The sequence below is a fragment of the Schistocerca americana genome, chromosome 7 (assembly GCF_021461395.2).
Source record: "Schistocerca americana isolate TAMUIC-IGC-003095 chromosome 7, iqSchAmer2.1, whole genome shotgun sequence".
NCBI classification, from domain to species: domain Eukaryota; kingdom Metazoa; phylum Arthropoda; class Insecta; order Orthoptera; family Acrididae; genus Schistocerca; species Schistocerca americana.
This window is the reverse complement of record NC_060125.1, coordinates 361001951-361146129: the sequence shown is the minus strand read 5'-3', so window position 1 is coordinate 361146129 and position 144179 is coordinate 361001951. Positions and strand designations below refer to the sequence as shown.

The following is a 144179-nucleotide window of genomic DNA, read 5'->3' as shown; positions in this document are numbered from 1 at the left end:
CACTGCAAGTACTATGAGAACTAGGTGGGAGCTGAGAAAACTTGGATTTCATGGCCGAGCGGCTGCTCATAAGCCACACATGACGCTGGTAAATGCGAAACGACGCTTCGCGTGGTGTAAGGAGCATAAACATTGGACGAGTGAATAGTGGAAAAACATTGTGTGGAGTGACGAATCACGATACAGAATGTGGTGATCCGATGGCACGGTGTGGGTATGGCGAATTCCCAGTGAACGTTATCTGCCAGCATGTGTAGTGCCAACAGTAAAATTCGGTGGCGGTGGTGAATCACGATACAGAATGTGGTGATCCGATGGCATGGTGTGGGTATGGCGAATTCCCAGTGAACGTTATCTGCCAGCATGTATAGTGCCAACAGTAAAATTCGGTGGCGGTGGTGAATCACGATACAGTTTGTGGTGATCCGATGGCACGGTGTGGGTATGGCGAATTCCCAGTGAACGTTATCTGCCAGCATGTATAGTGCCAACAGTAAAATTCGGTGGCGGTGGTGAATCACGATACAGTTTGTGGTGATCCGATGGCACGGTGTGGGTATGGCGAATTCCCAGTGAACGTTATCTGCCAGCATGTATAGTGCCAACAGTAAAATTCGGTGGCGGTGGTGAATCACGATACAGTTTGTGGTGATCCGATGGCACGGTGTGGGTATGGCGAATTCCCAGTGAACGTTATCTGCCAGCATGTATAGTGCCAACAGTAAAATTCGGTGGCGGTGGTGAATCACGATACAGTTTGTGGTGATCCGATGGCACGGTGTGGGTATGGCGAATTCCCAGTGAACGTTATCTGCCAGCATGTATAGTGCCAACAGTAAAATTCGGTGGTGGTGGTGAATAACGATACAGAATGTGGTGATCCAATGGCACGGTGTGGGTATGATGAATTCCCAGTGAACGTTATCTGCCAGCATGTATAGTGCCAACAGTAAAATTCGGTGGCGGTGGTGTTGTGGTGTGGTCGTGTTTTTCATGGAGGGGGCATGCAACCGTTGTTGTTTTGCACGGCACTATCACAGCACAGGCCTACATTGATGTTTTAAGCACCTTCTTCCTTCCCCCGATCAGACACCTGCTCATAATGTACGGCCTGTGGCGGAGTGGTTACACGACAATAAAATCCCTATAATGGGAATCCTATAAAACACCTTTGGGATGTTTTGGAACGCCGACTTCGTGCCAGGCCTCACCGACCGGCATCGATACCTCTCCTCAGTGCAGCACTCCATGAAGAATGGGCTGCCATTCCCCAAGAAACCTTCCGGCACCTGATTGAACGTATGCCGGCGAGAGTGGAAGCTGTCATCAAGGCTAAGGGTGGGCCAACACCATAATGAATTCTAGGATTACCGATGGAGGGTGCCACGAACTTGGTAAGCCATTTCAGACAGGTGTCCGGATACTTTTGATCACATAGTGTATATACCATAAAGTTACTGAGTGCAGTTTAAAATTTTTGTAACAAGGTTTTCTGGAAAGTTACGCTCTGAGAAATGTGAGTCCATAAAACGTAATTCACAATCCCCAGTAAATCTCCCCACGAGAAAGTTCCCTGTACATGAATCTGTCACTCGTGAAAGTTACAAAATAGTCCACAAGTCGGCAGAAAAGGAAAACCGTTTATCAATGACAGCTTTATCAAAGAAAGCACACCGAGATGAGAAAAGTCATGGGATAGCAATATGCACATATATAGGTGTGATTACACTAGGTGTAATAGGGCAGCACTTTGGCGGTGTCGTCATTCGTACTCAGTTGATTCATGGGAAAATATTTCCGACGTGATTACAGCCGCACGACGAGAATTAACGGACTGTGAATGCGGAGTGGTAGTTGGAGATAGACACACGGGACATTCCATTCCGGAAATCGTCAAGGAATTTAGTATTCCGAGATCCACAGTGTCAAGACCGTGCGGAAAATACCACATTTCAGGCATTACCTCTCACCACGGACAACGCAGAGGCCGACGGCCTTCACTTAACTACCGGGAGCAGCGTCATTTGTATAGTGTTGTCAGTGCTAACAGCAACACTGCGTGAAATAACCGCAGAAATCAATGTAGGACATACGACGAACGTATCCATTAAGATAGTCCTGCGAAGTTTGACGTTAATGGGCTATGGCAGCATACGACCGACCCGAGTGCTTTTGCTACGAGCACAACATGACGTACAATGCATCTGTTGGGCCCGTGACCATTTCGGTTGGACACTAGATGACTGGAAAACGGTGGCCTGATCAGGTGGTTCCCGACTTCAGTTGGTAAGAGCTTATGGTAGGGTACGAGTGTGGTGCAGACCCCACGAAACCATGGACCAAGTTGCCTAAGAGGCACAGTGAAAGCTGGTGGTGGCTCCATAACTGTGCGGACTGTGTTTATATGGAACCAATTATTGAGTAGAAATGGTTATGTTTGACTACTTGGAGACCACTTGCAGCCATTCATGGACTTCATGTTCCCAAAAAACGATGACATGTCACCGGGCGACGGTTGATCCCGATTGGTTTGAAGAACTTGAACAACATTCTGGACAGTTCGAGCAAATGATGTGGCATCATACCCGATGCGTATTTCATCCGGCGTTTATGGAACTTGATCGAGAGGTCAATTCTTACACAACATCCTGCATCGACAACACTGTCGCAATTATGGGCGGCTATAGAGGCAGCATGGCTCAATATTTCTTTGGGGCATTTTCAAAGACTTGTCGAGTTCATGCCACTTCGAGTTGCGGCACTACGTTTGCCAAAAGGAAGTCCGACACGATGTTAGGAGGTATCCCATGACTTTTGTCTCCTCAGTGTATGATAGAAGCAGGAAATATCTGTGTCCTAAGAGGGCTGTTTTGTTTGGATGTACCAGCCTTTTGACAATTCAGTTGTGCAGAACACAGGAAGTTGTAGATAACGTAGCGCTACAGATACGCGAGTAAGCTAAGAACTTCTTGTGGTATTCTCTGGCGCTGGATGAGTGTATTGATCTTTCGAGCATGTCACAACTTCTCGTGTCCATTCGTGATGTCAATTTAGACTTTCAGAAGAGCTGGTGTCCGTTTGCAGCATGTATCGAACAACAACTGGAAAAGACATTTTAGTGGAAGTGCAACAATTTTGACAGACTATAACCTTCACTAGAATCAGCCTCGAAATGTCAAAATTAATGGAAGAAGAAACGTGGTTGGAGTGTGGAAGGCTCTGATGGCACAGATCTGGACTCAGGTGGAATATTTGCAAATTCTGGGCGCCTTGTTCACACACCGTATCATACATCAGCAAGCACTCTGTGCTAATGACTTTTGTTTCTTGTGTATTGAAATTAGTCCTTTGTCCAGTGCACTTCATTCAGAAATTGCACTCTTTCACCATCGGTCCAGCCTTCTCTTGAAGAAATTGATTCTGATTTCTATGACTTGCCTTATTACACAGCACTGAAATGGCTCAGCTGCGGTAAAGTTGTGTTTTGCTTTTACAAGCTCTGAAACGGAATACATATTTTTATCGCCGATGAGGATAAAGCTGTTCCACTGTTGTCAGTTCCTATTAGGCAATCAGTTCTCAGTTTTGGTTGTCATTACATCCCACAAGAATGAACTGAATCTGACTCTTCAGGGAAAAAACAAAAGAATAGCCTCGTCTGTGATCTCTACGGAATGATCAAAGGATTCGGACAAAATTGATAGTGTTTCAAGCACAATTGGAAGGAGAAAACTTCTCCAGTTTCCACTGTTTCAAATAATTTTGTGCTACAATCCCCGAAGACGTCAACCTTGATTTTCTGAAAAAGTTTCTTGTGATTTGAGTAAGTATTTCTTGAAGAGATTTTCTGATCTTGGCATAACTGAGGGTGAAAATCTTCTGTTCTAGAATCTGTTTCACAGTAACCTTGATGATGTCTCAGTTGAGCTACAGAGGCGGTTCATTGATTTGTAAGCAAATGTTTTGTTGATAGAAAAGCACAGGAAAGGAAAACACGCGTTTTACGTCTGCTTACCTGATGCTGAGTTTCTGGAGCAAGAAATTTGGTGCTGGTATGGCATCGTTGTTAGGAACGAGTTATGTCTGTGAGCAAACATTTTCCAACATGATATGAACTCAGCACGTCGAACGAGATGGACTGATGAACTTTTGAAAGCGATACTCTTGACTGAATGCAACAATACGAAACCAGACATTATTGTTATCTTGAAAGCCAAATGCCCTCTCACAAATCTTGAGAGATGGTACACCACTCTCCCACTCTAACAATACTGTCAGTCAGATTATTATTCTTATTTTAGGTCATGATCTCGGTTTTCCACAGTGGGAAGAATGCCCATATAAATGCGTGTGTAGCCTGTAGAGGGCTTGTACCCAAGGGGCCATAGTGGAGGCGACAGAGAACAGCCACATAAGTAATGTGTCCAGTAACCTGGCTGTGTGAATGATTCTGGGAAGCATCAGTCTGTGGACTGTCAAGGCGACAGACCACCGCGAAGGTGACCAGTTGGTGGAAAGTGGGTGGAGGAGGCCATTTAAGAGAGACTGCTTTAATCTGAGCTTCTGTGCATAAAACTCCGAGCATTCTCTTGTTAGAAGATGGTACGATATGGATAGAGCAACTGGTGCACGTGTTTAGTGGAGGCAAGGCTGTAACTCTCCTGACGCCAGGAAGTCGCCAGTTTCTCTGAGCGAGCGGCAAAAACATATACTTCACGAGCACGACTGTCTGGGATGGTTTACAGCCTTCTTTCAAAAACTGGAAATGGTCGGCCTGGAAAGATTAGATCTCTCCATAAATGAGGGACTGCCATCCCGCCTAGGTAGACTTTTTTGCCGAAACACGACAGGTGCTTACAGTGAGAACGACGTCTCCCTAATCTAAAAACTTCTTTTTTCAGACAAGAGAGATTTCGAGTCGTTGATTGGCTCTTCTCAGAGCAGAGGCTTGCTCCCCCATGTGGGAACGCCAGTGCTATGTCTGGATTGCCTACCAGCCCAACAGAATAAAAATGGTTCAAATGGCTCTGAGCACTATGGGACTTAACAGCTGTGGTCATCAGTCCCCTAGAACTTAGAACAACTTAAACCTAACTAACCTAAGGACATCACACACATCCATGCCCGAGGCAGGATTCGAACCTGCGACCGTAGCAGTCGCGCCCAACAGAACAGCCAAGAGGGGAGTTTCAATGAGTAGAGGATAGTTCAATTGGTTTGAACAACTTGAAGGCGATTTTTTTTTAAATTATTCGTTCGGCTGCCGTACCGAGGCATGGTGGAAAGTGATTGTGATTCTGTGCCTTTTCCGTCTTCTGGTCCTCCCCTGGTGGAGTACTTCAGATCTTTCCCTAGTGGCTGAGGCTTGTGGTCTGCGACTTGTAATGGACTAAGAACCAGTGGCAGTTTCTAATTGTACTGTCAGAAGAACTACATATCATCTCCTACATACCGTGTGTCACGAGGGTGAACTTATTCATCCTGAGTCAGCTGTCTGATATTTGACAATTCCAGCATGCACCGTCGTGCTGTGAGTCAAATTCGTTTGCCCCGACTAACGAATGGGTGCACCTCACACTGAAATCTGATGGGATATCAGTGGTCTGATAGAGAAGTTTCCCGCGCTGTAATAATCAGAACGCCAGTCCGCATACTTTGCAAATTTTCGTGGACTCATCGGAAGATGATAGGTGTCGCAGCGCGCCGCTGCTCGCCCAGAGCGTGCCGTTTTCTGCTGCAGCCTGAATCAAGGTGAAAGAGTAAAGTATTGTGGCGTAGGTTTTTTAAATTATATTCACAGCTCCCTGTTCTCCAGTGAACCATAGCTTGTGGTGTACTTGGTTGTAGCTGATTCCCTTTAAATAGAATTGGGCCTAACAGTGGACTCATGTAAACGAAGTCAGATTACGGTGTAAAAGGGATTAATTCAGGGGGACATTTGTATAGTTTCCACCCCAATGAGTGCTTAGCCAATCAAGCACCATCCTTTTCTCATTTATGTTTTTTTGTTGTTGTAAGGTTTATCAGCTCGTTGTGGTTATAAAGGGATGAATAAAAACTTGTCCTTATCTTTGTGAAGTTAAATGCGCCACTGTTCTCATTCATACTCTCTCAACTATTCACCGCAGACGCAGGCAACATTGCCATGAGTAATTTCACTAATTTCATAAATAAAGAAATTAAGGGCGTAGCTCACGGGTTGGAGGTTACTGGGAAAATAATACTTTTCTTTACCTAAAGACAATAAAATTTAGCATCACTTGGTGATATAATTATGATTAAGGCAAGCGGCAGCTTGCAATCTCACTAACGTTTTCTATTGCTTAGTTCATGACTTTCACATATATGCACAATAGGGCTGATGTAACTGTATTTTTGTTGACGTCTCCTTCTTTGATAATATTTTTAATAAATAATTATGTTAGCTGTCATTGTTTTTGTGCATTACATGCCACTCACTCACGATTCACATGAAATGCTGTACTAGATTTTCGTTGTTTTCCTCAGAGCTTTGCCGGCCGAAGTGGCCGTGCGGTTAAAGGCGCTACAGTCTGGAACCGCAAGACCGCTACGGTCGCAGGTTCGAATCCTGCCTCGGCCATGGATGTTTGTGATGTCCTTAGGTTAGTTAGGTTTAACTAGTTCTGAGTTCTAGGGGACTAATGACCTCAGCAGTTGAGTCCCATAGTGCTCAGAGCCATTTGAACCATTTTGCACCTCAGAGCTTTCGTCCTGGCTTGCAATTGTACGGAATGACGATGCGGCCCGCGCTCGTCATTTTGTGAGTTATTTGGTCCACTGTGAAGAAAGTTTGGTGACCTCTGTGCTAGAGGAAGGGGATGTAATAGTTCTGACGTTCTATACCTGGAGCAACCTACACGACTCTCTTCAAACTGAGATTCAGTTTACTACTGATACACGTCTGATGTGAGCTAACTACAGTTACTTGATGCTTTCAGCATCACCATGACTATGTTATCTCTAGCGCAATTTTCGGTCTTTGTGGAAGTCTGGTTAACAATTATTTACAGATAAGCCTGAGTCCGATTCGATGAAAGTACATACCTTCCATGATAGATTGCTCTTTAACTATCACCGCTTTTTATTGTATGTGCACAGTATGAGTAGCACAAATGATGATCTGATTTGTATACCATTTATATATATACCTACAAAACTCTATAAATGGTTTTTGGAACGTAGAATTGATGTTTTATTTCTTGTAAAAGGTAGTCGTCTCATCCCCTCAAAGTTTGCGACCATAATCTGTGCAACTCTGTCCAAGAGAACCTTGCTGGGTGTATGTACGTTGATTACTGGAAATGGATTACCTACACTGGAGTGTTAACAGCATCACATTCCAGAGGAGTAATAGGTAAGAAACAGAATGGTTCTAAAATTACAGTATGTTTAAGTGTAAAGTATTGCAGTCGGATTTCTGTACAAACAGTTCCACTTTGCTCGCAATATTACGGCAACTGTCTGACGAGTATTCCCAATCGCTTCGAGGTTACCGTCCATTCTGCTCGAGTACTGCTCGGCGCAGGCAATTTACGTGAATTTCGTGAACCAATTGATTCCTTCTATCCCTTGAAACTTACCAATTGCTTGTGTCGCCCACAATCATGGCTGTCTTTGATGTAAAACGTATATTGTCCACACAAATAAAAAGTGATGATACTGGATGCTTATAATTAAGGTGCAGCTAGTCACAGAGGTCCAGTGTGGGCAGTAATTATCGGATAACTGCGAAACTTGGTAGATGTTCTAATGTGTTGATGGGGAACCGATTCACGCTGGAAAAAAAATTAGTTTCAATTTTGGCCACCAGGTGCAAATCTGGCGCTGTGAATGCCAGAAAGTCATACAGAAATGTTTCCATATGAAACAAATTAGAAATGGGACGTGGACAGAAAATATCAGACAAGTGAGAAAGACATAATGTTGATTTTATTACTAACCACCGCAAACACTATTTGTTCAATACGAGCACTGTAGACGTCCACGAGATCCTGTACAGCGTTAGATATGCGCCTGGTGTCCAGAACTGGAACTAATTTTTTTCCAATGCAAATCGGTTCCACATTAAGCATTAGCATATTCACAAAGTTTCACTGCCATACAGTAATTATAGCCTCCACTGGACCTTCACGAGTAGCTGCACTTTTAATTATAAGCACTCAGTAGTTAAAGAATTATACAAATACCTATGATTGATGGTGCGTACTTTCATCATATCGGAATCAGATTTCGTCAGGAAAAAAGTGTTAACAACACTCCAACAGAGATAGTAAAACAGACTGGACTACATCTTCATATAGCCATGGAGCTGCTGAAAGCATCAAGTAACTCTATTTAGTTCACACGAAATGTTTATTGATTGAAAACTGAATAGCAATCTGCAGACAGCCATGTGGACTGCTCCAGCTATGGACTGTCTTACATCGCCTTCCTCTAGCACAAAAGGAGTATGTTCAAGCGTAAAATCGAGTAGTCTTAGAAATACGTCTGCAAGCTGTGTCATCTGATAGAGCACGATGACTGAAGCACGCATCCCTTATCAAACGAAGGGTGGAGGATGTCCACCTGCTTTCATAATAGCGTATGTGGTGCCAGCTGCTCTATACTCAGGAAGCAGCCTCTCTGTAGGAGTGCATTCGGGCGCCGCATGTCGTCTGGTGGAGCGCAGTGGAGATTCGTGGCGATATTGGTTCCCAGTTGAAAGTCGTCAGTTGGCCCCTACTCTGGCTGACAGCGGCACAGTGGTGGCTGCGGTGGCCCAACACAGTCCGGCGAGTGTTCACGTTGACTTTGCGGCGATGGCGAAGCGAAAAGCGGAGCCCTTCCCGGTGCGGTGTTAAATAAAGATGCAATTGTTTCTATCTTATTCTTACTAAAGATGATAGCGACACCTAGACACGCTACATCAGTGGGCTAGTCAGTTTTAAAGTTAGGACAAGTGCCCTAGTTCTGAAAACCAGCAGACTTGGATTATCTTATCATTTTAAGTTTATAGTAACTGGTGTGGAGGCATAATGATTTAAACTGTGTTGTTAGAAAGTCGGTGGTTTAAACTTGGGGAAAAGTGGCTTTACGATTCTTGAATTGAAATAACACATGCAGTGTGATATATGTGTTGTCCATTTTGCATTTCCTACCAAACTTAGGGTAACAGTTGTTTAAATGGTGATGTCAGAGGTGGAGAAAAACCTGGAATTCTGTAAGTAACCTGACTACTATAAATACCCATACAAGTCAGAATGAAAAATAGTTTGGGGCAGCAGGCATGTTACTTCATTTTATCCCAGCATCTTGGATTCTGACTTCATAGAGACTGTGCCCATATCCCAGGTCGACCATCTTGTAGTCTATACTTAGCACATATGACCTACTTCCACAGTCACATCCCAGTGGCCGTCTTCAATTATGTATTTTGCGCAGGTGATCTACCTCGACCAACAGGACAGTGCACTATCATGGAATTTTTTATTTCCTGCCAATTTATACTTAAGACTACACCCCTGCTTCCACAGTGACATTATGTGAGTGGGACAAAGACACCATAGTGCAGTTGAGCTATTTTGAATTTTCTGATTGTTTTTGAATTTCTCGTCATTTTATACATAGAGCACTTTGCCTATGTAGAGGGGGGCAGGAAATCTGATGACTCAACGATGACATCACCGACGACTTTCTTTGTACCAGAACTCTCACAGTCTACCTACTCAAATCCTAGCTTAGAAATGAAAATTCACAGATTCTATGGTGAGGTTATATTTTATCTTACATATGAAATCTATTTTAACTAAATACCATTTTTCAGAGTTGTCGGGCCTCTTCCTGAGAAATACTGCGTCAAATTTTGTCCAATTGGCGAGTTAGATCGTCAAAATCCAGAGATCGTTGGAAGGCCGTGCCCATAATCATCCAAATATTCTCAGTTGGGGAGAGATTCTGTTAACACGCTGTCCAAGGTAGGGTTTCCCAAGGACAAAGACAAGCAGTACAAACTCTCGCCGTTTGCGGGCGGGCATTATTTTGCTGAAATGCAATCCCAGGATGGCTTGGTCTGAAGTGCAACAAAATGAGGGGATTAGAATTGCTCTTCAATAGTGGGAAGCAAGAAGGTGCTTGAAACATCAATGTAGGCCTGTGCTGTCATAGTGCCACGCAAAACAATAACGGGTGCAAGCCCCCTCCAGGAAAAACACGACCACACCATAACACCACCGCCTCCAAATTTTACTGTTGGCACTTCACACACTGGCAGATGACGTTCACTAGGAATTCGCCATACCCACACCGTGCCACCGTATCGCCACATTGTGTACCGTGATTCGTCACTCCACACAACGTTTTTCCACTATTCAATCGTCCAATGTTTATGCTCCTTACACCACGCGAAGCGTCGTTGCGCATTTACCGGCGTCATGTGTGGCTTATGAGCGGCCGCTCGACCATGAAATCGAAGTTTTCTCAGCTCGCACCTAACTGTCATAGTACTTGCAGTGGATCCTGATGCAGTTTGGAATTGTAGCATGATGGTCTGGATAGATGTCTGCCTATTACACATTACGACCCTGTCCAACTGTCGGCAGTCTCTGTCAGTCAACAGGCGAGGTCGGCCTGTACACTTTTTTGGTGTACGTGTCCCTTCACGTTTCCAATTCACTGTCACATCGGAAATAGTGGACCTAGGGATTTTTAGGAGTATGGAAATCTCGCGTACAGACGTATGACACGAATGATACCCAATCACCTGACCACGTTCGAAGTTCGTGAGTTCCGCGGTGAGCCCCATTCTGCTTTCTCACGATTTCAAATGACTAATTAGGTCGCTGACATGGAGTATCTGGCAGCAGGTGACTCCATAATGCACCTGATATGAAAAAGTATGTTTTTGGGGGTGTGTGGATACTTTTGATCACAAAGGGTAGCAGTCATAAGTTCTCCAGATGTGTGAAGGGCTCCTGATATTTCAAACATAAAGTTTCAATTTGAACAGTATCACATCGTCTCGCACTCCGTTCGTTTTATGAAGCGTATTCATGTACTGCAGACACACTGGACCGAGGCCTACGAGAAAGACAGGTTGCGGCGCGTACGTCACGAAGGTAGGCCGAGCTCGCTCGCTCGCTAACTCAACTCAGCAGAAAAACTGTGTTTCTGCATCTGTTAACTCGTAACTGGGTGCGTATGTACAAACGAGAATTGCATCTTCTACTGGAATCCATTATTGTGGAATCATACTGTTATTAGTCCTACAACGATAGAAAGTGGGTTGGCCTACTAATAATTTGTTACGGCTGTTTTGGGTACAATAAAATTAAAATCATGTCAAAATGATTATTAGTTGCATAAGGCACTACATCTTGTATGAAATGAGGGCTGTTATGCAGAGGGGACTAAATGCTATAAACAAGCCGTTATACCATTTATGCCGAGAATTGATCTTAAAGTAAGATTTAATAATACTAGATTCCAATAGACGATTCAATTCTAGTTAGTACGTACACGCCCAGCTGCGGCTTAGCAAGTGTAGGAACGCATTTTGCCCGTTGAATTAAGCGAGCGAGCGAGTCCAGGCCTACCTTCGTGACGTACGCGCCGCGGCCTTCCTTTCTCGTGGACCTCGGGCCGGACGAACTGATGTCGTGGGCCGAATCCGGTGCGCGGGTCGTAGCTCGGAGACCCTGTTGTAGACGGAAGTGCCAAGCTGTTTCGTGCGGGCTGTGACGAGGAAAAGACTCAGCCGGCGAGAACGTTGAGTGCCAGAGAGCGGGGCGGCAGACAAGGTGCGTCCAGGAAACGCTGAATGCTACCCATTGCGCCTATTGCTTAACGCGATTCGTTATCCGATATTTTTAAAGATATAGGAAATATCGGTGACTAATTTTCTGAAATACACCCAGAAGCTTATCAGCTTTAAGGCATGTCGACTGACGACCTCAGGAAAGTTGTTACGAAAGCAGAGCAGATCAAATGCGGGTGCTATTTGCAATTGCACTAATGCAGGAATCCCCCACCGGAAAAGTAATCTGCAAAGAGATTTTTGTGTGTTTTGGGGCAGAGACAGTTTGTACATTATGTTTGCTCCTTGGAGCTGAGATTATTCTTTGTTTGTTCAGCTCTGACAGTTATAAAGTTTTAGAGCGAGAATAAAGTTATTGTACCGTAGTAGTAATGTGACTGATTAATTTGCTATATATAGCACCACGCAAGATAACTACAAATTGGTGACACCACAAACAAGAAAAAGAACAAGAGCAGAAGGAATTATATGAAGTAATACAGTATGATCGGGAACACTAAAGAATGGGATACAACCCGTTGCATCGGCTTTGAAAAATGGCGTCACAAGTTACCACAGATGATGCATTGCAAAGACTTGGACTAATGTCTCCCCCCCCCCCCTCCCTCCCCCGCAATGAACCATGGACCTTGCCGTTGGTGGGGAGGTTTGCGTGCCTCAGCGATACAGATAGCCGTACGGTAGGTGCAACCACAACAGAGGGGTTTCTGTTGAGAGGCCAGACAAACGTGTGGTTCCTGAAGAGGGACAGCAGCCTTTTCAGTAGTTGCAGGGGCAACAGTCTGGATGATTGACTGATCTGGCCTTGTAACACTAACCAAAACGGCCTTGCTCTGCTGGTACTGCGAACGGCCGAAAGCAAGGGGAAACTACAGCCGTAATTTTTCCCGAGGGCATGCAGCTTCACTGTATGGTTAAATGATGATGGCGACCTCTTGGATAAAATATTCCGGAGGTAAAATAGGCCCCCATTCGGATCTCCGGGCGGGGACTACTCAAGAGGAACTACTCAAGAAAACTGGCATTCTACGAATCGGAGCGTGGAATGTCAGATCCCTTAATCGGGCAGGTAGGTCAGAAAATTTAAAAAGGGAAATGGATAGGTTAAAGTTAGATATATTGGGAATTAGTGAAGTTCGGTGGCAGGTGGAACAAGACTTTTGGTCATGTGAATACAGGGTTATAAATACAAAATCAAATAGGGGTAATGCAGGAGTAGGTTTAATAATGAATAAAAAAATATGAGTGCGGGTAAGCTACTACAAACAGCATAGTGAACGCATTATTGTGGCCAAGATAGACACGGAGCCCACGCCCACAACTGTAGTACAATTTTATAAGCCAACTAGCTCTGCAGATGACGAAGAGATTGAAGAAATGTGTGATGAGATAAAAGAAATTATTCAAATAGTAAAGGGAGACGAAAATTTAATAGTCATGCGTGACTAAAATTCGATAGTAGGAAAAAGAAGAGAAGGAAACGTAGTAGGTGAATATGGAATGGGGGTAAGAAATGAAAGAGGAAGCCGTCTGGTAGAATTTTGCACGGAGCATAACTTAATGATAGCTAACACTAGGTTCAAGAATCATGAAAGAAGGTTGTCTACGTGGAAGAGGCATGGAGATACGGGAAGGTTTCAGATAGATTATATAATGGTAAGACAGAGATTTAGGAACCAGGTATTAAACTGTAAGACATTTCCAGGGGCAGATGTGGACTCCGACCACAATATATTGGATATGAACTGTAACTTAAAACTGAAGAAACTGCAAAAAGGTGTCAATCTAAGGAGATGGGACCTGGATAAACAGACAGAACCAGAGGATGTAGAGAGTTTCAGGGAGAGCATAAGGGAATGATTGACATTAATGGGGGAAATAAATACAGTAGAAGAAAAATGGGTAGCTTTGAGGGATGAAAGAGTGAAGGCAGCAGAGGATCAAGTAGGTAAAAAGACGAGGCTAATAGAAATCCTTGGGTAACAGAAGAAATATTATAATTTAATTGATGAAAGGAGAAAATATAAAAATGCAGTAAATGAAGCAGGCAAAAAGGAATACAAACTTCTCAAAAATGAGTTCGACAAGAAGAGTAAAATGGCTAAACAGGGATGGCTAGAGGACAAATGCAAGGACGTAGAGGCATATATCACAAGGGGCAAATAGATGCTGCCTACAGGAAAATAAAAGAGATCTTTGGAGAAAAAGGAACCACTTGTGTGAATATCAAGAGCTCAGATGGAAACCCAGTTCGAAGCAAAGAATGGAAAGCAGAAAGGTGGAAGGAGTATATAGAGGGTCTATACCAGGGCGATGTGCTTGAGGACAACATCACGGAAATGGAAGAGGATGAAGATGAAATGGGTGATATGATACTGCGTGAAGAGTTTTTACATAGCACATAGCACTGAAAGACTTCAGTAAAAAAAAAAAAAATAAAAAAATGTTCAAATGGCTCTGAACAGTATGGGACTTAATTTCTGAGGTCATCAGTCCCCTAGAACTTCGAACTACTTAAACGTATCTAACCTAAGGACATCACACACATCCATGCCCGAGGCAGGATTCGAACCTGCGACCGTAGCGGTCGCGCGGCTCCAGACTGTAGCGGCTAGAACCGCTCGGCCACCCCGGCCGGCAGACATAAGTCGAAAGAAGACCCTGGGTGTAGAACTACTGACAGCCATGGGACAAACCTCTACATCTGGCGAGCAAGATGTATAAGACAGGCGAAATACCCTCAGACTTCAATAAGAATATAATAATTCAAATTCCAAAGAAAACAGGTGTTGACAGATGTTAAAATTACCGAACTATCAGTTTAATAAGTCACGGCTGCGAAATACTAACGCGAAATCTTTACAGAAAAATGGAAAAACTGGTAGAAGCCGACCTCGGGTAAGATCAGTTTGGATTTCGTAGAAACGTTGGAACACGTGAGGCAATACTGACCCTGACCTGTGGTTAAGGAAAGGCAAACCTACGTTTCTAGCATTTGTAGACGTAGAGAAAACTTTTGACAATGTTGACTGGAATACTATCTTTCAAATTCTGAAGGTGGCAGGGGTAAAATACAGAGAGCGAAAGACTGTTTACAATTTGTACAGAAACCAGATGGCAGTTATAAGAGTCGAGAGGCATGAAAGGAAAGCAGTGACTGGGAAGGGAGTGAGACAGGGTTGTAGCCTCTCCCCGATGTTATTCAGTCTGTATATTTAGCAAGCAGTAAAGGAAACAAAAGAAAAATTCGGAGTATGTATTAAAATCCATGGAGAAAAAAAAAAACTGTGAGTTTCGCCGATGACATTGTAATTCTGTGAGAGACAGCAAAGGACTTGGAAGAGCAGTTGATCGGAATGAACAGTATTGAAAGGAGGATATAAGATGAACATGAACAAAAGAAGAACGAGGATAATGGAATGTAGTCGGATTAAGTCGGGTGATGCTGAAGGAATCAGATTAGGAAACGAGACACTTAAAGTAGTAAATGAGTTTTGCTATTTGGGGAGTAAAATAACTGATGATGGTCGAAGCAGAGGGCATATAAAGTGTAGACTGCCAATGGCAAGGAAAGCGTTTCTCAAGAAGAGAAATTTGTGTCAGGAAGTCGTATCTAAAAGTATTTATATGGGTTGTAGCGATGTATGGAAGTGAAACATGGGCGATAAATAGTTGGACAGGAAGAGAATAGATGCTTTCGAAATGTGGTGCTACAGACGAATGCTGAAGATTAGATGGGTAGATCACATAACTAATGAGGAGGTATTCAAGAGAATTGGGGAGAAGAGGAGTTTGTGGCACAACTTTACTAGAACAAGGGTTCGGTTGGTAGGACATGTTCTGAGGCATCAAGGGATCACCAATTTAGTATTGGAGGGCACCGTTTAGGGTAAAATTCGTAAAGGGGGACCAAGAGTGAAGGATGTAGGTTGCAGTAGGTACTGGGAGATGAAGAAGCTTGCACAGGATAGAGCAGCATGGAGAGCTGCATCAAACCAGTCTCTGGACTGAAGACCACAACAACAACAGACGAATGTTGAGAAACAAAGGAATGTAGTACAGAAAAAACAGGTCGTAGACATATACCGCGAATATCTATATTTAGAACGTAATTTTACACATATCGCATTTTTCGCAGTAGAAAGTCGTAATCTATAGGTCAACTGAAGGATAGGATACTAATGCTAGCAAAAACAAAAAAACAAAAAAAAACCACCGACGTTCGTAACAGTCCTATGAATTACGTCAGTTGACATCTAAAGGGTATTTCCATAAGAAAGAGCAAAAATTTAGTAGGACGTTGTAACATCCCAAGAGAAAAAAATATGTATGGCATTCACACTCAGTGTAATCTCCCAACAGTAAAAATATTCCGTAACCTACCAATAATACAATGTGACTAACCTCCTAATAAAAAATGTGACTCATTTATAACCTTTCAATAATTAACTGACTGTGAATCTAAACTGGTAAATTTTGGACGTCAGCAGTGCTGCGTCATGGCCCTGAAAGATCATTGTGAATAAATTGAAAATTCTTACCTCAGTTAAGTCGCCGGATAACGCGTATATATCTGCCCCTATAAGAAATTTTTGTGGCACAGCCCAGTGCAATGCTGGCCGCTAGATTTGTCATGTATGAAAGGAAACGACTGATTTTTCTTTACACTAATCGTTATGACCATGGATTGCAGAAATCAATAAATTCTTTGAATTCAGATGAAAGATTGAGAAAAAGTAATTTTTTAAAAAAGATTATTATTAAAAGATTTTTTGAAACATTTACATGGGACTTGATATAACAATGGTACAAATTTTGTTGTAACAAACTACATACGCGCGCGGCTGCTTTTACCTTATATCACATCGCTCAGGTGCCGCCTTCGCTCCCCACTCCATGCACACTACTGCTACATCTACATACATACTCCGCAACCCACCATACAGTGCATGGCGGAGGGTACCTCGTACCACAACTAGCATCTTCTCTCACTGTTACACTCCCAAACAGAACGAGGGAAAAATGACTGCCTATATGCCTCGGTACGAGCCCTAATCTCTCTTATCTTATCTTTGTGGTCTTTCTGCGAAATGTAAGTTGGCGGCAGTAAAATTGTACTGCAGTCAGCCTCAAATGCTGGTTCTCTAAATTTCCTCAGTAGCGATTCACGAAAAGAACGCCTCCTTTCCTCTAGAGACTCCCACCCGAGATCCTGACCCATTTCCGTAACACTCGCGTGATGATCAAACCTACCAGTAACAAATCTAGCAGCCCGCCTCTGAATTGCTTCTATGTCCTCCCTCAATTCGACCTGATAGGGATCCCAAACGCTCGAGCAGTACTCAAGAATAGGTCGTATTTGTGTTTTATAAGCGGCCTCCTTTACAGAAGAACCACATCTTCCCAAAATTCTACCAATGAACCGAAGACGCCCATCCTCCTTCCCCACAACTGCCATTATATGCTTGTCCACTTCATATCGCTCTACAATGTTACGCCCAAATATTTAATCGACGTGACTGTGTCAAGCGCTGCACTACTAATGGAGTATTCAGACATTACAGGCTTCTTTTTCCTCTTCATTAATTTACATTTATCTATATTTAGAGTTAGCTGCCGTTCTTTACACCAATCACAAATCCTGTCCAAGTCATCTTGTATCCTCCTACAGTCACTCAACGACGACACCTTCCCATACACCACAGCGTCATCAGCAAACAGGCGCACATTGCTATCCACCCTATCAAAAAGAACATTTATGTAGATGGAAAACAACAGCGGACCTACCACACTTCCCTGGGGCACTCCAGATGATACCCTCACCTCCGATGAACACTCACCATCGAGGACAACATACTGGGTTCTATTACTTAAGAAGTCTTCGAGCCACTCACATACTTGGGAACCAATCCCTTATGCTCGTACATTAGTTAGGAGTTTGCAGTGGGGCACCAAGTCAAACGCTTTCTGGAAGTCAAGGAATATGGCATCAGTCTGATACCCTTCATCCATGGTTCGCAAGATATCATGTGAGCTGCGAGCTACTACTACTACTGACACTGCTCTTACTGCAGCCAACACTGCTCTCTGGTCTGAGATTCTCTTATACCTTACATATCGCAGGCAGCGCGGGAGCAATCCATCGAAATTACATCTGCTTGAGTGCGCTAGCAATAAATTCCTTAGTCATGGACCTCTTACATAACCCACCACTGAGGGAGGGGGGGGGGGGGGGGCAAAAATTTGGCAGCGATGATGAGTCAATTGGACTTGCCATAAGCAACAAATTTTTCTATAATCTATTTAGTTTACTAAGTCAACAGTTACAGAGTACACACACACACACACACACACACACACACACACACACACACACATATATATATATATATATATATATATATATATATATATATATATAACATTATTGAAATGTGCAGAACATACTAAAAATGACATAAAGTTGCCACGCACTGCATAAGTCTTTAGCATATTATAAGAATTTAAACACATTGAGAAATGAAATCAAGTGCACATGCACTGCATAAGTTTTTAGCATTTTTAGGACAACTGATCATATTAACTAATGAAATGTAGTGCACACACTATATAAGTCGCATTTTTTACAAGAACTAGGAAAGGAATGGGAAGGATACCATTATGGTTGTAGCACGGCGGGTTGCACATAGCTGCACTAAAAGTCCATATGTTTCTACAGAAGCACAACACCAAGTGAGACAATCTGAAGTTCGCTTCCCTGAAGTATTTATCAGTCTAGCCAAGACACTGAAATGTTGTATTAATATTGTATGTTATCATTTTGGTAGTACATTAGGTACACCAAACAGTAGGACCATAATGATATCCCCTTCCGTCAGAGTGGTGGACAGCTTGATATCAGCACCACATTCTTGTAGAATCCATACTCTTTCATCACGTAGAATGAGTTCAAAAACCAAATATAGTGCTCCATGATCATGAGGATGGACAGGACATATGGATATCGCAGTAATTGGCGGTGATTAGGTCAGAAGGTGAACGATATATTGCGTCTTATGCTAGTCATCATTCATAATTACACTAGTGTATCAACCGATTTGAATAATTATTAGCACTCATTCGCTAGTTACAAACCATTTATGTAGTATGTATGGAGTATTACATAATATCATTCACAAGTCGTCTCTTTGCAGCAATTACTGGCATAGCATTTATAAGAGTATAACAAAACATTATTAAGAAGTCATGTCATTGAGGTAATTATTGGCACTCATTGGCCACTTACAAAGCATTTATGTAGTATTTATGGAGTATTACATAACATCATTCATAAGTCATATCATTGCAGTAATCATTGGCATAGCATTTATAGAGTATAACAAAATATTATTAAGAACTCATGTCATTGCAGTAATTACTGGCACTCATTGACCAGTTTCAAAGCATTTATATAGTATTTATAGAGTATTACAGAACATTATTCATAAGTTATCTCATTACAGTAATTATTGGCATAGCATTTATGCAGTATTACAAAACATCATCCATAAATCATCTCATTACAGTAATTATGGGCACTCGTTGGCTATTTACAAAGCATTTATTATGTATTATTCAGAAGTCATCATTCAAAACAGGAGTTATTGCATGTAGCACCAAGCTGCTAGTGTTTATATATGATATCATGCAAGTGACGTAAGACATATTTAAAATGTAAGACATTGGAACTAGTATTCAAGGTGTTTAGTCCAATAATACATAGACATAATGGAATTAATACATCAGAAAAATTTGCATTATATTTAGGACTAGAAATATATCTTAAACTGGTCGCATTATTTAGTTGTATACTGGTAACAGATGGGACTGGTAACAAAAATTTTTTGTGATGGCAGTGCATTGCATTGGGATCGATAGTCAACTGCTGGGGCATGAAAATGTTTGCTTTTGACTTATTGCTGGAAATAAGGATTAATGACATCATTTGTCATGAGTCAGCTGCAGCAAGGTTATGAAACAAGTAGAGTATATGTGATCACATTCATGAATGATAGACATAACTGGGTAGAAAAAAATGGAAGTACTAGAACAGGTTTAATAACTAAGTGCTTGTAGCATGTTAATATCATGAAAATCTTCTCCTGGAAAAAATACAAAGTGGATTATTGAGCTGAAGGAAGATATGTATTCATAATATGCTGAAAAGTAGTAAACTTCGAATTAATAGGTAATGAAATGTGTACTTAATATGTATGTACTCTAGCTGTCTTTCCCAAAACATTCAGCCATTATACTATGTGACATATGACATACTGTCAAAAAGAACTGCAACAAATACTTAAATAACTATATAGCATTTCTTAACTAATAGAAAATATATGAACTTCATCATTATCATCATCAGCAAAGAAAAACTTCATTATTCATATTACCATATTCTTCATACAACTATTCATCATCATTTATTATCATCTGCAAAAAATAGACACTTCATTATTCATATTACCATCTACTTCATACAACTATTCATTATCATTCATTATTTCATATATTATAAAGTTTCTTACTTCTAGCATATTTCATCACCAACATTAACATGTAGTTCTGTCTGACATCGTGCAATAATCGCCTCATATTCTGAAAGAAAAATAATTAGTCAAGACTCCTATCATACAGTGTGTATAGTATATTCTTGTTAATTCTGATCCATTTACTCTTCATGACAAGGTATTACATTTTCTTTTTTTCATTCCGATGGTTAAAATTACCATTTCATTGTAATGCACTGTGGTTTGTTTAATTTATTTCTTTTAAACGTTATTGCTTTCTGAAAATGATGAATATGGATTAATATCTTGCATTTAATCATATACCCATTAAATGAAAACTTGTTTCTAGTGATATGACTAATCAAACAGCATAGCATGCCAGAAAACGTATTAGGTCAAAAACCATAGACAATTTTCAAGAGCAAAAATGTACACACAGCATCATAATGTAGTAACAAAAAATGTAGAATAGTCAAGATATTGAGATACCATAAGGCAAAATGTCAAAGTCAACTGGAGTTTGTTATATCTTAAGATTTCATAGTGCATACAGACAAAAATTCTACTTTCGATAGGAAAACAATCATATGTACCCAAAAAAAAAAATGGAAAATGTCACGGTCTGATATATAACGACAAGAAAAGCGACCTGCTAACCTTACCTTGCTGGACACTTGCCAAGAAAAAATACGATCGTAATTGGTAAGTAGTAACATAGATATAATTGCATAAGTGGTCATATAAACATCAGGAAATGGCATTACAGTGTGATAAATCATAAAGTATGTTCATTCAGTAAAGGCTTTAATATTGGAAATATGGTGATTGCCCTTGCTTTTTCTGGTTCTCAAAGTTTCGACATGTATTACAATGGGGTGAGGAATGCTGCGAATTCTATGTGGACCAGCGTATAGAAGCCCAAATTTACTGCATATACTCTTTCCTCTGTTGGATAAATAATGTGTGTGCACTAATATCTTCTGTCCTATGTGAAGTCACGGCGTGTACAAACCTGCTTTTACTGTCTTCTCAGGCGCTCTGAGGCACGTTTGATATTATTAAGCGAAATGTCAATTATTTCATGGTGGTGTAGTCGATGAGATGTAGGAAAAGATACTAATTCTTTAATTTTGTTGGGTGGTTCAACATTTGTCAATATAACAGTCGGAGATAGTATAGTAGATTCATTTGGTATGGAGTTAATTACATCCTGGAAAGAGGGTATGTGTGTATCCCAATCAATATGTTTTTATAGCAGTATATTCTACATAGTTTACCAATTTCTTTCATCAATCGTTCAGAAGGGTTCGAAGAAGCGTGATACCTGGATATATAGATCGGAGAAATGTTTCTAGCTCGTAACGTACGTGTCTATATTGCAGATCGACTTTGTGATCCATTGTCGGAAATTACTTTGAGTACATGCCCTACATGAAATAAAAAATGTTGTACAAATGCATTCGAAATAGATTTAGCAGTAGCTTTGCGTAACGGAGTGAAGGTAACAAATTTCTAAATGAGGTAAACAAAGATGTAACAAAACCCTCTATTACATCTGGGAATCGGACCAAAAATGTCTACAGCGGCTATATGTTTCAATTTAATCGGTACAATGGGATGTAACGGAGGAATATGTGAAGTCGTGTCTGATTTAGCTTTCTGGCAGATTTTACATGACGCTAAAACTAGTAGAATACGTTTCTTCATGTTGGCAAAATAACAGTTCTGTCACAGTATAAGAAAACAGTTTCTGGCTCCACAATGTGCGTAACTTAAATGAGTATTCCAAATTAATTTGTCAACAAGCTCGTCAGGAATACATAATAACCAGTTGTTGCTTTCAGGGTGAGAGCGGCGAAACAATGTTGTTGCGTACAGTATAATGGTTGCTAATGGTAATGTTATTCCTATCTTGCCAAAGGTGTTTAATTTCTTTCCATACGTTGTCTTTGCCTTTGTCTTGTGCTATGTCTCGTAATGACGACGAAATGAAATTTTCAAATGCAACTTGTTGAATGTCCATGAAATTTGCTTGGCAGAAGTTGGTTGCGATGTCTTGCTGATTGTTGCTGAGAGAACGGGATAGTGCGTCTGCTACAATATTTTGTGTACCGGGAATGTGAACATTTGTAAAATTAAAGTACTGTAAATAAAGTTTCCATCTGCTTAATCTGTCATGTGTAAATTTAGCGAAAGTAAAAAGTATAGCTCTATGATCTGTGTAAACGGTAGTACGTCTTCCATAAAGAAAATGCCTAAATCTGGTAAATGCCCATACAACACATAATGTTTCAAGTTCTGTAACAGAATAATTGCGTTCAGCAGGTGACAGAATTCGACTTGCAAAGGCGATGTTTTTAGTTAATGCAGTACCGTCTTCTTCAATTTCCTGAAAAATGTGTACGCCTAAAGCGGTGTTAAAACTGTCGGTGGCAGTGGAAAAATTTCTCGTAGGATCTGGGTGTGATAAAAGTGGTGCGTTCAACAGGGCATGTTTGAAATTAACAAATTCAGTCTGTGCTTGGCTATCCTAGGACCAAATAGCGTTTTTACCCGTCAATTGACATAATCTGGGGGTGTCTAAAGCAGAGTAATGAATAAATTTACGAAAAAAGTTAATTAATCCTAGAAAGCTGCGTAGCTGTTTCTTCGTCGTAGGAACAGTAATGTCACATAAAGCTTGAAGTTTTTCCGGGTCAGGCACAATGCCTTCTGCTGAAATTACATGTCCAAGAAATGTTATAGAAGTTTTGCCAAACTGCGATTTGCTAAGATTAACTGTGAGTCCTTGTGCACGAAACGTTTGCAACAGTTGTTCCAGAATCAAATTATGTTCAGGCCAGTTAGCTTCTACAATAAGGATGTCGTCTACATACGTTGTGATTCTGTCGCTAAGTTCTGTCGGAAGTATAGCATTCAAACCGCGAATAAACGCTGCTGAAGAAATTGTTAAACCGAACGGTAATTTGCAAAATTGATAACAATCACCAAAACAGAGAAATGTTGTGTACTTTCTGCAGTTCGTATGGAGCTGAATTTGCCAAAATCCCGATTTTAAATCTAATGTGGAATAAATAGCAGCACCAAGAAATTTCTGTATAAGTTCTTCTAGTGTCTGTGGGAGATCTGTTTCATTAATAATAATGTCATTGACATGACGTGAATCAAGTACGAGGCGAAGTAAACCATCCTTTTTCTTAACAATATGGAGTAGGTTTATGTACGGACTAACTGCCGATTCAATAATCCCTTGGTCAATTATAGCTTGCAATTCTTTCTTAACTTGTTCTCTGTGGATATAAGGAATAGGATAATGTTTGGCTTTAGATGTGTCATGCTGTTTAACTTGAAATTCATACATAAAACCGGACATAGTACCAGGGATGTTGTCATAAACTGGAGCTTGCTGTAATTGAATATTGCGTAGTTGAGTACGTTCGTCATCTGTATTTGCACTGCTCTGTTTTACCTTCTCAGAAATCGTTTGCATATGTCATAGTCGGCTTCGTTTGGTATATTGTAGTTGTGTACATACCTATCTGTGAACAATGTGGAATGACAGTCTATGTTACGCAATGTAGAAATGACCTCTGTTCGATTAATTGCTTTTTCTTCTGCAGATAAAGCGTTCTGAAATTCTAATGCCAGTTATACCTTTTCATCCTTTAACATTAAATAGGAATTTTGAAAGTCAATAATTGCGTCGTGTTGTACCAAAAAATTCGTACCTAAAATAACGTTTTTTGTCAGTAAGGGAACAATCCAAAAGTTTGTGTGGAACGTATGACCTAAAATACAAAATGATAAGTGTGTTTGTAATTTTACATCTACTCCTTTACCAGATACTGCTCCTTTTACTTTAGTTTTGCCGAATGGTAACGTAGGATAGGTGTTCTCTTTGTTACATTCGTTGAAAGTTTCTTCATTTATAACTGACATGGGTGATCCAGAATCAATTACTGCTGAAAATGTGGATGATCCAATCTTTACTTCAATAACAAATGGTTTTTTGTATAACTGGTTTTTCCTGCAAAAGTGTGTCTCTGATGTCAAAAGTAATAACATTTTCGTGAACAAGATTCTATATGTCAAAAGTATTGCTTACGTTGCTGGAAGATGCAACCTGTACTGTATCTAGTCAAATTCTTTCTGATGTGCTGTTGTTTGCAGGCGGATGCTGTGGCATTTCGACTATTCGTACTGTTCTGTTACTTCGTGCTGACGTATTAGGTTCGGGCTCATATCGACTGTTTGGTTCATTCGTGATAATCTGCTGTGGATGATTCTGTTGCTGATAAGACCTGCTGTTATTAAATTTGCGCTGAAAACTGTGCTCATCACTTTTACGTCGGTCATGAATAGTCATTGCTATACGGTGCGTTGCGATAGGAGTTGAAATGATGTGTCTTCTGTACGTAGTGATTTACTTGTCGCTGTGCGTTACTATTTGGTGGAGCCGACGCTATACGTGTAGGCGGCGAAACATTAAAGCTTGGTTGACCTTGCACATTATATTGTTGATTAGGTATGCTAACCGGCTGGTTTTGTTGCTGTAGTGCGGAAAACCCTCTATTGTTGCCTAAATGTGTCTGCGATTGCTGATAATTTTGCTCATACTAATGATCAAAATTTTGTTTGTTATTAAAATTATACTGGTAGTTCTTGACATTTCAGGAGTGTCTAATGAAAACCGTCACTTTCAGGTAAAACTTGTCATATCAGGTTTTCTTTACTCATTCCTAATCCTAGATAGTTCGATAGTTGAAGAGTTGTTTTGATAGATATAAAGGATAGTAAAAGAGTAGGCAACAGCGCAGAAAACTAAAGAAGAAATAGCACTACTACGGCACATATTCATCGAAGTGTAATGAATCTCCTGAGATTAAAAGCTGCAAATAAATTTTAGTTTCTGCGTTACAGGCCAAGCCGGTGGAAATGCAAATCTAAATTGTTGTATCCAATCCAAAGGGTGTATTTGTGTTCTGTCATTTTTAAATACCTTAAATTTTCTCGCGGATAAAAAGTGCTTGTAATCAAAATTATCGTCTCTGAATAGCTGAACAAGTTCAGAATTGTATGATAATCTGTTTGCCTGTGATTGTTCGGAATCTGAGACACGTACTCTTTCTAAATTACCTAAGTTACACTGGCTGTATGAGTGTGATAAATATTCAGAATGTGGCGTATGCTGCGACGTGTTAGAGACTGAAACATTTTTCATTTCAGTCACTTCTTGCTGTAAAGATAATTTTCTACGTAACCTATCTCACTGATTGTCTGTTGTATGTTTTGGAATTCAGGTATTTGAGTGAACGAAACTGGTGACATATCGTCTGATTTGGTGTCATTGTTATTTTCGATAACGTCAATAGGACTGGCCAATTCATCAAAAGTTTCAGTTAGTGCTTTTGCCTGATCGTCATTTTTAGTGTCACAAGCATTAATTTGTTTTTGAATTTTACGTGTGGTTTTGTTCAATTTCTTAACGTCTGCTTTAATGGCATCAGGATCCTGTATTAATTCTAATTGTCCAAGTCTGTTGGTCGCTGTCTGAAAGTCTACTGTGTATTTATTTTCCAAAGTCTGAATATCAGTGTCTATTTTTGCTTTTAGATCGGATATTTCACCATGCAATTCAGTGTTCAACTGTTTGACAGTACTAATTTCGTCTGATACTGTAGCAATGTTGGTGTCTACGTATGGTTTTGCTTTCGTAAACAACTTACGCTTATCTTCCTGTCTCTGAACAAAAATGGTTCAAATAGCTCTGAGCACTATGGGAGTTAACATCTGAGGCTATCAGTTCCCTAGAACTTAGAACTACTTAAACCTTTCTAACCTAAGGACATCACACACATCCATGTCCGAGGCAGGATTCGAACCTGCGACCGTAGCGGTTGCCAGGTTCCAGACAGGCGCTTAGAACCACTTGGCCACACTGGCCGGCTGTCTCTGAGCAGTAATTTTTTCCATGACTTGTTTCTTTACTTTGTTCTGTTCCTGTATGAATTTATGGTAACGCGTTTCACTGTTTTGCAGGTGGTGATTAAACGTTCGTCAATTTGGCTGTTCTGTTGTTCAAATTTCTTGTCGGCTTTCGCATACAGAGTGCGTGAAAGTTCTGCTGACATTAATTTAAACTCGTCGCGTAGCTGTGTTGCGTTTTCTGAACATTGTTTAGCAACTGCACTGATTTCATCTGTAAGTAATTTTGTTGTAGCTGCATGTGAATTACGTATCTCTTCACTACTATTCCTGGCACAAGCCTCACGTAATTGTTTTTTAGTTTCATTACATTGCTCGGAAACGGCTGTAATCTGTTCAGTAAGCAATCTGAAATTGTCGTCTTGTTTTTCCTTAAGTTGTAGCAACACTGCCATAACTTGATCCAAGCCAAGATTAGCGACTCTTTTCTCTGTGCTGTGTGATGGTGTATCTGCATGTGTCACGTTTTGTGTAACCGTTTGGTCATTGTCTGATTCACGAAAAGGTTTGCTAATCGGATGTGCACTGTTGGTCACTACATCGAAATCACATAAATCTGACATATTTTGACTACATTGTCCATCTTCGTGAGAAACATTTATCTGTTCACTGAGTAAATTTTGCAAGTCAGGTGTGTCAAGCTGGGCAGCGTTCATTGTAACGGAATGTGCCGCGTCATCAATTGTCGTTAAATTTAGTGTGGACACAATTGAATTTGTTTGCTCATCATTTAGATTGGAATCATTACTGGTGGTCGGCATGCACTGATTATCTGTTATTGGAGGATTATCGTTATGATACTGAGTGTCGCTAGTATTAACAGTCAAACTATTCAAGTCGGGTTTTCCACTCATTACGGATCGCGCATTTTCACGACTCAAAGGTAGGCACAAAATCAAAGACAAAGCAAAACGGAACAAATACAATAACAACAAAGAACAATAAATTGCCGATGACCTGTGAAAGAAGGAGTGACAAATTAGCAAATGCATGGCGCCAGATGCAAACTACATTTAACATTTGGTAAATAAGAGCGGATATATAACTGACTACTTCTCAGAAATTCACAAAAAAGTACGATTCTGGCCGGTTGTCGCCAAGTGTAACCTCCCAACAGTTAAAATAATTATAACATTCACATTTTTGTATAATCTCCCAAAAGTAAAAATATTCCGTAACCTACCAATAATACAATGTGGCTAACCTCCTAATAAAAAATGTGACTCATATATAACCTTTCAACAATTAACTGACTGTGAATCTAAACTGGTAAATCTTGGACGTCAGCAGTGCTGCGTCATGGCCCTGAAAGATCATTATGAATAAACTGAAAATTCTTACCTCAGTGAAGTCGCCGGATAACGCGTATATATCTGCCCCTATAAGAAATTTTTCTGGCACAGACCAGTGCAATGCTGGCCGCTAGATTTGTCATGTATAAAAGGAAACGACTGATTTTTCTTTACGATAATCGAGATGACCATGGATTGCAGAAATTAATAAATTTTTTAAATTCAGATGGAAGATTGTGAAAAAGTTAATTTAAAAAAAAAGATTATTATTAAAAGATTTTTTGAAACATTTACATGGGACTTAATATAACGATAGTACAATTTTCTTGTAACAAACTACATACGCGTGGCTGCTTTTACCTTATATTACATCGCTCAGGCAGCGCCTTCGCTCCCCATGACCGGCCGAGCCAACTCCATACACGCGACTGCTAGCTACTACTACTACTGACAATTGCTCTTAACTGCAGCCAACACTGCTCTGTAGTCTGAGATTCTCTTACAGCTTACATATCGCAAGCAGCGCGTCAGCAGTCCATCGAAATTACATCTGCTCGAGTGCGCTAGCAATAAATTCCTTAGTCATGGACCTCTTACAACGTACAGGATACTCCACTGAACAACTGGATGTAGGGTACTTGGGATCGGAGAAGCCACCTTAAGGAGATAATCGGAATAAAATCACATTACTGTGTATTTTTTTAGTCTATTGGTTACAGTTAACTGCAAATACCACCATTAACACAATGAACGTACAATTTGTACTGTATCTTACAAAGAGTGCTGAAACTGACGGCCATCAAGCTCAATGCAAGCGTAACATTAGCGAACAATATTCTGACGCACTTTGTCAAATATCTCTGGTGTGTTTCGAATCATATCACAGGCAGCTACAATTCTGGCAGCTAATTCTATCTCCGTATCCACTGGGGTCTCATACACTTTAGGCATCCCCATAGGAAATAATCAAGTGGATTGAGGTCAGGTGACCTCGCAGGCCATGGAATAGGATCTCCCCTTCAAATCCAGCCACCAGGAAATACAGTACTGAGATGTTTGCGGACATCCACACTGAAGTGAGGCGGTGCACCGCCATGTTGTATCCATATCCTCACACAAACTGCCAATAGTACATACGCAAACAACTCAGGTAGAACTCTTTGCACGAACCTCAAGTACAGGGGGCCATTCAGACTTCCTAACAATCAGGCTCGTCCTTTTTCCCTGCAGGAAATGAAGAATGCACATGGAAATAAACAGCACACCCCTGTAAACTTTTACTCATTCTTCCTCTTCTTCTTTTGCTTTTGCCTTTGTCCCACAGTTCTCTCAGGGTCGGCATTGTTACAGTCGGATTTGGCATGGTTAATTGAAAGGGGTGGCTGGATGCCCTTCCTGCCGCCACTCCATACCCCCCAGGATGGAATCAGTATACCCCAGCTGTCTGTGTATGGTGTAAACCATGAAATAGTGTGAACGTGTATCAAATGTTTGCGTGTCGTGTAACTGAGGTGGGATGTGGGGACCAGTCCGGTATTCACCTAGCGGGATGTGGAAAACCGCATAAAAACCAGATCCACGCTGGCCGGCACACCGACCCACGTCGTTAATCTGCCAGGCGGATTCGATCCAGGGCCGAGGCACCTACCCAAGTCCAGGAAGCAGCGCATTAGCGCTCTTGGCTAACCTGGCGGGTCATTGTAAACTTGTACGCATGTTAGCTGTAAATAAGCTGGAAAAGAGTAATGCTAGACAAAGCGGTTGACAAGTTTACTTCCATGTCTCCTTAAGCTAGCTTCTCCGTCCTCAGTTTCCCTATCTCATATTGTTCAGTTACATTTTTGCACGCTCTAACGAAGGCACTCTGACATCTTATCATCCTGTACTTCAGTTGACCTATTACCAACTGAAGTACAGGACACAATTTTTATGAATGTCCACGCTTTCATCTTCGCTAATATTAGTATCAACTGAAGGATAGAATACTTGTGCTAGCTAAAGCGAAAGAAGGGATAAAGGTAAAATTTGTGTCCCGTACTTCAGTTGAACTATATAGGACAACCGAAGAATAGGATAGCAGTACTAGCGAAGACGAAGAAAGCGACAAACATAAAATGTGTATCCTGTACTTAAGTTGACCTATATAGATCAACTAAAGAACAGGATACAACCTATATATGCCAAGTGAGGTATTCCATGCCAACGTTACGTATGTCGGTTTTTTACTTTCGCTGGTACCGGTATCCTATTCTTCAGTTGACCTACATACTACAGGATACGGGTCAATTGCGGAGGAAACAGCAGTTGAAACAACTCACTATCAGACAAAGGTATTTGTACACAAATTATTTGAAATAACCACAAGCGACAAAAAGCGTTCGCAGTATCTATTTCTTAATAACATTAATTTGTTTTTATTTACGATTATGGCTCTTTGCCACACAAGAAAACCAATCTATTATCCGCACCTCGAAAATAAAGAAACTGATACCTATTACTAAAATACGACGTCTTTGGCGAAAGCGACGAGTTATATCCCATTCTTCAGTTGACCCGTATCGGAATCATCGCATCAAGACACTAAGCGAAGTCAAATGGAAATGCAAGTGCTTAAAATGCAAGAAGAATTGCGAAAGCAAACAGAAGAACCACAAGCGAAGTTAAACACGCAGGGCAATAGAGAGTCGGCTCTGCGATTAATGGGGCAAAAATGAAATTCGACGAATGAAGGGTTAGAAGAATATGTAGCAACAGTCAAGCCGCTGGTGAAGGTACACGGTCAATTCCAGTGTCAGATTCCACCCGTCAGCTTTGAGCAGTGACATATCTAAGGCAAAAACACTACATAGAGGTGATCTTTGAAAGCAGCTGATCATATTCTTAAAAAAACAAATGTAATAAAGCAGCCATTACAGTTCACATGAATATTTACTTAGCCACGAATTGTATCGAAAAGTATTGAAGGTGACGAAAATAAATAAGACCAGAGAAAGAGAAATATACATGTCTGAAATAAATTATTATCGTAATAAATGCTAGTGAGAAAATCACAGAGAATCTTTAAGTCCATTACAGCATATCACATGGTGAAGTAGTAATATTATGAAACAGCATTAGTTTTTAATAGTGATTATTGAATCTAATGGGACTATCGCGGAAAAGTGGTGGTTCCGAGCGTAGAGGGACTAAACCGGGAAAGTGAAATAAATAGTAGTAGATATATGAAACGTAAAAAGAACAGTAGCATGAAATGTAGAAAAACTGACACAGAAATCCTAAAAGAAAAGCCTCTACACAAGTAACAAAAACTTACAAAAAATAACAAATACTGGAATCGGTAACTAGAATTAAGCTGTATAGGTTAGCTCTGATTACCGGTTCCAACCATTCTGTGTTTCATTATTTAGATCGTTATTGCAGCTCGTGTGTACACTGAAATGTGATAAGATTTCTGCACCTGCAATTTCTCTCTGAACTGCTGCGAAAACGTAACTAATATTGGAACCGGCAACTGGACTTAACGTTTATAGGTCAATTTGTGAAGATTTGTCTGATGTGATAGAAGAAGAAACAGGAGTCGATTTAGAAGAGATAGGGGATCCAGTATTAGAATCGGAATTTAAAAGAGCTTTGAAGGACTTACGGTCAAATAAGGCAGAAGGGATAGATAACATTCCATCAGAATTTCTAAAATCATTGGGGGAAGTGGCAACAAAACGACTATTCACATTGGTGTGTAGAATATATGAGTCTGGCGACATACCATCTGACTTTCGGAAAAGCATCATCCACACAATTCCGAAGACGGCAAGAGCTGACAAGTGCGAGAATTATCGCTCAATCAGCTTAACAGCTCATGCATCGAGCTGCTTACAAGAATAATATACAGAAGAATGGAAAAGAAAATTGAGAATGCGCTAGGTGACGATCAGTTTGGCTTTAGGAAAAGTAAAGGGTTGAGAGAGGCAATTCTGACGTTACGGCTAATAATGGAAGCAAGGCTAAAGAAAAATCAAGACACTTTCGTAGGATTTGTCGACCTGGAAAAAGCGTTCGACAATATAAAATGGTGCAAGCTGTTCGAGATTCTGAAAAAAGTAGGGGTAAGCTATAGGGAGAGACGGGTCATATACAATATGTACAACAACCAAGAGGGAATAATAAGAGTGGACGATCAAGAACGAAGTGCTCGTATTAAGAAGGGTGTAAGACAAGGATGCAGCCTTTCGCCTCTACTCTTCAATCTGTACATCGAGGAAGCAATGATGGAAATAAAAGAAAGGTTCAGGAGTGTGAATAAAATACAAGGTGAAATGATATCAATGATACGATTCGCTGATGATATTGCTATCCTGAGTGAAAGTGAAGAAGAATTAAATGATCTGCTGTACGGAATGAACAGTCTAATGAGTACACAGTATGGGTTGAGAGTAAATCGGAGAAAGACGAAGGTAATGAGAAGTAGTAGAAATGAGAACAGCGAGAAACTTAACATCAGGATTCATGGTCACGAAGTCAATGAAGTTAAGGAATTCTGCTACCTAGGCAGTAAAATAACCAATGACGGACGGAGCAAGGAGGACATCAAAAGCAGACTCGCTATGGCTAAAAAGGCATTTCTGGCCAAGAGAAGTCTACTAATATCACATACCTGCCTTAATTTGAGGAAGAAATTTCTGAGGATGTACGTCTGGAGTACAGCATTGTATGGTAGTGAACCATGGACTGTGGGAAAACCGGAACAGTAGAGAATCGAAGCATTTGAGATGTGGTGCTATAGATGAATGTTGAAATTAGGTGGACTTATAAGGTAAGGAATGAGGAGGTTCTACGCAGAATCGGAGAGGAAAGGAATATGTGGAAAACACTGATAAGGAGAAGGGACAGGATGATAGGACATCTGCTAAGACATGAGGGAATGAGTTCCATGGTACTAGAGGGAGCTGTAGAGGGCAAAAACTGTAGAGGAAGACAGAGATTGGAATACGTCAAGCAAATAATTGAGGACGTAGGTTGCAAGTGCTACTCTGAGATGAAGAGGTTAGCACAGGAAAGGAATTCGTGGCAGGCCGCATCAAACCAGTCTGACCAAAAAAAAAAAAAGGTCAATTTTAGCTACTGATTCCAATATTAGCTACTTTTTTGTGAACTGTTGTTATTAGTATCATCATCATCATCAGTTTTCTGCTATATTAGCAGGTCCTTTGCCTCTTCATTTCCTGCGATCCATTGCTTCCTTCTTAAGACTGCTGTACGTTGTACCGTCCATCATGTCATCCAGTATCTGAAGTCTCTTCCTTCCTCGCTTCCTTTTTCCTTCTAAAACTGTTTTTATCAGTCCGCCATTCTTTCTTAAAATATACCCAATTTAATTACGTTTTTCTTCTTTTTATGACATGTAGTAGCTGTCTTTTCTCTCCCACTCTTCTCAGTACCTCTTCATTTTTTACTCTATCCATCCAACTTATTCTTTCCATCCGCCGCCATGTCTACATCTCAAAAGGCTTCAGCCTTTCTCTGTCTTTCTTTCTCAAATCCCATGTTCAGAGCTATACAGAAGAACATTCCATACAAAACATTTTATGAGTCTTTTCCTCAGTTCTCTGTCCAGACTGCTGCTGAAAATTCTCCTTTTATTACAAAATGCCTCTTTTGCCATTGCTATCCTTGTCTTAAGTTCTGTGGTGCACTTCCAGTCGGTGTCTATCCTGCTTCCAAGATACTTAAAATTTTGTACCTGTTCTAATGTTTCTCCATTCGAATAGGTACAAAATTTTAAGTATCTTGGAATCAGGATAGACACCGACTGGAAGTGCAGCACAGAACTTAAAACAATGATAGCTGTTAGTATACTGCTTTTTTAAGGGATTTCTGTCTCGGTTTTTCCAAACTTTATGCTACTGTTTCATATTCCTTATTATTTACTTCATTTTCCCACTGTTTGTTACATTTTGCCTTGCCCAAAGCCACCACTTTCCCGCTATAGTCTCGATAGATTCAGTAATTATTATTATAAATCAACGCTATTTTATAATATTACGCCTCCACCACGCGCTATACTGTAATGAAATTTAAAGGTTCTCTGTGCTTTTCTTACTCGCATAAATTACGACAGTAAGTTATTTCACACACACACACACACACACACACACACACACACACACACACACATATATATATATATATATATATATATATATATATATATATATATATATATATATATATATATACTTCTCTTTTGCTATGTTCTTATTGCCGGCCGGAGTGGCCGTGCGGTTCTAGGCGCTACAACCTGGAACCGAGCGACCGCCACGGTCGCAGGTTCGAATCCTGCCTCGGGCATGGATGTGTGTGATGTCCTTAGGTTAGTTAGGTTTAATTCATTCTAAGTTCTAGGCGACTGATGACCTCAGAAGTTAAGTCGCGTAGTGATCAGAGCCATTTGAACCATTTTTTTTTTATATTCTTATTTATTTCCGATATCCTCAATTCGTTTCGATATAATTGGTGGCTAAGTAAATAATCGCGTGAGTTATGACTGTAATTTTATTGTAAGCTACATTCCTTTGTTTACGCATATCAAACGCGCCTGGTATGACATCATTACTCAAAGCTGACAAGCGGAATAGGACAGTAGACTTTAATGATGATGAAGTCCCATACTCCTCGACAGAGCGTAGGGGAACGATGCGGGAGACCCGCACCGCCGTACTAGGCAAGGTCCTAGCGGAGGTGGTTTGCCATTGCCTTCCTCCGACTGTAATGGTGATAAATGATGATGATGAAGACGACACAACAACACCCAGTCATCTAGTGGCTGGTGAAAATGCCTGACCCCGCCGGGAATTGAACCCGGGACCCCGTGCTCGGGGAAGCGAGAACGCTACCGCGAGATCACGAGTTGCGGACACAGAAGAATTTATCCAATGTAAAAGTCCCACAGTTATTACCAGGTAAACCAGATTTACGGTTTGCCATGCTAGGTCTGGAGTTCGTGCAGAATGGCCTGACCGATGATCGCACGAAATTCGCGGTGACAGTCAACAGTCTAGATGCAACATCAGCAACTATAGCATCAGATGTCTTATTGAAGCAGCCACCGGACCGGCGATACTTCCACCTGACGCAAATGCTAATCAGCCGTCTGCGCAAACAACGGCTGTACCAAGTACTACGTAATGTTACAACCCCCAAGCTCAGGGGTTGTAATATGACAGAACGGCCGAGAGCTATCGTCTGGGAGAGAGGGATGACTTACGCCGAAGTGTGCAGAGAAACGCAGGCAAGTGTGTCACTGACTTTATTACACCGAAGGTACACAGCAGGTCTTCTGGTGAACTCGGCGATGGTGCCGCACGCCGTGCCAATGCAGGAATCCGCAGCATGGCGACTGGTCTCCCAGCCTTGCTGTCGTAGCGCTACTACTCACGCAACCGTTGTGGCCCGTCGTGTGCGTTACTGGGGCCCGTGGACTGCTCCCTTAAGCACGACTCTTGGACCCCATGTAGAGCGCTGAAGGGAAGCAGCCGACCGCCGTCGTTGTGGTGAGCCTTAGCAGCCGTCCGCCCAGGGCAGCTCGTTCACTGCCCGCAGACAGTTCTGCACCGGGGAGGTCGCGAGTTCACGCCCTGGCCCCGCCTCTGCCAACGGCAGCTTGCAGTCCGCGGCATGATGCCACCCTGAGAGCGGAGGCCGGCAGCCCTCTCACTCTTCGCGCCGGTGTGGCTCCAAGATGATGCGCGCCCCGCCACAGCAATGACGTGTCCGTGCAGAGGAGGTTCGAGGTAACTTCAGTGAGCCGATTGGCCGCCGATATCCATCACCAAAGGTCGTCGTTGTTGGCCTGCAAACTTAAACAATCGTCATCCTCTCTGGTTCTAGTCAAGGACAAAATGGCGACACGACTGCCCAACTTGAGCCTCTGGGCTCGCTTATTTATGCGTCTTTCCCCTACGCCTTTGAGAGTTCTTCTGAAGGGGACAAGTAGAGTGCTCTTTGATAGTTACAACATCAGCTTTCCTCAGCCCGCTTCGGTCCCTACATCTACATCTACATCTACATTTGTACTCCGCAAGCCACCCAACGGTGTGTGGCGGAGGGCAGTTTACGTGCCACTGTCATTACCTCCCTTTCCTGTTCCAGTCGCGTATGGTTCGCGGGAAGAACGACTGCCGGAAAGCCTCCGTGCGCGCTCGAATCTCTCTAATTTTACATTCGTGATCTCCTCGGGAGGTATAAGTAAGGGGAAGCAATATATTCGATACCTCATGCAGAAACGCACCCTCTCGAAACCTGGACAGAAAGTTACACCGCGATGCAGAGCGCCTCTCTTGCAGAGTCTGCCACTTGAGTTTGCTAAACATATCTGTAACGCTATCACGCTTACCAAATAACCCTGTGACGAAACGCGCCGCTCTTCTTTGGATCTTCTCTGTCTCCTCTGTCAACCCGACCTGGTACTGATCCCACACTGATGAGCAATACTCAAGTATAGGTCGAACGAGTGTTTTGTAAGCCACCTCCTTTGTCGATGGACTACATTTTCTAAGGACTCTCCCAATGAATTTCAACCTGGCACCCGCCTTACGAGCAATTAATTTTATATGATCATTCCACTTCAAATCGTTCCGTACGCATACTCCCAGATATTTTACAGAAGTAACTGCTACCAGTGTTTGTTCCGCTATGATATAATCATACAATAAAGGATCCTTCTTTCTATGTATTCGCAATACATTGCATTTGTCTATGTTAAGGGTCAGTTGCCACTCCCTGCACCAAGTGGATATCCGCAGCAGATCTTCCTGCATTTCGCTGCAATTTTCTAATGCTGCAACTTCTCTGTATACTACAGCACCATCCGCGAAAACTGGTCGTTAGGCGCTGTTGTAACTGCAACATATGGGTTCTTCACAGCACGTCGGTGACGTGTGCTGACCTGTTTACTTCACATTTGTATACAGTGCCCGCGGTCAGTGCCTTCTAGGCTGCGAGCGGTGTCATAAACCTGCAGAATCGTTTGCCAGATATCAACATTGCCCTCGCCTGCCATCTGATGTGCCAATCGGTCCTTTAACTACTGCCTTCCAGCAACAGCTGCGCGAGATTTGCAAGAATTCCCCAAATCCACTCCTGTACTTTTTCGTGGCGCGGCAGTAGTGAGCAGATGAGGGACAGGAAATCTTCGGCATTCTGGCCCACTTACCAGGAATTGAGTAAGAGTTGTCAGATGTAGCGTTACGGCAAGTACGGACGGCTCAACTTCCAATAACGGCCAAAGCGGTTGTGGTCACACGTGAACGAACCAACGATAAATCGCTGTTTGCAGTAGCAGGCAGGCTGGACCTAGCCATCACATCGAGTGTGACGAAAAAGACCAGGGAAGACGATGTCTAACAGACCTCAGCAATCTGGAAAGAAAAACAAGCAAATGGCACTAACCAATTAAACAGTCTGAAACAGCAGGTAAATGCACTGGAGAAAAAGTTAAACGCACTGGTGCGGAATGAGACGGCTGCGTCCTAGTAGAACACTAAGAACAGAGATAAACGGTTTCAAAAGAAGAAACAAGAATCAATTTGTTGATGGTACCTACGGTTATTTATTTATTTACACGTTAAGTTCCGTAGGACCAAATTGAGGAGCAAATCTGCAAGGTCATGGAACGTGCCAGTACATGAAATTATAACATAAAAGTAATAACAGATAAAATGTTTATGAACCCAAAAAAGTCAATCCAGAAGTTTAAGTAAATGCAGTCAACAATACAACAAGAACCAGCTTAATTTTTCCAAGGAACTCCTCGACAGACTAGAACGAGTAACCCATGAGGAAACTCTTCAGTTTAGAAAGCGAGTGGATTACTGCTACGATTTTTGAATTCTAGTGGTAGCTTATTGAAAATGAATGCAGCAGCATACTGCACGCCTTTCTGTACAAGAGTTAAGGAAGTCCGATGCAAATGTAGGTTTGATTTCCACCGAGTCTTAACAGAGTGAAAACTGTTTATTCTTGGCAGCCAAATTGCCCGTTTCTGAGCCAAAAATATCTTTTTAGAATTGGGAGAGTTACCGTAAAATATAATACAATACGACATAAGCGAATGAAAATAAGCAAAGTAGACTAATTTTCGTGTCGAATGAACACTCACTTCAGATGCCATTCGAATAGTAAAAATGGCAGCATTAAGTCTTTGAACAAGATTCTGAACGTGGGCTTTCCACGACAGTTTACTATCTATTTGAACACCTAGAAATCTGAACTGTTCAGTTTCACTAATAATATGCCCATTCTGTGAAATTAAAAAGTCACGCTTTGTTGAATTGTGTGTTAGAAACTGTAAAAACTGAGTCTTACTGTGATTCTACAAGCCACGAACTTATGTCGCGAACTGCAGTATTTGAAACTGAGCCAGTGTTGCACACAACATTCTTTACTACCAAGCTAGTGTCATCAGCAAACAGAAATATTCTGGAGTTACCTGTAATACTAGAGGGCATATCATTTATATAAATAAGGAACAGGAGTGGCCCCAACACTGATCCCTGGGGCATGCCTCACTTGAGTGTACCCCACTCAGATTCTCAACACTGTGAATAATGACTTTTTGCTGTCTGTTGCTAAAGTGAGAGGTGAACCAATTGTGAGCTACTTCCCGTATTTCGTAATTGTCCAACTTCTGGAGCAATATTTTGCGATCAACACAATCAAATGCCTTAGTTACATCAAAAAAATATGCCTAGCGTTCGAAACCTTTTGTTTAACCCATCCATTACCCCACAAAGAAAAGAAAACCTAGCAGTTTCAGTTGTTAAACGACTCTAAAGCCGAACTGTACCTTTGATAGCAAATCGTGTGATATAAAATGATCAATTAACTTTACATACACAGGTTTTTCAATAGCTTTAGGAACCATTGATGGCATAGAAATAGGTCTAAAACTTTCTCCCTTTTTATAAAGTGGCTTTACTACTCAGTCTTTTAATTGTTCAGGAAACTGACCATTCCTAAAGGAAAAATTACAAATACGACTAAATACAGGGATAACATGTGCAGCACAGTACTTTAATATTCTGCAAGGCACCCCATCATACCCATGAGAGTCCTTAGTCTTCAGTGATTTAATTATTGACTCAGTCTCCCCCTTGTCTGTATCACAGAGGAGTATTTCAGACATCAAACTCGGAAAGGCATTTACCATGAGAGCTATATGATTCCATGTAGAAACTAAATTTTTATTTAATTCGGTAGCAATGCTCAGAAAATGATTGATAAGTACTGTAAATATATCTGATTTATCAGTAACAGAAATATTTTTACTGCGAACTGACTTTATATCATCGACCTTGTGCTGCTGACAATACACTTCCTTCACAACTGACCACACGGTTTTAATTTTATCCTGTGAATTAGCTATTCTGTTTGCATACCACATACTGTTTGCCTTCGCAATAACATTTTTAAGCACCTTACAGTACTGTACTGTAGCTTGATTGTGACTACTTGTAACATTTCGATATACTCGTAATTCCCACTTGGTTCTACATGATATCCTTATCCCACCAGTCAGCCACCCAGGCTGCCTTTTACTGCTAATGTCCCATTTAGAACGTTCTAATGAAAGAAACTCTCAAAGAGCACGAGAAATGTGTTAAGGAAATCATATTTGTCATCTATGTTATCGGCACCATAAACATCCTGCCACTCTTGTTCCTTAACGAGGTTAAAAAACTCTCTGTTGTTGTTGGATTAACTTTCGTTCATAGTTTATAACTGGGGGTTGTTTGAGGGAAGAGAACCAGACAGCGAGGTCATCGATCTCATCGGATTAGGAAAGACAGGGAAGGAAGTCGGCCGTGCCATTTCAAAGGAATCATCCCTGCATTTGCCTGGAATGATTTAGGGAAATAATGGAAAACCTAAATCAGGGTGACCAGATGCAGGATTGAACCGTCGTCCTCCCGAATGCGAGTCCAGTGTGCTAACCACTGCGTCACCTCACTCAGTTAGTTTGTTGAGTACATTTGTTTGAGTACAAAAGCCTATTAGTGTTAAAATTTGTGCATTATGATGTGAAAGGCCATTCACCCTTTTACTAACAGAATTCCCATCTAGTAATGAAGAATGAATAAAAATATTGTTTATAGCTGTGCTATTGTTCTCCTGCACCCTAGTTGAAAAAAAAATCTGCATCAGATCATATGAATTTAGGAGATCTACCAACATCCTTTTTCTTGCACCATCATATACAAAATTTACATTGAAGTCACCGCATATAACTAATTTCTGGTACTTCCTATAAAGTGAATCAAGGACCCTCTCTAGCTAGAGCAGAAATGCTCTGAATTCAGAGGTAGGGGACCTATAAATAACAACAATTAGAAGTTTAGTTTCGCTAAATTCAACTGCCCCTGCACAACATTCAAATATCTGTTCAGTGCAGTGCCGTAATGCGTCTGTGGACTCAAATGGAATACTGTTTTTTTACGTACATGGCCACTCCCCCACACCACAAGGAACTCCTTGAAAAACAGCCAGATAATCTGTATCCTGGTAAAGGTAGCCTCTGAATTGTCAAATTATTTAAGTCGTGCTCCAATATACCAATAATTTCAGAGTCAACCTCTACAAGCAGTTCACTCACTTTATCTCTAATACCTCTTATATTTTGATGAAATATGCTAATTCCTTCTCTACTTGGAAACATGACATCCTCTGAAGGTGAGCCCTTAGTTAGACGGACTTTCTTTAAGCGCGATACCTATCAGCTGACTTCGATTTAAAAAAGGTGCAGCTCTAACACCAACTACTACAAGAATTATTCCATGAGTGATCCAACCACCACCCACTACACTGTCACCTATAAGCTTTGCCAGCCTCCCCTTCCCAAACCCACTGAGGTGCAGGCCAGGCCCAGTGAAACCCGATCTACTGATGGACTCAACTGGCACGACTGAAATGTGACCTATGCCCTCTGCCATCAGTGCCCTCTCCAGCACCATGTTAATGCGCCTAACAGCAGCATTAAGATGACGCCGATCATGACGCTGAAACAGTTGCAACAAATGCACATTAGTGCCACCAGTTTGAGTAGCTATCTTCACCAGGTCACCACCTACATCATATTCCCGTCCCTATCAAGACTGCTCCCTGCTCCATCGACTATCACTACCTGATCCTCCTTCGTAAAATTCCTACGTAACTCCCCTATGCTGTCAGTCACCTGAGACAACCCTGCACTAGGCTTCACAATGCTGGTGACCTGGTACTCACTCCCCAACACTTCCTGCAACTGCTGGCCCACACCCCTAACGTGCGAACTACCTAGCAGCAGAACCTTCTTCTTTCTGCTAGACTTTGCAACTGAACTAGGCCTCCTAACTGCTGAGTACTGCTGCAAGTTCCCTACATCTACAGCTACAAGAGGCTCCTCTCCACTCAACTCTGACAGTTGGTCAAATCTATTGTTGGTCAAATATATTGTATATACGCAAAATATAACTGTCTGAATACCTCCTCCTCCTAGCTACCTTCTTCCAAACTGTCAGTTCCCATTCTCCAGCACCCTTCACCCTCCTCAACTTATCTAGTTTCTACTTTTCGTGTTGTAACTGCACATGAAGGGAACAAATCTATCAACTTCTTTCTACTACAGATTCTGCATTCCCAGGAGAGGATCTCTCTAGAATGCCCACTGGCTTCCCCACTGAACTCCCCCTAATGAAAAGACTTTGAACAAATCCCACACCGTAACCCACTACTCACAAGCCTACGATAGAGCCCACACTTCTCACTCATGATAAAATTTTACATTTACTGAAACAAAACTACACATCTACGTTACGTAGGTTCAATTACACCAGTAGAACTATTTATAGAACTAACAAAAGCGGTCTCGAAATTCTCTCTCTACTAAGAAAGCAACTACTTGTATAAACACTACTAAATCACAACTAATACCAATACCAACAAAACTTCACAAAATTACTAGCGAAAACCAAAACTTCAAGTGGCTACTGGAACACTCAACGAAGTTAAAACACTGAATGAAAATTTTACTGAAATATTTCAGTAGAAACAATAAGAAACGTCAGCTGAAACCTTGAAACCTAAACCATGAACTTTACTTAACGCGGAGGAAACTCTAAAAAACACACAGAAAGCGAACGTTTCCAAAAGTTTATTAAACCGTTATTTCACCAGAAACAGCACGAAACACCGCTGAAAACTGTTAAATTTAATAACTGTACAACAGCGCACAAATAACTTTGTCAATACTTAGTTTTATAGCCGCTACAGCTGCAACTGCACGCCGCAAAATGTAAACACACTACTGAGGCGTGAGGCTTGGACGAACCACGTGAGCACACTCACGAATGACAGACCATTCGAGTCAATAACGCAGGAAGAAAGGCTGAGATTAATGAAAATCCACAAATAAGTTACTTTTACAGCAAATATTAACACAAATAAATTTTAAAATAAGTAGCTGAAGACTAAAACTTTATAAAATATTGACGAGCAATTTCAACAGCATTCGAACACACGTGACATCACACCAAAGAACGGCGAATGGGCCACAAGATGGACGTCCCTGTGTACCTACCCAAATGGCGTCGGCGGCCAGCAATATGCGTGGCGGGTCGTGTAGCCAACGGAAGCGCCACAACCGGAGAATCGATGATAACCGTGACCACCAGACAAGTGAGTAACCATGACTACATGCCAACGTGGTCATGGAGGGTGTATGTCAGAGGCTGCAGGACAGGTCGTTGCTTTCTGGTCGACACCAGGTCAGACGTCAGCACATTGCCAGTCACTCATGGAAAGAGAGCAACATGAACCAGTCTCGTACACGGGATGGCGGCCAACAGTACGACTTGAGGCAGAAGTGGATCTCGGGTTTAGTAGAAAGTGTGGGTGGAACTTTGTGGTAGCGTATGTGGTGGAACCCATAGTAGGCGTGGATTTGTTCAGTCACTAGTGGTTGGAGGTGGAAACGTTGTGACAGGTTCTTTAAGATGAAGCACTGTGAGCACCATGAGCCTAAGCTGCAGTTTGTATAAACAGGTAGAGGACCCCAGTGATCGGAGTTGAAGTAAAAGTGCAGCTCACAACACAGTCCACCACATTAAGACTGTATCCGGCCAATGGGTATCACAGTGGCCACGAAGTTAAGCGTGTGAGCATTTTGCTGCAGCAGAAGTAGAATTCGAGAATATGCTGCAAGCAAGGGGTTGTGCGTAGGTCAGAAAGCTCGTGAGCATCGCCGATGCATCTAGTCAAGAAAAAGACAGCACATGAAGGCCCCGCAGGGATCACCACAAATTAAATGCACGCACAAATGCAAAGTGGTATCCAGTGCCGACTGTTAGAGATTTCACCAATGAGCTAGCGAGAACCACAATTTTGTGTCACAGATTGAAACAAGGCTTACAATCAAATACTGGTGGCGGGATAAGACGTTCTGAAAATCTCTGTAACAACTCTATTCACGTTATTCGAATAGTTACAAATGCGGTTGAGGCTGAAAAACGCCACAAAAACGTGGCAGCGTCCTCTGAGGACTACAGCTCTGCTTTATGTACCTCGTCGACATACTGGTATTCTCCACTAATCTAATGGTACACAAGGAACAGTTCAAAGCGGTATTTGACTGGCCCGGCAAGTATGGTACAATAATCAACAAGTCAATACTGTTGCAGAAACAAGTAAGGTTTCTAGCTTACTGAGTGTCAGGGGTCGGCATTTGTCCTCTAAAAGACAAGATCGATGTCAGAAAGGACATGCCTTGACCGACAGATTATCATCAATTGAGAAGATTCCTTGGAGTCCTCAGCTTGTATTGTTGACACCGACAAGGAGCAGGTACGGCGTGAGCGCCGCTGATGGCTTCACCGCAGACAGCACATGATGATGACTGCTGCCATGGATGTAGGAAATGCAATAGGCTTCTAACCACGCAAACGCCATCTTAGGAAAAGTAGTTCTTTTGGCCTGTCCCTTTCATCATGTTCTGCTAGCAGTGACAGTAGACGCCAGGCAACAGGCATTTAGAGTCACTTTCCATCAATTGGTGCAAAAGCAGCTGCAACCATTAGTTTTTCTCATGGAGTCTCACGGCGTCACAGGTCAGATGAAGCAGATGTTAACCGTAAGCTACTAGCTGTTTATGAAACACTTTCGACCTATGTGGAGGCCAAACTATTTACCGTATATATGGACCACAAACTGATAACTTTTGGTTTTGGTAAAGGCAAAGACAGTTCCTCTTTAAAGCAATACCGACCACTAGAATGTATCAGCCAATTCACGACATGACTGACGCACATTAGAGGAGTCGACAACGCAGTGCCCGAATTTCTTCACGTATTGGAGCCATTACATACACTGTTGATTATGAGCAACTCACCAAGGCATAGGCTATCGATGGCCAATTAAAGGACCTTTTGCAAAAGAGCTCAACAGGACTGCAGATTAAGCATGTACGGCTACCGGGCGAATGTTATGATGTGGTGCAATGTGTCTAAAGCCAAACCCAGACCTTTCATACCTGAAGGACTGTGAAAGACTGTTTGATAACTTTAATCACTCTAGCGTGAACACAAGCGTAAAACCGGTGACAGATTCTTATGTCCCAACATTAAGAAGGATTGCTCTAGGTGGGCGAGAGAGTGTGTAGCAGGCTGGCAATGCAAGGTGGGCAGATGTCTGCATAAGCAGGTCGGAGAGTTTCCAGAGATGGCAGACCGATTCTCACATGTTCATTTAAATATTGTGGTACCACTCTCTCCCTCTGATGGTTTTCGTCTACTTACTGACTGCCATTGACAGGTGTACTCAATCGTCCAAGGCAGCACCATCACACACATATCAGCAGAAACGGTAGCAAGAACCTTTTTGTTAACATGGATAGTATGGTTCGGCTGCCCATCGTAGATCAACATGGTCCAAGGACGGCAGTCTGACTTAGTTCTGTTCCTTGAGATGTCCAAACTGTCCGGATTTTATCACCATTGTACAACACCATCCATCGAGTAACAGGATGGTGGAGCGAAGGCACAGAACATTAAAGGCCGCGCTCATGTGCTATGAAAACATTTGGACTTTCATGCTGCCACTTGTTTTGTTTGGCCTCCAAACTGTGTGAAAACCAGACATCGGGACTTCCAGAGCGGGGTATATGGAGAGGCTTTGTGCCTATCATCAGACTATTTTCCTGTACTACCCGGACCGGAAGTTGTGATCTACCACATTTGCCTCAAAATGGTTCAAACGGCTCTAAGCACTATGGGCTTTAATATCTGAGGTCATCAGCACCCTAGACTTAGAACTACTTAAACCTAACTAACCTAAGGACATCACACACATCCATGCCCGAGGCAGGATTCGAACCTGCGACCGTAGCAGGAGCGCGGTTCCGGACTGAAACGCCTAGAACAACTCGGCCACAGCGGCCGGCTAGCGTGTCTGTGCTCCGAAATAAACATGTAGTCCTGAGGAGTAAAGATGTTGAATGTTAAGAACATTTTTTATTTAAAAAGCTTTAAGAGTTCTCACACGCGACGAAAGTATCTGTTTACAAAGTCTAATTGTAGTTAACGATCTATAGACATACTGTATTTCCAGTATCTAACACCAGGGGATACTGAACGCACACAGGTGGTTCCTCAGTAGCTTCAAAAAGTGGCATTCCATACCCGGAAAACATAATATTGACAGCGGTGGTGTAACAGGTAACAACACTCACGAAGTACACTACAGGCCATTAAAATTGCTACACCAATACGAAATGCAGATGATAAAAGGGTGTTCAATGGACAAATATATTATACTAGAACTGATCTGTGATTACAATTTCACGCAATTTGGGTGCATAGTTCCTGAGAAATAAGTACCCAGAACAACCACCTCTGGCCGTAATAACGGCCTTGATACGCCTGGGCATTGAGTCAAACAGAGATTGGATGGCATGTACAAGTACAGCTGCCCATGCAGCTTCAACACGATAACACAATTCATCAAGAGTAGTGACTGGTGTATTGTGACGAGCCAGTTGCTCGGCCACCATTGACCAGACGTTTTCAATTGGTGAGAGATCTGGAGAATGTGCTGGCCAGGGTAGCAGTCGAACATTTTCTGTATCCAGAAAGGCCCGTACAGGACCTGCAACATACAGTCGTGCATTATCCTGCTGAAATGTAGGGTTTCGCAGGGAATGAAGGGTAGAGAAACGGGTCGTAACACATCTGAAATGTAACGTCCACTGTTCAGAGTGCCGACAATGCGAACAAGAGGTGACCAAGATGTGTAACCAATGGCACCCCATACCATCAAGCCGGGTGATGCGCCAGTATAGCGATGACGAATACACGCTTCCAATGTGCGATCACCGCCATGTCGCCAAACACGGATGCGACCATCATGATGCTGTAAACAGAACCTGGATTCATCCGAAAAAATGACGTTTTGCCATTCATGCATCCAGGTTCGTCGTTGAGTACACCATCGCAGGCGCTCCTGTCTGTGATGCAGCGTCAAGGGTAGCCGCAGCCATGGTCTCCGAGCTTATAGTCCATGGTGCTGCAAACGTCGTCGAACTGTTCGTGCAGATGATTGTTGACTTGCAAACGTCCCTACCTGTTGACTCAGGGATCGAGACGTGGCTGCACGATCCGTTACAGTCATGCGGATAAGGTGCCTGCAATCTCGACTGCTAGTGATACGAGGCAGTTGGGGTCCAGCACGGCGTTCCGTATTACCCTCCTGAACCCACCGATTCCATATTATGCTAACAGTCATTGGATCTCGACCAACGCCAGCAGCATTGTCGCGATACGATAAACCGCAGTCGCGATAGGCTGGAATCCGACCTTTATCAAAGTCGGAAACGTGATGGTACGCATTTCTCCTCCTTACACGAGGCATCACAACAACGTTTCACCAGGCAACACCGGTCAACTGCTGTTTGTGTATGAGAAATCGGTTGGAAACTTTACTCATGTCAGCACGTTGTAGGTGTCGCGAACGGCGCCAACCTTGTGTGAATGCTCTGAAAAGCTAATCATTTGCATATCACAGCATCTTCTTCCTATCTGTCAAATTTCGCGTCAGTAGCAATTCATCTTTGTGGTGTAGCAGTTTTAATGGCCATTAGTGTAGATACGATCTCACCCGGGTCAAGAGTGAACTTGTGTGAGCACGAGATAAATAAACCGAGATAACATTTTCTTATCCTGGTACCTTTATGTAACGACCATACATATACGGTGGCGTCAAAAAGGATAGCACTCGTTCCTATCTCTTCTTTGATCACCAAGCAACATTATTTCACTGAATCAGCTTCAAGTGTCAGATATCGTTAGAACGCGGCGCTCTTATGAGGTTGACTTTCAGTTATAAAGGGCTTGAGAAATCTTCCTTGTCAGCGCAGTCTGAAGTTTCCCACGATTAGAAACATTTCACGCAAAATGGACGGTTTCTGCTTGTCATTTGGTGCCATTTTCGTCTTGGCACTTGCTGCATCCTGTAATGTGAGTACTCAACGCAATATACAAAATATTTTTTGGAATGATTTTGAGTCCATGGCGGGACTGACACACAACTGACGGTAAAATAATAAGCACGCTCATAAGGCCACAAAAACAGGCATGTACGAGTTTTTTTCTTTCATAGTTTTTAGAAATGGTCGTACGAAAGTCTTTGAGAGCATATGGGCGGAGGGATATGTCATGGAATGTGCAGAATGGCCCTGTATTGGTACAAATTATGGTTCTGTCCATACACATAGTACCAGACACGTGCAAGGGAGGCAAAAAAATGACAGAATGCAATTCTTCCATTATTTCATAATTTATATCTGTTTTACTGTCATCCAAAGACATTGCTGTGCCTTTATAGATGGAACAGTCATCGAGCTCTATTTGCCTTGAGGGATAATGAAGCAGAATCAATAAACCTGGATCTGTTATTATTCGCAATATTTTAAGACTCATCTAAGGCTTTTGAATGTTTCAACCACAATATTCTCATATAAAGGATGGAATGTTATTGGAATAGTGAACACGGCAAGTTTGTAGCTTTAAAGGTAGATGTGCGATAGAAAGTAGAATGCACCAGTTTCATGATGATCGCACTGCAGTGGTTCCCAGACTTTAAAGTGATCAGGTGTGATATAACACAGGGTCTTATTTGGATCATTTATTGTTTCTGATATATCGTACATTTGTGTTGTCAGAGGATTAAAATTTTGTCCTTTCTGCAGACAGTGCAACTATAGAAACGAAAATAGTACCAGTCCTCTAGCTAAAAGGACAGATTATGAAACATTTGTGTTAAGGAGTAAGTGAATGGAGGGCTAGGTTGAAGTGAGTGTGATACTTTTTTTTCAAAACACATTAAAATTGTATTTCCAAAACTCTCGCTCAATTTAAATGCACTACTCTTTGGAGAAAGTGAAACACCAAGATCGAGAGATCTGATCACAATAAAATTTATTCCACTGATTAGGGACATGACACTACACAAATGATAAGATTTACAGACCTGTACGTGCAAGTGACTCTGGTAATTCAGTACGGACTAGCGGCACCATACGCTTCAATCAGAGTCGATAGACGTCGTGGCGTTGTACCAGAGAGCATCAGGATATGATGTTGGGGAATACTTTGCCACACGGTTTCTAGGCGCGACCACAAAGCTTCAACTGTAGCTGCAAGAGGACCTGAACGAACAAGTTGCCGACCGACCATGTCCCAGATATGCTGGAAGGGCGACGTGTCAGGCGAACGGGCAGACCAGGGAAGCAGTGGTACCCCTCGCTCTTCGAAGAAGGCTTGCACATTCCTCGCTACATGGGGACGGGCCTTCTCCTGCTGAAATCTGGCATATGGAACGACCTGTAGAAAGGACAGTGCCTCGAGCTGTAAAACCTCCCTGAAGTGGCTGTATCTGTTCAGATTTCCCTCCAGACGTGGGAGGTGGGATCTCTTGTTATAGGCAATGGCGCCCCATACCATCACATTTGGCGTTTGTCCGCTATGCCGCTCAACAATACGGTCCGCTCGATTGCGTTCACCACAGCGGCGTCGAAGGCGTATGAGGCCATCATTGTAGGACAAACTGAAGTGGGACTCGTCCGAGAACGCATTAGCACGCCAGTTCCGGTGTTCACGTGTACATTAGTCTCTGCGGCGTTGGTGGGTTCTGGTCGATGGAAACCAACGCAGTGACATGCGTGCCACCAGTCCAGCTCTCAGAAGACGGCATCGAGCCAGACGTGTCCACACCCGTTGCAGTGCTTCAATGTCGCACCAAATGTAGGGACGAAGCTGTTCTGTCCGTTACGGCCAAGCGAAGAAGATGACGTTCATCTCGTGCTGTGTCGTCCAGTGCCCGGTCGGTGCTCTCTTCTCCACTGGTTCCACATACGCCTCACTGTTGGAGCAGCGTGTCCTGTACAGGCCGCAATGCCACAGAATGGCAGACCCGCTTCCCAGTGAAAAATCATTCTGTCCCGCTCGAACGCACTCACATGCCGATACTCCACCCCGTGATGTCGGCGAGCCATGGTGGTACTTGGTTACAGGATTCCACTTCTTATGACGCCTCCGCACCGACTGAGGGTTGCATAACGCTGACGTGTCCGGTCACACAAAAGAGGGCGCTGTTGGACCCACGTGCATGCCACTTCTCTACCATTTAAAACACTTACTACGGTTCCTCTGTTTTACACGTCCTCTTATCATGGCGTGTTGCATACAATTGCTTCTGTGTGTCTCGTTATTTAAAAAACAGTTGTGGATAATTTTAAAACAGTAAAATGGATGTATTTCATTAACTTCCTCACCAATTACAAAATGTAACAACAATAATTTGTGAAAGACACGATGGTAAAACAAGGTTTTCCAGGAGTGCTAGTCCTGTAAGGTTCGCAGGAGAGCTTCTGTGAAGTTTGGAAGGTAGGAGACGAGGTACTGGCGGAAGTAGAGCTCTGAGGACGGAGCGTGAGTCGTGCTTGGGTAGCTCAGTTGGTAGAGCAGTTGCCCGCAAAAGGCGAAGGTCCCGAGTTCGAGTCTCGGACCGGCAAACAGTTTTAATCTGCCAGGAAGTTTTAAAACAAGGTTGTTACACAAATTTTTAAATCTGTGATTATCCACTTACAGAAAAATACTGCTGTAACATGAATGACGTTAAGCCTCAATTAAAAAAAAAACCTTTGTACAAAAAAAACCATTCACATTTATGGACATAGACATGAATGACGTTAAGCCTCAATTAAAAAAAAAACCTTTGTACAAAAAAAAACCATTCACATTTATGGACATAGTCAATAAAATTTATATCTTGTCCTCAAATTGAACTCCGATGAAATACAGCAACCGATAAGATTGGAGACAGCACAGTCATAAACATGAGACAGCCAACTTGCCTTTGGCCAGCTATACCAACTGTTTCCTGAATCACGAACGAAGTGTTTCTGGATAATGAATGAAGCTACCCAGCAGTCCTGCAGCGAGGTACATCACGGTTCACAGACCAGAGCAGGCGACTTCTTAGCACATAAGATCACCCGATGGTAGACGACACCACTGATGGTGGTGAGCCCCCGAAAACAAATACGTCCAATTAGGGCTCCTTTGGGGCTCCGCGGCAGAAGGCAGACGGCACCATTTTGGACGCGCGATAGTCGCACCACCAGAAGTGCCAGCGGCTGAGGCGCTCGCGGGAGTTCCAATGCATCGGAACAGTAGAGACTTGAAAACATCGAAGATTTATCATTAAATTTGAACAGGACTCAGACATACAACGAGGTGAGAAAAATCAGGGGATATCTCCCAATATCGTGTCGGAGCTCCTTTTTCCCGACGTAGTGCAGCAACTCGACATACCGTGGACTCAATAAGTTCTTAGAAAACCCCTGCAGGAATATCGAACCATGCTGCCTCTATAGCTGTCCATAATTACGAAAGTGTTGCCGGTGCAGGATTTTGTGCGTGAACTGACCCCTCGATTATGCCCTGTAAAGGGTCGATAGGATTCATGTCGGGCGATCTAGCTGGCCAAATCATTCACCTGAATTGTCCAGAATGTTCTTCAAACCAATCGCGAACAATTGTGGTCGGTGACATGGCGCATTGTCATCTGTAATAATGCCATCGTTGTTTGGGAACAAATGGTCTCCAAGTAGCCGAACATAACCACTGCCAGTTAACGATCGGTTCAGTTGGACCAGAGGATCCAGTCCATTCAGGGTGAACACAGCCCACACCATTATGGAGCCACTACAGCTTGCACTTGCCTTGTTGAAAACAAGGTTCATGTCTTCGTGGGGTCTGCGCCACACTCGAACCCAACCAACAGCCCTTACCAACTGAAATCCGGACTCGTCTGACCAGGCCATGGTTTTCTCGTTGTCTAGGGTCCAGCCCATATGGTCACGAGCCCAGGAGAGGCGCTACAGTGGCCTGGAGTCCCCATAGTTTTACTACTGAAGGGTCTTTTCCTTCCAGGCTTTCCTTATTCAAGTTACCTGGTTGAAGACACAACAGAATTATAGGCATTGGTAGCGAGCAGACATGGATTTAAATCAATGAGGAAGGTTGAAAATTTGTGTCGGACTGGGATTCGAACCTGGGTTTGCCGCTTACTAAGCAGATGCCCTGATCACTGCGCCATCCAGACTCAGTTGTCGTCGCATGTGCAAGGATCCATTTCCCATGTCCGAAAGAACAGACACCACATATATATAATAAAGGCGAGGACGTTCAATGATCTCTTTCGTGCGCATGCACACCAGGCTCAAACTCTTACAGGAGTCGGCAATATGCCGCGAGTAATGAGGATAATGGGCAAAGAGCACTACTTCAGTAGTGTGTGGATAGGTTGGGAATTTGGGTCTTACGAGAGATGGGCTAAAGTAGTCCGTGCAGTTGCGATGTCCACTGTGTCCAGATGGCTCAGTGGTCACCGCATATGGCTCTTAAACAGAAGATCCGGGTACAAATTTCGGTCCGGCAGAAATTTTCAACCTTCCCAACAGATTTAAATCAATGCCTTCTGGCAGCCAATGCCTACAATTAGTTTGTGCCTTAATTCATTCTGGTTGCTGGACCAAAATGATGTCTGTTCCTGCGGACATGTCCTAAAGGACAGAAACCAAATATATCTATTACTGTCGTTTGTCGGTTATATGTGTGACTCACAAACCGTGTTGCATTTGTTGTTCAAAGCGCGAATGTGAACCTATACGTGGCTGGAATGTTACCGCCGGCCCTAGTGGTCGAGCGGATCTAGGCGCTACAGTCTGGAGCCGCGCGTCCGCTACGGTCGCAGGTTCGAAGCCTGCCTCGGGCATGGATGTGTGTGATGTCCTTAGGTTAGTTAGGTTTAATTAGTTCTAAGTTCTAGGGGACTGATGACCAAAGCAGTTAAGTCCCATAGTGCTCAGAGCCATTTGAACCATTTGCAATGTTACCGGCCAGTCCGCAAGGCAATCCACGTGACCAGCCCTTATGCAAGTAACTCAAAAGTATCCTGCGTGAGATGAAGACTGTAACTCTACAATTCCTTGTTCCCCCAACCGTTCACTTTTTCGAACTAACAACTGTTTCTCTTTTGAAGGTTAAAGATGCAACGAAGTAACTGCAGTAGATAAAAAGTGCCAACCATGAAGACAATTTCTCCCGTGCATAGAAATTGCGCAACAAAGCAATACGCCGTTGTTTCTGTAACGAGTTTTTTAATCTAAGAAAGCTAGAACTAGATCTGACGAAAACGAAGAAAATAATTTACTAAATAATTACTGGCGCACTTGAGATATTGATATTATCAACTACATATCTTGTTAGTTATCAGAATATGAAAGTGTGATGCGTCTGAAAAATATAGTTATCTAGTGATAATCTGATATTGATAGGCAGATGGTCATGTCGTGCTTATCTGAGTCTCAGTCTTGTATTTGCTGTACAAGTAACTTAAAAACTGACAATGAAAAGAAGTTTCCACATAGGGGCTCTACCCCTTGATGCTCGGATTATCGTTCTATACTTTTTCAGCTACGCCAACAGCTGCATGGGAAGTGACATCAATGGTTCAAACATCGCCCAATCCGCGCCAAAAACTTTTTTGTAATCGCTTGACCATTTGGATCTCCAAATTCTGTCACTTTCATTTCTGCTCAAGCCCAGCGTATAGCATAAATTTGGACGAAATTCGTAGGCTGGCGTAGACCTCCCCTCGTAACCCTCTCCTGGTGGTGGGTGATAATGCCCGTCCAAAATCGGCGATATACGCTGACGGAGAAAAATTACAAAACCACAATACGCTTAATTAAGAGTAATGAGATTTAGATAATACATTTGCCTAGGATTTAAGTGATTAACATTAAACGATCGCAGGTTAATGTAAGGGCGAGGTGAGCCATTTGCAAATGTGAAATGCTGGTACATCAATAAGTGGTGTAACCGCTAGGATGCTACGTGCAAGCATGCAAAAGTACGTGCACAGTATTGTACAGGTGCTGGATGTCAGATTGTGGGATGGAGATCCATGCCGCTTGCACTTGGTCGGTCAATATAGGGATGGTTAATGCAGGTTGTCGATAACGCTGGAGTTGTCTTCCGATGATGTCCCATACGTGCTCGATTGGAGACAGAGCTGGTAATCGTGCAGGCCAAGGCAACATGTTGGCACTCTGTAGAACATGTTGGGTAAAAACTGTGGTGTGCGGACAAGCGTTATCGTGTTGAAAAATACCCCCTGGAATACTATTCATGAATGGCAGCACAACAAGCCGAATCACCAGATTTACGTAAAAATTTGCTGCCAGGCTGCGTGGGATAACTACGAGAGTGCCCCTCCTGTCATACGAAATCGCACCTCAGACCATAACTCCAGATGAAAGTCCAGTGTTTCTGGCCCGCAGACAGGTTTGTTGCAGACTCTCAACTGGTCTCCATCCAAACAACACACGGCCATCAATGGCACCAAGGCACAACCAATTCTCATCGGAAAACAGAACAGACCTCCACCTGCCTGCCAATGAGTTCTCGCTTGACACCACTCAAGTCACAAATGGCGGTTATTTGTGGTCGGTGGAATGCACGCTACAGGTAGTCTGGCTCGGAGCCGTCCTTGAAATAACCGATTTGTTAACAGTTCGTTGTGTCACTGTGGTACCAAGTGCTGCTCAAATTACTGCTGCAGATATAGTACTATGGGCCAGAGCCATTCGAGGAACACGATAGCCTTCCCTCTGTGTAATTCCACGTGAGCATCCGGAGCCCGATGTTCTTGCGTCCGTACATTCTCGTGGCCACCGCTGCCAGCAATCATGCACAGTGACTACATTCCTGCCAAGTCTTTCTGCAGTATCGCAGAAGGAACATCCAGCTTCTCGTAGCCCTATTATACCACTTAGTTCAAACTCAGTGAGGTGCTGGGAATGGCGTCTTCTACATCTACATCTACATCTACATGGATACTCTGCAAATCACATTTAAGTGCCTGGCAGAGAGTTCATCGAACCACCTTCACAATTCTCTGTTATTCCAATCTTGTATAGAGCGCGGAAAGAACGAACACCTGTATCTTTCCGTACGAGCTCTGATTTCCCTTATTTTATGGTGCTGATCGTTTCAACCTATGAGGTCGGTGTCAATAATATTTTCGCATTCAGAGGAGAAAGTTGGTGATTGGAATTCCATGAAAAGATTCCGTCGCAACGAAATACGCCTTTCTTTTAATTATGTCCAGCCCAAATTCTGTATCATTTCAGTGACACTCTCTCCCATATTTCGTGATAATACAAAACGTGCTGCCCTTCTTTGAACTTTTTCGATGTAATCTGTCACTCCTACCTGGGACGGTTCCCACACCGCGCAGCAGTATTCCAAAAGAGGGCGGACAAGAGCAGTGTAGGCAGTCTCCTTAGTAGATCTGATACATTTTCTAACTGTCCTGCCAATAAAACGCAATCTTTGGTTACTCTTCCCCACAACATTTTCTATGTATTCCTTCCAATTTAAGTTGTTCATAATTGTAATTCATAGGTATTTGGTTGAATCTACGGCCTTTAGATTTGACTGATTTATCGTGTAACCGAAGTTTAACGAATTCCTTTTAGCACTCGTGTGTATGACTTCACACTTTCGTTGTTTAGGTTCAACTGCCAATTATCGCACCATTCATGTATCTTTTCTAAATCGTTTTGAAATTTGTTTTGACCTTCTGATGACTTCATTAGTCGAAAAATGACAGCGTCATCTGCAAAAAGTCTATGAAGGTTGCTCAGATTGTCTCCCAAATCGTTTATATAGATAAGGAAGAACAAAGTGCCTATAACACTACCTTGGGGAACGCCAGAAATCACTTCTGTTTTACTCGATGACTTTCCGTCAATTACTACGAATTGTGACCTCTGTGACAGGAAATCACATAACTGAGACGATATTCCATAAGCACGCAATTTCACTACAAGCCGCTTGTGTGGTACCGCGTCAAAAGCCTTCCAGAAATCCAGAAATACGGAATCGATCTGGAATCCATTGTCAACAGCACTCAACACTTCATGCGAATAAAGAGAAAGTTGCGTTTCACGACAACGATGTTTCCTAAACGCATGATGACTGTTGGTCAATAGACTGTTTTCTTCGAGGTAATTCATAATTTTCAAACACAATATATGTTCCAAAATCCCGCTGCATATCGACGTTAATGATATGGGCCTGTAATTAAGTGAATTACTCCTCCTGCCTTTCTTGAATATCGGTGTGACCTGTGCAACTTTCCAGTCTTTGGGTACAGATCTTTCGTCGGGCGAACGGTTGTACATGATTGTTAAGTATGGACCTAATGCATCAGCATACTCTGAAAGGAACCTAATTGCTATACAGTCTGGACGATTTAAGTTGATTTAGTGCTCCGAGGATATTTACTTCTACGTCTTTGTCATATTAAAGGCATTCTTGAATAAGGTTACTTCACCACGTCCAGTTTCAAAGGTAACTAACGCTCACGACCGTTGCAGAGTGTATTTAAAACAAACCTGGTCTGCTCGCCCACCAGCTTTTGTTTACGTCGCACAGCCCCTTCTTGGTGTTGCGAATCTTTTCCGTCAGTGTATATGCAAAACTGGCCTGTAATTCTTTTTGAAAAGCAGGGGCTTTTGCCCTTGAAGTCAAAACAGGATTGAAGCGCGAGGTATAATCGTTGTGCAACTAGCCTCCCCGTCGTGTCAGTGGGTCCATATCTCTGGCTGTGTAGTAACTTAGCTTTTTAGAAACTATAATTAATTTAGAGCCGGCCGTTGTAGCTGAGCGGTTCTAGGCGCTTCAGTCCGGAACCGCGCTGCTGCTACGGTCGGAGGTTGGAATCTTGCCTCGGGCATGGATGTGTGTGATGTCATTAGGTTATTTAGGTTTAAGTAGTTCCAAGTCTAGGGGAATGATGACCTCAGATGTTAAGTCCCATAGTGCTTAGAATTATTTGAATTAATTTAGAGAGATATGCCTCAGTTCTTCCAGCACACTTTGTGGTACAAAGAAATGTTAGTACAACTGAATCAGATCTCTCTGAATTAATTATCATGCGTTTCAGTTGTGGACACCCTGCGTACCAAATCTTATGTTTCAGTAACGGTTTGTACAGTGTCAGCACAATCAGCTTGCAGTGTCTTACGCAAAAGACATTTAACTCGTTCTGAACAGTGGCTTCTTGCATCAGCTTGGAGTGACTTCTCTGCAAAGTCTTCTGGTGTGAGAGGCGGAACGTTGACGCAGCAAAGTAGCGCAGTTTTTTTGATGTGGAATTCCTCCACTTCCGCCAGTATGCTAAGCCATTCACTCTATTCAGTGGGTCTATTTAGTTTTTCCCTTTCTTATCCAGAAACCGTACGTTGTCCAAGATGCTTGGCATTTGTATATGTTTGCTTTGTATTTACTACTATTCATTCAATGAAGTACGATTCCTCAAAAGAATAATGCACCATTGCAATTCAACATATTTAATTGTTTAATATAACATTTTCATTTTAATGTGATTAATTGTGTGCTAAATTTAAACCTGAATATGCAATATTTTTTCATATTCAATGCATTGTATTTCCAACATTTTACTGTCTTCACGTTAATGTGTAGGATGTTCGGAATTTCCCGTTACAAACTGCTGAGACTTGTAGAGGGAAGTGGGTAAATATCTTGAATTGGAACCCATGTCCTTAAATCTACCGTTTCCATGCTACAGCCATTTGAAAACATGTTGGTAATGAGACCACTTTTACAAGTAGCTGATTAGGCGTGGCCTAGTACGTCATTTGTTTTACAATGCCACTCACTGATAGCCAAAGAAATTGATCGTGTGCTTGATGATGAGCTTTCTTCAACGTAATACAGTACGACCTCTTCCAATTTGGGTGCGCGGCGTCTATTTGCAGCACCACAGTCACCGCTGCTGACGGCGAAGGTACCCTTTCTTGAAGCCGGTAGGTAATTGTGGCGAAAAGAGTATGCAGTGGAATCAGTCATCTTGGATAACGATCTTGACAAAGGCGACTTCACCATTCAGGAGGATCGCGTAGGGTTTCCGCAAAAGCATACTGAACCCTGTTTCAAACCTACCTGGCAAACATCTTTTCAAATGGCTGTAGCACGGAAACGGTAGGTTTCCGGAAATCCATTCCCATTCAAAATATTCCTACTTACTCCCCTCTACAAGTCCTAGAAGTTTGTAACGGGAATTTCCGAACATCCTCTACATACAGTTCTGTATCGCTTTATTTTCCGTTAGGTAGTGCAGTGTTAATATACTGGACTCACTTTCGACTCTGTTCAAATCTCCGGCCAGTCATCCAGATTTACGTTTTCCGTGTTTTCCCTAAATCACATGGGGCAAATTCTGTGTTGGTTTTTTGTAAATTGGACACAGCTTAATTCTTCCCTACATTTCCCTGTTCCTACGACTTTCGCTTTCTATTTCCACAAGGAGGTCACTTTTCCTTTCACAGAAAAACAGCCACAACTTTTCTTTCTGAGATATCCGTTTGTACCTATTTTACATTAAGTTTTGGCAACTATTACTGTCGCTACTATTACGGAAGTAACGACTAAAGCCACTTATACTACTACTACGATTACTACCTCTACTAATGCTACTGAAAATGCCACAGAAGACTCACTTGTTACTTGAATCCATTACATCAGTAACCACTAGTGATATGTAGGCTACTATTATTAATTCTATACCTTAAAATCAGCTGTTTTACCTTATTTATCGTTTGATTTTTTTACTATTTATCCTGAAAGTATAGTTTACTAGTGTGTTGCCTTGCCTCACGACTATCTTCATCCGTTCACATCAGTCCGTTTTAGGAGTGAGACAAGTTACTCTACTGTTTCTGTACCAGAATGGCCACACTGTCGGATCCATCAGTACTTCTGGTGTCCAGATTACTTGACGACGGATAAGAATGCTCATTTCACATTTGATCGAGATTTATTGTTCTCTCTGCCCTCAGCCTCTTTTCATTGTTCCGCTACTGAACCAAGCGGTCGTAGATTCCTGACCGAGGAAAAAGATCACTGTTTTAATGTGGATTTGATTCAAAAAGCTCAGCCCGAATACCATTCTCTGCATTTTTTTCTCTTCTCCCTGAAGCATAAAAATTAAAAGGAAATGGTTAGAAGCTGCCATACTATCGCTGTAGTTTTACAGAAAGTTATTCTACGGGCTCGTCCACTATAATAACACCAGTTTGGTACCTGTTGATATCGTAGATGATCTCTGCACTTAACCGTGATTCTTTTTAGGATTTGATTCATCGTGTTGGGTTTCACTAGGTCCACGGATGCTATAAAATCATCTTTGATTTTAGTTTTTCTTCCGTTTATTAATAAACGCCACACTTCATTCTACCCATAGTTTTTATGATGCCGTAAGTATATTCGTTCAGTTACTCTTAGTTTTTTTAAAGGTATTCCGCTGTCTATTACTCCAGTCAGTAATTTAAAAGAATGAGATATTAAAAAGTACTTACATTTGTTATTGGCTTGAATTTTCTTATGTGATATGGCGATGACATGTCTATCTCACAGATAATGGATAACAAATCAAATGGTCATCTAGCTACCACAATGATTTTAGTAACGTTGAAGGTGTCTCAATTACTTGTTTGTCGTTAGGTCATTCAATTCTCTATCTCTGACCATTACTGAAGTATCTATGTCTGCTACGTCGAATTCTTTCTTTTATCTTATCGTACTTGGAGATGACACTGCTTTATCTCGACACCCTACCTAATGTGAAGGTTTGATTGGTTTCCGTAAGCGACTACAAGCGATTACCAGAATGTCTGCCTGCAAAGCACACTACCGATTCCTTCTGTTCCCATTCTTTCCCTGACAACAGCGATATGCCGAGAGTTGCCGTTCCCTTCAGTTCGTGAATGAATTATACTTTCGATTCTTCGAATGAATCTCTGTCTGGATTTTGATTTTCTCACAATTAGACTTCCGTGATATATCCTTCTCCAGCATCTCCCCATTGATACTCTATAGATTTATTGATAATGCAGTGAATAAAAGGCGATGCTTTACTACACAATATCTAGTCTTTTATTTAAATGCTTGTTTTCATTTACATGGGCCACATCTCCTTCATCGAATTCTTGGTCTGTGACTCAGCTACAGATAGTTCATACCACGATTCACTTCGTTTGTATTGTATGTTACTCATATTTCATTTATGTGTCTTTTGGGGGCCGCATTTAGCGATTTACGTTTATATTAGATGTGAAGTAGATACATGGAATGATACCAGTGGATAGTTGCCGTGGTCTTTCGTTGAAGATTGGTTTTATGCAGCTCTCCGCACTAATCTATCCTGTCTAAGTCTCTTCATCTCCGCATAATTACTGGAGCCTAGAGCCATTTGAACCTGCGTACTGTATGCGAACCTTCGTCTCCCTCTACAATTTTCATCTCACACACTTTCTTCCGCTACCAAATGGACTATTCCTCCATCACTCAGCATGTGTCCTATCAATCGATCCCATCTTTTAACCTGGTTGTGCCATAAATTTCTTTTTTTCTCAGTTCGACTTAGTACCTCGACATTAGTTTCTTCTTCTACTCTTATAAATTTCAGCTTTCTTCTGTATCTCCAAACTTCAAAAGCGTCCATCCTCTTCTTGTCTGAACTACTTTTTGTCCACGTTCTCTTCTGTAAAAGGTTACGCTCCAGACAACGCCTCCAGGAAAGATTTCCGTACGAACTTCCAGTATGCTGGAGTACCTGTGGGTTAGCAACTTCTGTTAATCACTACAACGAAAAACCAGTCCAAAGTTGCAAATTTTACTTTTTTTTATTCACTCGATGCCTAGTTTCGGGCCGAGACCCATTTTCAAATCATCCTACAGGACAGAAAACCAAATTTAAGCTCATTTTTAATACAGATATTACCAGTTTTTTAAGCATGTGCCAAAAACGGAGAACGTATCGTTTTTGACTATGTTACGTATGTCTTGGAACGATATGTTCTGAATTTTTGGCATTTGCTTAAAAATAGGTAATACCTGTATTACAAATGAGCTTAAATTTAGTTTTCTGCCCTGTAGGATGATTTGAAAACGGGTCTCAGCCCGAAACTAGGCATCGAGCGAATAGAAAAAAGTAAAATTTGCAACTTTGGACTGGTTTTTCGTTCTACTGAAGATTTTCTCATATTTAAATTTAAATTCGATATTGACGAATTCCTTGTTTTTGGAAATATTTTCCTTGCTATTACTGGACTGCATTTTATATCCTCCTTACTCCGGCCTTCATCAGTTACTTTTCTGACCAAATAACAAATACCATTTACCACTTTCAGTAGTATCGGCTGATTTAATTCGACTTCTTACCCTTACCGTTGTTGTACTTTTGCTGATATTCGTCTTGTAACATCTATTCAAGACACTATTTGTTCCGTTCAATTGCTCTTCTGAGGCCTTAGCCGTCCCTGACAGAACTGCAAAGTCATCGGTAAACCTCAAAGTTTTAATTCCTTCTATTCGAATTTAAGTTTCTGTTCCAAATTTCTCCTAGATTTACTTTACAACTTGCTCAATGTACATGTTGATTAACATCAAGGTTAGGCTACAGATCCTATTCACCCGCTGAGTTACTGCTCTGCTTTCAACTACATCGGCTCTTATTACTGTAGCCTGGCTTCTATACAATTTGGAAACAGCCGTTCCCTCCATTTTTTGAAGGTATTCATTTATCGTACTATATTGCGCAACACAGTTAAATGTTCACTTTTTCAAAACCCTGTACTTGTCTCCCATTGCTGCGCATAAATTTGAAATTTGGCTCAAAGATACCTACCACTTTCCTCTGTAATAGTACAAAAGCATGGCGTACTGAGAAGTCATGCTCGGGCTAGGTGACACTCAGACAGCAATGTGCTGACATACGTAGAAAAAAAGGCCAGTGCACAGAAGTTCGTGTCAAGTGTAAATTATGGGTTAATGATGTCACAGTGGAACCAAATTTCACTACCATTCTGCTCAGCAGCATCGCGGATGTGCCACACAATGGGAAGGTCGTCACCACCCCCTCCCCCACTCTTCCCTATTTTCCCCACTGAATGTGATCACACACCTTTGAAGTGCGATGCGACCGCAATTTTTGGTCTGCTGTACAGGATGTTACTACTAGGGGTCGTTAAAAGCCATTCGACGAAATTTCAAGATAATGCGAAGCAGCAAAGGCTGTTTATGCTTTTTCGGGCCTGCTGTTCCGTACCCTCCTGCGGATTGCTAACGGAAGAGTGCGACGTTGACATATGCGTGAATATAGCTCGGATATACGCAACCCCTTGATACCCTTGCTATTCAACATGCATACTAGCAGGCGCAAGGGCAGCAGCGTAGCCTGCCTGCAGGACCTAGGCCTTTCATCATTGGTTGTCTCTGTAGAGGTAGGTACATTCTTAAAGTGCTTAAAAAACGTGGACGGGTGTTGCCGATCAGGATCCTCTTCGAGTGACCTTTCGGCATTTTATTCTTGCATCTGTCACTGTCGCATTCTCCTGGATGATGTCACAAGAGGGCACGAAACAGAAGGGCTGAAAAAGCAAAGTACACTTTGCTGCTTCAGAACACGCACGAATTTCATCGAACGGTTTTGGGCGGTCCCTAGTGGTTGCACCCTGTACACCAGAGCAGAAATTGCGGTCGAACTGCACTCCAAAGAGGTGTGACCACATTCAGTGTTGTTGCTGGCCCACGATGCCCTTAGACAAGTATTGAGTTGTCCGGGGCGGCGGGGGAGGGGGGGGGGGGAGGGATTAGAGGGGGGAGGCGGATGTTAACAGTGTCAAAGGCTGTCAAGAACGTCGTCCTCATGATTATCACATCATGCTTCAGAACACACACGAATTTCATCGAACGGTTTTGGGCGGTCCCTAGTGGTTGCACCCTGTACACCAGAGCAGAAATTGCGGTCGAACTGCACTCCAAAGAGGTGTGACCACATTCAGTGTTGTTGCTGGCCCACGATGCCCTTAGACAAGTATTGAGTTGTCCGGGGCGGCGGGGGAGGGGGGGGGGGGGGAGGGATTAGAGGGGGGAGGCGGATGTTAACAGTGTCAAAGGCTGTCAAGAACGTCGTCCTCATGATTATCACATTGTGAACTAAAATGAAAATTTAAAACAGACTTGATCGCAATCTTGTTAAATTATTTTTTTATTGGAGTGAGTGACCAGTTTCGACTCTATGAAAGAGTCATCTTCAGACTCCAGAGTGGTGCATGGACACTGCTGGTTGAGTTCCATCGACCCTCTACGCTCGTGTAACTGCTCAGACCGCGATCAAGACTGTTTTAAATTTTAATTTTAACTACTTTTAAGATCGCTGACTATGTTTTCAAAAATCTTACATTGCGAACTGTTGTTTTCGATCTCAAAATGTATGAGAACCAACGCCACAAGTGATGAGATGGTTTCATTGATGCCCTTCACACCTTCCCTCTGAGGCCTTTTCGAGTCGATTTTGAGCGGCGGCTTGTTTGAGATGTTTTCCTCGGCACCTGCTGCTGCTGCCGCTGCAACAGCGTGGTTTCAGTTCTGGATGTCGTGGTTCTGACTCACAGGGTCGTCAAAAGAAGGGGTGAAATGAGGGAAATGCGTGACAAGTCCGTAATGGCGTTTGGGAGAGTTGTGGTGAAATTTGGTGCCAGTGCGGCATCATTAACCCACCTTACTGCTCTGGCCTTTCTTTATGCATGTGCCTGTGCTGGTAGCTCGCTATTTGAAGCGTCACCGAGGCCAAGGGTGAATATCGTAACGCCAAGCCTTTTCACCATTAAGGAGGAAGATTGTAGGCACCTTTGAATCAAATTTCAAACTTATACGTCGGAACAGGAGACAATTATGTGGTTTTGAAAAAGTGATGCTTCAATTGTTTTTCATGAAGTAGTCTGTATTTTTTTCGTCACTATAAGTATTTTTTCGCGCCAGAGTGTCAGGTATTGTATTACCTGATAAGTTCACACGGATTTTTATTTAAAACATTGCACGCTTCCACCGTCATTTATTGGTCACTATCAAGCAAGCTATTAGAGGCCTTCTCTCAGGTATTTAACCTGTGTGATAGCGGATTACAATTGCGGTAGTCATGTAAAACGCAATGCTTATTCGTTTCCAGGCGCAGTACGTGTACGCTACGGTGGAGCAGGGTGAACTGGAAGGTGAACTCCAGCAGACCGTACTGGGGACCACCTACCGCCGATTCATCGCCGTTCCGTTCGCTGAGCCGCCCATTGGGGAGCTGCGGTTCGCGGTGAGTAGCAATGCCTGCACTACAAAGGCGGCGCATCAGCTGCAATTAACGGGTGCTCTGGGTCTTGTTTCTGGCTTTCCCGGAAGGATATTCGGCAGAATGGCATATCATTTTCCTTCACTTCGTATGGGACATTGGCCTTACATCATGTACCCGACAGAACAGGCCGGAGAATTATTAGGTAACTGTGACTTTGAGGAATCGGAACGCCAGACCATACTGTCCGGGAATGTATTCTTTCCCATCACCGAATGTGGGAGAGCTGAAATAGGAAATGGAATAGTAAACACTGAGGTGACAAAATTCATGAGATTACGACATCCTGTACACAAACTATAAAAGGGCAGCATACTGGTGGAGCTGTCATTTGTACTCAGGTGATTCGTGCATAAAGGTTTCCGACGTGATTACGGCCGCATGATGGGAATTAACAAACGTTGAACGCGGAATGGTAGCTGTAGCTAAATGCATGGGACATTTCATCTCGGAAATCGTTAGGTAATTCAATTTTCCGAGATGCACAGTGTCAAAAGTGTGCCGAGAATACCAAATTTCACGTATGAGCTCTCACCATGGACAACGTAGTGGCCGACGGCCTCCACTCACAGACCGAGAGAGAGCACCGGTATTTGAATAGAGTTGTCAGTGCTAACAGACAAGCAATACTGTTGAAATGTCGCAGCAATCAATGTGGGACGTGCGACTAACGTATTCGTTAGGACAGTGAGGCGAAATTTGACGTTAATGGGCTAAGGGAGCCCCCGACCTGTCTGAGTGCCTGTGCTAACAGACGACATTAAAAAAAATGTTCAGATGCGTGTGAAATCTTATGGGACTTAACTGCTAAGGTCATCAGTCCCTAAGCTTTACACACTACTTAACCTAAACTGTCCTAAGGTCAAACACACACCCATGCCCGAGGGAGGACTCGAACCTCCGCCGGGACCAGCCGCACAGTCCATGACTGCACCGCCTTAGACCGCATGGCTAATCCCACGCGGCTCGGACGACATCGCCTGTAGCGCTTTTCCTGGGTTCGTGACAATACGGATTGGACTCTAGACGAGAAGAAAATCGTGGCTGGTCAGACGAGTTCCGATTTCCGACGGTAAGAGCTGCAGGTCCCACAAAGCCCTGAACCCAAGTATCAACAAGGCACTGTCCAAGCTCTGTTTACGTGGAATGGGCTGGTTGCTCTTGTCCAACTGAACCGATCATTGACTCGAAGTGGTTATATTCAGCTACTTGGAGACCATTTGGTGCCATTCATGGACTTCATGCTCCCAAACAACGATGGAATTTTTATGGATGACAATGCGCCATGTCACCGGGCCACAATTGTTCGCTCTTGATATGAAGAACATCTGGGCAATTTGAGCGATTGGTTTGGTCATCCAGATAGCTCAATGTGAATCCCATCGAAGTTTTAAGGGATATAATCGAGAGGTCAGTTCGTGCGCAACATCCTGCACCGGCAACACTTTCATAATGATGGACAGCTATAGAGGCAGCATGACTCGATATTCCTGCAGGGGATTTCTAGGGACTTGTTGAGTCCACGGTATGTCGAATTGCTGCACTAAGCCGGGAAAAAGAAGGTCCGACCCGATACCAGTAGGTATGCAGTGACTTTCTTCATCTCATTGTAGCACATTGCATGAGTTTTATCGCTGTGGTGCAAGCTAAACAAAATAGCTAAATAATTGTCCGCGTGGGATTCGGAAATAAACCTTCAGAAAAAGAGAACTACGGACTCAGAAAAAGAAATTAATTATAGCAAAAGTAGGCATAAAATGTTAGGTAATACAAATTGACAGGGAGAGTAAGTGAGGTATATTCCCCTTACTAGCTATACATTCAACCTACAATTTTTGTTCATCCGAAGATATATTTTAGGAAATTGCAATAAGTAGGTTTTTATCATACTTAATAGTGATAACTGACAAAGATGAAAATGTACAATAACGGTCCAATATACCCGAGCCTTCAAATAAGTAGTCTGCGTTAAAATTCTACATATGTGGTTAAGAGCTCCACTAATTTCAGTATGAAGTTAATACAAATGTATTTGTAATGTAAACTTTTCGATTAAGTCCACATGTAATTAGGCTCAAAGTTTATCTTGGTTTCCTTTACTGGTTGCTCATTACACTAACTGAGTAACATTGAGGATAGTCTGGAGCTGTGTCTCACTCCCTCCTCAACCACCGCCTCCCTTCCATGTCCTACGTGCGACTCTCTTGTAAATTCTGTCTGGTTTCTGTACAAGTTCTATTAGGGCAAGTCAGTAAGTGAGGGCAGTTTGTGTTTCTGCTCCACGGGTTGACAGCAAAGTCTCAGTAATTACATATCTTCTCTTACTGTCGTTCTCGTGTGTCAGGTGCATCGGTACAGCGAGTATCTTCATTTATAAAGATTTCAGGGTATTTCATTATTTGCGTCAGTTGTTCGTGTTCTGTAATCTGATAGGATTAAAGCTGTGGACATTATACACAGAATGAATACGAAGGCTAATGAGAGCTGTGTTAGCGGACTAAAAATTTACCAGTGGACAAATCACTTTAAAATTAGAGGTGTATCCGCTGCGAAGAGCGTTCTGGTACACCTCCACTTAGAAAACGGACGGTAACTTCGAGACAGCTGAGCAAATGTTTGTCGTGCCAGAATTGCTGACATAGCGCATCAGATGATCGTTTGTCACACTTCATCACATGCAGTTTTCCGTGAATTTTGTAAGTATCGTAAAGTTTGTACTTTCTGGGTACCACATCAACTGACGTACAAGCACAAACAGGAACGTATGGAAATGTCGGAGTCATATTTAAAGGGATTTTGAAAGGAAGGATGACATTCCCAGTCTCGTAATAAGAGTTGTTAGTCATGGGTATGTTAAGCAGATTATAGAGTAAGCGACAGAATATGTAACGAAAACCTCCATCTCTGCTTTCAGAATGAAATTTCAAAAGTCAAGCTTCTCCATGAAAGTTGATGGTGGCAGTGGTTCGGGATATTAAAGATCCGCGGCTGGTTCATTACATGATTAAAGGTTAAACGGTGGTTAGTGACAGGTACTGAGAGCTAGTATTAGATCTGAAACCCAAAATCAAAACGGAGAGGTGTGGGAAACTTTCAAAAGGTGTGATTTCGCTTCAGAATAAGACCCGCCATCATTCAGTTGAAAGAACAATCCACTGCGTTCAAAATCTTCGACCTGGAATACAGACCTGACCTAGCTTCAAGTGATTTTCACAATGTGTGCCAGATCAAGGTGCTCCTGTAGGAGGAGTCCAAGTGTTCTTCAGAAGACGGTGTTGGAAACTTGACTAGAGATGGACCAAGTGAAAAGAGGTTGGCGGAGACTATGTAGAGAAATGAAATTACTTGCAATGTGTTTCTGCAATAAAAATTTCATTTTAAAGAATGCCTTTATTTGCTCTCATGGTTGACCTTATAGAGAGGAAAACAATGTCAGTCTTCGTGAGTTCGTGTACCAGCGTTAGTCATAAAGATTTGCACTGTGAAGTCACATTAATGTGACCACCGCCTATGTTAGAAGTCAACATGCAATGACCACTCACAGTCCGCAAGTGGCAGCACTAGCAGTGGAGCATATATAAAGTGCGTCAAGGGGACGCGCGAAACAGTGCAGTCGTTGTCGTGATGTGGAAACCGAGCGATTTATTTGACGTTGAAATGGGCGGGATTATTGATTTTCGGGCAACGTGGAGCTGTTGAGCAACTAACCGTCCAGATGAACCAACCACTCCTCAACGACCGTCTTGAGAACGTTGGTGCCTAGGGGCCTCCGCAGCAGACACCTGTTACATGCACCCATGCTGACTACTGTTCATCGGCGACAAATGCTGGAAATTGCACACCAGTACCGCATCCGGATGTCCACGGTGTGGCAACAGGTGGCTTTTTCAGATGAACCACTTTTTATGATCCATCCTTGGCATGTATTGTGCGAAACGTCTATAAGAAAACACCCTGTATGCATTATGGTCTGAGGAATATGTTAGTGGCGTTCCCTGGGTGATCTAGTCATTCTGGAAGACATAGTGTATCGACACAAGTGTGCATCTATTCTTGGGAGCCATGTCCCCCCCCCCCCCCCCCCCTCGAGATTCTGAAAAAAAGTAGGGGTAAGCTATAGGGAGAGACGGGTCATATACAATATGTACAACAACCAAGAGGGAATAATAAGAGTGGACGATCAAGAACGAAGTGCTCGTATTAAGAAGGGTGTAAGACAAGGCTGTAGCCTTTCGCCCCTACTCTTCAATCTGTACATCGAGGAAGCAAAAGAAAGGTTCAGGAGTGGAATTAAAATACAAGGTGAAAGGATATCAATGATACGATTCGCTGATGACATTGCTATCCTGAGTGAAAGTGAAGAAGAATTAAATGATCTGCTGAACGGAATGAACAGTCTAATGAGTACACAGTATGGGTTCAGAGTAAATCGGAGAAAGACGAAGGTAATGAGAAGTAGTAGAAATGAGAACAGCGAGAAACTTAACATCAGGACTGATGGTCACGAAGTCAATGAAGTTAAGGAATTCTGCTACCTAGGCAGTAAAATAACCAATGACGGACGGAGCAAGGACGACATCAAAAGCAGACTCGCTATGGCAAAAACGGCATTTCTGGCCAAGAGAAGTCTACTAATATCGAATACCGGCCTTAATTTGAGGAAGAAATTTCTGAGGATGTACTTCTGGAGTACAGCATTGTATGGTAGTGAAACATGGACTGTGGGAAAACCGGAACAGAAGAGAATCGAAGCATTTGAGATGTGGTGCTATAGACGAATGTTGAAAATTAGGTGGACTGATAAGGTGAGGAATGAGGAGGTTCTACGCAGAATCGGTGAGGAAAGGAATATGTGGAAAACACTGATAAGGAGAAAGGACAGGATGATAGGACATCTGCTAAGACATGAGGGAATGACTTCCATGATACTAGAGGGAGCTGTAGAGCCAAAAACTGTAGAGGAAGACAGAGATTGGAATACGTCAAGCAAATAATTGAGGACGTAGGTTGCAAGTGCTACTCTGAGATGAAGAGATTAGCACAGGAAAGGAATTCGTGGCGGGCCGCATCAAACCAGTCAGTAGACTGATGAAAAAAAAAAAAAAAAAAAAAAAAAAACCTTTTCTGCTGCCTACAGAACAACTATCACGGAACATCCTTTCTGGATGAAAATGGGTTGCAAATATGGCTAAGCGAGGTCTTTGCCTCAAAATCACGTGGTTTCTACAATCGCGAATCGAAAAGTTACATCAGCATTGACAGACTGTTGTAAAGCCGGCCGGAGTGGCCGTGCGGTTCTAGGCGTTACAGCCTGGAACCGAGCGACCGCTGCGGTCGCAGGTTGGAATCCTGCCTCGGGCGTGGATGTGTGTGCTGTCCTTAGGTTAGTTGGTTTAATTAGTTCTAAGTTCTAGGCGACTGATGACCTGAGAAGTTAAGTCGCATAGCGCTCAGAGCCATTTGAAACAGACTGTTGTAAATAGTGAAGGAAACTACAGAATAATACACTACTCGCCATTAAAATTGCTTCACCACGAAGATGACGTGCTACAGACGCGAAATTTAACCGATAGGAAGAAGATGCTGTGATATGCAAATTATTAGCTTTTCAGAGCATTCACACAAGGTTGACGCCGGTGGCGACAGCTATAACGTGCTGACATGAGGAAAGTTTCCAACCGATTTCTTATACACAAACAGCAGTTGACCGACGTTGCTGGTGAAACGTTGTTGTGATGCCTCGTGTAAGGAACAGAAATGCGTACCATCACGTTACCGACCTTGTAAAGGTCGGATTGTAGCCTATCGCGGTTGCGGTTTATCGTATCCCGACATTGCTGCTCGCGTTGGTCTAAATCCAATGACTGTTAGCAGAATATGGAATCGGTGGTAATACGATTCGCCGTGCTGGATCCCAACGGCCTCGTATCACTAGCAGTCGAGATGACAGGCATCTTATCCGCTGGGCTGTAACGGACCGTGCAGCCACGTCTCGATCCCTGAGTCAACAATGGGGACGTTTGCAAGACAACAACCATCTGCACGAACAGTTCGACGACGTTTGCAGCAGCATGGACTATCAGCTCGGAGACCGTGGCTGTGGTTACCCTTGACGCTCCATCACAGACAGGAGCGCCTGCGATGGTGTGCTCAACGACGAAACTGGGTGCACGAATGGCAAAGCGTCATTTTTTCGGATGAATCCAGGTTCTGTTTACAGCATCATGATGGTCGCATCCATGTTTGTTGACATCGCGGTGAACTCACATTGGAAGCGTGTATTCATCATCGCCATACTGACGTATCACCCGGCGTGATGGTTGTTGTTGTTGTGGACTTCAGTCCTGAGACTGGTTTGATGCAGCTCTCCATGCTACTCTATCCTGTGCAAGCTTCTTCATCTCCCAGTACCTACTGCAACCTACATCCTTCTGAATCTGCTTAGTGTATTCATCTCTTGGTCTCCCCCTACGATTTTTACCCTCCACGCTGCCCTCCAATACTAAATTGGTGATCCCTTGATGCCTCAGAACGTGTCCTACCAACCGATCCCTTCTTCTCGTAAAGTTGTGCCACAAACTCCTCTTCTCCCCAATCCTATTCAGTACCTCCTCATTAGTTATGTGATCTACCCATCTACTCTTCAGCATTCTTCTGTAGCACCACATTTCGAAAGCTTCTATTCTCTTCTTGTCCAAACTATTTACCGTCCATGTTTCACTTCCATACATGGCTACACTCCATACAAATACTTTCAGAAATAACTTCCTGACACTTAAATCTATACTCTATGTTAACAAATTTCTCTTCTTCAGTAACGCTTTCCTTGTCATTGCCAGTCTACATTTTATATACTCTCTACTTCTACCATCATCAGTTATTTTGCTCCCCAAATAGCAAAACTCCTTTACTACTTTAAGTGTCTCAATTCCTAATCTAATACCCTCAACATCACCCGACTTAATTCGACTACATTCCATTATCCTCGTTTTGCTTTTGTTGATGTTCATCTTATATCCTCCTTTCAAGCACCATCCATTCCGTTCAACTGCTCTTCCAAGTCCTTTGCTGTCTCTGACAGAATTACAATGTCATCGGCGAACCTCAAAGTTTTTATTTCTTCTCCCAGGATTTTAATACCTACTCCGAATTTTTCTTTTGTTTCCTTTACCGCTTGCTCAATATACAGATTGAATAACATCGGGGAGAGGCTACCACCCTGTCTTACTCCCTTCCCAACCACTGCTTCCCTTTGATGTCCCTCGACTCTTATAACTGCCATCTGGTTTCTGTACAAATTGTAAATAGCCTTTCGCTTCCTGTATTTTACCCCTGCCACCTTCAGAATTTGAAAGAGAGTATTCCAGTCAACATTGTCAAAAGCTTTCTCTAAGTCTACAAATGCTAGAAACATAGGTTTGTCTTTCCGTAATCTTTCTTCTAAGATAAGTCGTAAGGTCAGTATTGCCTCACGTGTTCCAGTATTTCTACGGAATCCAAACTGATCTTCCCCGAGGTCGGCTTCTACTAGTTTTTCCATTCGTCTGTAAAGAATTCGCGTTAGTATTTTGCAGCTGTGGCTTATTAAACTGATTGTTCGGTAATTCTCACATCTGTCAACACCTGCTTTCTTTGGGATTGGAATTATTATATTCTTCTTGAAGTCTGAGGGTATTTCGCCTGTTTCATACATCTTGCTCACCAGATGGTAGAGTTTTGTCAGGACTGGCTCTCCCAAGGCCGTCAGTAGTTCCAATGGAATGTTGTCTACTCCGGGGGCCTTGTTTCGACTCAGGTCTTTCAGTGCTCTATCAAACTCTTCACGCAGTATCGTATCTCCCATTTCATCTTCATCTACATCCTCTTCCATTTCCATAATATTGTCCTCAAGTACATCGCCCTTGTATAGACCCTCTATATACTCCTTCCACCTTTCTGCTTTCCCTTCTTTGCTCAGAACTGGGTTTCCATCTGAGCTCTTGATGTTCATACAAGTGGTTATCTTATCTCCAAAGGTCTCTTTAATTTTCCTGTAGGCAGTATCTATCTTGCCCCTAGTGGGATAAGCCTCTACATCCTTATATTTGTCCTCTAGCCATCCCTGCTTAGCCATTTTGCACTTCCTGTCGATCTCATTTTTGAGACTTTTGTATTCCTTTTTGCCTGCTTCATTTACTGCATTTTTATATTTTCTCCTTTCATCAATTAAATTCAATATTTCTTTTGTTACCCAAGGATTTCTACTAGCCCTCGTCTTTTTACCTACTTGATCGTCTGCTGCCTTCACTACTTCATCCCTCAGAGCTACCCATTCTTCTTCTACTGTATTTCTTTCCCCCATTCCTGTCAATTGTTCCCTTATGCTCTCCCTGAAACTCTGTACAACCTCTGGTTCTCTCAGTTTATCCAGGTCCCATCTCCTTAAATTCCCACCTTTTTGCAGTTTCTTCAGTTTTAATCTACAGGTCATAACCAATAGATTGTGGTCAGAGTCCGCATCTGCCCCTGGAAATGTCTTACAATTTAAAACCTGGTTCCTAAATCTCTGTCTTACCATTATATAATCTATCTGATACCTTTTAGTATCTCCAGGATTCTTCCATGTATACAACCTTCTATCATGATTCTTAAACCAAGTGTTAGCTATGATTAAGTTGTGCTCTGTGCAAAATTCTACCAGGCGGCTTCCTCTTTCATTTCTTAACCCCAATCCATATTCACCTACTACGTTTCCTTCTCTCCCTTTTCCTACACTCGAATTCCAGTCACCCATGACTATTAAACTTTCGTCTCCCTTCACTGTCTGAATAATTTCTTTTATTTCATCATACATTTCTTCAATTTCTTCGTCATCTGCAGAGCTAGTTGGCATATAAACTTGTACTACTGTAGTAGGTGTGGGCTTCGTATCTATCTTGGCCACAATAATGCGTTCACTAAGCTGTTTGTAGTAGCTTACCCGCGTTCCTGTTTTCCTATTCATTATTAAACCTACTCCTGCATTACCCCTATTTGACTTTGTGTTTACAACCCTGTAGTCACCTGACCAGAAGTCTTATTCCTCCTGCCACCGGACTTCACTAATTCCCACTATATCTAACTTTAACCTATCCATTTCCCTTTTCAAATTTTCTAACCTACCTGCCCGACTAAGGGACCTGACATTCCACGCTCGGTATGGGGTGCCATTGGTTACACGTCTCGGTCATCTCTTGTTCGCATTGTCGTCACTGTGAACAGTGGAATTTACATTTCAGATGTGTTACGACCCGTGGCTCTACCCTTCATTCGCCGGCCGGTGTGGCCGTGCGGTTCTAGGCGCTTCAGTCTGGAACCGCGTGACCGCTACGGTCTCAGGTTCGATTCCTGCCTCGGACATGGATGTGTGTGATGCCCTTAGGTTAGTTAGGTTTAATTAGTTCTAAGTCGCATAGTGCTCAGAGCCATTTGAACCATTTGAACCCTTCATTCGATCCCTGCGAAACCCTACATTTCAGCAGGATAATACACGACCGCATGTTGCAGGTCCTGTATGGGCCTTTCTGGATACAGAAAATGTTCGACTGCTACCCTGGCCAGCACATTCTCCAGATCTCTCACCAGTTGAAAACGTCTGGTCAATGGTGGCTGAGCAACTGGCTCGTCACAATACACCAGTCACTACTCTTGATGAACTGTGGTGTCGTGCTGAAGTTGCATGGCAGCTGTACCTGTACACGCCATCCAAGCTCCGTTTGACTCAATGCCCAGGAGTATCAAGGCAGTTATTACGGCCAGAGGTGGTTGTTCTGGGTACTGATTTCTCAGGATCTATGCACCCAAATTGCGTGAAAATGTAATCACATGTCAGTTATAGTATAATATATTTCTCCAATGAATCATGAGCATTTCTTCTTGGTGTAGCAATTTTAATGGGCAGTAGTGTATTGACGGCTAAAGTGTCTGTTATCTATATCCGTTGTGTTTATTGAACATATGGAAAAACGCTACGAACTTATGCACACTTCTGTTTACTCCGTATTTTTTTGAGGTGGCAATTAAAACCTTACGAATATTCCTCACATCCTGAATAATCCAACGAACGCAGCCTCTTTCCCTGAGATTCAGAGAGAATGTGACTGACGAGGCGTCTCTGGTGCAGAGGTCTCGACCGCCAGCCAGCTGGGAAGGCGTCCGCAGGGTGCAGCGCGACTTCCCGGTGTGCCTGCAGGTGGGCGCCGGCTCCGAGGACTGCCTCTACCTGAATGTGTTCGTGCCCCACGAGGCGGCCGCCAACGCTAGCGAGCCGCTGCCCGTGCTCGTCTGGATCCCAGGGGGCGGCTACGAAGGAGGCGGCGGCACTCAGGCCGACTTCGGGCCGGACTTCTTCTTAGAGCACGGCATCATCGTGGTCACCATCAACTACCGGCTCGCCGCGTTCGGTGAGACCCTTCTGCAAACTTTCCTTTGCGTCCGTGTCCGCTGAGTTGTTGTCATGAAATTCAACATCTGAGCAGAACCTTGGTGAGCACGAAAGGAGGCGACTAGTGTGGCGATGCGTAGTACAGAGGGGCAGTGTACCACGTGACACATCAGCAACTAGCTTCGTTCTGCCGCGTCTGTCTGTAGCGTGCGGCTCGGGATGCACGTAGAAAATGTAGCGTTGATTTTCGTATGAGAAGGTACCAAACAGCTGCTGCTATATCAGAGATGAGCAACACCGATACGTAGATGTCATTTTGCTGGATCGAGAGCCCTGCCGGGATTAGGGCGAACGAGAAAGCTGAGCAGTTGACTAAGGACTAGAGTTGCGCTCTACCGAAACTACAGTTAGGCAATTTCGGGACTGTACATAAATGAGGTGGTAAATGGTAGGATTACCAGCAGTATTAATAGCATTTGTAGGGGAAGAAACGCAGAAGAATGTGCGTGAGGGAAATTTTGATCCGACCTCTCCTCTCCGTTTTTTGTTTGTTTGTTTTGCACGTAATTAGAACCACATATCGTACGATCTTAGTTTGTTGAGTCTTTTATACCACCACACAATGTAAATTGCATTTTATGTGTAATACCACTTGGTTGACTGCGTAACTTCTGCGCTTTTATGTAACCAAAGCAATTACTTTTGATGCAAGTACAGTTTACAAGGGCAAAAATAAAAATATGTATGTAATTATTGTCGTTGTGTTGTACTCAATAGAATATTCTTCTTTTTGATCAAAGGTAAGATTTCCTTGTTACTATCGATAAGTGCGGAAGTTGTGTATGCCTAGCAGAAACACGTTTTATATAAGCTCGACGAAGCACTGAAGTGTTTGATATACAGGGTGTAAATTTTAGGTTGACCAAGCAGAATAACTCAAAAAATAAGATTCACACGAAAAAATGTGTAGAATCCAATGGTGATGATTCTTGAGGGGGACATCTGCTGGTACTAAAATTAGCACGCCACCCCTGCCCCCTGGGAGTGGGGCGAGAGGCAACTTTAAAATTTCTAATGGGAACCCCCATTTTGTATTGCAGAATCAGATTCTACATAATAAGCTACGTACGTTTTGTCTTAAGCATTTGTTTTGATTTTGGTAGTTGGCGCTGTAATTTAAGAAAATCCATGTTCTCATTTTTGCGTGGAAAATAGTTACAGACGAATAAAAAAATACTTATTTACTTCGTAAATTTTGATTCGCTAAAACTAAAACTCTCTCTCTCTTCCCATAGGGTGAGGTTTGAGAGAGAGGAATTAGAGTTTTACAAATGTTAACCCAATACGAATCTGCGGAAAAAATTCATATTTGGATCAACATTTGTAAAACTCTAATTTCCCATGGAACAAGACATGGCGGACCGAAGATCTGCATTAGGGTATCAGGTGCAAACAATTCCATTCGCATCTACTGAAGGCCCAGTGGTACCTTGAACAGCGAGCATCTAGCATAGGTAATGAGACACAGTTTGGGAGGCTCATTGCCAGGTTGAAGTTCGACCACAGCTGGTACTGACACCACCTTTCTAGACTACTCGTACCATCACCATTTTGCAACTCTGCGGAGCTGCAGGAAATTACATTTTCTTCAGCTGCCCTCGCTACAGAACGGAATCCGAATGGTAGGTTATGGATGCATCAGGCGCTTCCTTCTCATATGCTAATACAATTTTTTCCTAACAATTTAGACTTTTATAAATTAGTAATAGGCATTTCAGTTGAAGAGGAGTGAATTGACATATCTAAAAACCGCAATCACAGAAATCGAAAAGAAACGCATGGGTACAAAGAAGGCAACTGCGAAGAAACTATGGGTAACAGGAGAAATATTTCAGTTGATTAATGAGAGAAGGAACCAAAAAAATGTTCAGGAAAATTCAGGATTACAGAAATAAAAGTCGCTTAGGAATAAAATAAGTAGAAAGTGTGAGGAAGCTAAGGCAAAATGGTTGCATGAAAAATGGGAATAAATCGAAAAAGAAATGATTATCGGAAGGAGTGACTAATTATACTGAAAAGTCTAAACAAACTTCAGTGTACGTGAAAGACAAGGGTGGTAACATTAAGAGTGCAATGCGAATTCCACTGTTAACTGCTGAGGAGAGAGCGGATAAGTGAAAAGAGTACACTGAAGGCCTGTATGAGGGGGAAGACTTGTTTGATGACGTGACAGAAGAAGAAATAATAGGCAGTCCAGTAATAGAATAACAATTTAAAAGAGCTTTGGAAGACTTAAGGTCGAATAAGACAGAAGGGTAGATAACATTCCATCAGAATTTCTAAAATCATTGCTGGATGTGGCAACAATTATCGACATAGGTGTGTGGAATGTATGATCTGGTGGTATACCATCTGACTTACGGAAAAACATCTTCCACATCATTTGAAAGATTCCAAGGGCCGACAAGTGCGAAAATGATGGCACAATCAACTTAACAGCTCACGCATCCAAGTTGCTGACAAGAATGATGTACAGAAACATGGAAAAGAAAACTGAAAATGTGTTAGGTAACTGTCAGTTTGGCTTTGGGGAAGGTAACGGCAGCAGAGAGGCAATTCTGACATTGCGGCTGATAGCGTAAGAACGACTAAATGAAAATCAAGACACGTTCATAGGATTTGTCGACCTGGAAAAAGAGGGATCAAATCGCGCAAGATGTTCGAAATTCTGCGAAAAACAGGGGTAAGCTATAGGTAGAGGCGGTAATATACAATAAGTACGTGAGCCAAGAGTGAACAGTGAAAGTGTAAGACCAAAAACGAAGTGCTCGGATTAAAAAGGCTGTATACTATTTTTACATCAAAGGAGTAATGACGGAAATAAAAGAATGTTCAAGAGTGGTATTAAAATGCAAGGTGAAAGAATATCAATGGTAAAATTTCCTTATGACAATTGTCAGTGGACATGACGAAGACGTACAGGATCTGCTGAACTGAATTAACAGTCTAATGAGCGCAGAATATGGATTGAGGTTAAATCGAAGAAAGACAAAAGTAATGAGAAGTAGCAGAAATGAGAACAGCGAGAAATTTAAAATCAGGATTGGTGATCACGAAGTAGATCAAATTAAGGAATTCTGCTACCTGGGCATAAAAATAACCCATGACGGAGGGAGCATGGAGGACATGAAAAAGAAAACTAGCATTGGTAAAAAGGGCATTCTTGGCCAAGAGAAGTCTACGGACGTCAAACATAGGCATTAATCTGAGGGAGAGATTTCTGAGAATGTGCGTTTGGAGCACAGAATTGCATGCTAGTGAAACATGGACTGTGGGAAAACCGGAACAGAAGAGAATGGAAGCATTTGAGGTGTGATGCTACAGGAAAATGTTGAAAATTAGGTGGACTGATAAGTAATTAGGAGGTTCGCTGGAGAATCGGTGGGGAAAGGAATGTGTGGAAAACAGTGCCAAGAAGAAGGGACAGGATCGTAGAACATCTGTTAAGATGTCAGGGAATAACTTCTGTGGTGCTAGAGAGAGATGAAGAGGGTAAAAACTGTAGAGGAAAACAGAGATTGGAAAACATCCAGCAAGTAATTGAGGGCTAAGTTGCAAGTGCTACACTGAGGTAAAGAAGTTGGCACAAGAGAGAAATTCCTGGTGGGCTTCATCAAACCAGTTGGAAGACTGATGACTCAAAAAATAACCGATGGATCGGGTTTTAAAAGTGTAAATTAAACTGTAACTGTTAAGTTTGGGCACGAGTGGTGTATAAGCGTGGGGTGTACTGGTGTTTTTGTGTGTTTGAAATCTGACTGTTCTCGTAACGGACCGAAGTATTTCTGCCTGTATTATTATGCCTGAACTGTCCATGACATTGTATTTTCGGTTTCTATATCATTCACCAAGGACCTGCAGCTTTTTATCTTTTTAAGACACTGTGTTCGGATTAGCTGTTTGCATGCAACCGAAGTCCAATAAATAAGTAAAAAGAAACTTAAGCAGGTCACATCTTCTTCATTTCCTACCTTTTTACAAACTCTTTACTGGTAATGTACAGCTCATAACTAATAAATTGTCAGAGCTCACCTTTACCATTGGAAACGTCTTACTGTGTCAAATCTTGTTCTGGGATCTCTAGCTTAATATTACATAAGCAGTCTAAAACCTTCCATGTTTCCTGGCCTCTTCCACGTATAGAGCCATCTTTCATGATTCTTTAACCAAGTGACAGCGATGATTAAATTACCCTCTGTTCAAAACTCCTTCCTGTGCTGCCACATGGGATAGCCTCGCGGTCTAGGCGTTTTGCCACAGTTCGCGCGGTTCCCCCCCCCCCCCCCCCCCCCCCCCCCCGTCAGAGGTTCGACCCCTCCCTTGGGCACGGGTGTGTGTGTTGTCCTTAGCGTAAGTTAGTTTAAGTTAGGTTAAGTAGTGTGTAAACCTACTAGGGACCGATGACCTGAACAGTTTGGTCCCATAGGAACCTACCACCACCAGCTTCCTGCGCTTCCTGTTCCATTTCTTTGCCATCAGTACACTACTATTTCTCCAGTCTACTATTTTTCCTTCTCTTCCTCTTGCTACTATTAAATTCCAATCCCAATTAAATTTTTTTCTCCCTTAATAATATGAGGGTAACGGCCTTGCCGCAGTGGACACATCGGTTCCCGTCAGATCACCGAAGTTAAGCGCTGTCGGGTGTGGCCGACACTTGGATGGGTAACCATCCGGGCCACCATGCGCTGTTGCCATTTTTCGGGATGTACTCTGCCTCGTGATGCCAATTGAGGAGCTACTCGACCGAATAGTAGCGGCCGTGGTCAAAGAAAACCATAGTAACAGCCGGGAGAGCGGTGTGCTGACCACAGGCCCCTCCTATCCGCATCCTCATCTGAGGATGACGCGGCGGTCGGATGGTCCCGATGGGCCACTTGTAGCCTGATGACGGAGTCCTTTAATAATATGAGTAATTTCTTTTATAACATCACACATTTTTCAATCTTTTCTATGGGACTAACACTGGATGAGTTAGTGGGTCAGTCGAATTGCAATAGTGGAAGCATAAACACGAAACCTACTTAACACGGTTGTCGTCATACTGGAAGATGGAGAGCCCCGAGCATTCTCATAATGAAGACGCAGAAGAAAGGGCAGCACTTGGTCATCGAAAAAGTTGCAATAAACATTCTGATTATTGAATTTCATGGTAAGCTGAATGAGTAAACTCAAGCCATGGTCAGCAAAAACACTCCCAAAAAACTGGCTGGCTTGAACTACATTTTCTACACACTCTGGTAAAATGTCTCATCAGTCTGTCGGTGCACTCGACGCCCCACAACATTTGAAAAGGAGCAAAGTCGCTACTTGTTAAAAAAAAAAGTTTTAAATGGCTCTGAGCACTATGGGACTTAACCATCTGAGGTCATCAGTCCCATAGAACTTAGAACTACTTAAACCTAACCAACCTAAGGACATCACACACATCCATGCCTGAGGCAGGATTCGAACCTGCGACTGTAGCGGTCGCGCGGTTCCAGATTGAAGCGCCTAGGACCGCTCGGCCACACCGGCCGGCCGCTACTTGTTAGCCCACACTACATGCCTCCACTCAGCTGCTTTTGAGTTTCTCCATTGTTGAGTACTGGAGTTTTTCGAGGTATTTCAGTCCAGATGTGCACTGCATGCAGTTTCCTTCACAATGTCCACCTGTAAACTTCAGTACCTGTAGCTTCCTTCAATTTTGAGGGCATAAAAGATTACCAGCCAGTTTACATTATCTAAAGCTTTCTGCATGTCAATGAAAGTGGATAGCATTTCTTCACTTATATGTAATGTCTTCTCTGTGATTACTCAAGGACATAGAATAAATGTTTTTCCTCTGTTTCTCCTGTACCCAGTATGAATAGGTGGTGTGACACTTTAAATTCGATAATTACGTTTGTTTCAAAGAGTCGGAAATAAGGAGAGAAACAATAAAGAAAATTTGTAACTAATGAGGACTCACCCCTTTCTTCTTTGCACATTAGACTGCAATTTGTGTTAAACCAGTAATAAGTAATCTTTTTACGTAGGAGTCGATCTACTTGCTAATGAAATGTAAATACTCTGAAACTGTAACCCAGTATTGGACAGTCCACTTCGAAACAAAAACAAGCTGAGAAACTTTATTTACTGTGTGGTCTTGAGAACGTCCAAACACGATAGCGCTACTGTGCCGCATCTGCAAGTCGACTGACCTTACTGCTGTGATTCCATACAGTCAACTGGCACATGTGCACCACTGCACTGTCATCACTGCTTTGTGCCAGTTCTGACAAAAGTAATGAGACCGACAACACTGCGAACGATTTGGCAACGCTGTGTTGTTCTACTTGTGTAGACTGGTGTGTTCGCTCCTTCCAGATGCTCACTCGGAATTTTAACTCCATGCAGCCATCACGTGATTTTTCAGAGCACCATCAGTCAAGTAGTGTTATTGTTGTATGTACGAAAATGGAACAGCAGAATTTAGAGCAACATTATGCTATCAAATTTTCTGTTAAACTTGGGAAATTCGCGAGTGCGACCTTTGAAAAGTTGAATAAGGCTTATGGGAACATTCCTCATCAAGACCACAAGTTTTTCGCTGTCACAAATAAGGCAGAGAATACGTTGAAGATGAAACACGTTTAGGGAGACCTTCAACTTCAAAAACAGACGAACATGTGCGTGCTCTTGTGAGATTGGACAAACATTTATCGATAAGGATTACAGGACAGCCAGCCGCTGCGGCCGAGCGGTTCTAGGTGCTTCAGTCCGGAACTGCACTGCTGCTATGGTCACAGTTTCGAATCCTGCATTGGGCATTGATGTGTGTGATGTCCTTAGGTTAGTTAGGTTTAAGTAGTTCTAAGTCTAGGGGACTGATGACCTCAGATGTTAAGTCCCATAGTGCTTAGAGCCATTTGATTATAGGAGACCTGTTAAGCTTAAACACCTTCATTGTAAATCAGATTTTGACTGAAGTTTTGCAGATGCAAAAGGTTTGTGCCAAAATGGTGCCAGAGAACCTCACAATTGAGCAGAACCACAATTGAAGAAACGTGTGTGATTATCTTCTTGAGTGGATTGCCAATGACCACAAATGGTTCAGTTGTGTGTTCCCAGGTGATGAATCCTGGGTCTCTGAGTATGATCCGGAGACAAAGTGGTAAAGTGAGGAGTAGTAGCATTTTGAGACATCTCCTCGACAGCACAAAGTTCGAATGAGCTAAAAAAAGACCAAAACAATGCTGATATTGTCTGGTGCGCTAAAGTATCCCTTTCGTCTATGTCTGTATGACTGATGTTCTGAGACGTTGAGTTTATACTGGTACAGTCCAACATCTTTCAAGAAAAGGATGTTCCCTTCACTTTTATGTAAAAAGTTTCTGTCGCCATCTGCCAACAGGTTTCCTGAGCTTGGAGGATGAGGTGATACCAGGCAACGCAGGTCTCAAGGACCAGCAGATGGCGCTGCAGTGGGTGCAGCGCAACATTGCGGCCTTTGGTGGCGACCCCGCCAGGGTCACCATTGGAGGCGAGAGCGCCGGCGGTTGCTCCGCCTCGCACCACTTCACCTCTCCACAGTCTGCGGGTATGCTGGCTCCTGTTGCCACACACACTTTGAAAGTGTACTGTTTTTAGTTAATCACTGTCTATGTCGATTAGGATGCTCAGCAAGCTGCATAATACTACTAGTCCTTCCTCTGCGAGTCAAACTTCAGATTCTTGGGTGCTTACCATTACACTAGCCATTTCCTTGTCCAGTGAAATGGCTTCCAGGTTATCTGTTTACAGAGGGTGTATTTCTTCAAGATGGCTAGTTGTGAGAAAATGAAGATAGAAACTTTGATCAAATCAGAACTTACACATAGGAATATTGGCATGCATTACTGGCATAAGGTTGCCTGGGAGTGGAAGGACTGGGCAAAATAAGGATTGAACATTATTGATATCAAGATTTTTATTAGTGCTCCTCAGAATAAATAATTTTATCAATTAGGTCAATAGGACCTTGACATACTAAGACAAACGCAATAATTACATAAAAATTTAAGAACAACTGCTGATAATCGAGCAACAATGTTATCAAATATTTCAGTGAGACCAAATAACAAAACGGTTGTAATGTTAATTGAAATAATTGCTCTCAACTCTCCAAAAGTCCTATGGCAGCGCCACCTAGTGGGCCAACCATAGCGCCATCTGGTTTCCCCCTTCAAGTTACACAAGTTTCAATCTTTGTAGTTTCTTCGTTTGACGCTTATTTCGTGAGATATTTGGCCCGGTCACGATCAATGGACCACCCTGTATATTGGAAGCCCTTACTAATAACACATTGAACAGAAAAGAAATTTACAAAACCCCAATATTGTAAAATACACAATCAAATTACAGCTCTATGACAAGTACCAAACAGAAGCTATTATGTTCTGATGCGAGTGACACGCTCCTCAAATATCCTGACCAGACGCAGGAACAGGGAACAACAGGAGGCTGAACTGAGTTCGATATAGAAGAAGCAGGGCACCAAAATGTGCAGGAAGCGAAAAGCCACAATTATCACATCTCTCACTGGGGCGGAAGATCAGTCTTTACGAATGCCTTGTGGTCTCGACACCGAAGCAACAAACTAAATGTAGCTCACCGAGCATGCAAAGCCGCTGTGCGACGACAAACAGTGGAAAAACTTGGAGCCTCCACGAGACTTGTGGATGACGACGACCCACCGCTCGCCATCAGACCCGGTCGGCCAAAGGAATAATGTGTCCACTTCCGTTTCCGGTGCACGTCTCTCGTGTCCGGAAGATGCTCAGCCAGGTCAACTTGGAAGTCACACGCGCTGCAGAACAAACAGCTGGGCCGTTGTCTTGCATACTTGCGCTGCCTCTCCTGGGAAACGGCCTCCATGACATTTGGGGCAAATGTGCCACGTCCATATTCACGCCAAAGATTCTGTTCGAGGAGATGAGGCGCGAGTTGTCGATCGTGCAACGGTTCAAATACAAAGTTACTTTCAGCAGAATCACCCGATTTTTCAGGGGTACATCTTTTAGATGCATGCTTATATAATGTTGAGGTACTTTTTAGATTACGTTTAGTATCAGAGTGAAATGGTGAGGATGCGGGGATCCGGGAGTGGTAAGCTGCCAAGCCTGCACTCAGCAAAATGAAGTTTCACAATTTATTTCACTGAAATAAATTGACGTTCCAGCTACGAGGTGGGTCATCGAAGGTGCTCCGTAAGAAATTGGAAAAATATTGCTTATAGCGTGGGTTGCGTATCAGGACGCAGTGTCTTTCGTTGAGATAAGTCCAATATCCTAGCGTAGGCTTGTCACCAGAAGTATAAAGATAGCGGATCGTGTGGCCACAGATCCAATTCACAGAGTGAGTTTTGGCGGAGGGGTAGAAAGTCTTATCGGAGTACAAAAGCAAGTGGACGTCGATCTGAGCTGGTGTCTGTCGAGTAAGAAACGCCAAAATTCGTCGCGCAAGTGTCCAGACGTCGAACGCTGTGCCACAGTGGTACCGGTGGACATCCGTGTCATCCACTCCACAGTGGGTGCAGAGGGATGAATCGGCGAGATGGATGCGGTGTAGACGATCTCGGTTAACTTGTTTGCCATTCACGGTGATGTACCACGCTGATTGAACGACTGATTCGAGAAAACGCGCATGGATCGCCCTCCATATGTGTCGCCACACGTACTGTGGATACTTACGTTCGATGGGGTTGGACGGGCGGAACTGCTGTAACAATTCGGAAACTGTTTTCGTGAGGTACAAACGTGTATGCGGTAAGGACTGGTAGACATAACTGAACTCCAGGAAAAATTGTTGGATGTAATAAAACGGGGTTGGAATGGTCGATACCATTACTGGAGCGAACAAGGAGGCCGGCGCAAAGTTGTGAAGCAGGAGGCTAGTAAGGCTCTGCGGGCAACGATGCCAAAGTTTTAGTTGGGGAGCTGACGTAAAGTGCCTTGACATGAGTCGGGACGTGGATGAGTCCCACCCCGCCACGATCTCGTGGCAGTGCAAGGGATTCATATTGCACCCTGAATAACATCCCCGAGCTGACGAAGGAGCCGAAAGCCATCAACAGTCGTCGAGCCAGGAGATTCGGGACTGGTAGTACTTGAGCCACGTGTGGTACACGGGAAGCATGATACATGTTCACGTATTACGCGCGTTGGATAACGTCGAGAGCTCGTAGCCGGTGATCTGCGAGAGTTGGTCTGATTGTCTGTAGCAAGCGTCTACCATTGATAGTCGCTGAGCGGCGCAGATCTGCTGCGAAATCAAGTCCAAGACATCTTATGGTGGCGGCGACACTAAGGGGCGCAACGCATCTCTCCGGCAAGCCCTCACCAATGAGCAGGACCTTGGATTTTGACACATTGAGGCAGCTCCCTGACGCTTCGCCGTAAGTCGCCGCCCATGTCAGTGCCGCTCGTACTTCATCTTCACTTCGCAGATGTAGTACTATGTCGTCTGCGTAGGCTGTACAACAGAAACGGAGGCCGTACACAGCCATACCTTTCAAACGTTGGCGCATGCCCTGGAGCAGGGGTTCCAAGGCGAAAGCATACAAAATCGTGGAAAGAGGGCAGCCTTGTCGTACAGATCGTGCGATGACCAAGGGCGGTGTGAGGTGACCATTGTACATAATTTTAGAGGTTGCACTACTCAACAGGCGCATAACCACTGTGACAATACCGCCAGGAAATCCCATATGCTGAAGAACTCTCTGTAAATAGAAGTGGTCAACACAGTCGAAAGTCTGGCTAAAGTCCAGTGAAGCCAAGGCGCCAGGGATACGTTGATAATGCGCCAATGCTATCATGTCTCTGTAACGGCAAAGGGCCGAACGGATGTTGTTGTCGCCTCCTAGGGAAGTCTGGTCGCAGGATGTGACGTAACGTGCGACCTTCTTGAGTCGCGATGCCAATAGCCGTGTGAATATTTTCATGTCGCTGTTGAGCAAAGTAATTGGTCGATAGTCCTGGACCCTCAATAACCGGTGCGGTTTATGGACGGGGATAATAATGCCATCTAGAAAGGCGCTCGGGACCACTGTCATCGGTGACATCAGCTCTTGTGCGATTGCCGTCCACGTGGAAGCCAACAAATAGTGAAAACTTTTATAAAATTCGATGGGTATACCGTCAGGTCCAGGAGATCTGTTATCGGTACCCTCTTTGGTAGCATCTACCACTTCATCTGTGGTTACGTCGTCTTGGAGGTCATGCATTGCATCCTCCGGAAGAGTGTTCGTGGTAAGCTGAACGACTTCTGTGATCAGTGCTGCAGAATGCGGTACGGCTGCGTATAGCCCGGCACAATGAGCATGGAGAACACGACCGATGCATTGTTGGGTGTCGTGCCGGCGCCCTTCCGCATCTGTGAGTATTTGGATCAGAGCTAGTCGTCTTCGTTGTCGTTCCTGAAGGAGGTGGTACATCGACGGACGTTCTTGAGGGATACGATTTGAAGCACGCGAACGGACTACAGTTCCTTCCAAGTAACGCCGCATGATCAAGGAGATCTGCGCCTTCATGCGATGGACCATCGACTGCCGGGCTGGCGAGAAAGGCATCGTCGCACAGTCGCGTAGTATGGTGTAGTAGAAGTGCAGGGTATTAGTTTGCGACGCCTTAAATTCCTTCCCATAACTCATCAGTGTCTTCCTGAGGGTCGGCTTTGCATAGGAGAGCCACCATGATAAGGTGGAGTCATAGGCTTCTCGACGATGGCGACAGCGTGTCCACGCTTCTTCGACCATTCGGCGACAGTCTGAGGAGGTCAGGTGAGCGACATCTACATCTACATCTACATTGATACTCCGCAAGCCACCCAACGGTGTGTGGCGGAGGGCACTTTACGTGCCACTGTCATTACCTCCCTTTCCTGTTCCAGTCGCGTATGGTTCGCGGCAAGAATGACTGTCTGAAAGCCTCCGTGCGCGCTCTAATCTCTCTAATTTTACATTCGTGATCTCCTCGGGAGGTATAAGTAGGGGGAAGTAATATATTCGACACCTCATCCAGAAACGCACCCTCTCGAAACCTGGCGAGCAAGCTACACCGCAATGCAGAGCGCCTCTCTTGCAGAGTCTGCCACTTGAGTTTATTAAACATCTCCGTAACGCTATCACGGTTACCAAATAACCCTGTGACGAAACGCGCCGCTCTTCTTTAGATCTTCTCTATCTCCTCCGTCAGACCGATCTGGTACGGATCCCACACTGATGAGCAATACTCAAGTATAGGTCGAACGAGTGTTTTGTAAGCCACCTCCTTTGTTGATGGACTACATTTTCTAAGCACTCTCCCAATGAATCTCAACCTGGTACCCGCCTTACCAACAATTAATTTTATATGATCATTCCACTTCAAATCGTTCCGCACGCATACTCCCAGATATTTTACAGAAGTAACTGCTACCAGTGTTTGTTCCGCTATCATATAATCATACAATAAAGGATCCTTCTTTCTATGTATTCGCAATACATTACATTTGTCTATGTTAAGGGTCAGTTGCCACTCCCTGCACCAAGTGCCTATCCGCTGCAGATCTTCCTGCATTTCGCTACAATTTTCTAATGCTGCAACTTCTCTGTATACTACAGCATCATCCGCGAAAAGCCGCATGGAACTTCCGACACTATCTACTAGATCATTTATATATATTGTGAAAAGCAATGGTCCCATAACACTCCCCTGTGGCACGCCAGAGGTTACTTTAACGTCTGTAGACGTCTCTCCATTGATAACAACATGCTGTGTTCTGTTTGCTAAAAACTCTTCAATCCAGCCACACAGCTGGTCTGATATTCCGTAGGCTCTTACTTTGTTTATCAGGCGACAGTGCGGAACTGTATCGAACGCCTTCCGGAAGTCAAGAAAAATAGCGTCTACCTGGGAGCCTGTATCTAATATTTTCTGGGTCTCATGAACAAATAAGGCGAGTTGGGTCTCACACGATCGCTGTTTCCGGAATCCATGTTGATTCCTACATAGTAGATTCTGGGTTTCCAGAAATGACATGATACGCGAGCAAAAAACATGTTCTAAAATTCTACAAGAGATCGACGTCAGAGATATAGGTCTATAGTTTTGCGCATCTGCTCGACGACCCTTCTTGAAGACTGGGACTATCTGTGCTCTTTTCCAATCATTTGGAACCCTCCGTTCCTCTAGAGACATGCGGTACACGGCTGTTAGAAGGGGGGCAAGTTCTTTCGCGTACTCTGTGTAGAATCGAATTGGTATCCCGTCAGGTCCAGTGGACTTTCCTGTGTTGAGTGATTCCAGTTGCTTTTCTATTCCTTGGACACTTATTTCGATGTCAGCCATTTTTTCGTTTGTGCGAGGATTTAGAGAAGGAACTGCAGTGCGGTCTTCCTCTGTGAAACAGCTTTGGAAAAAGGTGTTTAGTATTTCAGCTTTACGCGTGTCATCCTCTGTTTCAATGCCATCATCATCCCGTAGTGTCTGGATATGCTGTTTCGAGCCACTTACTGATTTAACGTAAGACCAGAACTTCCTAGGATTTTCTGTCAAGTCGGTACATAGAATTTTACTTTCGAATTCAATGAACGCTTCACGCATAGCCCTCTTTACGCTAACTTTGACATCGTTTAGCTTCTGTTTGTCTGAGAGGTTTTGGCTGCGTTTAAACTTGGAGTGGAGCTCTCTTTGCTTTCGCAGTAGTTTCCTAACTTTGTTGTTGTACCACGGTGGGTTTTTCCCGTCCCTCACAGTTTTACTCGGCACGTACCTGTCTAAAACGCATTTTACGATTGCCTTGAACTTGTTCCATAAACATTCAACATTGTCAGTGTCGGAACAGAAATTTTCGTTTTGATCTGTTAGGTAGTCTGAAATCTGCCTTCTATTACTCTTGCTAAACAGATAAACCTTCCTCCCTTTTTTTATATTCCTATTAACTTCCATATTCAGGGATGCTGCAACGGCCTTATGATCACTGATTCCCTGTTCTGTACATACAGAGTCGAAAAGTTCGGGTCTGTTTGTTATCAGTAGGTCCAAGATGTTATCTCCACTAGTCGGTTCTCTGTTTAATTGCTCGAGGTAATTTTCGGATGAGCACTCAGTATAATGCCACTCGATGCTCTGTCCCTACCACCCGTCCTAAACATCTGAGTGTCCCAGTCTATATCTGGTAAATTGAAATCTCCACCTAAGACTATAACATGCTGAGAAAAATTATGTGAAATGTATTCCAAATTTTCTCTCAGTTGTTCTGCCACTAATGCTGCTGAGTCGGGAGGTCGGTAAAAGGAGCCAATTATTAACCTAGTTCGGTTGTTTAGTGTAACCTCCACCCATAATAATTCACAGGAACTATCCACTTCTACTTCACTACAGGATAAACTACTACTAACAGCGACGAACACTCCACCACCGGTTGCATGCAATCTATCCTTTCTAAACACCGTCTGTACCTTTGTAAAAATTTCGGCAGAATTTATCTCTGGCTTAAGCCAGCTTTCTGTACCTATAACGATTTCAGCTTCGGTGCTTTCTATCAGCGCTTGAAGTTCCGGTACTTTACCAACGCAGCTTCGACAGTTGACAATTACAATACCTATTGCTGCTTGGTCCCCGCATGTCCTGACTTTGCCCCGCACCCGTTGAGGCTGTTGCCCTTTCTGTACTTGCCCAAGGCCATCTAACCTAAAAAACCGCCCAGCCCACGCCACACAACCCCTGCTACCCGTGTAGCCGCTTGTTGCGCGTAGTGGACTCCTGACCTATTCAGCGGAACCCGAAACCCCACCACCCTATGGCGCAATTCGAGGAATCTGCAGCCCACACGGTCGCAGAACCGTCTCAGCCTCTGATTCAGACCCTCCACTCGGCTCTGTACCAAAGGTCCGCAGTCAGTCCTGTCGACGATGCTGCAGATGGTGAGCTCTGCTTTCATCCCGCTAGCGAGACTGGCAGTCTTCACCAAATCAGATAGCCGCCGGAAGCCAGAGAGGATTTCCTCCGATCCATAGCGACACACATCATTGGTGCCGACATGAGCGACCACCTGCAGATGGGTGCACCCTGTACCCTTCATGGCATCCGGAAGGACCCTTTCCACATCTGGAATGACTCCCCCCGGTATGCACACGGAGTGCACATTGGTTTTCTTCCCCTCTCTTGCTGCCATTTCCCTAAGGGGCCCCATTACGCGCCTGACGTTGGAGCTCCCAACTACCAGTAAGCCCACCCTCCGCAACTGCCCGGATCTTGCAGACTGAGGGGCAACCTCTGGAACGGGACAAGCAGCCATGTCAGGCCGAAGATCAGTATCAGCCTGAGACAGAGCCTGAAACCGGTTCGTCAGACAAACTGGAGAGGCTTTCCGTTCAGCCCTCCGGAATGTCTTTCGCCCCCTGCCACACCTTGAAACGACCTCCCACTCTACCACAGGTGAGAGATCAGCCTCAGTGCGGGCAGTATCCCGGGCAACCACAGTCGTAGTCCGATCAGGGGATGCGTGGGACGAGCTGGCCGTCCCCGACAAACCCCCATCCGGACCCCCACAGTGAAGCCCATTGGCAACAGCCTCAAGCTGTGTGACCGAAGCCAACACTGCCTGAAGCTGGGAGCGAAGGGATGCCAACTCAGCCTGCATCCGAACACAGCAGTTGCAGTCCCTATCCATGCTAAAAACTGTTTTGCAAAGAACGTCTGAACTAATCTACAGAGAGCGCAAACAAATCGACAAAATTTAAACGGTTATTAAAATACAAGATTGCCTAGTAAATGCAGTAATGCTGCTACTTGCGCACTGCTGACACTGCTCGGCGGCGAAAGGAGACTAAGCGAAATTACACTATTCAGGTACTAAAACGCGATGCTACACTCTCAAATACTATAATACGCCCGAAATTTATGAATTAAACAATGCAAGTACCAAAAACACGCAAAGAAATTAAGAATTAAACTATGTAACAAATGAGTGAGCTAGGAGTATACGACTTGCTGCTGCAGCTGCTTATCCAACGGCGGCAGGGAGCACACCGACTGTGACCAACCGACACTGGCCGTTCAAAACAAAAACAGTAGACAAACGACTACGCGAATTTACACTATTCAGGTACTAAAACGTGATGCTACAACTCTCAAATACTATAATACGCCCGAAATTTATGAATTAAACAATGCAAGTACCAAAACACGCAAAGAAATTAAGAATTGAACTATGTAACAAATGAGTGAGCTAGGAGTATACGACTTGCTGCTCAGCTGCTTATCCAACGGCGGCAGGGAGCACACTGAGTTTCCACAGACCACGACTATGCCACACTCGCTGTCGGGCGAGAGTGACGTCACAGAGGTACGCATCATGGTCTGAAAAGGCCATAGGCCAGACTTCCGCATGACGTGTGCCATCAGCAAGGGAGCGAGTAACGTAGATGCGATCTATGCGGCTTGACGAGTGAGAGGTGTAGAATGTATAGCCCGGTTGAATTCCGTGGAGCTTCTTCCAAGTGTCAAACCCGCAGCTGCCGACAGATGGATAGAGCGTCTGCCATGTAAGTAGGAGATCACGGGTTCGTGTCACACATTTTCAGCTGTCCCCATTGAGGTATATCAACAACACCTATCGGCAGCTGAGGGTTTAGATTCATAATCATTTGTTCTAGAGATGCTGCACGGTCATCTATGGTATCTGTTCTTTCGGCAACAGTTACTATCTTCATATACAGTTAAAGGCTACCCAGCCAATGACCTTCGTCTGTGCGAATGCGCACAGGTTGCCCGAACTCTTACGGTAATCGTCACCTTAGTTGGTGCGAGTAATGAGTGGATGGGCAAATATCTATTACGAACATTACGAATGTAGATTGTGGACAGTTGGGAATGTGGGTCTCACGAGAAGCGTGCAAGGGATAAGTCCCTGAAGTCGCTCAATTCATCTGTGTCCTCGGTGGCTCAGATGTATGCCGGCACGGTAGCTCAGCGTGTTTGGTCAGAGGGTTAGCTGCCGTCTATAAAATAAAAAAAAAATTAAAAAAACCTGAGTGAATGAATCAATAACGAACTTCAACCGGCATCAGGGGACGTCTGCAACGAACTATAACGAACAAATTGAGAGTAAAAAAAAAAAAAAAATAAAAAAATATGGATCGAGCTTCTTCCCTGTAAGCAGGAGATCCCGGGTTCGAGTCCCGGTCGGGGCTCACATTTTCAGCTGTCCCCATTGAGGTATATCAACAACATCTGTCGGCAGCTGAGGGGTTCGATTCACAATCATTTATTCTAGAGAAGCTGCACGGTCGACAAATTTAACACCAGTATTTACGAAAATGGTTCGTTACGCATGGTTTGCACCCAAACACAGAGAAGTTTTTCAAAATGTCTGCGAGCTTTGTTTTTACTGGAGCCACATTTGGTCTATGCTTACACAGTTTGGAAGGAATGGCGATTGTCTCTTAGGAAGCAGTGAAGAGAGCTTTTACCTGTATTTTATAAACTGATATGCCTTGCGTTTGTTTTTGATGGATTTTGATGTCGGGGTACTCAGTCTCGCTACAAAGACCTTGTGGTCACTAATCTCTGTGAACTTAAGGGACACCCTTGTTTCATGGCATGTGGTAAACCGATGTGGGTTGCAGGGATAATTTGGACTATGTCTTTTGGGCTGAAGCAGCGGCTGCCTTAGAAGCCGGACGTGTGCGCAGGTCTGTTCCGCGGGGTGATCATCCAGAACGGACAGTCGGTGTCACCGTGGGGGATCTTCCCCAACGCCCGCGACATGGCCTTCCGACTGGGCGCACTGCTCGGCCTGCAGACCAACGACTCCCAGGAGCTGGCGGCCTTCCTCAGGGCGCAGGAGGCCAGCGACCTCGTCGACCGCGGCAACGAGATCCTCACTGATGACGTGAGTATAGCTGGCAGCCAGGGGACGCAGCGCTGGCTGTCGTTGGGCCCACTGGCGTCCCAGGAGGTTTAGCATCCTGTTTGGAACATCGGTTCTCCGACCGGTTAGGTACTGATGGAAGCTAATCCCTCATGTCCTAACTAACGCTGTACTTTCTTCTAGTTTCTTCCAGACATTCATTTCCTCGGCAGTTCTGCGAAGAACCTTCTCATTCCTGCCTCACATAAGCTTCAGCGTAGTCTGTAACATTTTATACCGACCCTCCCTCCTAAGTCGTTCAGGCGTATTTTCTGTGATATTTCAGCAACCATCTACAGTCTCGTTCCTGCCGTGTGTCACTGGAATCAACCCAAGCAAATATGGCTCGTGTCGGTATTTCATGAGACATTCAGTGTCGACGATAAGCGTCAGTTTGTTTAGCGTTGCAAACAAAATGATTTTTAATGCGGAATTTTACGTGGCCATTCTATAAACCGGTTCCAAATTAGTCTAGTGCGGTATCTGTTTTATCGATATATATATTAGCAGTGCCAGTAAAACACGAAAAATAACCGGTACTCCAGCAACGACAAAGCAGCTCTGCTGCTGGGCGGTTAGGGTGTCCCTTACTTTTCAACTTAAGTATGTTTGAACACTTACCCTCCAGTATTGTTTGAATCACCCAAAAAAAAAATTCCTGAGATCGAAGCACTATTACCCCGGCCGACTTGAGTGCACTGAGTTTAGTATTATTCTAATTACCATTTATTAGTGGTTTTAATTCGCTTATTTCCTTATCCTAATGCACTTTCATCTTCATTTCAGAGAAAACATTGGTGACTTCGTGTCAATCAAGAGCAGAGATCTGTTCTCTTGCCTGAAGATCATGAACACTAATTTTATTCAAGAATGCCCTTCGACAGGGATGAGCAGCATCTCAGTTTTGGGTGGTAAAGGGGTAGTTAAGGACTTGTAAGTTGTTTATGACTCTGCAGAAACGTGCATTAAATTAATGCAAGATTTAGACGGACTATTCACTGTAGACGTGGCGCAAAAAGATTTTGTATTTTGTTGTGTTCAAGAACATCGTACACTGTAACCAGATGGGAAGAAACAAAACACTGAAAAGAAAATAGCTTCAATAACATTAAACGGATCGTAAAAGATAAAAAGGCGTTTAATTCACATTTTATCCAGTCATTATTACCTCTTAAACTAACGAAAAATTACGAAACCTAAAATTCCAATATTAAAACGTGTCACTCTAGTCGACATAGGTTAATATCATCCCACTGAGATGAGTTTTCTTCCAGAGTATATGTAACCAAACAGAAAACATCTAAAGGATGAGCGTAAAATTTTTCGAAAAGAAAATTTTTTGGGGGAAAATAAGAGATGTCCTAATGGCGGTGGTAGTCAGTGCACACCAGGGCGGCGCTGTAGCTGCTGGAGTGCTGGTTATTCTTGGTGTTTGACTGTACCAGTTAATAAATATAGATAAAACTAATATCACACTAGAGAAATTTTGAACCGTTCTATCAAATAGGAACATAAGATTCCCCTTTAAAAATCTTTTTATTTGTAACGCAAAACAAATCGATACTTTCCCTCAACGCTGGGATTCGCTTGAAAGACGTGATGAGCAGTATATGTTTGGGCTGACTCTAGCTACGCACTGCAAAACCGAAATTTCAGATACGTACCAAAGCGTTTCTGAAGAAGAGAAATTAGTTAACATCGAGTATCGATTTAAGCGTCAGGAAGCCGTTTCTGAAAGTACTTGTATGGAGTGTACCCTTGTATAGAAGTGAAACGTGGACGATAAATAGTTTAGACAAGAAGAGAATAGAAGCTTTCGAAATGTGGTGCTACAGAAGAATTCTGAAGATTAGATGGGTAGATCACATAACTAATGAGAAGGTGTTGAATAGAACTGGAGAGAAGAGAATTTTGTGGCACAACTTGACTAGAAGAAGGGATCGGTTGGTAGGACATATTCTGAGGCATCAAGGGATCACCAATTTAGTATTGGAGGGCAACGTGGAGGGTAAAAATCGTAGAGGGAGACCAAGAGATGAATACGCTAAACAGATTCAGAGGGATGTAGGTTGCAGTAGGTACTGGGAGATGAAGAACCTTGCACAGGATAGAGTAGCATGGAGAGCTGCATCAAACCAGTCTCTGGAATGAAGACCAAAACAACAACAACCAAAACATTAGAGAAAATACGCCTGTCGTTTGTTAGAGACGACATCCTGTATTTTCTAAATTGATTGTTTTTGTCATGAGGATTTGAATGGTGACCAAGGTCTCTGTATGTAGGATGATACTGTACATCAGTTAATATTATGTTCCTGAAAATCTAAACAGATACAAACATTGTACACAGATTATTTTTAGATTTTTCCATGACAGACAAACGAACGTTGAAAGATCTTTGAGTCGATAACTCTGCCGTTGTTGTCTCTGATGTATACGTAATGAGGTATTACAATCAGTGGTATGTAAAAGGTGGCTGACTTTCGTTGGTAAAAAGGTATCCGTGAGAGTGTTAAACACAAACAATATTTACGAACGTTATTATCGCGATATGCATGTTGTAGACACACTTTCTCGATACCGTGAGGTGTCTCTGATGTGAGTGTAAACAAGGGCGCGCATGTCTACAAGCACAACTAGTGAAATGACAGCTCTATTTCCAAAAACACATATTTATTCTGTGACGAACAAGTACCTATCTTCAAGAAATTGTTGAACAATATTCCTAGCTGAGGCTAAGTCAGTTGGTTGCACGATAGAGTCTATTATCCTGCGTAGACACTACTGTGGGAGTGTCAGGTGTTGTCGAAGAGCAGCGGATACTCTTCAGATGGCTCAGATACGATTATTGAATCTGTAGCGGAAGCTACAACTGGAATTGGATCTGGCGGTAAATCAAAACCTCACTGGAACTCTCTGGGTTAAGCTGCAGCATGCGACACATAACCTGGTGCGCGGTGGTACTATTCCCCGCACTATCTGTTTCACGTGATGCGTGACGTGAAACATAGTTCCGCTCTGCAAGCGACTTCTGCACCAGTCCTCTGGAATTTTCTGGCCGACTCGGTTCAATGGCCGTGTAGGCTACACCCTATTTACCCTCCGTTGCTGAATGGAAGTGTTGCGACTTGTGGTCGCAGCTATGTATGATATACGAGGTGTGTGAGAAAACCAACGAGACAGATTTTTTACCTCCCAAAGTTTTATTTTTTCAAACAACTATGTTGTCAACTTCAAAGTGGTTCGGTGTCGTTGTTCTCAGTCTCGGAACGCGCACTGAAAGGCTTCAAATAGTGGGGTCTTTTAATGTTCTTAAGAGTCCCAAAATGACGCTCTTTTAAGACATTTATAAATTTCGGAAGAAAAACTCACAACGACTCTGATCAGGTGAAGAAAGGGTCTGTGGAACAACAGGAATGCTTTTTGGGGTCACACGTTCCGCGCTGGAAGTGGCCGTGTGACATGGGCATTGTTATGCTGTAGTATCCACTTGTCCGCAATGTCAGGTGTCACTCGATTCGCCCTTTTCCTCAGCCTTTCAAGGACGTATCTATAAAACACTTGGTTGACAGTTTGTTCTGGAAGAACAAATTCTTTATCCACTATATCCCTACTGTCGAAAAAGCAAATCATCATTGATTTGATCTTTGATTTGCAAATGCGAGTTTTTTTAGATCGAGGAGCTGTCTCATTGTGTCACTCCTCGCTTTGCCGCTTTATCTGAGGATCGTACTCAAAAATTCAAGATGTATCACCGGTTATCACATGACTGAACCATTCGTGATCATTGGAAATCTTATCAAGAAGATCAAAGCACACTTTTTTTCGATCGTCCTTCTGCTCAGTTGTGAGGACATTCGGCACCATTTTGGCACAGATCTTTTGCATGTGCAAAACTTCGGTAAAAATTTGCTTTACGGTGAAAATGTTTAACAGGTCAGCCATAATCATTATTGTTGAACGTCCGTCTTCTCTCACAAGTTGAAGGTCTCCCTGAACGAGATTCATCTTCACCGTGTTGTAGTCCGACCCCGGTAGCTGTGTGGTCAGCGCGACAGAATGTCTATCCTAAGGGCCCGGGTTCGTTTCCCGGCTGGGTCGGATATTTTCTCCTCTCAGAGACTGGGTGTTATGTTGTCCTAATTATCATCGTTTCATCCTCATCGACGCACAAGTCGCCGAAGTGACGTCAAATCGAAAGACTTGCACCCGGCGAACGGTCTACACGATGGGAGGCCCTAGTCACACGACATTTACATTCTACCGTGTTCTAGGCCCTCCAGAAATGTGTACAAGCTAAAAACTTGTGGTCTTGATGAGGAATGTTCCCCATAGGCCTGTTTCAACTTTTCAAGATCACTCTCGATTATTTCCCATTTTTGAGGTAAAACTTGATTGTATAACGATACTCTAAATTCCACTGTTCCATTTTCGGAACACACGCAAAAAATAACCTTCACTGATGGCTCTCTCAAAAATCGCATGATGGCTGTATGGAGCTTAGACCCGGACTGAGCGGCTGGAGGGGAAGAACACACCGGTCTACACAAGTGGAACAACACAGTGTTACCAGATCGCTCGTAGTTTTGTCAGTCTCCTTACTTTTCTCACACACCTCGCAAAACGCAATCAAAAAGTTTCGGTTTGAGGACATTTCTGCAGGGTATATGCATCAACTATGATGCGAGTGTATAAGAACCGACATGTGGGAAAGAGATTAGTGTGGCATTCGTGTCTTTCCGACGTGCGTCTCGTAAATGCGGCGACGTTATTACCAAACGCGTTCAAACAGGACCACCATGCTGTTATTCTTTTCTTTGCTATCGGAGGACACATGAGATCCATCGGAGAATGAAGACTTTTTACGGGGCAGCATGTCTGTTGAAGACCTTCCAAGAGCCAGAGTGGAGGTTTTGGACATGTATATTTTTAACGTGGTCAACTAAGGTGCGGGGTGCCGCCCAGGATGTTGCAACACTCAGGGATCTTAGAGGGCCCCTTTGCCATTTTATTCACCCATATCTCAGTGGTGCATCCTCCCCTTCCCTCTCTGCCCCCTGTGATCACGCCACAAGAGGGCGCGAAAAATAAGGGATGAAAATGCATAAGTATCCTTTCCTGTCACAGATCACGTTCAAATTTCGACGAATGGTTTTGAACAGTCTCTAATGGTTCCAAATTGTACACAAGAGCACAATGTACGGTCGCGCTGCCGTCCAAAGTTGTCTAATCACGTTTAGTGGGGATGCAGCCACACGATTTCTTTAGAGAGGGTTTGAAACGTCCGATGGTGGGAGCAGAGTCCGTCGTCGTGCTCGAAAGTGACATTGCAGGTCGCCAAGCTTTTGTACGATTAGGGAGGAGGATCTTAGGCACCTTTGAACAAATTTTAAACCTGTGTTTAACACTGGGAGACAGTTATGGGGTTTCGAAAAAGTGAGCCTTTAAGTACAAAATTGTTAAGGCTTTCGTGCCCACTTGTTGACAAACTGCCTATTGGCTTCTGTCTGGGGTTCTTCGGCCGACGTTCATCTAATGATTTTTCTGACGTTTCGCCAGCACGAGTGGCTGGCATTGTCAAAGCTTCACCCTCCATTGCTGGTGGTGAACTGGAGCCGAGCTCGCGGCCGCAGGCTATATGTACCTGGCGCGCCAACGTCCGAGGGCTTCTCCGCGGTCATTTCCGGTGCGGCTCTCCTCTTGCTACCTGCGACGGTCGTTCGCTGCAGTACGGGAAGCCAGGATCCGATTACCTTAAGGCTTTCCTCTTTCTTGTTCAAACTGTTCGCGTGTTTTTGTATTTCTACAGTTTCTCTGAACAAGCGCGTGTGACAGTGCTTCTCTACAGCCAGAACTTCCGTGTCGGCGAATTTTATTACGTGGTCGGTCTCATTCAGTGCGTGCTCTGTCACGGCCGATTTCTCCACCTGCCCCAACCTGCAATGTCGCTTATGCTCTTTGATCCTGGTGTTAATTGAACGTCCAGTCATTCCGACATAAACTTTTCCGTATGTGCATGGTATACGGTATATTTCCGACATTGCAAGTGGGTCTCTTTTCTCCTTCGCCGATTGCAATGTCGGGAATATACCGTATACCATGCACATGCGGAAAAGTTTATGTCGGAATGACTGGACGATCCAGTAACACTAGGATCAAAGAGCATAAGTGACATTGCAGGTTGGGGCAGGTGGAGAAATCGGCCGTGACAGAGCACGCACTGAATGAGACCGACCACGTAATAAAATTCGCCGACACGGAAGTTCTGGTAATCGGATCCTGGCTTCCCGTACTCCAGCGAACGACCGTCGCAGGTAGCAAGAGGAGAACCGCACCGGAAATGACCGTGGAGAAGCTCTCGGACGTTGGCGCGCCAGGTACATATAGTCTGCGGCCGCGAGCTCGGCTCCAGTTCACCACAGGCAATGGAGGGTGAAGCTTTGTCAATGCCAGCCACTCGTGCTGGCGAAACGTCAGTAAAATCATTAGATGAACGTCGGCCGAAGAATCCGAGACAGAAGCCGATAGGCGATCCTTTAAGTCTTCTGCGCACAGTACTTTCAAGGTTCGTAGTGCTACGTGGACAATATGGATAATTTTTATTAAATGTGTGCTAACATGAGAAACAATACGGCATACCACAAGTTTGTAGTGGTGTCCCTGGTCTACTTTCAGAGAAAATAAATTTCTACTTTTTTTACAAAGTAATTTGCATTAATGACTGGTGTTTCAGGAGAAGGTGAAGCTTTCGCATCTGGCCTTCGCTCCGGTAGTCGAACCAGACGTGGAAGATGCGTTTGTGAGAGAGCACCCCATCACTGTACTCAAAGAGGGTCGCTTCAACAAGGTGCCGATTCTCACTGGAGTCGACTCGGGCGAAGGCGTTCTCTTCATATTCCGTAAGTCTGCTATCGGATACGCTTTGCGGAGGTGTCGGACTTAGACCATTGACTTAGAATCCTGAATACTGGCCTGTAAGGGTCCTATAAGGATTTTACGCAATTATTAGTTTAGCATGAACACTACTGATTCCATCAACAATGTCCATTCAGCTGAAACAAAACTTCACACCACAAATTTTTCGAAATCACAAGTAATAGCTGTTATATCTGTAATTCTCAACGACACATGAATAAACATTAACGTCAATAATAATCTGCTGATGTACAAAATTTACTACTTGATTAAACCTATTTGTCGACGTATTAATTTTCGTGTAATACTTTTAAGGTGATGACTTGTTTGTAATTACTAATATCGTCGTGTCTGGTCTTCATACAATATTTACTTCCCAATTAGAAGTTACAACGGCAACACAGACCACAATAAAGATGTGAAAAATTTCAGGACCAATAACGAAAGAGTAGGTTAATGATTTTGCTGTCACATTCCTAGCGAATGAGTTGCACTGAATACCTATATTTAATACTAATCTGTATTGGAAATGAGATTAATGTCAAGCTGGGAATACGATTCCTGATGAGAAAATAGCTTTTGAGAAGTAATATGTAACATCAGCCTTAGGTCCACACTGTTTATAATGCTGATGTCGGTTGGTAACATTGTGTTGTTTAACCATTATGAAACTATCTTTGTAACAGAAGTCATAAATTTTCTGGAAATTTGATTTATCTAATTTTGACGGCTTTATGTTACAACTGGCAAATATCTTTCCTTCAGTCTGAGACTTCGCTTTCATGTGGCACTAATTCTTTTCTCCATATTGTCAGCATATTCAGTAACTGACTGGTTGTATGCCACTTTTTGAACAGATTAAACACCATCTCGAATACGAACGCTGGGTTACATTCACTTGTCATTAGGAATACCTTACTGGAATGATCTGGAATTCTAGGGAACTGCAATGATACTAAGATAAAAAATTATTTCAAAAAGAAATCAATAGTGGAAATTTTGTGTTACATTACATTACATTACTTGTTCCATAGCTCATGAATACGGCATTTCATAATGATATGGAACATATCACTTAAACGTTAGTTTTCTTTACATAATATAATTATTTTTTCAGTTACTGCTTCATATCTAAAAATTCATCTATTCACTAGTAGGAGTTGTCATTCAGTAATTCCTTTAATTTGTTTTTAAATGTTCGTTGGCGATCTGTTAGACTTTTAATGCTATTTGACAGATGACAAAATTTTTGTGGCAGCATAATTCACCCCTTTCTCTTCCAAAGTCAGATTTAACCTGGAATAGTGAAGATTGACTTTTCTTCTAGTGTTGTAGCTGTGTACTTCGCTGTTATTTTTTAATTGGGATGGGTTATTGACAACAAATTTCATAAATGAATATATGTATTGCTAAGGTACTGTGAATATCCCGAGTTCTTTAAATAAATGCCTGCAAGGTGCTCTTCGGTGAGCTCCAACTATTATTCTAGTTACATGCTTTTGTGCAATGTATACCTTTTCTCTTAGTGATTAATTATCACAAAACATGACGCCATACGAAATCAGTGAATGAATATAGGCAGAGTAGGCTAATTTACTGATATGTTTATCGCCTAAATTTGCAATAACCCTAATAGCACGTGTAGCTGAACCTACCTGTTTCAGCAGAGCATTAATGTGTTTCTTTGAATTCAATTTCTCATCAATATACACACTAAGAAATTTCGCATATTCTGCCTTAGCAACAGACTTCTACATCTACATCTACATCTATACTCCTTCTGTTCAAAGTCTGTATTTATCAATGGTTTTATGCCATTTAATTAACAGAATTGTGTATACTATGTTTTCTCAAAATTTAGTGAGAATCAATTTGCAGAGAACAACTTAATAATTTTCTGATAGATATTGAGATATTGTCTACCATTTCCTTAGCTGATTCTCGTTTCTTGGGTGTAATTGCTATACTTGTATCATCAGCAAAAAGAATTAGCTTTGCATCTTCATGAATATAGAGTGGCTAGTCATTAATATACAGGGTGAGTCACTAGCTATTGTCATCTATAATAACTCCGAAAGTATGATAGTAGCTGAAAAGTTTGTGGGACAAATGTTGCATGGGACAATGGGGACCATAATATGAAGTTGGTTTTGTGTTGTTAGGTGGGGTCGCGCCAGGGATATAAAGATCAACTTTTTTTTAATGGGATGCTATAGTTTGGTACTTATTTTGTGATAGCGGCTATCGAGACAAATCCAATGATGCGTAACAGTTAGGTCTTTGAAGGTCAACGAAGGTCAAAAAGGTGGCTTGAACTTCCATTTACAGGAGGTGTTCGAAGTGGTGACCAATGGTATCAATGCAATGCTGCAATCTTCTTATCATGGATTGAGTGGTATTCCTTATCACATTGGCACTTATCGAAGCACATGCTCCGACAATTCTCTCTCGTATATCGCGCAAATAGTAATTATTCGCCGAATACGGCGTATCCATCTAACGTGCCATTGAAATGTAAACACCATTCGACGGTTTCGCAATACACCACCAATAGGAGGGGTAAGACTAGTATCATCGAATCAACCGAATATGAATGACGTATTCCTTCGAAGAACAAGTCGATACGCTTCTCATTTACGGAGAATGACAACGAAATTCAGTGAGATCCAGAGACTTATACGCTGAAAGATATCCTCAACGTACTCACCCTACACCTCATACATTTAAAAATGTGTATGATAAAGTGAGAACAACTTGATCATCAAAACATCGGAAACATATCCGGCAAAGGAAAGCTACCAACGAGGAAACAGGAATTGGTACTCTTGCCACTGTGGCTCGAGATCCTTGTGTTGGTTTGCATCAGATCGCAAGTTAATCTAGCATGAGCCAGAGTAGTGTTGTTCGTGTTCTGCATCGCAATAAATATCATCCTTACCATATCAGTCTCCACCAAGAATTAACTGCTACGGATTGTATGAATTCTGTCGGTGGACTCAACTTCAAATTCATAGGGATGGAACATTTATTAATTTGATTTTATTTGCTCATGAGGCTACATTCACGAACCATGGAAATGTTAGTTTGCGTAACATGCATTATTGGGCAACTGAAAATCCAGGTTGGCTGCGGCAAGTTGCACAACATAAACACTGGTCGGTGAATGTATGTTGTGGATTCTGGAGGACAGAATTATAAGCCCCTATTTCATTGAAGGAAATATTAATCGTAGAAAGTGCACCACATTCCTGCAAGAAACAGTAGGTCTGTTATTGGAAAAGTACCTTTAGGAACAAGGAACAGAATGTGGTATCAACACGATGGGTGTATGGTACATTTTTCGCTGATGACTAGGAATGAGTCGCAGAGACAATTCCCAAATCGTTGGATTGGACGTGGAGGAAATGTATCGTAGCTGGCTAATTCACCAGTCTTGACACCTTTGGACTTTTTCTTGTGGGGATTCGTAAAAGGTCCAGTGCTGAATAGATTTATGCGATATTCGACTTTCTTGCGTAAGGAATACCATTCAATCCATGATAAGAAGATTGCAGCACTGCATTGATACCAAAGGTCATCACTTCAAACACCTTCTATAAATGCATGTTCATGCCACCTTTGTGACCTTCGTTGACCTTCAAAGACCTTACTGTTACACATCGTTGGATTCGTCTCGATAGCCGCTATTACAAAATAAGTACCAAAGTACAGCATCCCATTTAAAAAAAAAAAAAAAAGTTGACCTTCATATCCCTGAAGCGATCCCAACTAGCAACAAAAAACCGATGTCATATTATGTCCCACGTTGTCCCATGCAACTTTTGCCCCACAATCTTTTCAGCTCCTATCATACTTTCGGAGTTATTCTAGGTAGCAATAGTTAGTGACTCACCCTGTATATTAAGGACAACAAGTGGTCCAAGACTGAACCCTATGGGACACCGTTCTTGATACCTCCACAGTTAGAGGACTCTGCTGATGTTTGTAGACTATCTGTACTGTTAATTTCAACCTTCTGCATTCTTCCAGTTAAATATGAATTAAACCATTTGTGCACTGTCCCACTTATACCACAATACTTAAGCTTATCTAGAAGAATTTCATGATCCACGCAGTCAAAAGCCTTTGAGGTATCACAAAATATTTCAATTTGATATTGGATCAGTGAAAGTTACAAAGCATTATTTGTTGAAAAGCCTTTCTGAAACCCAAACTGACATTTTGTTGTTACTTCATTTTTACAAATATGTGATGCTGCTCTTGAAAACATTATTTTATCAAGAATTTTGGATACAGCTGTCAGAAGTGAGATTGGGTGGTAGCTGTTAGCATGAGATCTATCCCCTTTTTATGCAATGGTTTAACAATAATGTATCTCAGACTATCTGGAAAATGCCCTGTTTCAGTGAGTTACTACATATGTGGCTGAGAATCCTACTTATCTGTTGGGAACAAGCTTTTAGCACTCTGTTGGAAATGCCATCAATTCCTTTTGAGCTTTTACTTTTGAGTGAATTTTTTATTTTTCTTATTTCAGTAGTTGAGGTGGGTTGACTTTCAATTTTATCAAATTGCATAGGCATTGCCTCTTCCATATACTGCCTTGCATTTTCTAATGAATAGCTTGATCCTACTTTCTGTACAACACTTAAAAATGACTATTAAAATGTTTTCTACTTTTGACTTTTTGTTAACCAAGTTTTCATTGAGTTTGATAGAAATATAGTGTTCCTGTGCTCTGAGCTGCCCTGTTTTCCTTTTAACAATGTTTCAAATTGTCTTAACTTTATTATGACATGTGCTAATCTCAGATGTAATGCACACACTTCTGGACTTTTTAATAACTTTTCTTAATACAGTGCAGTAGTTTTTATAATGTTTGACTGTTTCTGGATCATTACTGCTCCTAGCTATAAGATACATTTCGCTTTTCTGTTTACATGATATTTTTATCCCGTTAGTAAGCCATGTTTTTTTTGACGGTTTCTTACAATTATATTTCACAATTTTCTTAGGGAAACTGTTTTCAAATATGCTCACAAAGGTATCATGAAATAGGTTAAATTTTAAATTAGTTTCAGGGTCCCTGTAAACCTCATCCCAGTCTAACTGCTGAAAGCTTTCCCTAAAATTTTAAATTGTTAAATCATTAACTGATGCACTATTTTCGAGGAAAAGTTTTTATTTGATTAAATTTATCTTTGTGTATAAAAACATTGTCTACTAGTGTGCTGCTTTCCTGTACCACCTGAGTAGGAAAATCAATAACTGACGTCAAACTGAAAGAACCAAGTCATATTTCAGAGTCTAGCTTTTTATCGAACTCTTTCACAAAATCTACATTGAAATCTCAACAAACAGTAATTTGTTTCCTTCTTCTGAGCGATAGTACAACAAAGAATCAAAGTTTTTCAAAAATAGCTGAAAATTTTCCAATGAGGGCCCATACAAGGCTACAATTATAAAAGTACCATTAGTTTAAGCTCACATGGACATGCTCTACACAAAATTATGTAGTTTCTAAATTTTTCACACGATGACTGATTTTAACATATGTGACAACTCTCTCTCTCTCCATAGTGTCTCTATTTACATGTGCTGAAAGCTTATATCCACCTACTTTTTCCTTTTCCATATCTATGACTATATGATGATCAGAGAGGCATAGTTCATCTGTTCCACCCTCGGTTTCTAAATCCTCTAAATAAACAGGAATCTCATCTACTTTATTTATTAATCCCCTGATATTCTGATGAAATATACTAACACTGTTTTTCACTGTGCTTTTATGAGAATCTTGTGATGTTTTAACATTTCTGGTACCAGCCTGTCTGAACTACTCATTAAGTTTAATTTAATTCTATGTTGAACCATTGGACACTGATCTTAGCCTATAAAAAGAGGTATTCCCACATGTTTCAGTGTCCTACCATCCTTAAAGATTTAGCTATCATCCTAGCCAATTTTACGAATTATTCCATTTCTGCTCATAAAATTCATATGACTGACTGAGTCGTCCTCTTCAGCTGCTTCCAGAGGTCGAGATACGTGTCCTAGCAGCTGGAGTACGACATACCACCTGTCAAATACGCCAAGTAAATCGTGAGAAGCAAATTTAGAAGTAAGAATTGTTTTAAGATATGTTAAGCTACTTTGAAAATTTACGTCTGGATCAGTACAGCACAAGGCAGCTTAAGGTGTCTGGCGCAAATGACCTTGTGTTCTGCTGTTACTTTTTCCCTTACCCGTTAAAGTCTCAAATGGTGCCCTGGAAAAACAAATTTTTGTAAGATTCCGTGTGATCTTGAACCTCTCTCATTTTACCTTCGAGTTCTTTTTGAGAGAGAAATGTAGGAAGAGGCAACATGTTGTTTGACTCCTCTAGGAACGTACACAGTTCAAACAATAAACCACACCATAAAGCACAATGCCTCCCTTGTGGCATCTGCCGCTGCAGTTGGATGAAAATCTTACTGATGCTTTTGCGATTATTAAACGAACCTGTGACGAAACACAAACTCATCTTTGGATAGGCTCTATTTCCGCTATCAATACTATCTCGTACGGATCTCAGACTGATGAGCAGTACTCAAAACTCGGTCGAAAGTGGGTTTCGTAAGCGATCTTCTTAGCTGATGGCCTGCAGTCTGTCATCTGCCTTTCCTAAGACAAGTTTTATGTGTTTGTTCCACTTCAAGACACTCCATACGGATACTCGAGCATATTTAATGGTTGTGACTTTTTAAAGAGGTTGTTCGGCCATCGTATAATCGTACAATAACGGCTCTTTCCGCTTATTTATACGCAACACGGCACATTTGTTTATGTTGAGGCTCAAGTGAAAATACCGGACGAAATGTCGACTCTCTGCAAGTCTTCTTGCGTTTCGATATAATTTTCTAGCGTTGCGACTTCTCTGTATACAAAAGTCTCCTCCGAGAAGAACCATATGGAATTTACGACGTTGTCCAGTAGGTTATTATATACACTGTTGTCCAAAATTAAATCAACAAATTGAAATTTTGCAAGGTTGTGTTAATTTTTTCACAAACCGGTATAAACAGGCGATAGTAAAGTAGAAACAATGTAAAGAATACAGAACCAGACAAAAAGTTCTTTGTTTCTTCCAACTTAACGGATTTGCACACACATTCCGACAACTCGTTAATGTACTCAGTGTGGGATGTGACCACCTCCGGCAGCAATAAAGGCCTGACAACGATGGGGCATACTGTAAATTATGTCACCAATCTTGTGTTGAGGCAATAACGCCAATTCTTCCTGCAGATCTGCTCGCAAATCTTGATTGGTGGATGCTGACGTGATTCAAGCCGTCTCCCTAGTGCATTCCAGACGTGCTCTATGGAAATCAAATCGGGAGATCGAGTAGCCCACGCCATGCATGCAACACCTCCCGTTTCCAAGAAAAATCAACCATCTGTGCTATACGAGGTCGAGCATTATCGTCCATCAGTAAGAAGTCTGGGCCCACAGTACCTCGCAACAACAGCAAATGAGATCCCAAGATCTCGTCACGATACCTCACAGCAGTTAAGCCTTGCCGATTCACCCGTACAATTTCGTGAAGACGGGTTCTAGTGGTAAACATAACAGCTGCTCACACTATTATGGATCCTCCTCGATACCGGCGTCTTTCCACAATGTTTGGGTTCCGAAATCGTGTTACGCGTTCCCTCAACGTGCAAACCCATCGAGAATCATCCCTCTCCAAACTAAATCGGGACTCATCTGTGAAAACAACATTGGTCCTGTGTTCGACTGTCCAACTGGCATGTTGATGACTCCACTCTAGACGTTCCCTACTGTGAAGACGCGTCAGAGGTACACACACAACAGATCTCTGACAGTAAATTCTATTCTGCCGAAGCCTTCTACACACCGTTTACCTCGATACAACACGTACAGTGGATGCTGCGAGGTCATATGCCAGTTGCCGTGCAGTATTAAGGAGGTACTGATGTGGCCTTACAACCAAACGACGGTCCTCTCTTCTGAAGGCACACGAGGTCGGACCTGCCCTGATCTTTGGGATACAGTTTCTGTCTCTATAAATTGTCGTCACATTCGAGAAACAACAGAACAATTCACATTAAGGTGCTAGGCCAAATCAGTTTTCGACTGTCCTGCTTCCTTTCTTTCAATAGCCCTCCTTTGCAGAAAGTGTGGTAGGTGTCTTCCCTGTGCCATCCCGCACCGCCCTTGACTGTGTACACAGCGATTATGGATATGGGGCTACCCAGCAAACAGCACCTCGTTTCGTTGGTGCCCTTTCGTCAGTTCTGGCATGGTTGTTCGTTGACCGGAATGCCATCTTCCGTGCAGAACACGATCGAACGCACATCTGGTTGACGGGTTGTATGATTATACCGTGAATTAGACGCAGGACTGGCAAATAGCGGTTTGTTGCTTTAATTTTTCGCTCCAGTGTACATTGTGAACAGAAATGGTAATAAAACATTTTCTTGAGGCATGCAGGAAGTTTTATGTCAGAAGATTTCTGTCCGTTAAGAATTATATGCTGCGTTTTAGTTGGTGGGAATTCCTCAATCCAATCGCAAACTTGAGCTATTTTTTTATAAATTAATTTTGTTCATTAAGTGATAGTACGGAATTGTACCGAGTGTCTGTGTCAGTGAATGCGACATCACCAGGGCGCTAATATCTACTGCCTTTAGGGTCTCATGGACGAACAGAACGAGCTAGTAAACACGATCATTGGTGTGGAATCCATATAATCATCATTCGAGACAAAGTTGGTGACAGAGTGATACATACTTTCTGTTTGTCCACTCTAAATTGGTTTTTAATTTTCCTTCGGAGGAGATCACTGCTATATCATGTTTTTTACACTTGTTTCTGCTAATGTTTTTGTTAATAATTCTCTGTTGACCTTTAACGCAACATCCCAACGTCACCACAACCACGCCACCAGGTGACATGTAATGATACCTGGTTTTTCTAGTGGCAGTACCCAGTCAGTTGAGCAGCAATGTTAAGACTGAAATTATGTGACACCATATTCTATGTGAAGCCTTCTTTGTCTGGCAAGTAAACTTATTTGACACTGAGTACGTTAATTTTAACGTCATCCAGAAGTTGTGTTTGCACTTTTATGACAATTGGTGATACTTTTGCCAGATATTTTGATCAGAGACTTTGCCCGAAACGCATAAATGAATAAATTTTCACTCTGCATCGGAGTGTGCGCGGATATAAAACTTGCTGGTAGATTAAAACTCGAAACCTTTGACTTTTGCGGGCAAGCTTTTTTTTTCTCCATGAAACTGTATTTGACAAAATAACGTTACAGAAATATACCACAGTAACATATGAACGAAATAATCAGTTTATGAATTGTTATGCACGTTTTAATGTATTCATGCTTGAGTCTTAAATGTAGATGGGTAAAACTGCCGAGTTCGAGTCTGGTCCGGCAGACAGTTTTAATCTGCCCGGAAGTTTCACGTCAGGGCACACTCCGCTGCAGAGTGAAAATTAATTCTGGAAACATCTCCCAGACTGTGGCTAAGCGACGTCTCCGCAATATCCTTTCTTCCAGGAGTGCTAGTCCTGCAAGTTTCACAAGAGAACTTTTGTAAAGTTTTGAAAGTAGGAGATGAGGTACTGCCAGATGTAAGGACGGATCGTGCATCATGCTTGGGTAGCTGAGCTGGTAGGGCTTTTGCCCACGGAAGACAAAGGTCCCTTGTTTGAGACTCGGTCCAACACACAGTTTTAATATGCCTGGAAATTTCAAGAGGACTATGGACACTTATTTTAAGTGGTCAAAAATAGGTGAAAAAACGTGATCAGTATTCATATAATGGCCACAGGCGTCCAGTGCAACTTTTTGTTACAACTTAAACTAGATTTGATTCAAGTTACTCAGGACGTTCTAGAATTATGATTGTACGTCATCAGTTTCTGACCTCAGCTTCTCACAAATAGGGGCCCATGCGGAGGGAAGGGTTTAACGTCCTGTCAACAACGAGGTCATTAGAGACAGAGCACAAGCTTGGATTATGTCAAGGGTGAGGAAGGAAATCGGCTGTGCACTTTCAAAGGACCCATCCCGACATTTGCCTGGAGTGACTTAGGAACATCACGGAAAACCTATATCTGGATGACAGGACACGGGTCTGAACCGTCGTCCTGCCGGATGAGAGTCCCGTGTGCTACTGCGCTACCCCGTTCGGTAGAGGGTCCATGGAGTGTCGTCCCCTTACGGTAATCGTGTTCTTATACTGTGGCGAATGCGTATCATGTTAGGTGGAATTTAATCCAGTGCAATACCGGAACACAAAAGCATAAACTCTCTGACTTTCCCTCTCACTCTCTCTCTCTCCCTCTCTCTCTCTCTCTCTCTCTCTCTCTCTCTCTCTCACACACACACACACACACACACACACACACACACATACACGAGGGGTATGATTTTGTTGTCCTCCGATCGATCGCGAAATTAAAACCACTGTGCAAAATCCGATAAAGTTTTGTTCAGATTTGTTGTGCAGTGTCTCTAGTATGCACCTCGATCGCGTCACATCGCACTTTTCAGTTCTGAGCGCGCAGTGAGCACGTAAAGACTCTTAGAACGTGGAGTATCCCTCGAAGTGTGAAGTAGTACTGAGGGATTCCACATTATTTCGTGCAGCCTACATAACACAATCGCAATTCTTCATGAGAATGCTCGGCCGCACACTGCAGGTGCAACAACGACACTTCACCAGCGTTTTCAATGGGAAATGTTTGATCACCCACCATACAGCCTGGTCTTAGCTCCCTCTGATGTTCGCCTCTGCTCACATAAACCGCTCGCTGTGAGGACACCATTTTGGCACTCACACCCCGAACTGCAGACCAGCTCAGTAAATTGACGGAAAGCACAGGTGGCTGCCTTCTATGACGAAGGTATTGGAAAGTTGGTACAATGCTACGACAAATGTCTACGTCGGAACAGCGACTATGTAGAGAAGTAGTTGGAAGTTTGTACCAAATAAAACATTTTTGATTTTCCCTGTGGCTCCCATTTTGTGATCGAATAGAGGTCAGCAGAAAAAAAAGCCGTCGTACTTTCACTCTCTAAAATACATTAGACTTATAGATAAAGCCAAATGTTTGCGAATTTCTGCGCAGAAAGGAAGTCGTATATGAGTGTTGAAATGTATAATAGAACTTATCAGATTCCCTCACAATTGTTTTGGGACTGAAGCTTATATGGCATGTGTCATGTACTCGGCTCTGGTTTGCAGGTGACGGCTACCTGACAGACCCGGAAGTTCTGAGAACATTCAACGAGAAGTTCGAGGTTGCTACGGCGCCGGACATCCATCTGCCAACGGAGGAGGAGCGAATCAACGCCACGTGGAAGCTCCACGACTTCTACTTTGGGGAGGGAGACATCACGCTGGACGAAGCGCAGTCGCTTGTCGATGTGAGCATACTCCAGTGAATCTTCTCTCCTCTCTATTGCACAACACTTTCCGGGGGACCTTGGACTTCATTTGTTTCAAACAACACACTGATGGCACTTTTTTACTCCTATTATCCCATAAACGATGTTCATATTCCGTGCTGCCTGGAGAATAGTACGACAAAGTATCGTATACAGGCTGACTTTACAGTGTGAACGGAAAATCAAAGGGCGTGCAGATAATGCTGAAAGGAATGAAAAGTTATGTAGCATTTTTCACGCAAATCGTTAATAACTACTGGACTATCATTGCTTTTCTGTAACTCACAAATGACAAGTCAGGAAAACATAAAACTAACGCCAAAGCAAAATGTTAACGTTGTTAAAGATTTTACCTAGCTTCTTCGATTAAAGGAGGTACGCTAGTCGCAAGATGCACAAAACGTTTCAGCGATGAAGCAAGCGAAAGGTAGTCAGTTTTGGACACATCGTACTTTCTCCATGCTTGACTGGTTGCGCTGCTTGCCGAGTTTTGTCGATTGAATGTGGCAGAGTTTTTTCCTCGCTCTCATCTTCCGCGTATTGCCAATACGAATCAGGAAGCCTATCGCTCGGCAGGTTGTTTTGGTCACTGCATGTTTCCAAAGGCTGGCGCTATTAACAAACGATTTGGACGTTGATTATGGACTAAACCGTTAACCAAAAACAAAATTTTTTGCTCGCGCGCAGTGTGGGTCTGCGCTGTAGATTTTTGGTGGAGACACCGAAGTAAAATCATAACAAGATTTTATATAAATAATTTAATTATCAATATCTTCAATACAATGCTTTTACAAGTAGTATAGTAGTTACACAATAGACAAATCTCAAGTTTACCGCATGCAGCAACGGTCTATGGGCTCATGAACTCGAAGCAAGTGTGTCAAGTGATGTTGCATAGTATCGTCATCAGTGAAGTCAACATGATCAACAGTGGCATCTTTCATAAAATAGATAACCACCTGAGGCAGATCACAGGCTCACATGCACGATGATTTGTCCGATGGGCCAGCTACGTAATCGCTTTGCTACACTTTTTCATTTCCTTTCGACGCTCCTGTCACTGTCGCTTTGCTCGGCACTGGACATTATAGGCTTTTTAGGTCGTTTCGACGCGATCTTTCCTCTTACTTGCATCTTCCATAATCCCGTGCACGTTAACGACTCGTATGAGACGACATCATTCACTGTTCTGGAATTATCTAAGTAATTACTGATTTTCGCTTATATTCGGCGAATATTTTTAGTGCTCCGCAAGCTCTTCACAATGACACCCGAATCAATGTCCAAGCTAAACGGCTTTCGTGATAAACCAATTTGTACCTTCGCACCAAGCTAATTCGTAACAATTACGCGCATGAATCTACACTGGTACCATGATCTATCCCTTTTGGATTCAACCATTGTTTACGCATTATCAGCCTCGCAGTTATTAGTAGTTCAAATCTGTCGATATTTTGTCACAGGCAATTTCGGCTGACAACTGAACAGTTGTTTTCACGTCAAAAAAACAACGAAGGAATATTTTTATGTCAAAATTATCTACACTCTCTGCTGGCGACGTTTCCGTACGCACCGTGTATAATAGTTTGCCGCATTGACGGGGGGGGGGGGGGGGGGCTCGGTTCTAGACGACACACAGACACAGCAATATATACGAGAAAACGGTCGTCAACATCTGCGGCAGAGTTAAAATCACGGTCGCTTTGAAAATTTTGGAAAGATGTGGTAAGTTCCTATGGGACCAAACTGTTGAGGTCATCTATCTCTAGGTTTACACACTGCTTAATCTGACTTAAACTAACTTACGCTAGGGACAACACACACACACACGCACCCACGCCTGAGGGAGGACTTGAACCTCCGAAGGGGACAGCCGCGCGAACCGCGTCAAGGCGCCACAGACCACGCGGTGGTCGCTTTGTTCAGGGGGATTAAATCTAACCTCTACGAGCAAACTCAAGAGAAATCATTTCCTAATCGTGAAAATACACTGTTATTCTGTACGTGTCGGACTAACATTGGTTATTAGTTCAGGAACATAATTTCCAGCAGGGGACATCAGATGATGGATCAGTATTACTGAGAGTCTTTTATACTTTCCATTCCTGTCCTGCACATGGATGCACATTCTACAAGAATATTTTGGTTTCAGTGCTAAAAGCAAACTACAATTTTTCGTTATCTTGGTTACATGCGTTGTGGGTAAAATCTTCTCAGGTATTGTCGAAAAGGAAGTGCGAGTGTTAGTTGAGGACAAATTGGATGAAAATCAGTGTGGGTTTAGGCCTCTTAGAGGTTATCAGGACCAGATCTTTAGCTTACGGCAAATAATGGAGAAGTGTTACGAGTGAAACAGGGAATTGTATCTATGCTTTATAGTTCTAGAAAAGGCATATGACCGGGTTCCCAGGAGGAAGCTATTGTCTGTTCTACGAGATTATGGAATAGGAGGCAAACTTCTGCAAGCAATTAAAGGTGTTTACATAGATAGTCAGGCTGCAGTTAGAGTTGACGGTAAATTGAGTTCATGGTTCAGAGTAGTTTCAGGGGTAAGACAAGGCTGCAATCTGTCTCCACTGTTGTTCATATTATTTATGAATCATATGTTGAAAACAATAGACTGGCTGGGTGAGATTAGGATATGTGAACACAAAATAAGCAGTCTCTCATATGCGGATGACTTAGTTGTGATGGCAGATTCGATTGAAAGTTTGCAAAGTAATATTTCAGAGCTAGATCAGAAATGTAAGGACTATAGTATGAAGATTAGCATGTCTAAAACGAAAGTAATGTCAGTGGGAAAGAGATATAAACGGATTGAGTGCCAAATAGGAGGAACAAAGTTAGAACAGGTGGACGGTTTCAAGTACTTAGGATGCATATTCTCACAGGATGGCAACATAGTGAAAGAAGTGGAAGCGAGGTGTAGCAAAGCCAATGCAGTGATCGCTCAACTACGATCTACTCTCTTCTGCAAGAAGGAAGTCAGTACCAAGACTAAGTTGTCTGTGCACCGCTCAATCTTTCGACCAACTTTGTTGTCTGGGAGCGAAAGCTGGGTGGATTCAGGTTACCTTATCAATAAGGTTGAGGTTACGGATATGAAAGTAGCTAGGATGATTGCAGGTACTAGTAGATGGGAACAATGGCAGGAGGGTGTCCACAATGAGGAAATCAAAGAAAAACTGGGAACGAACTCTATAGATGTAGCAGTCAGGGCGAACAGGCTTTGATGGTGGGGTCATGTTACACGCATGAGAGAAGCAAGGTTACCCAAGAGACTCATAGGTTCAGCAGTAGAGGGTAGGAGGAGTCGAGGTAGACCAAGGAGAAGGTACCTGAATTCGGTTAAGAATGATTTTGAAGTAATAGGCTTAACATCAGAAGGGGCACCAATGTTAGGGGATCATGGAGGAATTTTGTATGGGGGACTACGCTCCAGACTGAACGCTGAAAGGCATAATCAGTCTAAATGATGATGATGATGATGGTTACATGAGACTATGCTCACTTTGGGTGCACGAGCTGTCGCATTACCAGCCAATGTGCAGTGCTGGTTGGCACTTGGCTGCAGATTACAGGCGACACTAGCAGGGTATCAAGCGAAAAGGAAAGATAGGAAGACAAATAAGAAAGAACGAAAAAGTCAGTATGATATGAAAATGACGAGTCAAGAAATCGAAATAAAAAGAATACTGAAATGAATTCACTGAATAAAAATTGTAATCAATCTTTTAATTAGATTTAGAAATCAAAGAAAAATTCGCTGCATTTGTATAAAATCAAACCCACGATCTGCTACACATCAGGTATATGCGTAATCACTACACTACGCAACCACGTGGTTGGAGATTTTGGTGGTTACTTTCTTCCAGGTACGATGCGTGAGAATAACAAGGCACGAGACAGCCTAATATGCTACTTTATTTTACACACTAGCAATGACTAAACGACCAAGGAATAAACAACAAAAACTGTTCAGCAAATTTACAAGTCCTTGACGCTATAACGTACTACTCTCGTTTCTTTAGCCGCTACTTCGTGGCGAAACGTTAATGTCACCACAAAGTTGTTGTATTTATGACTCTAGTGACTCAGTCGCAACGATGAACTGCAGGCTTCAAAAATTCGGCTTCAAATGTGTGTGATTTCCTAAGGGACCAAACTGCTAAGGTCATCGGTCCCTAGACTTACACACTACCTAAACTAACTTAACGCTAAGGACAACACTCACACTCATGCCCGAGGGAGGGCTCGAACCTCTGGCGGGAGGAGCCGAATTCGGCTTCACTTAGTGTCATGCGAAACTGATGTGATGTAAGCCGATCTCTGTGATCATAATAAATGTACATGTGACGCTGAATGGCGTTTTGTGCGAAAAGATCGAGTAGTGTTTGGTCAGTGCTGTGGATGAAACGTGTATATTTCATTAGCAGCTTTGTGTATGTTTTGTTGTAGGCGTGGTTTAGTTGTGTTTATCATGTGTGATGGAATACGAAATAAAATGACGAGATTTGGGATCCGAACACATCACGAAAGAAAGCTGGACAAACAATTGGAAGTGAACTGGCCAATTGTTGTGGCAGTTTGGCAACGGCGAACAGTTTTGGTGCTACCTTGAGCGTCCAACGCGTGAAATGTCAGCTATAAAGTAATTTTAATCGGACTGTAGTTACTCTGATCCCTATTGTTGTATTCACCAAACGCACTTGGATCCTTACCACCGGAAATAGTCGCTGATATGAAATCACCAGCTTGCATGGAGCAACTAACTATACAGCCTCGTCACAGGGACAGATAAGGCTAGGCAACAGCTATGGAAAAAATAGATGGCAATGCAGATTGGCAACAACTTGCAATGATTTATCGAAAGAATTTTTAAAATACTTAGCTGGAGTGTGAAGACTGCGCGTGGCAATATAGGTCAGTGTTCACTTGCGCTGTTCTGTCTTTAACACAAGCATAGTCCTAGATCCAGTGAATGGTGACTGACATCACTTGTGTAACATCCACTTTGGATCCTCTTGGCGGCGATTGTAGAGGTGTCCTGAGAATCTCGCAACATAGTCCTGTGTAGAGGTACTGCAGTACTGTGTCGAGGTTCTGACTACCAACGAGGCCACACAGCAATCGGGTTTTCTAATTTTTAAATTTATGGTACTTGAAGTCCAGAACTGAGACATGAGTTCCCCGAAGCATGCCGATGCAACTCTAACAAATTCTCTAGAAAATCGACTTTGAAGTTCCTGAGAGCATTTAACACGTGAAAGTAAGTTAGAGTTTTCGTCAGACAGTGCGACCCTGTGGTGGAATCCTCGCCTGTTCTGTAGGGTTTCAGGATTCGATTAAAGACCAATGTAAATTTTGAAACAAAGGTGCATTTTTTACGAGCATATAGTGAAGCATGTAGGGTTTCAGGATTCGATTACAGACCAATGTAAATTTTGAAACAAAGGTGCATTTTTTACGAGCATATAGTGAAGCATGATACACACAAAAGTCGAAAAAATCAGTAGCGCTCGAGACTGTTTATCACTCGAACGTTGGATCAAGTCTCGTTTTGTTCATTACTTTTTCCGTTTTTCCTCCTGTTCAGTTCGAATGCCTAAGATTTTAAATACAAAATTCATTGAATATATGCTAATTAACACATATAACTTCCATTTTTATGAAAGATGCACATCTTTTTATTTCTAATTACGTGTCTCAAAAAATAAAGTTTTCGTAGCAAATACAAAAACTTAATTACCAATATCTTATAAAAGATTGTTAGTAAGGATTATTTAAATTAAAAGAAACTCCAGAAATTAAATTTTTTTCATTCTTATGTATTTTACGCTTCACAGTCACGAACTGAACCAGGGCCACCTACGTGGCACTCGAGCATTCTACCACAGAGCCACTAGGCCTACAGAAAGAAAAAAGACCCTCATTTAAGATATTAAAAACTCTCGGAAATCTTCAAAGTCGATTTTCTTTCAAATTTTTGAGAGATGCATCGAATGGCCTTTCATGACTGATTATTGAGTTCTGAAGTTTACGCACCATAAATTCAAAAAATTAAAAAAATTAAATTGCTGTGTGGTTTCTTTTTAAGTGGAGCTGTGTATCTGCTTACGGTCACGTTTCGTGGATAGAAGTCCACTTGGGAGCTATTTGTGTGGCATAAGGCGGATGCGTAACAGTCCTCATTGTGTGCACCTGCTCTGAAATGTGGTTTCTGAGGACGTTGCGCCTCAGTCGTTGGCAGCTCGGTGCTCTCCTATGTAGGCTGTTTGCCGTATCTTCTGGAGGAGGCAGCAACTATATACCCGAAAATCACAAATGAACGACAATGATTATCGAATTGATTCAGTCGCTGTGTGTTAAACATCAGATTTCGCCACTTACGTAAGACATGGTTCGTTGTCATCATTAAACTGAATTTATATTTTTTATTTATAATGTGTTTAGTTATGGGGAACAGATATAGTAACAACAACAACAAAAAAATCGAGAGCCCAATATAGAACCAAGAGATATTTGTACTCTCAGTACAGAGGTAGATTTATATTAACAGAGCAACGAGCAAATATTGTCGTTAAAATACTGAAACAGATAAAATTACTGGCATTCATGACAATTCCTAACTTAACAAATTTAGAACGTGGAAAGACACAGATGTATAGTTGATTCTGGTCTCATCTTTTTCTGCTCCATGGCCGTGGCAATGAAATATGATTCCCTACTTTATCAAATAACTGAGGATAGGAAAAATGCGAGAGATGGTCCTAATTATTGCTATATGAGAGATGGACTACTTTACGTGACTATCTTATGAAGAATGCCCGTTGATTCCACGGAGGGTAACTGCCGCATCTTCTTACGTATTTGAATCTGCCGATGGGCAATTGACTGGATATCAAAACTATCTACCTTTCTAACAGAGATTTCAGCTCCCTCTGGACGCGTAGTGACCCTTCAAGCAACTGTTGCCTGAAATCTAGAAATGGGGATACATTTATACTCTGCCAATCACTGTGGAGTGTAACCACACGGCGAAAAGAGCACTTGTTCCACTGGCGGTTTCATAAGAGAAAGAAGCGACTCCTTTAAATCTCTTCGGCGACGACACAACACAGCAGACACGGATCGAGGGTTGGGTTCTGTGGGGTTGGTAGGGGAGAGGTAGGAGGGGCGGACGGTTGAGGAGGTGAGGGATGAAAAAGGAGCGAACGGGGCAAAGCGAGAAGAGAGCTGGGATTCGCAGATTCTTACTTTCTCTTCTCCCCAACCCTAAACATAATTCTCTGTCACTCCTACTTTTAATGTTCCTAGGATTTAATAATAACAATGGTAATACATACAAAATGTTTTAATATAATGATAATAACTGGCTTACATTAGTGTTTAGTATACTGGAGAGCAAAACTCAAGGATGAAAGCAACTTTCGCATGATGTTTCACTGTCAAATAACGTAGGCCGATATCGATGAAACTTGGACCATACGTAAAAGAATTCCTGCGGTCTAGTACATAACGTTACTGAAAGAAATACGCAATGACACGAACAGTGCTGACACTTTTATTCAAAGACGATTATTACATTCATGTCAACGCTACTCATGATGGTCCCCTGAACAATACAAACGGCGCGCTATGGTTCTTAATATGGTATATGGCCACTACGGAGGACAATGGACCCAAGAGGGTTTTTAAGGTATATTTTTGAAGTAGCCTCGCAATTTTGGCCGAGAGCAGCCCCAAGTACTAAGGAAAGCGGGTGTCTTGTCTTCTTCTTCCTCTTCGCGGTTTCCAGCTTCTTGTATCTTCTTGAATGCCCCACTAATCTACACTTTACTGTACCAATTTTTGCGGAATGCTTCCTGCAGGTGTTGCAGTTCGTCTGACAGGTTTTCTTCATCGCAGATGACGCCTGCTCTATATACCAGGGTGGTCAGCACGGTCTGCTATTGCACTGGATCGTGGCAGCTTGTTTCAGGCACACGTCTATCTGTGTCTTCTTCCTACCGAGGGTGCTCGGAAATTCCCGTTACAAACGTCTGTGACTTGTAGAGGGCAGTGAGTAGATGACATTTTGAACAGGAACCCACGTCTCTAAACGTACCGTTTCCGTGCTACAGTCGTTTTAAACACGTTTGCTAGATGAGCATGCAGCAGGATAGTCATGGTGGGAGGTAGGCATGATGGGAGGTGGTTGCGTCGGATCAGCTGATGTCATTTGACTTGTATCTTTCCTCTCTGACCTGGCTCGTGACTTATTCACGTGGCTGTGAGTGCTAGCGCAACACGGTTGAGTACACGTTTCCAGAATATACCGGCATGGTCCTTCTCAATAGCCAAGAGACAACGTTCGACTCCATCGCATACCCTTTTCGCCACAATTTCGCAACGACTTCGAGAAAGGGGTTCCTTTACCGTCAGCAGGCGTGAGACACCACACATCCGAATTTTAAGAAACCGTACTGTGTCACGTTGAAGAGAACCCGTCAACGAGTACACGAGCAATTTCATTGTCTGTTAATGTATGGAATTACAAAACAAGTGATGTATTGGGTCACGCGTAATCAGTTACTTGTAAAAGAGATTGCTTTACCAACATGTTCTCAAACGGTTGTAGCACGGAAACGGGACGTTTCCGGACATGGTTTCCAATTCAAAATATTTTTGCCTCATTCCCCTCTACAAGCGCTAGAAGTTTGTAACGGGACTTACCGAACACCCTATATGAATAATGGTCAGGCATACCATCTACCTCCTTTCGTACTAGTATGCCCAGAAAAGAGAGACTAACGTTCTCCTCTATTTCCATAATGACAGCAACGTTTTGATGTGTGCTGTTAAGATGGTCCATAAACTCATTCACTGCCTCTGTGCCACGCTAGCATACCACAAAAGTATCATCCACATAGCGGAAGAAGTCCTTGGGCTTCTGATGAGAGTTTTGAAGAGCCACTTCCTCAAAGAGTTCCATGTAGAGGTCTGCGATCCCTGGAGCCAGTGGAGATCCCATGGCCACTTCATCTATCTGTTCATAAAACTCTCCACTGTACATGAAGTAGGTGCTCGTCAGTGCATGTTCAAACAGTATAACTATCAGCGGCACCAAATGACGAGACAGGAGCGCCAAGAAGTCCTGCAGAGACACGTTCGTGAAGAGCGATGTAGTGTCGAAACCAACTACTATGTCATCTTTTGTAAACGCATGCCCTTAAGTTGGTTGGTTGGTTGTTTCGGGGAAGGAGACCAGACGGCGAGGTCATCGGTCTCATCGGATTAGGGAAGGACGGGGAAGGAAGTCGGCCGTGCCCTTTGAAAGGAACCATCCCGGCATTTGCCTGGAGCGATTTAGGGAAATCACGGAAAACCTAAATCAGGATGGCCGGACGCGGGATTGAACCGTCGTCCTCCCGAATGCGAGACCAGTGTCTAACCACTGCGCCACCTCGCTCGGTGTCCTTAAGTAGTAGGGCTATTCGGAAATTAAGTTCCGATTGATCGCGAAATGGAAACCACTTTGAAAATCAGAAATATTTTATCTGCAACAGTTAGCTATAGCTTCCAGCCACTGTTCTATATAGTCACCACTCCGACTTAGACATTTGTCGCAATGTTGTACCAACTTTCCAATACCCTCGTTATAGAATGTAGCAGCCTGTGCTTCCCGCCAATTCTATAGCTCGTTGTCTGTGCGAAAATGTTGTCTTCATAGCCAGTAGTTAATGTGAGCAGAGATGAAACACAGAAGGAGCTAATTACGGGCTGTAGTGCGTGTGATCAAACACTTCTCATCGAAAACGTTGTAGGAGCATTTTCATTACCCCTGCAAACTGCGACCGAGAATTGTCACAAAGTAGGAACTGTATGACAGTTATGTAATGTGGGCTGTATAACATCAGGCGAAATATCTCACCAGGACTTCATACTTGGCGGGAGACACTATTTTCTACGCGTCTTTATGTGCTCACCATGCGCTCGGAACTGAAAAGAGCGAAGTGATGCAACCGCCAGGCATACTAGAGACACTGTTGAACACATATCTGCAAAGCTTTATTAGATTTTCACAGTAGTTTCCATTTCTTGATCGATCGGAACTTACTTTCCGAATATCCCTCGTATTTTCACGAAATTAGCCAAGTTCTTAACTTATGACTTCAATGTCAAAGAAAGCGTTTTAGAATGTCGCCAGATATTTGGTCAGTCTGTAATGGCGTGAATTCGTGTAGTCGAGTATTAACCACAGAGGCAGCCCTTCCTTGTGGATTTTCAGCAGCCCGCACAAGCGTAACTGGAGTCCTTCCATACAACCGCTGCCATTTGGCTGAAAACTCGATAGCTTCTCACCAATGTTGTCTTTGGTTTTAGTTGCACAGTAACAATGCTTGCGAATGACGACAGTGCACCTAATGGCGGTGTTAGGTTGTAGAACAGCTTTGTCAGTGTACGCCATTGATAAAAGTTACCTGACTCTTCAAGGTATTCAAAATTTCAAGACAAAGATGCCTCCGGCTACAAAGTTTCATCAACTCAGACAGTAGCGTGCCACCGATTCTTTTTCCCGACGGACCATCAAGTTACACATATGGGTCAGTTGAATATGTAACACATGCATTAGAGGTAAATGCGATCACCGAGAGTGCAAAATGCAGAAGCGTTCCGAACGAATATCTGGCGAGATGTCCTTGTGATCCATTTAATATCACCCCTTCGAACTGAGAGTCATATTGTTGAGAGAGGCCGTTACTTTGACGAAGTTATAGAATTTGAAGTGGTACTGTATGCCGATGGATTACTGGTTGCTGTAATTCAATAGGACCATGCACATCGACAGGACGTAAGTATATTTAAGATTTATTTTACACATCACAGATTCAATACCAAGATTAGCCTATTCAGAACCTCACGCTTCATAATTCCAAACACCCAAAACCTTCAGACTGTAATCATTACAGTTGAGCAATGGGTTTCGTACGGAAGTATATAGACATGCGTCTGTGAAAGTCGCATTCATGGCACTCGGACGGTTCTCGTCGCGAAACGCCTCGCGTTTTCTGCATTTTAATCATTTTATGACAAATAAAATTACTTTAGTCATGAGTTACAGGATTTTAAGGGAGTATGTATGGTCTACCCCGCTAGTGTTAAATCTGCCAGTTTAATGATCCATTTTCTGAATAAATACTTCGTGCAACTTAATGAAACTTTTGCAGGTTACTTATACATTCTTAGTGTACTTACTACTCTATTTTGGCTGAAGTATGTGTTCTTGGAGTTAGGACAGAATTTTTTTCTTTTGTATCTTTTTTGTTGCATTTTTCCTTAATTTTTTGTGCGTTTTACTGGAAATATACAGGCGAAATATGCCATTATAGTATCACAAGGCTATCATAAAATAACTGTATAAAACCAAGACTCGTGCACCAGCGTATATAACACGGCTATACACTCTTTAACAGTCTGATGGCTTAGATTTTGGCGAGGGTGTAGCGGTGTTACATACGCTGGTGCGGATACTGGTTCGTTTGCGCATTATATTTTTCTGGCCATATAAGCTCAGCCATTAAGCTACCACAGAGGACCTGATGATGACATAATGGAACGCCGAAACCGGTTGGCTCTCGAATAAATCAGAGGTGACAATACAGTTGTTGGTTTATTTACTGCTGGTTATTTATCGATAAAGCAGTGGTGGAAATAAAAGAAAGTTTCAAGAGTGGAATTAAAATTCAACGTGAAAGGATATCAATGATGAGATTCGCTGCTGACATTGCTATTCCCGGTGAAAGTGAAGAAGAATTACATGATCTACTGAATGGAATGAACAGTCTAATGAATACAGAATATGGATTGAGAATAAATCGGAGAAAGAGGAAAGTAATGAAGAGTAGCAGAAATGAGAACAGGTAAAAACTTAACAACGGAATTTCTGTTCACGGAATAGCTGAAGTTACGGAATTCTGCTACCTAGGCAGCAAAATAACCGATGACTGAAGGAGCAAGGAGGACATAAAAAGCAGACTAGCATTGGCAAAAAGGGCATTCCTGGCCAAGAGAAGTCTACTAGAATCAAAGATAGGCCTCAATTTGAGGATGAAATTTCTGAGAATATACGTTTGGAGCACAGTATTGTATGGTAGTGAAACAATGACTATGGGAAAACCGGAACAGAAGAGAATCGAAGCATTTGAGATATGGTGCTACAGACAAATGTTGAAAATTAGGTGAGATGATAAGGTAAGGAATGAGGAGGTTGTGTACAGAATCGGCGAGGGAAAGGGCATTCCTGGCCAAGAGAAGTCTACTAGAATCAAAGATAGGCCTCAATTTGAGGATGAAATTTCTGAGAATATACGTTTGGAGCACAGTATTGTATGGTAGTGAAACATTGACTATGGGAAAACCGGAACAGAAGAGAATCGAAGCATTTGAGATATGGTGCTACAGACAAATGTTGAAAATTAGGTGAGATGATAAGGTAAGGAATGAGGAGGTTGTGTACAGAATCGGCGAGGGAAGGAATATGGGGGAAACATAGACAAGAAGTAGAGGGGACCGGGCGACAGCACATCTGTTAAAACACCAGCGAATATTTTCCGTGGTGCTAGAGGGAGCTGTAGAGGGTAAAAACTGCAGTGGAAGACAGCGATTGAAATACTTCCAGCAAATAATTGAGGACGTAGGTTGCAAATGCTATTGTAAGATGAAAAATTTGGCACAGGAGAGGAATTATGGCGGGCTGCACCAAACCAGTCACAACACTGACTTTTTTTAAAAGTTTTAGGGACAGGTTCCTTACAAGAAAAGAAGGCAAAATGTCTAGTAAACAAATACTGTAAAATACATACCTTAAGAGCTATGAGCACTTGTTCATCTTCGAAACTCTGAAACAGATCTCTTGTACTGCACGGAATTTGCTTCCCATTTTTTTGGAGTAGGTAGTATGGACCAAATAAAGAAAAAAATATGCAGTAAACGTAGGGTCTACAATGCACCCTTTAAGAGTTATGAGCACTTGTTTATTTCACTAGTGTGGGACATATGTCTTGTATTGAACAATTGCTTATCGATCTTAATGTATGCCTTTTAGTGTCCATGCCGGCCGTTAAGGCCGAGAGGATCTAGGCGCTTAAGTCCGGAACAGCGCTGTTGCCACGGTCTCAGGTTCGAGTCCTGCCTCGGGAATGGATGTGTGTGATGTCCTTAGGTTAGTTAGGTTTAAGTAGTTCTAAGTCTAGGGGACTAACGACTTCAGATGTTGAGTCCCATAGTGCTCAGAGCCATCAGAGCCATTTGAGTCCATAAAAATGTGTGTGAATTCCTACGGGACCAAATTACTGAGGTCATCGATCCCTAGACTTACACACTAAGTAAATTAAATTGAACTAACTTATGCCAAGGACAACACACACACCCATGCCAGAGGCAGGACTCGAACCTCCGGCGGGAGGGCCGCGCACTCCGTGACATGGGGCCTTAAACCACGCGGTCACTCTGCACTGCTTTAGGGTCCATGTTAACAGATTTTTTTCTCTTGTCATGGTGTAAGGAACCTGTCCCTAAAACTTGTCGGTGTTTTTATGTGGCACTCTAAGATCGGCTGTCATTCCATCGTCTCTCCTAGCAAGGATGGATGAAGTGAAATTTTATGGAAAGTAGTTGAAGGACAGTGAAAATACAAATAGGTGACAAAATGTTCGAAATTCACGCATGATCACAGCAGGTGGGTGTCGGAGGCTTACCCGCTCTGTACAGCAGGATAGGCGGTGACTTGCGGCAGATCTGAAGACAGAGTACAATGCTAGTGCATGGACAAGTGTTTCGGAGCACATCGCTAAGCGCACGCTGTTGATCCGTAGCAGACAACCCGTATGTTGACTCAACGACAATGTCAGTATTATTGGATTGGGCTGGATCTTTGTACTGAGAATCAATGAAAATTTGTCACCTAATCGGATGAATCACCTTTATTGATACACCAGATCGATGGTCATGTCGAGAAACGCCATCATCCTGAGTGATCGTTATTGCGAACCACATGCATCCCTGCATGACATATATTTCCCTGCGACGATGGCATCTTCCAACAGGATAATTATTCGTGTCATACGCACACAATCGTTATAGAGAGGATTGAGTAGTGTGGTAATGACGTTGATATCTTGGCCACCATATTCGCCTGACATGAATATAACAGAACGCATCTGGGACACTATCGGGCGCCAGCTCCGTGGACCAACACGCTATTAAGCTGTCCATTTGGCTACATCTAGATCTACATCTACATTTATACTCCGCAAGCCACCCAACGGTGTCTGGCGGAGGGCACTTTACGTGCCACTGTCATTACCTCCCTTTCCTGTTCCAGTCGCGTGTGGTTCGCGGGAAGAACGACTGCCGGAAAGCCTCCGTGCGCGGTCGAATCTCTCTAATTTTACAATCGTGATCTCCTCGGGAGGTATAAGTAGGGGGAAGCAATATATTCGATACCTCATCCAGAAACGCACCCTCTCGAAACTTACTAGAGGGCATAGGAACTTTCAAGTTATGCCACATAATGATTAATTTTTGTTTGAAGTCAGCAAAGTAGTTTTCTGGAAGATAGTACGTTAGCCTAGCTCAAATAAATGTTAATCAGTGGCTTTCCTTTAATCAGTGCAATGTGGAAAGAGAAAGATGGTCGGCGTGAGAAGCTCTAGAACCGAGACGCTGCAACATACTTCCAGTTGTAGCATCAGAACAGGATGTTTTGATTATAAAAATTGAAAAAAAATGGCAACTATCAAAAACTGGACCAAAGGATAAATCTATTAACAAATTTTTTGTATTAATTCTGATTTATTTAACTAAAAAGTAAAAGATTTATAAAACAATAATCTGCGTGTTGGATACATTCCGTTTCAATAATGGCGAATTGGCGAATCTGTTACTATGATTTTATGTACTGTTAATTTAATCGGTACTTATTAGAGGGCATAGGGACTTTCAAATTATGCCACGTAACGATTAATTTTTGTTTGAAGTCATCAGTGTCGACTTCCGGAAGATAGTACGTTTGCCTAGCTCAAATAAATGTTAATTAATGGCTTTCCTTTAATTATTCAAGACGGCTGTAACATATCATGCTTATCGTATTGGCCACTACATGCGAGTGAAGATGTACGTATGTCGCCGAGACGTGGCCAACGCCCACTCAGTGTTTAGTACAGGTAACTACATTGTCAAAACAGTAGCTCCCTGTACGACGTATCGGTCAGAGAAATTCTCCAGTGGCGTTACTACAGCCTACTGGTAACGAGATAGAGCAGGTATATGGCTGGGCCACAGAGTTAGCTCACAACATGTCTGAATTGATCGAAAGACATGTAGGTAGCATAATTATAATATTTTAGTAATGCGGTTGAATGAACACTCCACTACGAAATAATATTTTCCTCGTCCCCGTCATCATCTGACCAGAACCCTGTTTGGCAGGTCCCGTACACTGTCGAGAGAGAAGTTTCTAGTAACCTGAGGTATCTACACAGTGGAGTTACCTGACATCAGGGTGACTATTTATTACGGGACACAGACTTTCCGACTTGTATTTATCCTCACGGACTCCGAAAGTGTGTTGCAGAAACTACAACATCCAGCGTTTGATAAACAGGACGTAATAGATGTGAAGGCATTGGCCATTGACGCCCACTTACTTTGGATAAAAGGACACCAAGGCGTTCGCCTCGCTGAGAAAAGTATTACGGAAGGACAGTTCCGCGCAACACCAATCGCTTGTACGGATTTCATCTCCATTGTCAAGAAAGCTGCTTATCACGACCAGAATTGTGAATGGCACACATTGCAGCACTGGTGGCCATACAACCGAATGTCTCTTCTCTGCCATGGTTCACGTCCGTGAAGCTTTGCAGACGTCATGTGACATCTCTCATCTGTATGAGGGGTGTTACCCCGCCTACCTACAACGGTTGAAAATCTTAGCTTCTGGGCACTGTGATGAGGATGTAACTGTGGTAATGGATCTGAATCAAATCGTACTGGTGTATACCAAGCACTCGGCCGCACTGGTGGTCTTGTATAAAAAATTGGTTATGAGCTGTTACCTCCTCACCTGTTCGATATATATACTGACGAAAAAAACTCGACAACAAAAAATAATTAATGTAGAGTAACGAAAATACGGGAATACATTGTCTAGGTAACATATTTATGCGAATAACTTTGCAAGATCACATGTTTACGTAAGCGGGAGACAAGCAGTTGCAAATGTGAAATGCTAGTGCATTAATAAAAGGAGTACAGCCAGAATGTTGAACGTGAGCGTGGAAACATGCATGCATGGTGTTACACGGCTGCCGGATGTCTGTTTGTGGGATGGAATTTCATGCCTATCCCACTTGGTCTATTAATGCAGGAATGGTTAACGCTGTTTGTAGATGACGCTGGAGTTGTCATCCGAAGGAATCCCCATAGGTGCTTCACTGGAGATAGATCTGGTGATCGAGCAGGCCAAGGCAACGAGTTGACACTATATAGAGCATGTTGGGCTACAACAGCGGTATGTGGGCGAGCGTTATCCTACAGGAAAACACCCCATGGAATAGCGTTCATGAATGGCAGCACGACAGGTAGAATCACTAGATTGGCGCAGAAATTTGCAGTTAGGGTGCGTGTGATAACGACGAGAGTGCTCCTGCTGTCATGCGAGATCACATCTCAGACCATGGCTCTAGGGATAGCTCCATTGAGTCTAGCAAGCAGACTGGTTGGTTGCAGGTCCTCAACTGGCCTCCTCCTAACCAACACTGGCAGCGAGCCAGTGCCAGCTTTCATCAGAAAACACAGCTGACCTCCACTCTGCCATCCAATGAGCTGTCGCTTGACACCACTGAAGTCACAAATGTAGGTGGTTTGGGGTCGGTGGAAAGCACACCACAGGGCGTCCTGGCTCGGAGCTGTCTTTGAAGTAATCGATTTGTAACAGTTCGTTGTGTCACTGTGGTGCCAGGAGCTGCTCAAATTGCTGCTGCAGCTGCAGCACGATACGCCAGAGCCATAAGCCGAATTCGCTGATTTTCCATGTTGATAGTGCCACGTGGCTGTCTGGAGCCCGATCTTCTTGCGACTGTACAGTCCCGTGTCCACCGCTGCCATGAATTACATAAAGTGGCTACATTCCTACCAAATTTTTCTGCAGTACCGCACACGGAGCATCCAGCTTCTCGTAACTCTATTACACTTCCTGCAAAGTCAGTGAGGAGTTGATAATGACGGCTTTGTCCCCTTAAAGTCATTTTTGAGTAACATAAACTCAGCACGCCCAGTATCAAAGGTTACTAACGCTCACGATCGTTACAGAGTGTATTTAAAACAAATCTGATTTGCATGCTCATATTTGCGCTACTAGCTCCAAACCGCAAGTATAGCCGAGAGTGACTCGATTTTTGGACATACCTCAATGACCGTCATTATGTCGTTGTCCGTCACCCAAAATACAGAAAATTTTTCTCGAGCTTCCTTGGGAGTGCTCTCCACGACCCGCCTCGGAGCTGGAATATGTTAAGCCAAGAGAGAAGAAGGTATCCTGTTTGAACCAATGAACATTTCTGAAAAATTGAACGGAACACATCAATTTCGAGAAGACGTGACTCAACATATTACCAGCGGGGCACAGAAGGCCTCTGATCAATTACACAACAAAAATAAACAAAAAAAAAAAAAAAATAAAAGAAAATAAAATAAAATTCAGAAAAAGGAAGATTTTGTTTTGTTTGTAAGAATAGCCCTAACCTTGATTTCCCATATTTCCCCTGGTATATAGGCAGCTCTCTGGGGTAGGCTTAGTCAGGAGCCAACGTCTGAAGTGGACCAGATTTTTTTGTTATAGGATGAGAAGTGGCGGTGGCATTTGGCTTTTTTTTTGTTGTGTTTCCATTTTCCTAAGGGGCTTTAAAATAAGAGAGGAAAAAAGGGGCCAAATTTAAAAAATAGAAAAAAAGGGGTCGAAAGTTTAAAGAAACAAAAAAATAAAATATACATAAAAAGGTGGTAGAAAAAAAGAAAAAAACAAAAAAAGAAAAAAAATTAGGTAAAGGCTTATCATGCAGCAGACCAGGCTCGATTCCCACTGCTCGCAATTTTTTTTTCATTTTATGTCATTCGCTGCAATGTTTAACTATTAATTATAAAATTTCAATATGCCTAAACAGGAAAAAAAAGAGCGCTAATGCGCTGCTTCCTGGACTCGGATAGGCACGCCGGCCCCGGGGATCGAATCCGCCTGCCGGATTAACGACGAGGGCCGGTATGCTGGCCAGCCTGGATGTTGTTTTCAGGCGGTTTCCCACATCCCGCTAGGTGAATACCGGGCTGGTTCCCACGTTCCGCCTCAGTTACATGACTCGCAGACATTTGAAAACGTTCGCACTATCATGGTTTACACTAGACGTAGACAGCCGGGGCGCACTGATTCCGTCCCAGGGGGTTCGGGGTGGCGACAGGAAGGGCATCTGGCCACCCTCTGCAACCAACACCGCCACATCCGTAGTAACAAGGCCGACCCCGCGTTGAAGTGGGGCAAAGGCCCAAAGAAAATGATGATGAGTGATTTGCGCTAATAACACCACTCTTACACGACTGGCGCGAAATTTGAATAGACGTCGTCTTTCAGATGTAGAAACATGCCTACCAACTTTAATTAGGTCGTGAAACTGTTTGTTGATGTTGCAATTTTTTTCTGTCAGTGTGTAAGAATTATTTGCTCGCGAACTAAAGACGCCGACGTCCAACTTTGATCTATAAGTTGTGTGGATCTTCTCCTCCAATGGGACCAGCTCGTTCGAAAAGTGGAACATCTTTTTGTGTTTTTAGTTTGCTTTGAGAACTTATCATTGTAAACGACGCCGTTGTCCAGCTTTCGATTATAAGTTGATGTGGACGTCATTCTACACAGCAACCGTCCCAGTTCGTACCCTGGGTCGTACTTTTGCGGTTTTTTAAATTTATATGGTGAACTTATCATTGTGCTTCACACTCTTGTCCTTGTTCTATTGTGAAAATTGCACTAATCTTAACTTGGCACTATTGTAACTACTGACGGCTGTGTGTTCGTCTTTGAGTGTTTTTATTTTACATTAAGAACTTATGTTTGTATATCGAACTTTTTTGTTGTAATACTGTGGAAATTGCATTTATGTTAATATGGTACTCTTGTAGCCACTGTTGGGTGTATGATGTTTGCTGTCCAAAGCCAAAAATAAATAAATAAACGAAAACACTTTTGCGTGTTGCAGCTAGCGACTGACCAGCACTTCGCAGAACCGACAGACTCTCTGGTGAGATACGTGTCGCAGCTGTCCGACCAGCCAGTATTCTACTATCTCTTCGACTATCGTGGCGCCAACGTAGGCAACGCCACTTACGGTAAACAGCTCGTACTTCCTTCCTGTCTACCATTTGTATGTAGTTGGTAACTTACCTTTGAACAAATGTTAACCCACAAACGCATTACAGCATTACGATCTGATTGGCTGACTTAAATGCGTTAGAAAGGAACTCGCTTTCATAATCTCTGTTGCTCTCTCTTTTTAATCAATTAGTATTACATAGAAATCATCAGTACCTTATGTTGAAACATTACGGAATTAGAGAAAAAGCTTGCAATGGTTTGAGGTTTGCTCGTTGCTCACTTACCTCAATAAGGTCCACAAATTCGCTGTCTCGTCGAGGGCAATGGGCAAAACAACCCACTCAAAAATAGCTGTAATAATTAAATGCACTGTGCGTCTCCATAAACATATATTATTCGTTAGTCTGTTGTATGTTTGTTCTACAAGTCCAATCTAGATTGTCCAAATAAATGAGGACAGCTCTTTGCCAAAAAAACTGTACGGTATTTTCACATAGAAAAGTCAGAAGTACTGAGGCCAAGACAGGGCTAAACAGCAATTACACTTTTCGAGCGCACTGTTAGTGGTACGAATATTAATATTTATTTTTCTATTCTCTTCATTCAACCTAAACATTCTTAGTAACAGACATCACCCATATGAAACCAACAACCTACCGAATAGAAATAGCAAAACAATCAGCCTGTTAACAATTACATATTCGCCTAGTATTCGTCTGTCACTGACCTAGTATCTCTAAGCAGAGGCTGATGCACCAGATGCAACATGCAGTGTCACTTATAATAAAAAGGGCAGTTTCGATTTGGCTAATCAAACTCCCAGAAAATTCATAAAAATAGGATATTAACGACCATGTCCTCTATCATACTTTTACTTGCCAGAATAAGTACTGAAACTTTACCAAAATTTTCAAAGCAGCTGCAGGCACGTCTATCCTTTTTGAAAACTAGTCTCGTATAAGTAGGTACTTCTCGTGCCCGACCTGTCTTAAACCTTTAGATCATATTCTAAGTCCGCCAAATTACGGGGTCGATGGAACTCAAACGATAGTTGAATATCTTTAATTGTTGTAGAACTAAAGTAAAGATATTGCTTCCTCAGTATGTGTATAACAACTGTCTTACAAAATACCTTTCATACGCTGCACCTGATCCACTTCATGATTCCACAACATTATAAAGAGGCTAATACGCTGAAGTGACAAAAGTCATGGGATGCTTCCTAATATCGCCGGCCGGTGTGACCGAGCGGTTCTAGGCGCTTGAGACCGGAACCGCGTGACCACTACGGTCGCAGGTTCGAATCCTGCCTCGGGCATGGGTGTGTGTGATGTCCTTAGGTTAGGTAGGTTTAAGTAGTTCTAAGTTCTAGGGGAATGATGACCTCAGATGTTAAGTCCCATAGTGCTCAGAGCCATTTTTGAACCTCCTGATATCCTATCGTACCTCCTTTTGCCCGACGTAGTGCAGCGACTCGACGTGACATGGACTCAGCAAGTCGTTGGTAGCCCCCTTTAGAAATAATGAGCCATGCTGCCTGCCTGTATAGCCGTCCATAATTGCGAAAGTGTTACCAGTGCAAGATTTTGTGCAAGAACTGACCTCTCGATTATGACCCGTAAATGTTCGATGGGATTCATGGGTGATCTGTGGGGTGGGGGGTGGGGGGGGGGTGGGAAGGAGGCAATTCATCCGCTCGACTTGTCCAAAATGCCCTTCAAAGTAATCGCGAACAATTGTGGTCCGGTGGCATAGCGATTGTAATGGCAACCTGAAGTCAATGGATGGTTGCAAACTGTCTCGTAGGTAGCCGAACATAACCATTTCCAGTCAATGATCGGTTTAGTTGGATCAGAGCACCCTGTCCATTCCATGTAAAGACAGCCCACACCATTATGGAGCCACCACCAGCTTGGGCAGCGTCCTGTTGGCAACTTTGGTCCATGACTTCGTGAAGTCTGCGGCGCACTCGAACCTTCGCATCAGTTCTTACCAACTGAAATCGGGACTCATCTGACTGGGCCACGGTTTTCCAGTCGTGTAGGGTCCAGGAGAGGCGCTGAAGGTGATGTCGTGGTGTTAGCAAAGGCAATCGCGTCGCTCGTCTGCTGCCATAGCCTACTGACGCCAAATTTCGCCGCACTAACGGATAGGTTCATCGTACGTCCCACATTCATTTCTACGGTAGTTTCACGTAATGTGGCTTGGTTGTTAACACTGACAACTCTACGCAAAAGCTGCCGCTTTCAGTCATTAAGTGAAGCTGTCGGCCACTGCGTTACCCGCGGTGAGAGGTAATACCTGCACTTTGGTGTTCTCGATGCACTCTTGACACTGTAGATTTCGGAATGTTTAATTCCCTAACGATTTCCGAACTGGAATCTCCCAAGTGTCTAGCTCCAACTACCATTCCGTTTTCAAAGGCTGTTAATTCCCGTCGTGTAACCTTAATCATGTCGGAAACATTTTCATACGTATCACGTGAGTATAAATGACAGCCCTTCTATACCTTGTGTATGAGGTATTACAGCCGTTACTTACAATTAATGAAACTCAACCTGGATCGAGAAGAATGTTCGGAAATATCTTCGATGCCCTAAGTCTTATTTTTGTTGTTACATCAATGTTTCGAATATTTGGCAATAATTTGTATAGCTAGATTTTTTTTAACGATATGTATACTGTTTCATACAAGTGCATCAGTAGACGATTCCGAGGACCGCTCGGATAGCCACGCGAGGGTCAGTAGGTTGCCTCCGGCGTTGGGGGAGAGGCGCTGGTCCCGGATCGAATCCATCCGGCTGATTAAGGACGGGGGTCGGTGTTAGCCAGCCTGGATGTGGCTTTTAGTCGGCTTCTCACATTAGACTTGCTGAATACTGGACTGTAACCCATGTCCCGTCTCAGTTACACGATTAGATGGTTCAAATGGCTCTAAGCACTATTGGACTTAACATCTGAGGTCATCAGTACCCTAGAACTTAGAACTACTTAAACCTAAATAACCTAAGGGCATCACACACATCCATGCCGGAGGTAGGATTCGAACCAGCGACCGTAGCAGTCGTTCGGTTCCGGACTGAAGCGTCTAGAAACGCTCGGCCACAGCACAAGATTAGAAACATCTCGAAGACGTTCACCTTCTTTCACATGTGACAACACTAGATCCACGCAGACGGGGTACAGAAATTCAGTCTAGGGGAGGAGCTAACGGATAGCTACAGGAAGGACATACGGCAACGTCTGCCACTAAGGTTGTAACATCAATATGAACATAACGACCCTGTGAAGACAGCGGATAATGCCGGAAAAAAATAAGGAACAACGAAAGAGGTTACGATTCCGTGTGCGGGATTGTAATATTCATATTTTAAGTAAATTTATAATTCTCAGCAACTACACTAAATGGTTCAAATGGCCCTGAGCACTATGGGACTTAACTGCTGAGGTCATCAGTCCCCTAGAACTTAGAACTACTTAAACCTAACTAACCTAAGGACATCACACACATCCATGCCCGAGGCAGGATTCGAACCTGCGACCGTAGCGGTCGCGCGGTTCCAGACTGTAGCGCCTAGAACCGCTCGACCACCCCGGCCGACAGCAACTACACTGCTAGCCACTAAAACAAGAACAGTAAGTAACGAAATTTTACTTATGTCGAATATACCAGGAAGAGTTTGTGTTTATATCTGTAGGTGATTTGGGGGTATAGAGGGTGTGAAAAATTAGGACAAAGGGTTGCCACCTCTGGCAGCAAAACTGGCTCTAACCTGTCTGGGCATAGAATCAAACTGAGTTTGGGTGACAGATACGGGTACGTCATTCCACGCTGCTTCATCTGTATGCCAGCGCTCGTCAGTCGTAGTGGCTGACAAATGACATTGTGCCAGTAACCCATGACCAGATGTTTTCAATGACAAAGATATGGAGAACGCGCTGATCGGGGAAATAGCCGAAAATCCACGGTATCGAGGCAGTTCTACAAGGTGTAGGCGACATACGAACCTGTGTTGCCTTGTTGAAACGTAACGTCACGGAGAACTGAAAGGTAGGGCACAACCAACTGCGTTAATGTCAGAAATGTAAAGCTTGTTGTCCAAATTAGTGTCTAAGCGAACCAGAGGTAATCGTGTTGTGTACTCAGTGGCGTTCCATACTCTCAGTCGATGACAAAGTCTAATGCACTTTGGCGACATTTTTTCTCATCGGTGCGGGTATGTCTATCGTGATGCATTAGGAAGAACTGGGACTCATCTGAGAATACGGCGGGGAGCTATTCATGCGTACAGTGTTGTGGGGCGCACCACTTTCGGCTGCCTCTTTCGGCATATATACACGGGGCGAAGAAAAAATGCAGGAGTTTTGGAGATCGCAATGCGATTCCTCATCAAGATTCAAGGCAAACGTTTATCTAGTGCAATCAGAGCGGGTGCACTTTTAAAACACCAGTATGAAAACTAGGAGCTGGCAACTGTCAGATCGTGCAGCGCATCAGCCTGTACAAACAAACTTGTTTAAGGTGCGCTACCGTACCAGACGCCATAGCTCACTGAGTAGACTACTGCAACATCAGGCGCACCTCCATCATGGAGTTACGGTACAAATCCTCGTCAGGTTCTTTTTTTTATTATTTTATATGTCTGTTCCCTAGCTCTCGTCGTTTATAAGCAGGACATCATTTTGTGACAAGACAATAGCCTAGCACATGACAGTGGGATCTATTAAACTGAATGCATGTGTCTACTAACCGCGCAGTGCACAACCATAACTGGTCCTATCAAGTTCATGTTGGGCGTCCGCTCCCGGTAGCTGAGTGGTCAGTGCGACAGAATCTCAATCCAAAGGGCCCGGGTTAGATTCCCAGCTGGGTCGGAGATTTTCTCCACTCAGGGACTGGGTGTTGTGTTGTCCTAATCATTATCATTTCATCCCCATCGACGCGCAAGTCGCCGAAGTGGCGTCAAATCAAAAGACTTGCTCCAGGCGAACGGTCTACCCGAAGGGAGGCCCTCGTCACACGACATCATCATCATGTAGGGCGGCTTCTCAGTGGATGAATACGTCCTTACGTTTTGGAGCTGGGTGCACCCGACAACCAAGCTGCTGCTCCTGCTCGTGCATATGGTGCGTGGTACCATTAAAGACGCCATTCTGCAAAGAAAGTTTTTCGTCGTTTGGAGCAACGCCTTCGGGGAACTGGTAATCTTCGTCCGCAAGTAATGGACAGAGGTCGTTCAAGGTGTAGACGTACTCCACAGAGGACACATTTCTTGATACCGTTCACAAATAACTTCGGCAACGTACCCGTGAAATTGCAAGGAAATTCGAGATATCTGATAGACTGGTTGTTGGAGTGTTGCACGAAGAAGAACTGAATCCGTATCACTACACGTTAACTCAAAACCAGTGCCAAGAAAATCCCATACAACGGGTGCAGTTTTGTGAATGGTTTTTGCGCGAAGTGGAAGACAACGAATATTTTATAGGACCCTAAATAACTTGATATGGACTGAAGAACCTAGCTTCACTCTTGAAAGTATTTTCAAACTTCACAAAAGTCATCATTTTTCGGAACACAACCCATGTATCAACTATCAATGTGGCTTTCAAGCAGGTTTTGGCATAAACTTGTGGGCTGGAATCGTGGGTGGAATGCTTTCGGGTCCTTATCTATTTCTGGACAAGTTGAATGCGCTCCCGTATGGTACGTTTCTTTGCATTGCTTTGCCCGACGCATTAGAAAACGCTCCAGTTCGTGTACGGTGAGAGGTATGGTTTCAGCATGACCGTGCGCGGCCACACTTGGAATGAATATGGATAAATATTTAAATGAAGTGATTCCAGAGAAATCGGTTGGTGACGGAGGTTCAACGTTTTTATTTCTGGGGGGCAGGGAAAGGAATTAGTTTATAGTACTTCATCCATGGATGTACACGATCTCATGGCTCGCGTGCATGCCGCTTCGGCAGTGGTAGAAGCAGATGTGTTGCATAGGGTCCAGCAAAGTATGATCTAGCGGGTGGCGAAGTGTTTGCAAAAGAAAGGGAGTCGCTTTTACACATTCTATAAACAGAATGTTGCTCGAACGTGTACGTACCGGCTCTGGGAAGTAAACCTGGACGTCAAACGTACAGAATGCGATTATTTGATCAGCACAATGTGCATTCTAGTGTCCCATAACTATTGTGTTGCTGTATCCACTATTATTTTCTATTGACTTTTTTCGTGTCGTGGATGAAACAAAGTGGTCGTTTACGTCTGCAAGAAATGCATGTTACGTCTTAATGTTTAAATAAAGGTACTAGTAATAGAAATAAATATACAAATACCGCATAGTGGAGGTGTAAACTGGATGCAATTTGACGCCTCAGCTAAAAAAAAAGTTAGGGCCCTGCCAGAGCCTCGTTTCTTAAATCGCATTTTTATGAAACATACTGGCGGGACTAGGTTTTGCTAGATACACTTTTGTCTTCAATTGAGATGGGTAATCGCATGCCAACCGCCAATGGCGGTTTTTTTCCTTCACTCTTTTTACGCCGCTACAATGGTCGTCTTGATCACATTCCATAGTGTTCCAGATATGTCGCACTGTCAGTGTGTATACTTCTCTTGCTCCAAACAAATCCATTTCCTGATTCAAGCTACGTGATGTGACTGTACGATCCTGCACAGTCCTCTTGGGCGCTAGTCGCGTGGGCCTTTGATATCCTATATGGTACTAGGTATGGTCCTTCTGGAGCCGTCAATTCCATATCTGCATGATAGCGATGGGACCCTGATCAATGCGAGCGGCAATATCTTGCAGCCATTACCTGTACTCTCGACAGATCAGGATCTTACCACCATCGAATTCAGAAACAAACTGGTAGAGATTTTTCATTCTTATACGAGGTATAACAGGATCTTCTCTCAACAACCAACAATCAAATACGGTTTCTGAATGATAAAAAAGCAGTGTAACCTTCCCATACGCACAGAAAGTAAATGGTGTTACAGTTGCCTGCTAGCTGCACTAGTGGCGAAATGCTGATCATTTGCATATCCAAGTATGTAGTACACTATTTTCCAGTTATGTATCAATTTTAATGATCAGTTTTGTGTTAACTATTCCTGGTGTTGTGTATAACTTCACACAATAGTAAGGAGAGGTGGGCTACAGAGTAGTGCGGCAGTTGTCGTCATGGGAAGGTGGACAGGAGCAGGAACGATTAGTGAGCAAGTAAGTCAGCAAACAGAAGACTTACTTAACTTGTATTTCACCAAGCGTACATAGACTCGTTGCAAATTATGGAACACGAAATAGAGTCCAGTTTATATTGTTCACTAGGAAGAGGCTTCCTATCTCCCTGTGCTACAGTATGAACTATAGTGTCGACTAGGCAGCGTCTGCGAAACAACACGCAGTGAAGTGGCTCTGAACGCGATTTGGCTGAGCCGCTACTGATGGCCCTCCTGTATTGCGGTGGCAGAGGGAGCTCGTGATAGCGAGCTCCTGGAAGCGTGGCTCAATGGGTGTGCCCCATTGGGTCCGCTGGATCTCACACAACTTGTCAGTGTTGGATGGAAACAATCAATTCTGTTACCAACTTGATACATCAGTGAGTTGATATCTATACATGATATCACACTTGGATCAAGAATAGGGACTCAAAGTTCAAATCAATTCATGCTACAGTCTTCTGTTTAATTTGTGACTGGTTGCAATCTCCATTTTTTTTTTTAGCTCAGTGGTCTTGGTTCTATGTGTAGGATCCGGGTTCGATTCCTGATTGTTCCAGAGGTTTTTTCCTTGATGGGAGGACTGCAATGGGGTGCACTCGGTCTCATGACGCCAATTGGGAAGCTACATAAGTGAGAAATAGCTGCTCCATGGTATACAAAGTCGACAGAGGCCGGAAGAGCTGCGGAGTGCTGACTCCTGTCCATCCACAAGCACACAAATGACGTCACGGACGACTCGGCGGTCGGACGACTGTGACTGATCCATGTGGACGCGACCATGGGGATTTCATTTTCTGAGCATGCTTCATGGTATATTGTGAAGATTTGCTCATAATGGCAGGTTATGACGCTTATTTCACCTGGTCGTCAATTTATTGTTGGATAACACATTGCCTGTCACCATTTTGGCGACAATGTAATTTCCTTATGATACATATACCAAAATATGTGATTACTGTATCATGAGAAATATAGCCGATAATTCGCGTCAGAATCCAGCATACATGTAGTTCTCCATGCACTAGAAAAGTATCTTTTACATCTTCTTTAAACTATTGCATGTCTCTTTTATGAAAGCTGTGACTAATTCAGTTAGTACACTACTGGTATTAAAATTGCTACACCATGAAGATGACGTGCTACAGGCGCGAAATTTAACCGACAGGAAGAAGATGCTGCGATATGCAAATGATTAGCTTTTCAGAGCATTCACACAAGGTTGGCGCCGGTGGCAACACCAACAACGTGATGACACGAGGAAAGTTACTAACCGATTTTTCATACAAAAACAGCAGTTGACCGGCCTTGCCTGGTGAAACGTTGTTGTGATGCCTCGTGTAAGGAGGAGAAATGCGTACCATCAAGTTTCCGACTTTGTAGCCTATCGCGATTGCGGTTTATCGTATCGCGACATTGCTGCTCGCGTTGGTCGAGATCCAATGACTGCTAGCACAATATGGAATCGGTGGGTTCACGAGGATAATACGGAACGCCGTGCTGGATCCCAACGGCCCCGTATCACTAGCAGTCGAGATGACAGGCATCTTATCCGCATGGCTGTAACGGATCGTGCAGCCAGGTCTCGATCCCTGAGTCAACAGATGAGGACGTTTGCAAGACATCAACCATCTGCACGAGCAGTTCGACGACGTTTTCAGCAGCATGGACTATCAGCTCGGAGACCATGGCTGCGGTTACCCTTGACGCTGCATCACAGACAGGAGCGCCTGCGATGGTGTACTCAACGACGAACCTGCGTGCACGAATGGCAAAACGTTATTTTTTCGGATGAATCCAGATTCTGTTTACAGCATCATGATGGTCGCATCCGTGTTTGGCGACATCGCGGTGAACGCACATTGGAAGATTGTATTCGTCATCGCCATACTGACGTATCACCCGACGTGATGGTATGGGGTGCCATCGGTTACCTCTCGTTCATATAGACGGCACTTTGAACAGTGGACGTTACATTTCAGATGTGTTACGACCCGTGGCTCTACCCTTCATTCGATCCCAGCGAAACCCTCCATTTCAGCAGGTTAATGCACGACCACATGTTGCAGGTCCTGTACGGGCCTTTCTGAATACAGAAAATGTTCGACTGCTGCCCTGGCCAGCACATTATCCAGATCTCTCACCAATTGAAAACGTCTGGTCAATGGTGGCCGAGAAACTGGCTCGTCACTATACGCCAGTGACTACTCTTGATGAACTGTGGTGTCGTGTTCAAGCTGTTTGGGCAGCCGTACCTGTACACGCCATCCAGGCTCTGTTTGACTCAATGCTCAGGCGTATCAAGGCCGTTATTACGGCCAGAGGTGGTTGTTCTGGGTACTTATTTCTCAGGATCTATGCACCCAAATTGCGTGAAAATGTAATCACTTGTCAGTTCTAGTATAATATATTTGTCCGATGAATACCCGTTTATCATGTACATTTCTTCTTGGTGTAGCAATTTTAATGGCCTGTAGTGTAATTACCAGTGCAAGACCGAAGCAAAACTCATGACCACCTCATTTGTAGCAGCAAGAAATGTACTATGGTGCAAAGTATTTAAAAACTAGGAGTATATATTTATCGCCTTTCAAAGCACCTAGCTCCTTCAAAAAATTTTTAGACCTTCCATTGTATATTTAGTACCCCATTTCTTTTTTCCAAGAAATCATCTCATGGTGGTGTAAGATACTGAAGAGCCAAAGAAACTGGTACACCTGCCTAATATCGTGTAGGGCCCCCGCGAGCAACAGCAATGCCGCAACACGACATGGCATGGACTCGACTAATGTCTGAAGTAGTGCTGGAGGGAACTGACACCATGAATTCTACAGGGCTGTCCATAAATCAGTAAGAGTACGAGGGGGTGGAGATCTCTTCTGAACAGCGCGCTGCAAGGCATTCCAGATATGGACAATAATGTTCATGCCTGGGGAGTCTGGTGGCCAACGGAAGTGTTTAAACTCAGAATAATGTTCCTGCAGCCTCTCTGTAGCAATTATGGACGTGTGGGGTGTCGCATTGTCCTGCTGGAATTGTCAAAGTCCGCTGGAATGCACAATGGACATGAATGGATGCAGGTGATCAGACAGGATGCGTCCGTATGTGTCACCTCTCAGAGTCGTATCTAGACGTATTCGAGGTCCCATATCACTCCAACTGCACACACCCCACACCATTACAGAGCTTCCACCAACTTGAACAGTCCCCTACTGACATGGAGGGTCCATGGATTCATGAGGTTGTCTCCATACCCTCACACGTCCATCTGATCGCTACAATTTGAAATGAGACTCGTCCGACCAGGTAACAAGTTTCCAGTCATCAACAGGCTACTGTCGGTGTTGATGGGCCCAGGCGAGGCGTAAAGTTTTATGTCATGCAGTCACCAAGGGTACACGAGTGGGCCTTTGGCTCCGAACGCCCTTATCGATGATGTTTCATTGAATGGTTCGCACGCTGACACTTGCTGATGGCCCACCATTGAAATCTGCAAAAATCTGTGGAAGGGTTGCACTTCTGCCACATTGATCGAATCTCTTCAGTCGTCGTTGGTCTCGTTCTCATAATGTCAGAGATTTGACGTTTCACCGGATTCTTGTTATTCACGGTACACTCACGAAATGATGTACCGGAAAATCCTCACTTCATCGCTACCTCGGCCATGCTGTGCCCCATCGCTGGGGCGCCGACTATAACGTTCAAACTCACTTAAATCTTGTTAACCTGCCACTGTAGCTGCAGTAACCGATCTAACAGCTGCGCCAAACACTTGTCTTATATAGGCGTTGCCGACCGCAGTGCCATCTTCTGCCTGTTTACATATCTCTGTATTTGAATATGCATGCCTCTATCAGTATCTTTGGCGCTTCAGTCTATGTTATAATGAAACCTTGTGTGTCTGAACTGATGTTTTAGCTTTCATTTTAGTACAAATTTTGTGAGACATGATACACATTTTTTTGAGAGTGGATAGACTGACTTTCTGTGTATGAGTGCTTGTGTGTATGTGTGTGTGTGTGTGTGAGAGAGAGAGAGAGAGAGAGAGAGAGAGAGAAAGAGAGAGAGAGAGTGTGTGTGTGTGTAAGAGAAACCATTCTCATTATCGTCATGAACTACTCAGCAGTTTTTCTTGATACCATCTTCCATTGGCGTGTTATAGATGCTTCTAAATCCTGGATTCTCTTTTTAAATGGATCCGACGATGAGCTATTACAATGTCATTTCATGTAAATTAAAAGAAAGTTTAAAGTACTAAGATTCAGTTGCTTGGTAATATAGAAATGTCAGTGCTTCAAATTTCTTTTGCAGGTACTCCACACGCAGCAGAAATAGCGTTTATCTTCCACAGAAATGACAGTGCAATAGAATGGGAACCAGGGACAGTAGAAGGTGACCTTAGCCAAAGAATGGTGAACAGTTGGAGCAGTTTCATCAAATATGGGTATGTTTACACGAAAGACGAGAAAAAAAGCAAACCCAGAAAACCATGTCCACTAGTACGTAGCTGATAGCTGAGTATTGCTTCGCTGAACATTGCTACACAAATTGAAGTTCAAACACTGTCAACTTGCGTAATAGTTACCGAAATCTATCTATTTAATTCTAGCTTAATATTCACACCATATATTCTGAATTTTGTGAGGAAAACGGTTTCCAAATAGTGCATTAAAAGTACTTGAGAAGGGACTTGGTTATTCACAGATTAACGTGTGGAAGTGTTGCGGCAAGCTTGTAAAAGTTAATGGTTGCTCAACAACTCGTGTAGGGTGTCTACTTCTGCTAGCAGTTTGAAATGTCATCTATACTTTACAAAAACTGTTTCACAGTTTCTTGAAATTTTCTAATCTTTTCTTTATAGGGCTTTATGGCCATATAGTAAAAGCGCCTTCATGCGTTCGTAGAATGAAGGCTTTCACGACCGGATGACATAGCCGCTGGTAATGTCTTCATCAGAAGCGTAATGATGTTTCGTCTCCTGTCACAGTTGAATGGAGAAGGGCGTCACCTTCATTCTCCTAACGCAAGAGGAGTTCCTGGCAAATTTCAAGTCAGTGCGCTTTCATTTCAGGAGTCAGCATCCGGGGTACCCATCATGCGCAGATCTTCGGATAGCCAAGCAAAGCAATAAATAAACAACACGTTCTTGTGAAATGCCGATTGTGCTTGCAATTTCTCTCTGAGTGATACGACGAACGTCCTGAATCAATCTGTCAACATTTTGCTTGTGAAACTCGGTGGTTGCTGTCACAGGCCGTCCAACTCTTTGTTTGTCACGCAGGTCATATATTCCCGCCTCAACATCTTTAAACGACGCACAGTATTCACATCAACCATAAACTGCTTTCATTCTCTGACGAATCTCCTTTGGGGTGACACCTACTGCTGTCAAGAATTCAATGACTGCACGTTGCTTAAATCGCACTGACCGACCGTCTGCTCAAGCTTCCATACTTCACACTGTAACAACACAACCGTTCAATGCCAAGTCTTCCCGCCAACTGGAGCTGTAGAGAAGAGGCTACGGAACAAGCCAGTACCTGCCGCATACCAATGCTGCCAACTGTTGAAGAGCTACGAATGTAGAGGCATTACTTTTCAGTCAACTCTTGTATAAAATCAGGTCGCTGCTCTCCGTAGACTATGTCGTCAAAATTTAATTTACAGTTCGTGTCACAGACACAGATTTACTTCTCTATACATGTTATGCATGTAATGAATGGAAAAAAGAACGATATATGAATGGAGAAGTACAAGTTTACACACTTCACCTGAAAGATATTATTTCTGATTCTGTTTCTGCAACTCTTTTCCTCTCAGAATTGAGTTTTGTTGAACGAAGCTATGTGCTAATCAGTTTATGATAATGAGACTAGTGTAATGTTTCAGAGATCCAAACTACGCTAACGACAGCGTCGTGTGGGAGCCTTTCAGTGTGTCGTCGACAAACTACTTGTACATCACGACGGACTACGAGCTGAGGCAGAACAAAGACCAGGTGCGCATGGACTTCTGGCACGAGAACATTCCTATGTAAAAGGAAGACCTGATAGTTTCCTGCACTCAACGAGTTCGTCCGAAAGATCACTAACTGATGACTCTTATCTACAACACAATGGGAGATGCGATTGACAGATTTTCCAAATGTTACAGTGTTTTCGAAGAGTGTCTCAGAATATATAACTTACTAAGAACATGCTGTGAATAAAAATTGAATTACTATAATATGGAATTATATTGTTTTTGTATTAGCTTCCTTTAGTAGTAAATTGAGAGTTCTGTTTTGTGCTAATACTTTGCTGTCATACATGTGTCACAGGATGTTACCACCCCCACTGTTCCATACATTCGACATCAAAACTTGACTGAAAATCAATATAGATTTATGATCGAGTAAGGTACAGGGTAAGCTATAACTGCGTTAGACAAAAAATTCTAAATTTTTGAGGATTCTTTTGACGAAGAAATCGCTTTCGACTGTGTAGTCTAACACGATGCAGATTCTGATCTGCATTACGTTGGCTCGTAGAGAAAGGAAAACAACGCACCTATTGCAGCAACTAGGCTAAAGGGGCTGTGCTTAACTTAGGTGCAGCTTTCCCCCTTACAGCTCAACGCCTAAGATGAAGTTATAAGAAAAAAACATGAAGAAACGATTGATAAAATAGCAGTTTTAGACTGGATAAACATGTAGGTTCTTAAATTCACAGACAAATTAGCAGTTATAGCTGAATAAAATTAAATTTTGAGAAGGCTATAGGTTGCAAATATAACAGATTTTCAGAAATATGTAACAAGAAAATATATAAACAAATGTGATATTTTCGGTGGTAACTCACAGTCAGTTTCCGTACAGAACTCCTTATACTAAAACAGCATAAGACAAAAAGAAGAAACTATTGACACCAAACGACATTAGTACTTACATCAAGAAACGACTTATAAAATAGTGCAATTAATTTGAAGCATTGGGCCTCGTTCACAAATACGAGTTGTAGGAGTCCTGAGAAGAAAAGTCTGCATTGCCTCTAACACAAATTTATTGATACGTTTTGGAGGTTGCTCGTGATGATCCGTACCATAAACTGCAATTGGTAACACGGAACTAAGAGGGTGTCGCAGACTACGTTATAAGGTGAAGAAAGGATATACTGTGAAAATCAATGTTGGCATGAGAAAGATCAAGCAACAACAGAGGTCCCTTTAGGTGACTTGTGTCTTGCCTAACGACCTCTCCTCTCACCCATTTGTTTATAGGCCTACAGAGAAACTTAAAATGACATGGCCAACGAAGACATATAGAACCAAAGGGGT

At 42.9% G+C, this 144179-nt stretch overlaps 1 protein-coding gene across 1 annotated transcript; it reads left to right on the top strand.

Annotated features, from left to right (window-relative positions):
* Positions 1-47062: 47062 nt before the first annotated feature.
* LOC124622408 (acetylcholinesterase-like) lies at positions 47063-143159 on the top strand. The gene is made up of 10 exons (XM_047148096.1): positions 47063-47173; positions 63324-63458; positions 73636-73915; positions 81332-81517; positions 91634-91833; positions 98585-98750; positions 110040-110221; positions 129529-129658; positions 141177-141309; positions 142755-143159. Exons 1-10 carry the CDS (start codon positions 47111-47113, stop codon positions 142900-142902), a joined length of 1623 nt encoding a protein of 540 aa, XP_047004052.1. The 5' UTR covers positions 47063-47110; the 3' UTR covers positions 142903-143159.
* The last annotated feature ends 1020 nt before the right edge of the window (positions 143160-144179 follow it).

Bases quoted from the DNA above. Each gene is read 5' to 3' on its own strand.
- LOC124622408 (XM_047148096.1), top strand. From the start codon at position 47,111: ATGGACGGTTTCTGCTTGTCATTTGGTGCCATTTTCGTCTTGGCACTT. The intron at 73,916-81,331 runs GTGAGACCCTTC...ATCTGCCAACAG, and splicing joins CTACCGGCTCGCCGCGTTCG to GTTTCCTGAGCTTGGAGGAT. The intron at 129,659-141,176 runs GTAAACAGCTCG...TTTCTTTTGCAG, and splicing joins CGTAGGCAACGCCACTTACG to GTACTCCACACGCAGCAGAA.